The sequence below is a fragment of the Heloderma suspectum genome, chromosome 12 (assembly GCF_057233095.1).
Source record: "Heloderma suspectum isolate Gila_16-S chromosome 12, 16-S_ref, whole genome shotgun sequence".
Taxonomy (NCBI): Eukaryota; Metazoa; Chordata; class Lepidosauria; order Squamata; family Helodermatidae; genus Heloderma; species Heloderma suspectum.
The window spans coordinates 19,742,537-19,847,703 of NC_139469.1; the positions used below are offsets into that span (position 1 = coordinate 19,742,537).

At 45.9% G+C, this 105,167-nt stretch overlaps 1 protein-coding gene across 4 annotated transcripts; it reads right to left on the reverse strand.

Moving 5' to 3' along the window:
• Positions 1-2,771: 2,771 nt before the first annotated feature.
• Positions 2,772-96,541, reverse strand: CPPED1 (calcineurin like phosphoesterase domain containing 1). 4 transcript variants are annotated; one of them, XR_014785564.1, is made up of 5 exons: positions 96,362-96,538; positions 77,505-77,723; positions 40,987-41,409; positions 15,916-19,813; positions 11,017-11,093 (listed from the first exon to the last, which is right to left on the reverse strand). XR_014785564.1 is itself a non-coding variant. In XM_084818641.1 (4 exons), exons 1-4 carry the CDS (start codon positions 96,426-96,428, stop codon positions 10,861-10,863), a joined length of 942 nt encoding a protein of 313 aa, XP_084674767.1. In that variant the 5' UTR covers positions 96,429-96,541; the 3' UTR covers positions 2,772-10,860. The 4 variants fall into 4 exon arrangements, 3 of the variants coding, with proteins under 3 accessions (XP_084674767.1, XP_084674768.1, XP_084674769.1); XM_084818641.1 differs by lacking the exon at positions 15,916-19,813 and having other exon boundaries at positions 2,772-11,093; positions 96,362-96,541; XM_084818642.1 differs by lacking the exons at positions 11,017-11,093; positions 15,916-19,813 and adding an exon at positions 38,467-38,909.
• Positions 96,542-105,167: the final 8,626 nt, after the last annotated feature.

The following is a 105,167-nucleotide window of genomic DNA, read 5'->3' on the forward strand; positions in this document are numbered from 1 at the left end:
TGCCTTTGGGCTTCCTCAATCATGCCACCTCATTTGTTCTTTGGTTCTGTCATCGGAACCCTACAACAGAACATGGGTTATCTGAGGGTTGATTAACCCTGAAACAACCCCTGCCACCCAGGTTCAGATGACATGACAAATCATGACAACCCCCCCATCAGGGGGTGAATATTCAAAATGGCTGCCAGCATGTGCTGCAACCCACCATGGCTTAAATAAGCCACAATGGGCTGCAGCGATCATGCGAACCTGGTCAATGTCTTTCTTCAAAAGGGGCACCCAGAACTGGACACAGAACTCCAAATACAGTCTGAATTTACTGTGAATGGTAGGTTAGGCCAACAATAGAGATGTGGCAAGAGGGACAGAGGAAGAGCCATTGACTCAGACTGATCTTGCTCAGGACCCAAGATTCATATTAATAAAAAAAATACTTCTCAAAGATCAAAAACTGTTTCCCCAATTATTAAAGAAATAGCAGATATTAACAAAAATGGCATGGAGTGATTTAGTATTTCTCCCTTCCCCTCCCCACCGTTCAAACCTGGGAGCCTTGCAGTCCATGGTGTAGTGGAGTCAGGGCTCACAGGGATGCAGTGCCAGCAAATTTTTATTAGCAGGGGTGCCAATGTCATCTGCCACCCCCTCCCGCCAGATTTCCCTGCTCCCTCTGAGCTTAGCTCCAACTTCACAGTAGCTGTGGGGATGGAAATGAATTTTCCCAGCAAAAATATATTACTCCCTGCTGTGATGCAAACTATTTTGGGGTGGTTTGGTCTTGAATGGGCAATCAAGACCCACAAGTTTTGCAAAAGACCTCCTGGTGGAGAGGAAAACCACTGGAATGGATTTGTTGATACGGATCAACACAGCTGCCTAAACTTTTGGACTCTCCTTGGGGGCATGGCTATGCCTGCACTTTAAGATCAGCAAGAAAGGCCCTTCTCATTTGCCCACCTGTGAAGCCAGTTAGGTGGGTGACCACACATGAGAGGGCCTTCTCTGCAGTGACCCCACACCTCTGGAATAAGTTGCTATTGGGAGTCCACCATGGTCCATTGCTGAAGGCTTTTAAGAAGGCCTTGAAAGTGTATTATTTTACTCTGGCCTTCTCCTGATATGAATGCTGTTGTGGTGGTTTTTGTTGCTGTTTTCTCACTGGTTTTGTTGTTGGGTTTCATTGTTGTTTATACCGCATAGTTACTGTTTTTGTGGTGTTTTTATTGCTTTTAATATCGTATTGGTCCCATGTGTTTTATTGCCGTATGTTGCCTTGGGAGGGCTTCTGCTCTGAAAGGCATCCAAGAAATATTTTAAATAAATAAAATAAATAGAAGTAGAGAGTGTCATGATGAGCACTTCAAAATGGACCAGTGCCTGTGCTTCTTGGACCATGCTGCCCCATGCGGGGGAGGGGCACAGGCATGCCATGGTGACCCCCAGCAATGCCGCCTGAGGCTGCCATCTCAGTTTAGCTCGTTATAGGGCCAACCCTGGTGCACATGACCATTGTGTCGCATGTCGGGTCTTTCGGCTATGACTGTGCAAGCTAAAAAAGGAGAGTATTTTGAAACGAAATGGAGATTGCTCATTTTTCATAAAATCATCCAAGCTGGGACTTCAACCTTCCCCCCTCCACACACACAAACAACGTAGAAGTTATCAAAGGCTGTCAATGAATGACAAATGAGTAAGCAGCTTGCTTGCTTCCTTCCCCGTTTGGGATGTTTGGGCTTTTAAAAGGGCCTGAAAGGTTACAGATATGATGAATGTTTCGAGTGCGAGAAATATTAAAAATTGCCAGGCAAGCCAAGGTGACCTTTTGTGTGCTACAGCAAAGAGGCTGGGCTTTGCCAACTTGTCTATTGTGTTCACAACGATACCCTTAAAGGAGGATGCGCACTTCTGGCTGATGCACCATGTTCATGGAGAAAGATCAGGCCTAGGGTAGCCATTTTTGGAGAGTAGCCTTGCTCAGCCTGCTGCCCTCCAGATGTGTTGGACTACAAACTGCATCTTCCTCAGCCAGCATGGCCATTGCTAATCGAACCCACATGGTTTGATTAGCTCTCTAATCTCTCCCGAGATGCCAATGTAGCAGGCTCGCCTGCAAGGATTTAAAAACCATACACCCTATTAGTGGGCTATCAATGGCTACGAGTCAGGATGGCTATATAATATCTCCACGATCAGAGGCAGGATGCCTCTGTATGTCAGTTGCTGGGGAATGTGAGCAGGACAACTGCACTCATGTCCTACTCCTGGGCTTCCCATTGGGGCACCTGGCTGGCCACTGTGTGAACAGAATGCTGGACTAGACGGGCCTTTGGCCTGATCCAGGATGACTCTCCTTAGGTTCTTATCTTCTCTGCCTGCCTTCACCCCTCCCCCAGATCTAGGAACCAGGAGCCCCCACTCCCTGGTGCCACATGGTGCTTTAGGTGGGGAGAAAGAGGCAGTCCTTACACCACACAGCCCTCCAAGCTGCCCCCCAAGGGTACCACACAGCCCTCCAAGCTGCCCCCAAGGTCACCACACAGCCCTCAAGCTGCCTGCCAAGGGCACCACACAGCCCTCAAGTTGCCTCCCCTCCCCACTGCAGTACTCATGGGTGAAACGCCAATGTCTCCAGCCCTCTTGGCACAATACAAGATAAGACAGCATCGTGTTGTTGGAGAGAAGTTGCATTGATTTCAGGGAGCTTGCTTTTCTATGCACTTTTGTAAAAGAAATAAATAGGATTTACTTTCCTTAGGATTAAGGTGTTTAGGTGCGGTAGAGGTATTATGAAAATGTTAATCTACTTTTGGAATTATTGGGGTCTATACAGAAGCTACAAAGTACCCAACAGAAATCAGTCCATTGTGTTCATAACACAGCCAGGGAATTCAAAGGGTTGCTTCGCCCAACACATTTCCCCTTCACATGTCTGACATTTGCACATGGCACACTGGTTCGGATGCAAAGAACCACACAATTTATTTATTAATTAAAGGTATTTATGAACTGTTTTTCTGTTCATCAGGGCCCAGAAGGCCATATACAGTTCCATAACATCCAATAAAATCAAAACAGAATAAAAGCAAAAGACAAAGACATTATTTAAAACAGGCCAAAAACAAGTTTAAAAGCCAAAGGCATGGCAAAACATGGTAGGAGCCAATGTTTGTTCTATGTAGAGTAGACCCATTGAAAAGAATGAGACTTAAATTAGTTGCAACTATCTTAAGTCCCATGCATTTCAATGGGTCTACTCAATATTGGATATTACCCCTTGAATGGTTTTCACTGCCTGTCTCAAACTCAGTAGGGATTGAGTCAACCTGACCTCCCTTGGGAGCAGTGGAGGCTGGTCGTTCTGATTTCGGTGGGGCTGTGAATCCATTCTAGGTTTCAGTCAGAGCCAGACAGCCCCACCAAAATTGGAGCCAACAGCCTCCACTGCTGGGGAGTCAATTCCAGAGTAGGGTGCTGCTGCAGAAAAGGCCCCGTCTCATGTACTCACCTAGCTCTCTTGGTTGTGGGACGTACAAAAGGGCCTCTGATGAAATTCGCAAAACACGGGCCAGCTCATATAGGAGGAGGCTGTCTTTTAGATGTCCTGGCCCCAAGCCGTTTAGGGCTTTACAGGTCAACCCCAGCACCTTGAACTGGGCTCAGAAACAAATCGGAAGGCAATGAAATTAGTTCAAGGTTGAACTCTGGACACCCAACGGGGGCCCTGACTCCTGTTTCTCACATGGCAGCGCCAATGTCACTTGGCAAGCTGCTTTTGAAACTGAGGGGGCTTGCCAAAGCAAGTTAGGTAAGATGTACCCTTGGGCTGTGCTGTTCAAAGAAAAATGGAAATAAATCTCCTTTTCCCCAACCACCAATCACTTCGTGGTCCCCTGGCTTTTGCACACCCTCCCGACAATTTCTCACAGGCCTCTCCTTAGGCTTAGTTCCTGGCCGTAAGAGCAACGAAGGTTGCTGCGCTTGTTATTTTTGCTGCTGTTCAGAGTTTTATATGTTGCTTGTTTATTCCTCCTTTGGTTGGCGTCGGTATGAATTGTTTAATTTGAATGTACTTTTATTAATGTGGGATGGTTTTGATTTTAGTGTATGACTATTTAAAGGCACAATCCCATGGCCGCTAGTCAGCGGCTAGATGGCCATAGGTTGGTTTTCGGGAACCGACCCTGGAGCCCGCGCTCAGGTCGGTTCCCTGAGAACCGACCTCCACCCCCTGCCATGTCGCCTCGTAGGCAGCGCGGAACGGCCCTGCGCTCGGAAGAGGAGTGCGGAGCGGCAAAAATGGGGCGCTCCTGGGGGCGTTCCAGGGCGAGGAAGATGGAAATGCCAGTACAACACATCCTATGCGTCGTCCGGCTGTTGTTTCCCGCACTTCATGGTCTCATGGCTAGACAGCCGAAACTGGCTGTCTAGCTGCAAAAGCGAGGGGGGGGGGAGTGAGGAGGAGATCCACTCCTCACCATTCCTCCCTCCCTGCACTGGATAGGTGGTCGCCCCCGGGCTTGGAAGCGACCGTTGACCCAGATAGGATTGCTCCCTAAATTTGGTTATGACTTCTTATTGTGGGGAGAGTAGTCCTATGGCTCCTAGACAGTGTTGGGGGGGGGGTAGGATAGTTTGGGTTCCTGGATCCGAGGTCAGGGTCAGTGCTTCGACCTCGGACTGAGGAGTCAGAGCTCCCCACCCCTTCCCCTTCACAGCTGGTGTGGAGAGAACAACACCAGCAAACTCAGGAGGGAAAGGGGGTGGTTCTGTGGGTGGACAAGAGACTGGGGAGGCTGACTTACAGTGAATCCCCCGGCTTCCTGAGCTTCCTTCCCTCCCTCTCAGCTACATGAGCGGGGGGAAGGAAGCCCATCTGGCTGAAATGCAGAGTGGGAGGAGCACAGAGGCAAAAAATACCTCCGGTGTGCCTCCCTCTCCACATCGGATGGCCGTAAGCCTCCGAGTTTGGGGGCTTCCGGCCATCCCCATAGGGTTGCGCCCTAAGACAATCACCTTGAAATGTTGTTATATTTTATAGTATACATTTGAACAATGTTGTTGTCAGCTGCTTCGAGCATGGCTTCACCATGGAAAAGCTGCATACAAATAAATGCTTGATGATGCACATCCTCTGCAAATAGAAGGTCCTGGTTCAATCTTAGGAGCCTCATTTTTATTTTTTAAAAGGATCCATCAGCAGATGATGGGAAAAACATTCTTTGCTTGTGACCCTGGAAATTTGTTTGCTAGCCAGAGCAGAGCAGGAAATACTGAGCAAGACAGACAAATAGACCTATTCTAAGGCAGCTTCCTATGAAATCAAAGTAATTTGAAGTACTTGAAAGGTTGTCACAGAGAAGAAGGCCAGGATCTCTTCTTGATCATCCCAGAGTGCAGGACACGGAATAATGGGCTCAAGTTACAGGAAGCCAGATTCCGGCTGAACATCAGGAAAAACTTCCTGAGTGTCAGAGCAATACGGCAATGGAACCAATTACCTGGGGAGGTGGTGGGCTCTCCCACACTGGAGGCCTTTAAGACGAGGCTGGACAGCCATTTGTCAGGGATGCTCTGACTTGGATTCCTGCATTGAGCAGGGGGTTGGACTCGATGGCCTTGTAGGCCCCTTCCAACCCTACTACTATTCTAATATTCTATTCTATTCTATGAATGGAATTTGCTTTGGGTGGCGGAATCCTTTTGCAATAAGCAGAATAACCTTTCAGTGACAACTGAAAGCAATTTTCCATAGGAAAAAACAATGTTTGAACATATCCTCTCTGAAAATGTAAGTTTAGGGTGCGATCCTATGCATGTTTAAGACAGAGAAAGGGCCTACAACTCCCAGCATACTGGGAGTTGTCAGCCCTTTTTCTGTCTAAATATACATAGGATTGAGGCTTAAGGGTGTTCATGATGCCTCTGCGCTTTCTAAAGCTGGTTGCACATGTATATTACCAAATGGGAAGTAAAATAAACCAACAGATCTTGACTTCACATATATAAAAAAGATGAAACCCAGGAGATTTCTTACTCGTAGATTTACTGGGATTTCCATGGGGTCAGACAAGTTTTAAGAAAAACTGTACAAACAATCACAACTGTTCTCCTCTCAACAATATGCGAACAAGCATGATGGAAGACAGAAACAGGAGGGAAAAATACACAAACAAAACATTTCTTACCACTCACCATAGATTTAGCTTGTATTCTAGATTGTGCCAACAGGGATGAGAAGAAAATGGATCAATTGAAAGCGGAACAATTGGTTTGGAATGGCCACTCGGAGTAGCTGCGTATACATTTTAAAAAACCTCTATGCAGCTTCTTTTGATGATGCCATTTCACCTGGTATATATGTCATTCAGTGAATAACAGTTCTTATATTTTTCACTCCAAATGTGGATTGTGAATACACACACGAAGATAGCACGTTTTAAAATTTTAAGCCATCTTGCATATGTAAGTGCAGTGATCTTTGTGGCTATACTACTGGAAATAACGCTTCTCGGGGATCACAGAATTCAGTTGAATTCATATTTCAACCAGGGAATGCTAAGGGGTGAATCACCCCTCACATTTTCCTCACCATGTGTACACCCTCATGCAGATGGTGTGTGACTCTTTGTACATCTGTTTGCAACGCGCAGCCCAAGAGAGGTGTAAGGCGGTGGTCACACGACATGTTATACTCCTTAATGTGCACACCCATGCAGGCAAAACATGTTGGGTTGGATCCAGATTTTGTCATAGAGTAGACCCATTAGAATTAGTGGGTCTACTCTGAGGGTCAAACTAAAGGTTTTTCTAGTCATGCGTAGTGAAGCTATGTGCGATAGGTTTCTTTGCTCCAGTGTAAGCATGCATAGCCTCAATTTGGACTGGGTCTGCAATGCTCCAGGAGGGGAGGTTAAACCTGTTAACCTCCTCTCCTGGAGGTTAGACCTGTTAACTTCCCCTCCTGGAGGTTAAACCTCACCTGTTTTCATACTGAAATTCCACCCCCTGCAGGGAGGTTAAAAAAAGAAAAAAAGATTCCCTGCTGCAGGGTGTATGTGAAATTTTGGAAAACTGGCATGTGTGTGGGAAGGTTTAACTCCCCACTCCCAGAGTGCTGTGGTCCTGAGCTAAATTGGGGGCATGCGTACTTACATTGGAGTAAATAAACCTATCATGCAGAACTTCACTATACATTATTAGAAGAACATTCAGTTTGGCCCAAAGTATGGCTGAATAGATATACAACCCTAAATATGTGAACTGCTCCTATGTAATGACTTCAGAAACCTATTAAACTCTAGCAACAACTGAAAATGTACAGTTTTTTTGGCTTAACATCTACAAATTACACTGAAATCAAAGGATCCCAAGTAACTGATTGCTGACCATCCTTTGCCAGATAATAAACTTTTTCCCAAGGCAAGGCAACTGAGCACAGATGGTCTTGTTCAGACCGAAAAAATGCAAATTATGTAAGACGGAGAAGAAGTGAAACTGGCATGATAGGAACTAATTTACAGCTAAAGGGTAGACTTCTATGAATTATATTTCTGCAAATGGCTCAGGGGGGTCTCTAATGGAAGTCTAAGCACTCTGATGAACTGATGATGCCCACAATTTCTTGGCTAAAGTTCTTCACACTTAAATTAGCTTACCATTGATTTATGATTGCAGCGTAGGGGAAACCACAGGCTTGTAACATGACTTCCTTTTGTAGGACTGATTCACGGGCTAGGAATCGACATCAACTTGTGTCCATTTAGCAGCTCATGCAAGTGCTTTACACCAGGGGCGTGCAGAAAGTAGATCTCCAGATGTTTTCGCCTTCAGGTCCTAGCATCGCTGACCATTGGTCATGCTGGAAGGGTCTTCTGGGAGTTTGAAGTCCCAAACATATGGAGATCTACTTTCTGTTCACTCCTGTTCTACTCACGCAAGTGGTGTGATGTTGTAAGAGAGCATTTGGTGGAAGACCATGCTGCTTCCTCTACAAGACAGGATTTCCCTTCTGTAAGGATCCTCCACCAGGCATCCAGCCGACGTCCACTCTGGGCCAACCAGCTTGTCCACCCACAAGGCAGAATCACTGTGGGACATTGTGAGCAATACAAAACGGCTTCCCAAGAAGGTACTTGGGAAGCCATTTTGTATTGCTAACAACAGGCAGTATTCAGTAACAGTAAGTTCTGAACTATGCTCAGGAGAAGAATCCAACTAAAGTTATGTTTGCTCAAGCACGGCTGTGCAAGTGGTTGTGCATTATGCTTGTGCAACCCGCCCTGCATAACTCTTGTGCAACTGAGGGGAACCCGATGTGCAACCTGTTGCGCAACTGCTTACACAAATGTAATGGGCAACTGCTTGCGCAAGGGAAAGCTCCAGCAGAGCTCCGCGAGCGCTTTTTGCGTTTGCGGAATGACACTGTTGGATACTGCCCCATGTCCCAGAATGCTGTTCCCTGGAGGAATTGTGAGTAAGTCCCGTGGCAGGCAGCTTGCACTCACCTGTTGCAGATTTCGGTTCTGCTGTCTGCAGTTGGTAAGGCCACTTTGGGGCCACTGATTTCAGAGGAGGCCCAGAGCAGTGGGAGAAGGGCCCTTGCACACCTAGAGCCAGCCCTGCCCTTCGGCAATGTTATACCCACCCTGTGAGTAGACCACTTGTGTGAACCACCGAACACCAGAGGCTAGTGTGGACTCATAATAAAGGAACGTGATTTTGCTGCATCGTGTGCAGATCTCTCCAGCAATGACTCCACCCCACCACCCGCCCTCCTTTCCCCCCTGCAAAGATCCAGCCTCCTCTCTGAATTCACCAGCCCAGCAAAGGCTGTTACTGTGTATTACTACCATTTCTCATGCACACAGCAATTTGTCTCACTCTGTGCAAGAGAGACTTCGAGCTGCTTCGAGAACCTGCAGGGTTGCACGGTGCTCTCACTTTTTTTTCCCCTCGGAGGCGCCATGCAGGGGTAACCTGAAGTGCAGTTTTAGTGTGACCTCCCTGCTGGGTCTCCTTAGACACTACTGTGTGAAGGATCGAGAGGTAGGTAGAAGTGTTTAAAAAAGCAAAACAATGGATTTTCTGATTTGGTTGTGAGAGCGTAAAAAGGCCTGATGTTTGGTCATTTGCCCTGGGGCATTCAAGTTCAAGAGAAATGCCCATGGTTCCTTATATGCTGAACCACCAAACAAATGGTGTCATAGTTAGCTACGAGATACTCACTGATGCTCACTAAATAAATTGATAACGTAATGTAATATATCCGAAATTTTGGGTCCCCAAAACTGGTGGGGGCAATTTTGGAGGTATGTTCCCAGCTCTTGCATAGTTTCAGAGGTGTGTGTGTGTTGGGGGGGGGGTATATTTACTGTGGTTTCTTGTTCTCTTTTACATTTTTGCTGCCGCCTATGGTGATGAAAGCAGCAGGACCTTTCCTGGTCGTTGCAGCGGTAGCCGCCATTTTCTTCCTAGAATGCCCCTGGAGTCAGGAGAGGCCAGTGGCTCCAATTTCAGTGGGGCCATGAATCCATTCTGGGTTTCAGACAGAACCAGCCGGAACTCTAAAGGAGCTATTTTGGGGACAGGGTTCAGCATCTTGGATAGCTCCTTTACAGTTCTGGCCGGTTCTGACTGAAACCCATCACAGTCCCACTGAAATCGGGGTCTCCAGCTTACACTGCCTGGAGTAGTGCTATGCCACACTCCTCTGGAACCATTTGAAGATTTCTGCCCCTCCGCCCCGCAAAATGAATCTCACCGAATGTGAATGGGGCGGTGAATCGTGGGGGTGGGGTGGGCGGTGGGATTTCATTAGTCCTGTCATCGGGGTGGGAAAACTGTCACCCTCTGGATGTTGCTGGGCTACAACCCCCATCAGCCCCAGACAGCAGGGACAATGGCCAAGGATGATAGGAGTTGTAGTCCACTAGCCACAGGTTCCCCACCCCCGACGGATGCAGAAGAACCTCTGGTCTCTGTTTGGGGTGGGGGGAACAGACACACAACGGATCTGCGGAGTACTGTGACAAACCTCACGTGAGTTGGAGGAGTCCTTGCTCTTTAGAGCAAGGGTGCACAGCCATTTATGGGTGGTGGGCCAGGTGAGCTGCCCTCTAGCTCTCTGCGGGCCGCCTGACATCAGGGGTGTGGCCATGCCCACCTGCCATCATTTGCTCCCCAGTCAAGGTGCTGTGTGGATCTGCAAACCTTGCGTGGGCCAGGGAACAGGCTTTGCTGCATGCGGGTCTTCCCATGTTGGGGAAATCCCATGCGCAGTGAAGTCATCCCGGCTGCCGGCGTTTCGCCTGCCCTGCGCCTTCTCCCACTGGGCGAAGCCAAGCTGGCCGAGTCCCCTTCATTCCTCCGTCTGCATTACAGACAGGAACACAATAGCTGGGCTTCATTACAGCCATTATGCAACTGCAGGCACCTGGCCATTACACGGGAGTTTGATTTCTTGCAGCCTCTTGTTGTTAATTGGGCTGCCAAGTAAGCAGAATGTCGTGCGTCCACCCGTGAGCGCATTTAAACGCCGCAATAAAGCAGTGGATTCCAGGAAGACTGCATTCTTAGAATATCCTCTCTTAATTACAAAATCAATAGCTCAGTCATGTCTTTTTTTAGTACAGGTTAAATTTATACACACCTTGGAAGGGAATCCAAGCCCTCTGCCTGCGGATGTTGCTTTCAGCTTACCTGGTATGGGTGCTTGCTTATTGGTTAATTTGTCAAGAATTGTTGCTTTGGGTTTTTTAAATCGCAGAAATACAGAGGCGGGTGGGCATGTGTGGGGGGACGGACACAGTTTGATACTGGTTGGATTGTCACATTTCTTTTTTTGGCACAGGAAGGAAATGGCTAATTTTGCTTCAACAAAGCCATTAGCTCTTTTTCTATCCCTTGATGATCACTCAGTTCGTCTAAACTGTAGTATTTGTGAGCAATTTTTTCAGGAGTGACGGCAACCACTCTCACCCCGTGGGCGTCTTCTCCCAACTGGCATCCTATGGCAGACGAAACCACCATGTCGAGACCATTGTGCAATCCTCCACCATTTCTGTGGTAGTGCCCAGAAAACACCGCTTTAACACCTGTTTGAAAATACAAAAACACAAAAGTCAAGTAATTCCTTAGGGTAAAGAAATATATGCTTCAAGGCAAGTGAGGATTACAGATTATTTTCTTGTACAACCTTTCTTTTTCCTTTTTTCAATATCAAGGGTAATGTAAATGATTACTGTGTATGGATCTGCTTTAGGGTATGGTCTTTCTCCCCCCCTCCTCCCCCCCTTTTTGTTATTGCTGCTGTTATGGTTGTATTTGTAAATAAAAGGATTTTTTTAAAGAAATATATAACAACGAATCAGGGTGGGCGAGAGAGCAATTTTTGAGATTGCCAGGGTTATCTAAACATTGTCTCCCTGCTCGCCTTTTGCCAGATTCTTGTTCATGATTGCTGTTCGTGCCGCACAAACAGGAAACTTGTGCAAATCGATCAGTGATCGAATGGGAGATATGCACAAATCTGTCCAAATCTGTGCAAATCTCCCCAAATTTGTGCAAATTTCTCCATGGATTAAAGCGGGGCTGATACATTCTATGGAGGAAATTTGCAAATACTGAACTAAGAATTGGGAATGAGACAAATGCGACCATGTGTTGGACAATTTGCGAATATTTTCGGTGGACGTGTGCTCTTGCGTGGAGCACGCTTGCATGGTTTGCAAGCAGAAACTAAATTCTCATACATCCCTAACAACGAGAGAGAATAATAGATGCTCAGATTTGTCTACTCTTTCCATCCTGTTTCCTCTTAACTGAAGGGTGTTTTACAAAGGTTTTACCAGATACATTCAGAAACAGAAGAAAGAAGGCAGAGGCGTCCAGAGTCAGAAATGATCTTTAGGCGCCCTCTAAGAGTGGGCCTCCATAGTGGTGGCACCAGCCCTTTGGCACACACTCTTATGTGTGGTTTGAGAAATGGTGGCATGTTTTAAACACCGTATTCTAGAAAAACTCTTGTTCTATGTCCATTAGATACCACAATGTCTCTTTAATAAAGGTAAGTTACTTGCTGGAGATGTAAGATAACTAATTCTTCTTTTAACCATGTGTTTTGGCAATGTCCAATAGTTGCCTCTTTTGGGGAGGAGGTTATTATATGGATAAACCCTGCATTGGAATATTCTTTAATACTTACTGATGTACATGTTCTCTTTAATTATCTACATGATTCCTGGAAATTAAAGCAGGTTAATGGCAAATGGATTCTCCGTGCTCTTTTGACAGCTAAAAAACTGGAAGGATAAATGTTCACCTCCTATAATGCAATGGACTGAGGACCTAACAACACTTTCAACATTTGAATGGGTGGCATATAGACACAAACTTCAAATGGATATTTATTTGGATACTTGGTCTGCTTTTGTTGAAGTTTATGCAGTTCAGAGAAAGGTGCATTTAGATATCGATACACGTTTCATAACCATGCATTGAAACGGCTAGATTTAAATCTCTGAAGCTACAATCTTTTCTTTTCCTCATTTTTTTGCGGTTTTGTTGTTGAAATTTTACAACAATCTCTTTCTTAAAAAAATGTTTTAAATGCCTCTTGAAAATGTATTTATCCATGTATTTGTTACATTTATATCCCGCCTTTTAAAATTATTATTTTACCTTGTTCTTTATATTATTATATGAATTTTCAATGTGAACCCCTGAGGGATTTTAGTATATTAAACCAGATAAAAACATTATGAATTATGACATTTGAGCTATGGACATTACAGTACTGGGGATTCAATATATAGTCCAGCTTTCCCGAACTTGGTGCCCTCCTGATGTTTTTGGCTACAATTCTAGGATTCTTGACCATTGGCTATGCTGGCTGGGACTGTTAGCAGTTGAAATTCAAAACATCTGGAGGGCACCAGGTTGGGGAAGGTTGATCTAGCTGGAAGAATTGCCAGTTGTCATGGCCTTTACTAGGAAGAGTTGAGTCATCCCGTCTGCAAACCAGGTAGCTTATTACGTATTTGAAAACATTCAAGCTTGAACACTCTCCAGTCTTCAATTTGAGCTCTCAATTTGAAGTTAAAATCCATAGCTGGTAACGCTCTGGAGAGCTGTGTGAAATTGGAAAGGGAATTCATATGATTATGAGCTGACAATTTCTTTTGCCAGCAAATCCAGCAATGGTTTAAAAGAGAGATTCTCCCTCAGCCTCAAATAAAGATCATCTATTGCTCATCCTCAAGGTGTAAAATGCCCAGAGACTCTTCAGATCTTACTAAAAACTTCCACCAGCAATGCCCCCACCTGACAATACACTGTTTTAAAATGTGTCGGTTTTATGATCAATTTGTCTCAAGTTCATCTTCAGAAACCATCTTGTACTACAGCTAAAGGCTTGATTAAGATTTTAATTGATGGGGTTTTTAATTTTAAAGGTCACTTGCTGATACAGTTGCCTTGCAAAATGGCGGAGCTGTTAAATTTACTTATGTTATTTAAAAACATTTATTACCCTGCATTATTGGTTTCCCTCCAGAGTGGCTTACAATAACCCGCCCCCGCCTTCTCTCTCTCTCTCTCTCTCTCTCTCTCTCTCTCTCTCTCTCCCTCCCTCTCTCTTTCTCTCACACACAATTACAATTAAAAAAACAGAATAATAAAGCAGCCATCAAGAACAAAGGAAGGTAAATACTGCAAGCATCAATTCCAAAGCTGCAAAACCCCCGGGTTGAGTTTTTCACAGGTGTATAATAGTGCCTGGCCAGGGTAACAGTAGTGGGCTCTCCCACACTAAGGGTATTCAAGATGAAGCTGGACAGCACTTGTCAGGGATGCTTTGACTTGGATTCCTGCATTGAGCAAGGGGTTGGACTCGATGGTCTTGAAGGCCCTGTCCAACCCTACTATTCTATGATTCTAATATTCCACACTCTAGGAGCCACTGCCAAAGATGCCCCACTTTCACTAACATGTCTGTGGGGGTGCCTAGACATTGGGAGACATCACAACAGCCAATCTTATATTCAGGCAGATGCAGAAGGAAGATGTTACCTTGAAATTTCCCAGTCTCAGAACTATTGATTGATTACACTTTTAGATTGCCCAATGACCAAAGTTCTCTCGGGGGTGTACAAGTAATTAACCCTCCCAAAATATGACATCACAATAAAACAATAACAGAATAGCACAAAATAAAATAGCACAAAGTAAAACCAGCGGCAAGGGGTTAGAAGAACACAGCACATAATAAAACCAAAACAAAAAGCAACCCCCCCTGACAGCCAGTGTGTAGTGGCGAGAGTGCTGGACTGGGAGTCCAGTGGTCCGGGTTCTCATCCCCATTTGGCCATGGAAGCTCACTGGGTGACTGGGCCAGTCACAGGCTCTCAGCCCAACCCACCTCAGAGGGTTGTTGTTGTGAGGATAAAATGGAGAGAAGGAGGATTATATACGCCACCTTGGGTTGCCCAAGGAGGGCAAAGGCAGGATATAAATGTAAGGAACAAATAACCCCAAACAAAACCCAGTACAGAGATTTAAAAGTACTAAAAACAGGTCTTAAAATGCTTGGGGGAATAAAACGGTCTTCCCCTGGTGCCAAAAAACATGTAATGCAGGGACTGGGTGAGTCTCCCCGGGGGGGGGGGCATTCCTCAACTGAGAAGCCACCACTGAAAAGGCCCCCTGTCTTGCAGCCATTTGCCTCAACTCATTTTGCAGGGGCAGAGCCTTGGATGATGACTGCATGGTCCAAGTGGGTAAATATGAGAGGAGATGCTCCTTTCGGTAACCTGGCCCCAAGCCATTTAGAGCAGGAATGTGCAACCTCATGAGGTCTGGGGGCCATTGTGGCTCTCCAGATCTCCCTCTCCCAAGTGGGATTCAGTCTGCCAGGTGACCTGGAAATTAACCTTAAAAAATAAATGAAAAAAAGGAATCTGGAGCTCTACAGAGCGCGCCCCCCCCCCCAAAAAAAAAGGTGTCTGGAGCACTACAGAGGGCAAAAAGGCCAAATTTACCGAAGCAAGCTAAATTTGACCTTAACATTTATGAAATTAATTAATTAATTCATGCATACATTAATTAAATTAAATGTATACATAAATTCATTCATTCATTCATTCATTCACTAAATCCAATTTACCTAAGCAAGCTAAATTTGACCTTAACATTTATGAAATTAATCAATTCATACATTAATTAAATAAAATTATTAAATAAATAAATAAATAAATTCATTCATTAATTCATTTGATCAATGAAATTCATCAAATTTACTTAAACAAGCTAAATTTGACCTTAAAATTTATGGAATTTACCAATTCATACATTAATTAAATAAATTATTAAATTAATTAATGAAATTATTAAATTAATTAATTTAATTATTGAAATTCATCAAATTTACCTAAGCAAGCTAAATTTGACCTTAAAATTTATGAAATTAACCAATTAATACAATTAAATAAATTATTAAATAAATAAATTCATTCATTAATTCAGTTGATCAATGAAATTTATCAGATTTACCCAAACAAGCTAAATTTGACCTTAAAATTTATGAAATTAATCAATTCATACATTAATTAAATGAAATTATTAATTAATTAATTAATTAAATTAATGAAATCCATCAAATTTACCTAAGCAAGCTAAATTTGACCTTAAATTTATGAAATTAATCAATTCATACATTAATTAAATTAAATTATTAAATTAATTAACAAACAAATAAATTCATTCATTCATTCATTCATTCATTTGAAATTGAATTGAATTCATTCATTCAATGAAATTCATCAAATTTACCTAAGCAAGCTAAATTTGACCTTTTTGCTGCTCTGTAGTGCTATATCCAGCAGTTCGAAAGCAAGAAATTGCAAGTAGATAAATAGGTACTGTCTCGGCGGGAAAGGCAACAGCGTTCCGTGCACCTCGGTGTTCAGTCATGCCGGCCACATGACCACGGAAGCGTCTTCGGACAGCGCTGGCTCTTCGGCTTAGAAACGGGGATGAGCCCCGCACCCTAGAGTCGGACACGACTGGTTGGGGACACCTTTACCTTTAGTGCTATATCCAAAGCACTATAGAGCACCCAAAAATGTATGTGGCCCCTGCCACCCAAGCTGTTTAGGGCTTATAGATATATAGGTAATAGCCAGTGCTTAGAATTATGCCGGGAAACCAACGGGAAACAAGCGCAACTCAAATAATACCGGAGCTATACGTTCCCTGAAGCTGACCCCCAGCCAACACTCTGGTCGCTGTCAATCCAGCGTCCAGTTCAATTTTTGCCAAGCCACGCTTCCTTCAGGTTCCCAATGAAACTGTCAACTCCTCTAACAAGCTTGCTTGCTATGATGGCTTCTTAATTGTTATTGACTGCCTTTACTGTGGACTGGGCAAGACAGGCCACTCATAACAATGCGGGCTGACAAAGAGCTACACGGAAGGAAAGGCTCAATTTAGTTCCCTGATGATTTCACTGCATCTGAGCAAAATAGAGAATGACGGCCATGCTGCTTTTTTGTCAGTCTGCCCCACTGGCCGACAATACAGGCCCACCGCTCCCCAAGGGTTCCCTCCCCTGCCGAATCAGCAGAAACCATTTCTCTAAGAGACAACAGCTTTCCCTCCCTGTGGAATCACTCCTTCCAATAGCAAACAGAGAGTGTGTGTGTCCTCCTGGAGCCATCTTGGTCACTTGAGGCTCAGGTGGCCTCAGTGGCGCGGAGTGCCTTCTACCAACTTTGCTTGGTGGCCCAGCTACACTCCTATCTGGACAGGGATAGCCTGACATCAATTGGCTCTGCTCTGGTAACCTCCAAGTTAGATTACCGCAATGTGCTCTACGTGGGGCTGCCTTTGAAGACAGTTCAGAAGCTGCAGCTTGTGCAAAACGTGGCAGCCAGATGGATAACAGGGACAAGACGGTCCGACCACACAGCATCGATTCTGGCCCGCTTGCACTGGCTGCCTGTACATTACCGAGGCCAATTCAAGGTGCTGGTTTTGACCTATAAAGCCTTACATGGCTTGGGACCACAGTACTTGATGGAACACCTCTCCCGGCATGCTACGCTCTGCATCCAAGGCCCTCCTCTGGATACATCGGAAGCTGGCCTCCCCAGCCCCCTTCCCTCCCCTCAGCATGCCTGCTTCCCCTCCTCTCCAAGGTCACTTATGGGAGCTCAGAGAGGCAGCTGGAGCAGTTCTCTCCATGCTGACTGCAAAGAGGAGGGGAGCCCAGATTCTTGGTTCCAAGGTCAGGACCACAGGATTGCTTCCTCTATCATCTTCTTAATAGTATTATTTACCAAACAGTCTACATTTAAGTAAATACCGTTCAGTATTCATTTGTCTGTCTGTGAGGTGATTGCAACCTGCCCTTCATCATCCTTGGAAGAGAAACTCGAAACACTGCAGTCAGGATTGTGTTGTAAGGGAGTCTAAGAACATAAGAAGAGCCCTCCTGGATCAGACCAAGGGTCCATCTAGTTCAACATTCTGCTCACACCATGGCCAACCAGCTGTCGACCAGGAACACATAAGCAGGGCATGAGTGCCACAGCACTCTCCCACCCATGTTCCCCAGCAACTTGTGTACATAGGCTCACTGCATCTGGTACTGGAGGTAGCACATAGCCATCAAGACTAGTAGCCATTGATAGCCTTTTCCTCCAGGAATTTGTCTAACCCTCTTTTAAAGCCACCCAAATTGGTGGCCATTATCATGTCTTGTGGTAGCGAATTCCATAGCTTAACTATGCTCTGTGTGAAGAAGTCCTTCCTTTTATCTGTCCTAAATCTCCGTCCAATCAGCTTGATAGGATGACCCCGGGTTCTAGTATTTTGAGAGATGGAGAAAAAGAACACACAAGGCGATGCCTTGTGCGTTCTTTGAAACACCTGAAATGTTACAGTCGGGATTGTGCTGTAAGGGAGTCTAAGATGCCTTGTGTGTTCTTTGTGCAGGAGCATGAATTGGGGCTCAGAGGGGGAGGGCTTCCAAATATGCTGGTTCAGTGCATCGACTTACAAAAGAGCTCTGTGCAAATGCCCATCCAACGGAGAACCCTACTTCTCAAAGTGACCCACCGTAGGCCTCTAGGAAGCCTGCAAGCAGGGGATGGAGGCTCCAAGCCCTCTCCCCTTGCTTTTCCCCCGAGCAACAGACATTTAGCGGCATACTGCCCCTAACTATGGATGCATCATGGTGAAGACCGTATAGCTGTCACAGTCAAGAGCCACCGATAGACCTAAGCCCGATCGACAGAACCACTGATAGATCTCCAGTCCTGCCCCATCACCATTATCTGTTGGCCACTAGATGTGGAGGGTGACTCTCTGAGGAGTGGAGCCTTGTCCATCCGCAGAAGCTCTCCCTGCCAGCTGTACTGCCCCTGCAGTAGGCCTCTTAATTTAGAGGTGCCAAGATAGTGATAAATCAGATCCAGGTTTACTTACAAGGAGTACTTTATTGAGTACCATCAGCACACAGGCGTACCCAATGGTTGAATCAGACAGGTTCTCTGAACCCAGAGCCATGGGGTAAAATGGGTTTTATACCATACGTGTCAGCAGTGAGGCAGCATGACAGCAGCAAGCGTTAATTAGCATTCATTCCCAGCACAGACTAACAGTGCTTGTTCAGAAGGAAAACCATAAGAACTTTCCCAGCACAGCCACCTGTAGCTTGGCATAAACATAAGCCTCACTTCTCAGGCACATCCTAGGCCCTGATACCAGCCTTAATTAGCATGGAATGTCCTGAGGCCGCACTATCGACCTTTGACTCATCTCACACAAGCTCAGAGGCCCACTAGCAAGGAAATTGTACCAATAATGAACCTAAGTGAAGCATTATGGATCTCTAGACCCCTGTAGAACTACAGGTGACTTGGTAACAGGACTGGGGCCAATACACCAGCCCCCATGCTACAGCTGCCCAACAGCACTCCGACGTCGCACGTGCACCAAAACATCACAAGCCACTTCACCACTCTAGAACAACAAACCCAACCTTTCCCTGCCTGCAGCCCTTTGCAGAGGGAACTCAATTACTGCCCCAAATGCAACTCAAGCGGAAAAGGTTTCACACATCATTAGACAGAACTGGCTTTTAGAATGTGACAACTATAAAACATCTTCCAATCATTATAGCTAGTTGCTGGGTTGTTGTTTTTTCCTCCCCCACCCCTCCTCAGTGTGTTTTCTTTATCGGAACCTTCTTTCTTTTTTTATGTGAGTCACAATCGCATTTTAAAATATTCCGGAAGTTCTGCCAAAGATTTTGATTTTTAAAAAGCCTAGTCAACTTGGAAGCCGAGTGTCAAGTCAGAAAAGCAGCTTTTTGACGTTGATTACACTGAATTATAGATGCAGCTTCCATCCCAGGTAGGCCGAGTTGCATGCTAGATGAAAGGAGATTCATTGTGATCAGAAAGCAAAATAGGCCAAGCTGCCATAGCAGCAAGGACTTCTCCAGCACTGGAAAACCAAGTGGGTGTTTTGCTGCAACAGATGCTGCTGCTGGTTGTCTTTTGGTTTTGTGTTGCCTCCATTTCCCTCTTTTGCAGAAGGAAGCTGGAAGACCTTCCACGGAGCTGGAAATGGGGGGAAATAGGTCACGTAGTCTGTGAAACACAGGAGAAGATGGGGATTTGTTCTTGTAATCGTGTTCCTTAGGGGAAGGGTGTTCGACCACAGCTTCCCGGGCAGTAGCTTTCTCTCCTATTATTGGTCCTGTGGCGTTGCTGCCTGGGTTCCACCTTTTCCTCAGCCTCCACCTCTGAAACTGAAAAACAAATCCTTCAGGAAATGCCTGCTTTCACCCGGATCAGTTGTTCCTACTGACACCCAAGCTTCAGCCCTTTCCCTCACTCTGGGTTCCAGAGAAACTCAATATGCTCAATTGGTTCTCTCAACCCCCTACATGGGGGGTAACATGGAAATTAGGGTTGTGCAGGGACCCCCGATTCAACTTCCAAGGAAGGCCCAATTTGGCTTGGGCAGATTGGAGGGCCCCCCAACCTGCCTCAGCCCTGAACCTGAAGCAGGGTTCGGATGGTGAACCCCGCTTCAGGCTCCCCCCAGAAGCCCCGCACAACCCCCCAGCTCCTTACCTGGGCTGCCTCCTCCTCTGCTGCCACAGCAGCCATCGCCTTCTCCATCGCTGCACTGCCACCTTCTCCGCCGCTGCCACCTTTGCCGCCGCCGCCACTGCTGTTGTCTTCGCCTTTGCCGCCATCTCCTGAGGCCTGGACGTGTGGTGACTCTTCTTCTTCCAGGGATTCGCCATTTTAAAAATGGCGCCTCCCTGCAAGAAGATGAGTTGTTGTGTGTCCAGGCCTCAGGAGATGGTGGTGGTGGCAGGCGGCAGCAAAGACAGCAGAGGTGGAGACAGCAGTAGCGGTGGCGGCAGAGAAGGCGGTGGCATGGCAATGGAGAAGGAGGCGGCATGGTGGAGGTGGTGAGGAGAAGGTGGCGGAGAAGGTGGCTCAGGTAAGGACCTGGAAGCGCTGGGTGGGGGAGGCTGGGCCAGGGGCCAAACCTCCGAAGCGCACCGAGCATTTCAGTGAGCCCCCGACCCACTCCGGGTCACTTCATGCCCCCTCCACTTTGCCTCAGAAGAAACACAAAGTGACCTGAAGCAGCCCGCTTTGACTCGGGGTTCGGGCCTCGGGCTGAAGCAGTGCACAGCCCTGATGGAAATATATTTAATACTGGTAGCATAACAGTTCAAACAACACATGGGAGTCTGTATTTACAAAACAAAGAAACGATGGATTTGTAACACAAAGTTATTTCTTCTTCTTCTTCATCATCATCAACGTTTGGTCCTAACCTACCTATTCCAGCCCTTCTAAAATCCTATACACAACCTCCCTTACTATTAGATGTTGCTTCCACAATCCCCAAATCCCTTTCTGATTCCCAATCGTCAGTTCATTCCTTTTATAACCTAAGATTCCTCTCACACAGACAAGCCCCTCCTACTTTTCACTCACTCTCTGACACTCCATTAACCCTTTTTGAAGCTGATTATGCTGAATTACATTTAGGGTCACATTTAATAATGCAAACACATACATTAATGGGACATACAGATGTTACAGGTCCCCTGTAGCCATCATGACTGATAGCCACTGATGTCCAGAGTCACGTCTAATCTACTTTAGGAGTAGGCAATGTGGTGTCTGTGGGCACCAATATGCTCCTTGGTGCCCACCAAACCACCCTACTCCTCCCGATTGTCATTAATTGTATTAAGATGTTTTTTTCTTACTGCTAGTTGGGATTGCGTCGAAGCGAAGTGGGAGCCTCTAGCTGCTGCCATCTTAATTTCCTATGAAGACTTCTGGGCAGGTTGCTTGTCCTTTGCGACTCGCCATGGCCCATCCATGGCAGCCATTTTGTGGTTGCGCCCAGGACGGTTTCTCAAATTCCCAAATGTGCCCACGAGCTGAAAAGACTGCCTTTCCCCTATTCTACTTCATTACGTTTTTGTCTAACACCAAGCATAATGATCACTGCAGCCTGTAATTATGCATTTCCCTTCTCTATTTTCTCAGCTCCCCCTGCACCTCACAAAAAACTGCAGAAGGCAGTTGAGGGAGAAGCAGTGGTTCAATGGCAACGCACCTGCTTTGCATGTCAGGAAAACTCCTCCCTGAAGTTCCAGAGAGCCGTCGCCAGTCAGTGTCAACAATAATGGGCCAGTAGTCTGACTTAGTATAAGGCAGCTTCCTGCGTGCCTACAAATCCCCTTATTTCATGCATCCATTTCTTTACGTGGCCCTTTAATGGGAAAAGTTCGGAGTCAAACCATAGGGGAAAAGTCTAAAGTTTTCCTGACAACATCTTTTCTGTCGCACCTTCGTAAGGGAACTTCTCTTGCTTGGCTGGACATTTCTGATGTTCCTTGATACCTATGTGCCAGCCGACGGCTTTGAAAGCCGAAGAAAGGTGCCTCGGGGAACCGAATCAGTGTTGTAGCGCCTTTGTAATTGCAAGATGCAGGAACAGAAGATATAAAAGCCGCGGAACTGGAGCAAGGAGAAGCGGTCTGACAGGCAACATTAGTCTTGTCTCAGCCAGCTATATAGAACAATTTTCCTATATGACAACCTGGGGCCCGAGAGACTGAGAGAGGGGATACCTTTTACTGGGTCAACTTCCTTCCCGTAAAAGGAAGCAGGAAAAAGCATTTTCGCTGCTTTCTCCAGCTTGTATTCTCTGGGGCGCCTGCATTTCAAACTACATGAAATGTCTTACGATTTTAGAAGAGAGTTACAGCAGTACCAAATCAAAGCCAATAACAACAGCAACTGCATGCCCCCACCCCGCACATGGTGCGAGATTCAGCACCAGGAAGTTAACTGATGTCTCATTTCCAAATATGCAGATTCAACGTGGAGTAGGATGAATCATGTGAGAAACAACATGAATTCTGGGCTGTTGTCATTCTCCTGGCAGGCGGAGTCATTTTTATTCAGGTAGGCCTTTGGCATCGAAGCCGGTCTCTTGCTGAAGGGGTTTTTAATTGATTGTCTGCTGTTTCTTTTATTGTTGTGTTTTTAATTTATTTGGTTTTTATGTCATGTTTTAACTGAGCTGTTGTTTTTCAATCTGGATTTTATTGTTAGCCGGCTTGAGCACCATTTTTTTTTTGCCCAAAGGGTGGGACATCAATAAAATAAATAAGTAAATAAAAATAGGCTGGCATGAGGGGGACACTGTGGGCAACCGGTTGCACAACGGAAAGGTTCAGCAGAGCTCTGCTGGTGCCATTTGAGTTTGCAGAATGTCACGGTTGGATACTGCCCAATAGTTTAATTATGCACTGTTTGAAGAAGTCCTCCCTTTTATCTGTCCTAAATCTCCCTCCGCCAGCTTCATGGAGACATGCTGTGATGTATGTGGAGCCTTTTCTTATGTACATCTTTTGAATGAAAAGATTCTACCCTTAGAAACATAGGACACTGACTGATGTCAGGTATATTTGTCCATCTAACCTAGTCTTATCTACTCTGACTGGCAGCAGAGGTCTTCTTCCCCATCACCTCCTACCAGATCTTTTCAACTGCAGATGCCAGGGATTGAAACCAGGACCTTCTGCATATAAAAGCTTGTACTCTACCACTAAGCTATGGGCCTCAACCTTGTACAGCTCTGCCAGGGCTTGGTAAATAGCTGCCTTATACCAGGTTGGACAATCTGTCCATCTAGACCAGTATTATCTACTCCAGGGAGGGCAACTTCCATCTAGACTGGTATTATCTACTCCAGGGACAGGGAACTTCCATCTAGCCCAGTATTATCTACTCCAAGGACAGGCAACTTCCATCTAGACTAGTATTTTCTCCAGGGAGGGCAACTTCCATCTAGACCAGTATTAACTTCTCCAGGGATGGGCAACTTCCATCTAGACCAGTATTATTTTCTCCAGGGACGGGCAACTTCCATCTAGACCAGTATTATCTACTCTAAGGACTGGCAACTTCCATCTAGACTAGTATTTTCTCCAGGGAGGGCAACTTCCATCTAGACCAGTATTATCTACTCCAAGGACAGGCAACTTCCATCTAGACCAGTATTATCTTCTCCGGGGACGGACAACTTCCATCTAGACCAGTATTATCTTCTCCAGGGATGGGCAAGTTGTGGCCCTTCAGATGTTTTGGCCTACAACTCTCATCTAGGGATGTGTGAACCAGCAAATCTCAAGCTTGCCAAAGTTCTCTGAATTCTATCTCAAAGATCATTCCAACTCAAGTCCATATCAGACTGTGAGCTTTTTTTCTTTTCGCATGAAAATCTGTGCTTATTTTCATGCATATTTTCCCAGCTGTATGCATAGGTTGTGTGCATTTTTTAAATAAACCAATTCACATGTTACATCGATACAAGTCAAATCCTCTAGTTGCTATCCGTTTTCCATATGAATCTTAGAAAAATATGAGAAGAGCCCAGGTAAGTTCCTGCTCTGAACTGAGAAGTTTTAATGACGCTCTCCCCAAAATTCAGCATGCTCACACCTTTCTTGGTGATAAATATACTCAATGGCTACTAGTCACGACAGTTATATATTGCTTCCAGTATCAGAGATGGTATGCCCCTCAATGCCCGTTGCTATGAAACAGAAGCAGGAGAGGGCAATTACACTCATGTCCTGCTTGAGGGCTTCCCATCAGCATCTCGTTGGCCAATGTGAGGACAGAATTTTGGACTAGATGGACCTTTGGTCTGATCCAGGATGGTTCTTCTTATCTATAATAAAAGATATGTTTCTGTCCGTCTGTTAGCATCACAGCACCTAAACTATGAAAGCTAGACAACGGAAACTTGGCATGCCTACTAAGGGGCCTCTTGGGGAGTGTACCTCAGAGTTATCTTGTTTTAAAAATGCGTTAATTCATTTCAATTAATTTCAATGTGTCCATTTGGTTGAAGCTTGCAATAACATCTATTATTATTATTATTATTATTATTATTAAATTTATTAATCGCCCATCTGGCTGGTCACCCAGCCACTCTGGGTGATGTACAACATACAATAAAAACAGTTTAAAACAATAAAATTCTACAATAAAAACATTTTCTAAAATACCCTGACCCACCCCAAATGCCTGCCTGAACAACCATGTTTTTAATGCACGACGGAAGCTCATTAAAGAGGTCACTAGGGGAAGATTTCCCTAACCAGCACATAGCTTTACACTTTGAAGGCACGGGAGATCAGTGGGCCAAGGGACAGAGTTATATGCCTGCTGTGGGGCAGGCACCCCCCCCCCCAGGAGAATGGAGTGGTCAGACTCCACCTTTAGGGGGCTATGAGGATGCACCATGGCAGGGGCCATGCGCAGGGGTGCCAATGGGCATGGCTTCCCTCACACAGGGAGGGCAGAATGTGTCCAACTCTGACAGCTCTGTAAATTTGCCTAAAGACTTCGCTGTATCAAACTAAGAACTATTCCAACTCATGCGAAGTCGGGTCCGTTTGCTAGTGATCTTTTATGCGTCAACACTTTCCCATGGCGAGATCTACCTAACCAGAGAAAGCGTAAGGAATCACACGCCAGCATTTTCAAACCCAAGGGTGTTTCACATCACCAAACCCAGGTTTGCGACCGCATGTCCAACAGCTGCACCTGTACAATACCCACGTTTGCAAACCTGTTTTCCACATTTGCACATTACATTTTGAACCATCTGTCTCAGAAAACATGCAGCCTGATTTATTTATTTCATTTATATCCCACCTGTTTTCCTCCTTAAGGAACCCAAGGTAGCGTACATAACCCTCCTCCTCCTGCATTTTATCCTCACAACAACAATCCTGTGAGGTAGGTTGGGCTGAGAGTCTGTGACTGGCCTAAAGTCACCCAGTGAACTTTATGGCTGAGTGGGGACTAGAACCCAGGTCTCCCAGCTCCCAGTCCAGCACTCTAGCAAGTTGTAGTCACAGGTCAGAGTGAGCAGAATTGCAGCCAGAAAGCCCAATCCTATGCATATTTTTTTCAGATGCAAGTCCCACTCAGTGCTTATTCCCAAGTAACCGTGCACAGGATTACAACTTTCATTTATAAAAGGGAACTCAGAGGTTTACAGGTTAAGATGTGAGCCCCAAAGAGCAGGCAACAAGGACAGAAACCAAAAGATGGATTGAGATGTCAGTTTTACGCAGCGAACATCAGAAAATATAGGCTATTTTAGGCTATTTTATGTTTTCATTGAGAATTCAGGGCCACCGTTAATGCTTGTTGCACAGTGAAGTCAGAAGCAGGTCATGGCCATATTGTCCTAGAAGATGCAAGGAGTTTTGCTAACATAATAACACCGGTTCTTTCTCTTCCTGCCCCACCACCTCTGTTATTCACTCAACTTATATTTCCTCATTTCCATAAAAAAGGCAACATGATCCAATCAGTACAATAACGCAAGGACGACAAGCTAGCAATTTACTTTGGTCTCGCTTCTTCTTTTTTCTTGATCTCGAACATAAAAAGAATCTCACAAAAATGTGCCATGCACTCAAATGCAATTTATTCATTTAGAATGTTTCCCTGAACCAGTGCCGTCAAATTATGATTTCAAAAAGCCATCTCAATCCTCTTGGCTGGGGAAGTCGCCTTTCGCCCACCCTCTCTGTTATTGCTCAGGGCTAAAGTATATGTGAAGCTCATGCATCCTTGATTGGATCTCCCCACATCTGCCTTTTTAATGCATGAAAGCTGGTGTGGATGCCTCCTGAATTGGCTCAGGGTAGCGGAGCTGGGGGAAGGTCCCCATGCTGTTTTCCGGAGGAGGAATAACCCCTCTTCTTCTGCAGCTGCTAAGAGCTTCAAGACAGACATTGGGTATTCCATTGGGAGGGGCTGTAGCTCAGTGATAGAGCCCCAGCTTTGCATGCAGAAGGTACCAGGTTCTGGCATCCCCAGGAAGAGCTAGGAAAGAATCCTGCCTGCAACCACGGGGAGCTGCCGCCAGTCCATATCGACAATACTGGGCTAGATGGACTCATGCTCTGACTCAAGATAAGGTCATGACCAATGGTGTAGGGATAAATTTGGAAGTGCAGGCAGCCATCACGACAGCTCCCATAGCCACAGCCCCAAGAAGAGTCCCCAAAATGCAGCCGGCTGTGTCGATCCATATCAACAAACCGATTTTAGTAGATTTCATCCCCACCAGCAGCAGGTCTTTTCTAAAGCTAACGTGTCTTCTTTGCCCATTTAAGGCCAAAATACTTTGCATTACAACAGGGATAGTGCTCAACAATATACCAGAAGAACCCGTTTTTCCAAAGCTACCGCGTGGATTGCAGCTAAGTTCCAAGGGAAGAGGGGAGCCTGTGGGGGGAAGGTGGGGGTGGCAGACGATGTCAGTGTCCCTGCTCATCGAAACGTCCTGGGGCTTTGACCCTCCAAGCCCTGGCTCCCCTACACCACTGCACATGACTGGAAAGAAAGCAAATCAGAACACACGAGGGAGGGGGATGCCCGGAAGCCCAAGACTCACTCATATCATGCCTGCACTGCAAACCGAGATGCTGAAGCTTACTTGCGGAATATTTCCAGCAACTATTCCCTCATCTGAAGCTGTGACCCTGGGTTAAGTGCTCCTTATTTGTTGGGAGGGGCTGTAGCTCAGTGGTAGAGCACATGCCTTGCATGCAAAAGGTCCCAGGTTCAATCCCCGATGTCTCCAGGTAAGGCTGGAAAAATTCCTGCTAGAAACCCTGAGGAGCCGCTGCCAGTCAGTGTCGACGGTACTGGGCTAGATGGACCAAAGGTCTGACTCAATATAAGGTAGCTTATACCGAGACGTTCTTATCCTCTGTAAACCAGTTGCTGGGGAAGATGGGCGGGAGAGTGCTGTTGCATTCACATCCTGCTTGTGGGTTTGGCCACTGTGTGAACAGAACGGTGGACTAGATGGACCCTTTGTTCTGATCCAGCATGGCTCTTCTTATATTCTTATGGTCTCCCTGTCCACTTTTGGTTCTAAGACCCACCTACAGAAGTTTCATGCAGGTCTCTGTTTTCCACGTTTTTCTTTTAAACCAGCCATCAAACGAGTTAGGAATCAAGCCTCAATTACTCTTCCTTTTGCATAAATTAATAAAGGCATCATTAAGTGAATCCACATTCTCAAAGGAAACTTAAAGGGTTCTGATGGGGAAAGTGAGCCCAGCGACTTAAAACAGCATTGCAAAATCCACTGGCAGGCGTTATCTTCTAAGGCCGGTTACAGTAGTAATTGCGGGTGGAAGCTTGGACTTTGAAAAACAACATCCTCTATCAAGACCAGAAGATAAAGCGGTACTGACTGACCTGGATCTGAGCATTTGCATCTTTTTGAGTTTTTCAGACAGCCCGATTGAAATCTCTTGGGTTTTGTTCGGCAGTAGATTCAAGCTCTTTTCTACTCCTGGCTTAGATCTGGGACAAATCTGTGCTTTGGCCATGTAGCAATTAAACTGGGAATTGGTACAAAGCTTGGATCCGATTTAGATCCATATTCTGCATGGCAATAAAAGTTTCTCAGTGAAGGTGACCATGAAGGTACATCAAATTCTATTGCAGCCTTTCCCATCCTGGTGACCTCTAGATGTTTGGGACTTCAACTCTCATCAGCCCCAGCCAGCCAATGGACAGGAATGCTGAGAGGTGTAGTCCAAAATGGCTTAGATGGGCTGTGCGCCACCTTTTCTGCACTGCTGGTACTCCAGAGCAACAGGGCAAATTATGTGTCAGGGTGCCCCTGGTGCCTACTGAATTCGCCAATAGCCAAAATCAACACTCAGACAAAAGGGCTGCTTTCCAAGGCTTTAATTCCATTTATCCTAATGAGCCATACAGATGCTAATTGCTTGAGACTCAGAGAAACTCCAAAGGAACAGCCATCTGGGGGTTTCTAAGGGTTAGGACGTCAGTTGATCTCCGTTTGGGAAAAACGCAGCAATTCTCTGAACTTAAAGGGTGGGAGGGGAAGATCTCCCCCTCTCCCGCGATGCTTCTGGGCGCAGCTGTTGACGTCAAGCCGATCGGGCTGAGCACCGAAGCTCGGCTCCTGCGATGTCCCGCTTGTGCCTGCGCCTGACGTCTAAAAGTTCAGGTTGTCCCTCCCTTTCCATGCCTGGTTCACTGTCGCTCCCAGGGACGTGAGGGGTGGGCTCCCCCTCCAACTGCGCCTCTGAAGTCTGACAGCATTCCTCCCTCACGACTTGTCTCTCCTCCTCAGAATCAGAGCTGCTTTGGGACTTTATGGGCGGCTCAGATCCAACCCTGACATAATGTTGCTCAGCGGTTGTAACTATTCCTTGTGGAATGAAACTGGTTTCCTTCCCACTGCCAATGAGAAGAGGCGGGGCGTCGCTTTGCCGCCCTGCCCCACCCCCCCGGACCAAGCGTGTGCAGCAGAGGGGGGGAGCCAGCGGCAGTGTTAGGAAAAATAAGCACGGACCCCTGGCAGTTCCTGCAGTCTTATCTACAGAAGGTAAGGCTGTAGAGCTCTGGCAGATGATCATTATATGTTCACAGACCAACACAGTAAGTAAGTAAGTAAGTAAGTAAGTACACACACACACGCACACTACTTCAAATACTGCCATCTCCTACAAGTGTTGTGGGCCCTCTCACAAAATACTACTTCAAATACTGCCATCTACTACAAGTGTTGTGGACCTTCTCACTAAATACTACTTCAAATACTGCCACAATACTTTTGTGAACCGCCCAGAGAGCTTCGGCTATTGGGAGGTATAGAAACAAAATAAATAAATAAATAAATAAATAAATAAAATCTATCATGCTCCCTCTGGATGACGACCGGAAGTCCCCCAAGCTGAACATCACAGAGGAGCGGCTTATGTCACTTAGGGATGTATGGACCGTGTAAAATCTGCTCCGTCTGTGTTCTGCACATTGTCAGGCACCTTTCGTTCTGTCATCCGCCCACAGACAGGTGCAAATATGTATCTTTCCGTCATGTGGAAAAATACGGAATTACATAAATATTTATGTAAGTATTTACATAATTTACCTCAGTACATAACATTTAGTGCATTGTCCCCCATTCCATTCAATGTTTCCTCAGCTGAAACTTACGTATTTTTCTACAGATCTATATGTGTAAATTTCGGGAAAGTAAAAAAATCATCCGAAAGTCCACGGACTCCGCATGGCCTGAGGGGGGTGCTCCTCAGTAGATTCTGCAGGTCGGATCCTTAGAAATCTGAGCTCATTTTAATCCATCTCGAATTTCTACAGCATCTCTAGCGCCACAGGGCCTTGACACAGATTTGGGAGATCCTGGGCCCTTGGGTGAGACATCCATTACATTTCTCTCTCAAGACACACTGAGCTCCTGCCTGGGGTCAGAGGCAGATGCTGAGTGGCCACCTAGTCACCGGGAGAACAGGCAGAGAAAGATGCAGGCTCAGCCAGCTGCCGGATGCAGAAGTGCCCACCTACGGAGTAAGGACTCCCCGTGAGTAAAAGTACACTTGTGAGCAAGGCCAGGGGTCCCCAACCTTTTCGGGTCGGTGGGCACATTTGGATTTTTACAAGTGTTGTGGGCCTTCTCACAAAATGCCCCCCCCGCACACACACACACTCTTATGTGGAAGCCACACCTGAGCATTTTGATGTGGTAATCATAACAAGTGATTCCACTGTGACAATTCTGCATGGTCCTTTCTAGGTTGGGCATTAGTACAAAGCACCCTGGGGCAAATACTGAGCGCCTGCTCCTATTCACAAGACACTGCTAATTATGGGGATTGTTTAAACAAGCCACCTCATAGGAACATTGGAAGCAGCCCTATACTCATAGAAGCATAGAATAGTAGGGTTGGAAGGGGCCTACAAGACCATCAAGCCCAACCCCCTGCTCAGTGCAGGAATCCAAGTCAAAGCATCCCTGACAGATGGCTGTCCAGCCTCGTCTTGAATGCCTCCAGTGTGGGAGTGCCCACTACCTCCCTAGGTCATTGGTTCCATTCCATTCTCGTATTGGTCTGACAGTCAGGGAGTTTCTCCTGATGTTCAGCTGGAATCTGGCTCCCTGTAACTTGAACCCATTATTCCACGTCCTGCACTCTGGGATGATCGAGAAGAGATCCTGGCCTTCCTCTCTGCGACAGCCTTTCAAGTCCTTGAAGAGTGCTATTCTATCTCCCCTCAGTCTTCTCTTCTCAAGGCTAAACATGCCCAGTTCTTTCAGTTTCCCCTCATAGGGCTTTGTTTCCAGTCTGAATCAGACGATCACTCCATCTCGCCCAGTACTGTTGACACTGACTGGCGGTGGCTCTCCAAGATTTCAGGCAGGATTCCTTCTTAGCCCTACGTGGAGATGCCGGGGATCGAACCAGGGACCTTCTGCATATAAGACATGTGCTCTACCAGTGAGTTACAGTTCCACCCATGGGTTGAAGTTGGTTTGTTTCAAACAAGCTATAATTAAGATTAACCACACTTTGTTGGGTTTGGATGACACAACAAATTGTGGCTAAGGAGGAGGAAGAGGTGAGCACCTGAGTCCAAGACTCACTGTGGTTTGTTTCTGTCAGGAAAAACTTTGGTTCAGTGTGGTGTCCAAACTGGGATGTCATTTATAATGTCAAATATTCCCTCCCCCACTGAAACTTTCTTTTATATAGAAAAACTGCCTTTTACTCTTATTTGCTGGACATATGGTCTTTATTCAGTTTTTAAATATGCTATATTTAACATGCTCGTTTGTATTAAATTCAGATTTCTTTTTAAAATGGGTTATTTTTAAAGGAGTGACACAAACTATAACATAAACTGTTCTTTAAAAAAAAAAATCCAAGTTGGGTTTTTCAAAGATCATTAAAAAGAAATCACAGATTTTTTATCCAGAACAGAAACCAAAATAAAAATTAGACAAATGTTAAACCACTCATGCCATCTCAATCTATTCTTCCTAGGAATCTCAGCTCAACAGCTTGCTCCCTGGTCACTTCCAACAATAGAGAAGACCACTGAATCAATTATAATTGCCAACTGTAAAAATGGCATAGGGCTAATGAATGTGTGTACTAGATTTCACCTTCCAGCAATCCTGTCTATTGGCCATTCTGGCAGGGGTTTATGGAAGGTGAAGTCCAAAACATCTGAAGATCTACATTTTGCCCACCTTGCTCTAAAAAAATACTGTATTTTGTTTTTAGCTGTATCTGGAATTGATTCTAACCTTTTCAATTGATTGGCTCAGTACAGACATCATGCCAAACAATGGCCCAAACTGCATGGCCAATGGTCTGGGACTACGGGACTTGAAGTCCAAAACATCTGCAGGGTTACCTACCCCTGTTCTAGAAGCTGTGCTGCTACCGGAACTATGGCTTGTCAATTCACGCCAAAGCATAGTTAGCACAAAACATAGATTGCAAACTCATTTCAAACCACGATTTCCAATTCTGATTCACCAGCTGATCATAAAACATTGGTTTGTCAATTCACACATCATGCCAAACGGTAGTTAAGTTTCCTTAACCATGGCGAACCTTAGAGTGATGTCTGAATTGAGCCTTTGTCTTTGAAACACGTCTAAGAAGTATGTCAATCAGTAATGCGCCTGATCTCGTCTGATCTTGGAAGCGAAGCAGGGTCAGCTCTGGTTAGTACTTGGATGGGAGACCACCTGGGAATCAGGCTTCCTGCATGGAGCAGGGGGTTGGACTCAATGGTCTTGTAGGCCTCTTCCAACCCTATGATTCTATGATTCTAATCAAGAGAAAGTGGTCTGTCAAGCAGATTTCATTCACCCTACCTCTGTCTCTTAAAATAGCAATAAGGTGGCATTTTTATTTGGCAACGTAATCGTCATGGCTTAACTTGGTGAAATTTAAGAAGTGCCAGATTTTCAATTTATAAATATTTATGATAAGGACACAATTTTATCTTTAATTAGCCCAACTGTTAGGGACACTTCTAAAGTGAGAAATTTAACTCAGCATTTCACACCAGATGTAGCTTCTGAAACTCAAGTTTTTAGCTCTGTGGCATAAAATGAATGGGATGCAGAAATCAAATGAGAAACAAAGAAACACACATTTTGTTCACATGGAACTATAAAATAGAGTAGCAACATCAACTAATTTTTAAGGGGAAAAAATGAAAAGAAGGAGTTTCTAAACTCGAATGAATGAACGAAAGCATGAATGGAAAGGCTTATGTAATTCACAATTGTTCTGGATAATAGAATCCTTGATGACACAATAAGAAGGGAACCACCATCATATTCTGAGCTATGGGATATTATAATGAAAGCAGAATATAAGGCAATGCTAAACCAGTGTTGGAAATTCAGTTAACTATAACTTGGGCCCTATTGGCTATAGGACTGTAATAAAGGCTAATTTGGTAGAGAATACACACATGAAAACCAGTTTCTTTTCCTGACACTTGAATGGGAACTGAACCACCTTGCTAGTCCCTAAAACAGCCTTCCCTAGCCTGGCACTGTCCAGATATTTTGGACTACAACTCCCAGCAGTCCTGACCATTGGCCATGCTGGCAAAGGCTGATAGCAGTTGAAGTCAAAAACATCTGGAGGGCACCAGGTGGGGGAAGGCTGCCCTAAAATGATCCTGTTCTTTACGTAATGTGATCAATGGGCATAGTGTTTCACAGAGACAACAGCAAGATGGCAGATCTTGGCCTCGAGGAGTTTACAATCTAAATTTTAACACTGAGTTGACAGTGGAAGGCAGAGAGGAAGATGGAGATGAAGATAAGCAGAGGAAGAAGACATTTAATTCAGATAGATATGCTTAGTTAGTGTAGATGTGCTTGGACTTAGTTGTGCTTAGACTTAGTTTCAGGATGGGAAAAGGACCAAAGTACTGTGCCAAAGGCATCGTTGAAAAGGTGGGATTTGAAGGGAACTATGAGGCGGCATCTCCCAGGGGTTGTGGGAGGCAATTCCAGGCATAAGGGGAAGCAAGGGAGAAAGGGAAGCACCTTTTGAGGAAGCAGGACCTTTGGATCTTCAGTGGAGCTGAAGGAGCACATAGCAAACTTTTGGGCTCAGTTCAAGGTGCTGCTTTTAACACAGCCTGGGATCCTCATGCCTCCAAGGCCACCTGTCCCCATCTGAGCCCACTCATCTGTTGAGGTCTAGTCAGCAGGCTTTCGTCACCTGTGCCATCTTCACAGCAAGTAAGTACATGCCTTCACTGCTCTAAAGCCCTAGAATCTCCTTCTAAGCCCATCAAAAACAACGTGACAGTGGTGGTACCTAAATTTGCATGTTCACCAAGGCCAGAAGCAGCTTCAAGATTACGGCTGCCTTCAGAAGATCATATCTTGGCTTACTTAGACAAGAAGTGAATGAGCCTTGTGGCCTTGAAGGCAGTCACTTCACTCCTCCCTTCACACGAGCTGGCAAACATGCCAGGATGTTTTCAGTTAAAGATATTTTCCTGTTACATCCAACCCAGGAAAACACAGTTAACAGATTTAGAACAAGCCAGGATATGAAGCCAACTTTAAATCATGGCTTCATATCTTGGTTTGTTCCAAAGCCATCAACCATATGGTTCAGATGTAATGGGAAAACAACTGAAGACTTACTGGTGTGCTCACTTGCCCCTGTTAAGGGAGGAGTGAAGCAGCTACATCGGGGCTACAAGTTCCATTCATATCTTGGCTTACTAAGCCAAGATACAATAGCCCGAACCAGGCTGATAAATGCATGGATCTGCCCTTGCTAAGGAAGTGAATGGAGAAAACCTAGCTAGGGATGGGTGAACGAGCGATATTTGAGATCACTGGCATTGTCCAAACATCATCTCGATCTCATCTTTTGCCCGATTCCTGTTTGTGTCACTGCTCCCTTTGCGCGAATGGGAAAATTGCACAAACTGAGCAGTTGATTGAATGGGAGTTTTGTGCCAATTTCCCTACATTTGCAAAACTTTCCTCCCTAAAGAGGAGCTGATTCAGTCTACAGAGGAAATTTGCACAAATTAGGATATCTGCACAAAATTGAACTAGGAAAGATGTGCAAATCGAATGAGAGTACATGTCCAGCAAGTTGCAAACATTTTCAGCAGACACATGCTCATGCTCACGATCACATTTGGGGATTCGAACTGGGCGTGCTCGCGTGTTTGGCTAATGAAAACTAAATTTGCATTCATTCCTAGTTCTAGCACATCTGCAACTTGATGTGTGCATCCAAGCTCCTGTGCAAAAAACTACTGTCTGGGGGACGCTATGTGCAACCTGGTTCATGGGTAAACCAATGTTGTTTAGCATACTCACAAAACGAAGACTTCTTTTTAAATGACTCCTGGGTGACCAAAGCAGCTAACATTTGGCATTGTATGAGCATCAAAACTATCATGAAAACTAACCACGCTAGGACGCTGCTGCAAGATGAGCAATTGCTCATACATCTTTGGAAATGCCAGCATATGCTTCTCCTTGTTTAATTCTAATCAGTAGCTGGCATGAATCCAATGAACAGTTAGGCACTGAAAAAATTAAGCTCACAAATTCAAAGATTTAAGACACATATGTATAATTAACATACATGGAATTCATGGCCATAGGATGTAGTGATGGTCAATAGCTTAGATAGCTAATAGCTTAGATGGCTATCAAGCATATACTTAGCTTGCAGAAGGTCCCAGGGGTTCAACCCCAGGCATCTCGAGTTACAAGGATCAAGTGGCAGGTGATGGGAAAAGCTCACTCTACCCGAGACTGGAGAGCTACTGTCTTTCAGAACAGACAACACTAACAAATTAAGAAAGTAAGAAGATCTATGCTGGATCAGACGAAGGGCCCATCTAGTCCAATATTCTGTTCACAAAGAGGCCAACGAGCTGCCCATGGCAAACCCACAAGGAGGACATGAGTGCAGTAATACCCTTCAACCCATGTTCCCCAGCAACTGGTGCACATAGCCATGCTGCCTCTGATCTTGGAGGTAGCATACAGCCAGCAGGACTAGTAGCCACTGACAGCCTTCTCCTCCATGGATTTGTCCAATCCCCTTTAAAGCCATCCAAATTTGTGGCCATTGCTACAACCCATGGAGAATTCCATAGAAGAAGAAGAAGAAGGGGAAGAAGAACAGGAAGAAGACTATGTGCTGTGTGAAGAAATCCTTCCTTTTATCTGTCCTGAATCGGCGGCCTGATTTCGGCTGTCTAGCTGCAGGACCTCGGAATGTGGGAAGCACTGGCCGGATGACACATAGGATGTGTCGTACTGGCATCTCCGACCTCCCCTCCCTGGCCCGCCCCCAGGAATACCCCGTTTTCACCACTCCGCACTGCTCTTATGAGCGCGGAGTCGATCCGCACTGCCTATGAGGCAGCACAGGAGGGGGTGGGGTTCTCCAGGAACCAACATCAGAGCATGGGCCCTGAGGTCGGTTCCCGGGAACCGACATATCCTATGGCCGTCTAGCTGCTGACTAGTGGTCATAGGATTGCACCCTTAAATGATTATTTGGTTCAACGAAAATATATCACTTCCTCTAGGTTTCTCACTCTATGGCTCGGAAAAGAAGTGCTTGTCAAGGGACAGATGCCTTGCCAACCTTTACAAAAATGACTGTTGTAGTAGAAGTTTTTCCTCCCTCTCCCTTCATGATTTTGAACTATCCTACATGCCAATCACTGTACTTTAAGCAAAAGTGGAAGGGGGGAAAAGCAGATCATCAGGAATGGGGCAAGGGGGGAAGAATAATCTTTCATTAAGAAAAAAAAAGCCCGTCTAATTTTCTTCTGCTGGGATCCAGAAAATCGGAAGAAATATTAAGTACTCAGAAGGTTTATTTATTTATTTATTTATTGCATTTATACCCCGCCTTTCTCCCTCTCGCAAGGAACTCAAGGCGGCTTACATTATCCTCCTCCTCACCGTTGTATCCTCACAACAACAACCCTGTGAGGTAGGTTGGGCTGAGAGTCTGTGACTGGCCCAAAGTCACCCAGTGAGCTTCCATGGCCAAGTGGGGACTAGAACCCGGATCTCCCGGCTCCCAGTCCGTCACTCTCACCACTACACTACACTGGCTCTTTACCATCTTAAACTGCAAAAGCCAGAAAGTCTTATATATATGAGATTTCATTATCTATTGTCTGTCTGTAAGACCTCCGATTTCATAACCAGGAATGTATTCAAATTGATTATTTGTTGAGAATGTATAAGAAAAAGAAAGAACGAAGAGAGACTGTGTCGATGTGTATTTGTGTAACTGTCCTGCCACGATCACTGTTTTTATTCTCTGTTGACAACATCCTGTAGACACAGGAAGGTTCTTCAAGTGAAATTAGTTTTTAAAAAAGGAAGAAAAAAGGTAACTGAATAGCTCTGTAACTAAGGAAACTGAGCTATGGGAGCTCACATTTTTTGAATCTGGGATTATTTCACAGCACACTTAATTAAACTATTGTATTGTGAATTGCCTAGCCATTTTATTTCTTCTTTGTGGTTTAATTAATAAAGGTATATTTGATTGAATGGGAAGAGATCTGTTATTCAGTCATCTATTCAATCTGTACTAGCAGTCTCGTTTACACACACGCACACACACACGGATACCTTATATTAGGGTCCCAACATTTAGGGAGCAATCCTTTGCATGTTTAGACAGAAAACAGTCCTACAGCTCCAGCATGGCTGGCTGAAGGGATGCTGGGAGTTGTAGAATGTTTTTCTGTCCAAAAGTGCATAGGATTTCACCTTTAGTCAACTAATCGGTTGATTAATTGATTCGCTGGGACACCTCTTTAATCCATCAAAAACATTTTTAATCAGGGGCTGGGAATGCTGGCTGGGAATGATGGAAGTTGCAGTCCAACATATCTGGAGGACACCAAGCTTGGGAAGGCTGCTATAATAGAAAGCTAGACAGACAGAGAAGTCAAGATAGACAAGTAGTGTGAGACATTTTTCTCCCTGTCTCATGATACTAGAACCTGGGTTCATCCCATGAAGCTGATTGGTGGGAAATTTAGGAAGGACTGAAATCCGTCCATAAGAGGAAAGCCTTCTTCACACAGCACACAGTTAAACTATGGAATTCACTTCTACAAGATGTGGTGCTGGCTACCAATTTGGATGGCTTTCAAAGGGGATCGGACAAATTCCTGGACAAGGCTATCAGTGGCTACTGGTCCTGATGGCTATGTGCTACCTCCAGTGTCAGAGGCAGTGAGCCTACATAATCAGTTGCTGGGGAACATGGGTGGGAGGGTGCTGTTGCACTCATGTCCTGCTTGTGGGTTCCTGGCCAACAGCTGGTTGGCCACTGTGTGAACAGAACATTGGGCTAGATGGAACTTTGGCTTGATCCAGCATGGCCCTTTTTATGTTCTTAACACTTGTTCGGGTTTCTCCACGCTGGGCAGCTGGTACTATAAAGCCTCCATTAGGGATGTCAGAGAAATCAGCAATGGAATCAAATGAGCTCGGATTTCTATGAATCCAATTCATAGATTCTGCTGCAGACCGGCTTTTCACAAGTTGCATGGATTCCATGGACTTGTGGACCAGTTTTTTTTTTTTTTACTTTCTGGGATTTTACACAAATTCATTCGTAGAGAAATACGTAAAATAAATAAACAGCTGGAAAAAATCTGATTCCTTTAATGAGCGGACGATGGAACAAAAGGCACTTGACAATTGGTGAAAGGCAGACAGAACGGGTTTTACAAAAACCATACAACCCGAGCCTCCATCTTAATTTCTCACGAAGTCCCAGACTGAGATGACATTGGGTGCTCCAGGCCACTGTGCAAAATTAAAATGGCAGCTCACATATGTACATCATAGCTCACAGCCACCCTTGGAACACTGCTGCTGCTACTCCTGCTGGGTAAGCACAAGGGGGAGCCATCGATCCAAGAGGCAACCCGCCACAGGGCACTTTGCTCAGACCCCCCTCAACACCTGACTGCATGCGCGCTACTAATTTACTCCTGGTATGGCGAATTGATATATCTGCCACATCACCACCATTACGTATTCAATGTATGAGTTGTCCTATAAACAAAGCTTTCCGGGCCACCGACATAGTAACAGCCAGTATAATACAACCGGTGATAAAACACGTCACAGGAAGAAGTTAGAAGAATTGACGAGCAGCAACAATAACTTAAAATAATTTTAAAAGGAAGCACCTAATATGGAAAAGGATAATTTTAAAATGCAGCTTTAAAACATATAATTGAAAATAAAACAAGCAGCAGTGAATTTCTCTCTTTTCTTTTTTTTAAAGTTCTAATAGTAGGACTCTGTCGTTCTCCTACAGCAGGGGTGCAGAACCTCTTTCACTCTGAGGGCTGGATTCCATCCTGGAGAAGCTCTCGGGGGCCGTATTCCAGTGGTGGGTGGGGCTGAGGGGAAAAGAGGCAGAGCCAAAAATACCAGCAAACAGAAGCTTAAAGCTCTCACTGCCAGTAACTACGCCTTTTAGGGCACAATCCTATGCAGGTTTAGACAGAAAAAGTCCTACAACTCCCAGCATGCCCCAGCCAGCATGCTGGGAGTTGTAGGACCTTTTTTCTGTCTAAACCTGCATAGGATTGCACCCTTAGAATGGGAAACCATCAAATGTATTTACTTACAATATTTATATACTGCTCCATATCTAGAACAGATTCCGGAGTGGTGAACACAAGTGATAAAACAGTAAAAGGATAAAAAGATTAAAGCCCCCGATTAAAATTACGCTATTTTAAAAAACAGAATACCAGTAGAAACCATGACTGGTCAATTAAGGAATGCCTCCTGGAACAGTGCTGTTTTCAGGAGGTGCTGGAAACAGCATATTGCTGGTGCCTGTCTGACCTCCAGCGGCAGAGAATTCCAAAGAAAGGGAGCCACCACACTGAAGGCTCTTCTCCTGGTAGACTCCAATTGGGGTATAGGCCCATGTGGAACTACCAGGAGCAAGCCCTCTGATGACCTCAGTGACCGGGCAGGTTGGTAAGGGAGAAGGTGGTTGGGGAATAGATTGGTGGTTGGGGAAAAGGGACTTTGTGGCAATTCTCCACCCGTGTCCTACAGGATGCTTAAAAACAGATGATGTAGACAGTTTTGGAGTAGAGGGTCCTCCTCCTGTGAAGTGTGCTCTTTCCAAGATCATTACACCCCCACCCCCATGTTTCTTTGGCCAATGCAAGGGATGATGGGTTAGCCACTATTTTTCCTCTCTGCATGGGGCCACAGAAGAGGTGGCCAGCCGGAGTTTAATTCCCTACTGAAACAGCTGTTCAAACAGCAGAGATCTGAAGCACTTTACTGCCCAAGTCAATGGGGAACAAAACAACTGCAGTTTGAAGTGTGGAGTCTGAGGCAGCAGTTTTGTTTGCCCTAATTTAAACCTGGCCCAACATACTAAAAACAACAACTTGAGGTGTTGTTTTTTTTTAAGTGGCAGGTAGTGAAGTCCAGCTATAACTGAGCTTTATACTACACAGTGTGGATTTTGAATATAGTGACCAAGTTACCAAAAAGAGGGCAGAGCGCAATTTAAAATGAAATTTGAGAGAAACAGAGGTTAATATTAAGATGGGGGCGGCGGCAAAAAGCTTCACAAGCCAGGTAACTGGTTTTATTTAGTATTTTTAATTATGGTTTATGGCAATGGCTGAAAACCCAAGGCACTCAAGGTTCTTTGGACTACAACTCCCATAATCCCATGACTATGGTCTATACTGGCTGAGGTTGTTGGGAGCTGGAGTTCCAAACTATGCAGTTTTGTACAACTGGTAGGAACAAGACCAGTTTCCCTCAGTCTCTGCAGGCACGAGACTGAGGGAAAGACGCAGGGTCACAGGGGGGGTGATCTAGGCTTCAAGGCCTAATTTGGAGCTGGCCAGAGTCAGGTGCTGACCAAGAGCTCTCCACAGTACTGAAACTCTGACCACACCTGCTCACTGCTAGACTGTATTCTCTCAAATATTTGCTAGGGAGAATCATCTAAAAAAAAAATAAAAATCATTACAACCCTGAAACTGCCAAGCTGGCCTAACATGGCATTTGCAATTGGCATCGATTCATTGTCACTAATGAACGTCTGAACTGGAAAATGTCCAGTGGAAAAATAAAGCAGTTGGACACTTTTCGGGAAAACTTTCCAACCCACACGACTGCCCTGACACAACGGTAATTACATGAGCTACTAACGGCCTGAAGAGCCAGTGTGGTGTAGTTGTTCCAGATCCGGGTTCTAGTCCCCACTCGGCCATGGAAGCTCACTGGGTGACTTTGGGTCAGTCACACACTCTCAGCCCAACCTACCTCACAGGATGGTTGTTGTGGGATAAAATGGAGAGGAGGAGGATTATGTACGCCGGCTTGGGTTCCTTGGAGGAAAAGAGGCAGGATATAAATGCAATAAATAAATAAATAAATAAATAAATAAATAAATGAGAGGGCTTAGGCCTCTGCCGTACGAACGAAGAGTACCTGCTTTGTGGAATTTTCCCAACAGTTCGCGTCGAATCGACCCCTCCAGGTTGAAGTAGTCGTGGTCTTCGTCGGGGTCTTTGCGAAACAGGGGGATGTGCTGAAACACGATGACATGCTTACACTTCCTCTCCTTGGCCGTTGCAAGCTGGTGGTCAAGCCAAACATCCTGAGCTTGCTTCAGTTCCAGGCATTTGGAAGCATCGAAATAAAGCTGAGTGTTCAACACGAGGAAGAAGACGCCTCCAACCCCAAAGCTGAAGTAATCGTCACCCCACTCCCGGCAATAATCATCGATCGTCTCCGGGGTCGGTGTGTTCCCAAGGTCGTGATTGCCACTGACAAAAACCACGGGAATGTCACGGCTGATGCCCTGCAGAACATCCTTCAGATCACGGGTTTGTGCCTCCCGCCACGGCGTCCCTACAAAGGCAGAAGGATTAGGTGTTATTATTTTTGCACGACTTCCGCTGGCTCCAGTTCCCTTGTAAGCTTCTGGCACCTGCCATTCTCATTATGTAAAGAACTTGGGATTATAAAGAGTGAACAACCACCATCACCGCAAAAATACAGTGATCTCGAACAGTACAATTCAGGACACTGTAAAAAGCTGAACAAAGAACCAACGTGCAATATCTCCGAACCGTTTTTAAGGTGCTGGGGTGATTGCTTCCTGCAACAGGAACCCTGAGCTTTTTTTTTTGGGGGGGGTGCACCCTGCAGACTGAGCAGTGCCCTGTGGATACTGGTGGAGGTCTGGCTGGCAAAAATGGCCTCCCGGACCTCCGGAAGTTGCCCATTCCTGACCTAATGCAAACCCACAGTTTGGTACAGTGTGCAAGCTCTGCTTTTATGTGCGACACGAACGCAGTGCCAGCTCTGAAGAGGTTCTAAGCTGGAAGGAGGGCTCGGAGCGGAGTTCTAGTCCACATCCCTACAGCCACAGACTGTCAGGGCAATGTGTGGCCATCCCTCCCCTATGGACACCGTCAAGGAAGTGGTGGGAGAACAGAGGGGAGGAATGACTGACATGGACAAAACCGCCCACTGGCTGCCCATGCTGGTTACAAGTGTGCCTCAACATTTCTGGGGAACAATCCCACACTCCCAGTACTGTACATCAGACTCCCCCAACCTGGTGCCCTCCAGATGTTCTGGACTTCATTCCCCATCAGCTCCAGCCAGGAATTCTGGGAGCTGTAGTCCAAAACATCTGGAGTGGCACCAGGCCGGCGAAGGGTGGTCTTCTGTAATTAAGCCTAACATGTGTCTTCATGTATTCGTCCGTTACCCCCACTTTCCCTTCCCTTCCCCTTCCTCTGATGTCTGCCTTGCGTCTACTTTTATTCCTGTAAGCTCCTCGGGGCACAGACTTGTCCTTCTCGTTCTCTGTCAAGCACGACACACATAGAGGGTGCTACATCAAATCGCTACATCAAAAACTCAACAGCAGGAGCAAGACGGGATTTGCTCAGGCTGGTTGCAATCAGCGGCAGCCGCAGCGGCCCAGGTAGATTATTCCCCCAAAGCGTGAATCCATTTGCTAATAATCCACTCTTTAACTGACCTTGGCTATGCACGCTGCAGAGGACGCAGGGGGAGAAACAGGAGCCATTTATAATGCATTAGCTACAGATCTCTCCTGCGGCTAAGGCTGTCTCTGCAAGTGCAGGTATGGACGAGAAGTTTTAAGAAAGAGGAGCTGGTCATGCCTGGACAAGCGGACTCCTGTCTCAGGGGAAAAAATAAAATGCGCTCCCCCCCCAACGGGAGCCTACTTCTCACACACCATTCCAAGAAAGAGGCAGCAATGCAACCTGCCCCAACCTGGTGCCCTCCAGTGGCTTTGGACTACAACTCCCATCATCCCCAGTCAGCAGGGCCGATGGTCGGGTGGGGTGGGAATGGTAGTCCAAAGTTGCTGGAAGGCGCCAGATCAGGGAAGGATGGTGGAATGGACAGAGGCAAGCCAGGACTGGCAAGGCCTGAGTTTCAATCCCCCGCCCTACCCACAAATCTTGCCGGGTGACCTTGAGCTAATCCCCAGCTTTCAGCCTGTCCTACCTCACAGGGTTGTTGTGAAGTTAATTTGGAGCAAGAGTGGGGAGGTGTTTGTACACACATATATGTATATACACACGCACATACACACACACATCTGTTTAGCTAAAGTTTATGTTGTTTACTAGATTTATATCCCACCTTTCCGCCAAGGAGCTCTAGGCAGCAAACATTGTTCCCCTCCTTACCCATTTTATCCATACAGCAACCCTGTGGGGTAGGTTAGGCAGAGAGGCAGTGGCCAAGGTTCCGACTTCCATTTTATCCTCACAACAACCCTGTAAGGTAGTTTATGCAGTGAGAGACAGCAGCTGGCCCAAGTTTCACCCAGTGAGCTTCATGTGGGGGATCTGGTGAGGATTTAAACCCAGGTGTCCTGAATCCTAGTTCCACATCTAACCCAGGGGAAGGCAACCTGGTACACTCCAGATGGTTTGTACTACAAGTCCCCAAATCCCTGATCGCTGGCCATTCCAGCTGGGTCTGATGGGAGTTGTAGTCCAAAGCATGTTGAGGACACCAGGTTGCCAACCTCTGCTCTGACCACTCCACCACACCGGTTTGCTGGTACAAATCTAACCTTTACACTATGAATTTACAAACTGCCGGTGTCCTTCCTTCTCCTTGGAGCTGCCATTCCGGAGGTCCAGAATGAGTCCATTGTTGCCTGCTAGGCAGTTTTGCCTTTGTTCTGACTTTGGCTTAGTACTCACTGACGTGATTATATCCCTGTGCCTTGGCTACACCACTTCAGACTGAGGGTGGGGGACTCATCAGATCGAAGGTGTCTCTGTGCACAGCATTCCCTGCATACAGAAAACTAGGTGAACTGGTCACCCGACTCATCTGGAAAGAAATCTCCCATATGGGGAATTGATTTGGTTCTGCAAAAATTGCAGTGTCACTTGTATTTTTTTTGTTTAACAGATAACCTGATTTCTCGACAAGAGATTCAAAAAGAGACGGGCTATCCTAAAAAGAAAGGTGGGGCAGGAAAAAAAATAGGATAGAAACAACCATTCTACTTGCAAGGATTTTCAATTATTTTAAATTAAACATATTATTATTATTATTATTATTAATATACCGCCTCATAGCCAAACCTTTCTGGGCGGTTTACAAAAGTTAAAACATTAAAAGACAGGATGGAAAGTTTAATAACCATTTACATAAAAGCCTTCATAGATTGTTGTGGCCAAGGGACTTGCGTAACTCAGCCTTGTTGTGGCGAAGGGGCTTGCGTAACTCAGTGAAGCCATAAGCTATGCCATGCAGGGCCACCCAAGACGGACAGGTCATGGCAGAGAGTTCTGACAAAATGTGGTCCACTGGAGAAGGAAATGGCAACCCACTCCAGTATTCCTGCCAAGAAAACCCCATGGATCATATCACAAGGCTAAAAGATGACGCCGGAAGATGAGCCCCTCAGGTTGGAAGGGGTCCAATATACTACTGGGGAAGAGCAGAGGGAATTTCCAAGTAGCGCCAGAAAGAGCGAAGCGGCTGGGCCAAAGCCGAAAGGACACTCAGCTGTGGATGTGTCTGGTGGTGAAAAGAAAGTTTTCTTAGTTTGTCTGGTGGTGAAAAGAAAGTTTTCTTTCTGGAAAAGGTCAGTTTACATTCCGATTCCAAAGAAGGGCAACACCAAAGAGTGTTCAAACTACCGTACAATTGCGCTCATTTCACATGCCGGCAAGATTATGCTCAAAATCCTACAAGCTAGGCTTCAGCAGTATGTGAACTGAGAACTACTGGAAGTACAAGCTGGGTTTCGAAGACACAGAGGAACTAGAGATCAGATCGCCAACATTCGCTGGATCATGGAGAAAGCAAGAGAATTCCAGAAAAACGTCTATTTCTGCTTCACTGACTACGCTAAAGCCTTTGATTGTGTGGATCACAACAAACTGTGGCAAATTCTTAAAGAGATGGGAGTACCAGACCACCTTACCTGTCTCCTGAGAAACCTGTACAAGGGTCAAGAAGCAACAGTAAGAACCGGACATGGAACAACCGATTGGTTCAAAATTGGGAAAGGAGTACGACAAGGCTGTATATTGTCGCCCTGCTTATTTAATTTATATGCAGAGTACATCATGAGAAATGCTGGGTTGGATGAATCACAGGTAGGAATTAAGATTGCTGGGAGAATTATCAACAACCTCCGATATGCAGACGATACCACCCTAATGGCAGAAAGCGAAGAGGATCTCAAGAGCCTCTTGTTGAGGGTGAAAGTGGAGAGTGCAAAAGCTGGTTTGAAACTCAACATTCAAACAACGAAGATCATGGCATCTGGCCCCATCACTTCCTGGCATATAGAAGGGGAAGAAATGGAAGCAGAGACAGATTTTATTTTCTTGGGCTCCAAGATCACCGCAGATGGTGACTGTAGCCATGAAATTAAAAGACGCTTGCTCCTTGGGAGGAAAGCTATGGCAAACCTAGACAGCATAGTAAGAACTAAGAAGCAGAGACATCACCTTGCCGACAAAGGTCCGTCTAATCAAAGCTATGGTTTTCCCAGTAGCAACGTATGGCTGTGAGAGCTGGACTATAAGGAAGGCTGAGCGCCAAAGAATGGATGCTTTCGAACTGTGGTGCTGGAGAAGACTCTTACGAGTCCCCTGGACTGCAAGGAGGTCAAATCAGTCCATCCTAAAGGAAATCAAGCCTGAGTGCTCATTGGAAGGACAGATACTGAAGCTGAAGCTCAAATATAGTATACAGTTTATTGCTTTTTAGCCAATCAGGCCGTCTGCATACAAAACAAATAGAATTCTCAGATCAACCCAAAAGGGAGACCAAAGTACAAATTATTAATAAAATAACGAACAAGAGCAAGTTAAAAACATTTTAAAATCCTAAAACAATATCTGCCAGAATATTATTACCATGTTTACAGATTTAGTTTTTTTATAACAGTCAATGACTTTCACCTCTCCAGGGCTCGACTGACAAACTTAGCAGTCCTATATGATGTATAATGATCTGCTCCAGCTAATAATAATCGAGTTATACTTGCACCAGAAGTATCCTCAAGCACAGCTAATAGGGGCTCAAGATATTGCTTCCTCAAATGGGCATTCTGCTAAAAAGTGTACCATGTCCTCTACCTTGGGGCAATCAGCTGGGCAATCTGCACTCATGCCATGATGGATCCTATAACGTGCCTTCACCTCCATCAATTGGAGTGAGTTACTGAAGCTGAAACTCAAATATTTTGGCCACCTAATGCGAAGAGAAAACTCTCTGGAAAAGACCCTGATGCTGGGAAAGATTGAAGTCAAAGGGAGAAGGGGACAGCAGAGGATGAGATGGCTAGATAGCATCACCGATGCAATGAATATGAACTTGAGCACACTCCGGGAGAGAGCGCAGGACAGGAAGGCCTGGCGTGCTATGGTCCAGGGGGTCACAAAGAGTCGGACACGACTGAACGACTGAACAACAACAACACGAAGAATATATACAGACAACATATATCTAAAACCAACTTGGAACTACAACTTTTTTTCAAAAAAATCCAACAATAAAACAACACAGCTAAAAACAACACACCTTAAATTTTAATTTTCCACTTTCAGGGATGTTTAATTATCTGAAATTAAACACTTTAGTTTTCTACTTGCAGGGATTTTTAATTATTTAAAGTTAAATATTTTAATTTTCCACTTGCAGGGATGTTTACTGATCTCAAATTAAACACCTTGGTTTTCTATTTGCAGGGATTTTTAATTCATAGAATCACAGAATCATAGAATAGTAGGGTTGGAAGGGGCCTACAAGACCACTGAGTCCAGCCCCCTGCTCAATGCAGGAATCCAAGTCAGAGCATCCCTGAGAAGTGGCTGTCCAGCCTCGTCTTGAACGCCTCCAGTGTGGGAGAGCCCACCACCTCCCTAGGGAATTGGTTCCATTGTCGTATTGCTCTAACAGTCAGGACGTTTTTCCTGATGTTCAGCCGGAATCTGGCTTCCTGTAACTTGAGCCCATTATTCTGTGTCCTGCATTCTCAGATGATTGAGAAGGGATCCTGGCCTTCCTCTCGGTGACAGCCTTTCAAGTACTTGAAAAGCGATATCCTATCTCCCCTCAGTCTTCTCTTCTCAAGGCTAAACATGCCCAGTTCTTTCAGTCTCTCCTCATAGGGCTTTGTTTCCAGACCCCTGATTATTTAAAGTTAAACCTTTTAATTTTGGGGGAGCACCTAGGGATGTTTGGATTTTGTCAAAATGCATTCTGTCTGTCTTTCACAGATTGGCAGGTGTCTTTTGTTTTGTTCCACCAGCCATTGGCGGAATCAGACTTTTTTTTGTTTTTTGTTTTACCAGAAGTTGGTTCTACTTTTGCTAATGCGGATCAGCATTAATGCACACTTGCACATTAGTCAATACAAATTGGCGCAAATCCCTCCCCAAAGCGAAGAACTGGTCTGCAAGTCCGCATGACTTGGAAAAACTGGTTTGCTGTGGACCATGAAACCTACACGCCTGAAACTTGGCATGCCTACTAAAGGAATACTAAGGGTGGGCATCTCAGGGTTATTTGGTTTTTAAAAACACATGGATTGATTTTAATTAATTTTAAAGTGTCCATGTGTTTGAAGCCTACAGTACCATCTTCAGCAATTAAGTGGCAGACATCCCTAACCAGCACATAGCTTTGCCATCCATACAGCCTAAAGCCAGGGGAGATTAGTAGGCCGAGGGACAGAGTTATACACTGGAGCCCTCCTCCCCTGCTGGGGGGCAGCCCCTCCCCCTCAGGAGAATGGAGGAGACAGAGCCCTCCCTCGGGGGGCTATGGGGGTGCACCATGGCAGGAGCCATGCCTAGGGGTGCCACAGCGGGAGTGACTTTACTCAGACAGGGTGGGCACAACGTGTCCAACTCTAACAGCTGCTTAACTTTGCTTGAAGGACTATTTTAGAACAGCCTAGAGACTGTTCTTAGACTGTTCTCCCTTTCTTAGAACAGAAGAAGACTGTTTTACCTCAGCCTTCTTGTGATATGACTGCTATTGTTGCTGTTACTGCTGTTAATATTGTTGCTGGCTTTATTGTTGGCTTTTATTGTTGTTTTTATCACTTTTAATATTTTAACTGTTTTTATGTATTTTACTGCTGTAAGCTGCCTTGGCGGGGCTTCTGTCCTGAAAGATGGCCAAGAACTATTTTAAATAAATAAGGAGGTTTTGCTGCATTCAACTCGGGGCGATTCCAACCCACGTGAAGCTGGATCCGTTCGCTAGAAAATAAATAAATGTGCTTACAGCTTCAGTGCAAGCAGCGCCTAGACACCCATTCTAGCCTCATGTCCATTTATCATTGTTTGCGGGCCAGCAAACTAACACAGTCAGAGTAAGAACAGTAAATGGTATTAGCCATTCGATTGCAAAAACGTACAGTAACCCTTATTTTAAAAGCAGTCCTAATTTTTAAAGCCTGAAAACACAGCTGGCCTCAAAATGAGGTGCATTTTTGCCCATCAAAGCTGTTTACAGTGAAGCGAACACTGTGAATAAACAACCACAGAGGTAACCAAGATGGAGATCTTATGATACATTTCCTAAATGTTTACGAACTTCACCGATGCCCACATTTTTTTTAGCATGTTAACCTTTGAGCAGCTTATCTGTTTCCAGTGTTTTAACCCACTATGTTTACAGGAGGAATTGTGAACTTGGTCCACCTCCTTAGACTCCAACTACACAGGAGTCTGCTCAACTACCTTTTTTAAAAATGAGATGATTCTTCCGCCCACTGCTGTGAAAATAATGGCTTTGCTTCATTTAAGCACAGCTCAGCTCTCCTAACTGATACAGGCACCTCATCCCATTTGCGGCTGACTTTATCAATTGCAGTCCATCACAGCTGGTACTTTAGTCTGGGCGCTTTCAGGGATAAAGTGAAAAGAAAAGGACAGTACTGTAATAGTCACATAGAACTTGGAAACCTGAGTTTTTAAAAAGGTATACCAAGGAACCAACAGTATTTATTGATCGCATTGGTCTATAATGTATTTTCCCATTATCCTTCCTCTAAGGGGGTCTTTGCCTCCGCCCATTCCCATTTTATCCTCAGAACAACACTGTCAGTTAGGTTAGGCTGAGAGAGAGGGAGACTGACCCCACCATCCAGTGAGAGCTCTGTGGTGCTCAGGTGGGGATTCGAATCCAGGTTTCCCAAGTCCTTGTCTGACACTCTAACTATTACACCTCTACAGACTAACCACCAGGCCACATTTCCACTAAGTGTTTTGGAATGCATTTTTGCCCCTTAGGGTTTAGGACAAAGGGTAGAGAACCTTTTTTTTGTTGAGGGCCACATTACCTTGAGGGTAATGTTATGGACCTTGTGAAGGCAGAGGGCAGGGACACCCTTTCTCCTTCTCCCTTTCTCTCTCTCTCTGCCATCCCCTATTCTCTCTTTCTCTCTCTCCCCCTCTCTCTATTACTGCCACCCCTTCTCTCTCTCTCTCTCTCTCTCTGCCACCCCTCCTCTCTCTCTCACCCTTCTCCTTCTCTTTCCCTCACCCGCTTTCTCACCCCCTTCTCTCTCTTTGCCACCCCTTCTCTCTCTCTCTTTGCCACCCACCTGACACTCCTTTTCTTCCTCTCTCTTTTCCTCCCACCCCCTTCTCTCTCTCTCTCTCTCTCTCTCTCTCTCTCTCTCTCTCTCTGCCACCCCTCCTCTCTCTCTCACCCTTCTCCTTCTCTTTCCCTCACCCGCTTTCTCACCCCCTTCTCTCTCTTTGCCACCCCTTCTCTCTCTCTCTTTGCCACCCACCTGACACTCCTTTTCTTCCTCTCTCTTTTCCTCCCACCCCCTTCTCTCTCTCTCTCTCTCTCTCTCTCTCCTTCTTAGCCATCCAGTGGGTTGCCGGGAAAAGGACAGCTGCTTCTTGCCAGAGGTCTGAACTGATCACTTGCAGGTGGGCTTTGAAATTAGGATGGAGTCTGCAGCTTGTCCACCCCTGCTTTAAGAGATTCCTCTAGGGAACGATGGTGTAATGCGGCTGTAGGCACAGCGGACAGAAGTGTTGTGTGAAGTGGAAGCAAACACTTACGTGGAGAAAGAGGATTTTTGCCTGAACAGTGGGAGGTATAGTAAGCATGCCCATAACCTCATCTCAGTATACCAGTCCCTATGAACCCCAAGGTGACAGTATTTTTCAGCTAAAGAATAATTGAAAATATTTTTCCATTTAACACCTGTTATACCTGTGTATTTCGCTGTTTACCCCTCTACCTCCTTTGCCAACTCTTCCTCTAGTCTATTTTCCCTGGATTTTAAGGTTTAGGGTGCAATCCTATGCATGTCTAGACTGAAGAAAGTCCTACAACTCCCAGCATTCCCCTGTGGGATGCTGGGAATTGTAGGACTTATTTCTATCTAAACATGCATCTTTCAAGACTGTTGCAGGAGGAAGTCGTCCTCTCATGCTCTGTGAAACACCACGCTTACTCTAAATAAAATATGCCCAAACTCACACACTCGGCCTAAAACAACTGTGGGATACTTTCCCGAATAATCTGTGTTTGAAATCTGATCAGCTCAGGGTACAATCCCATGCATGTTTAGACAGAAAAAGCCCTATAGCTTCTGAGCATTCCCCACCTGGCCATGGTGGCTGGGGAATGCTGGGTGTTGCAAGGCTTTTTTCTGTCTAAACATGCCTAGGATTGCGCCTTTAACTACCTGTAAGATACATCTCTGCAGTCTTGGTCAGATAACTTGGGACTGTGGGAGGAGGGGAAAAGAGAATGGAAGCGCCCCTGTGTTCTCCCAACTGTAGCACTCCATCGCAAACCAACATACTCGAAGATGTGAGGATGTCAATTTAACCAGCAAGTTTGCCAAAGACGCAGGAGGCAGAAGGAAATACAGCTGGTTCCTCCACAGACGTGGTGTGTGGACGGCAGCAAAATGTTTCGAGAGCTAAACAAACACGGTAATGTCGGTACACTAAGTAAATTGACGCTGGAGACCGAAAGAGCAACAGCCACGCTGCGGTTAACAGCACATGATTATTCCAGGAAAACCCTGCTTTAAAAGATCTCATGGGGTAGGTTTTCCATGGGATCAAGATTTAGAGAAACGGCTTTCCCCAGCCTCTTTATTAAGCCTGACCTTTGCTCTTAACAACTCCCCCTTGAGCTGCAATGTTTCAGTTTTACAGGCTGCATTTTTCGCTGCACGTTCCTTTGAATTAATAATACAAGATTAACAGCAGCCATAACCAAAAGGAACACTCAGCCAGGGATGGGTGCTCTCCAGCCTACAAGGTGAAATGAAAACGCCGCCTAGGAGGGTATTTAAACTATCAAGCATTTATGTACAGCAGTGGGATAATTTAATGCACAGCAACAACCTTAAAAATCCTGTATGGGAAATGCCAACATTCTATGAATGATTCGACTCATCAAGGGATAAACAGCAGACCGAATGAAGCTTTTATTACATATATCCTGTCTATGGTGCACCAAACCCTGCTATGATTTATAACGTGCTTTGCAGAGTAAAAGAGGGCAGGTCCCTGCCCCAAGATGCATACAGTCCAAACTTCAGCACAAGGGAGAGAACAGGGGGAGCGGCAGGTGGCAGAGGGAGGGGGAAGCAGGCAAAAGGATACACATTTATTTCAGCTTGGTGAACTTCAGCTAACTTTCAGCATAGGAAGAAGACTAATGGAAAAGCTCAGTTTTGAGGAGGACTGGGGATGAAGTAAGAGAAGGTGCATTGTGCAGGTTTCAGGAATAACAGACAGCAAGGGCACCATTGTTTTAGGGAAGAGGAGACCTTCATATGGCTGTGGAAGGCAATGCTGTGTAGCATTCCTACATCCTCCCCCTTCATAATCAACACACTCCAGGAAACTAGGCTTCCACCTACACTACTAACTTCTTTATAAATGCAGATTCTAGGAAACTCTCAGACTGCAATGAACCAGCTAATCCACACATCTACGAATATCAATAGAGGAGAGGGAAGTGGAAGTTAGAGAAGTTGCCAGCAGTTTGGGCAAGAACTTCTCAGCCTGACTTGCTTCTCAGGGATGTCCCTCCCTTAGGGTGGCTTCCTCTTATGTTGGCTTCCATGAGTGGCCAATCTGGCAGAGCGTCTGAGGCCCGCCCCTAACTTTTCCCACTTTGCTCTGCGACAGACCGTAGTATCTCTCAAATCACACCCCTTGCTCTCCCCCTCCTCCGAAACTTGAGTTCTCATGGTGGAGGAATGGGAGAGCAGTTCAGGCTGGGCCATCTGTGTGTCAAGGTCTTGGGAAGAAAGTCTTGCCGTATCTGAGCTCATTAGGGAGGGTGCCGCTCTCTGTTCTGGCTGTTCCCCTTCTGAATCTCCACACACTGAGATTCATTCTTGACATGCTATGCGTAGGTCAGGGGTGTTGAACCTCTTTCCGCCCGACGGCCACATTCCATTCTGGAGAAGCTCTTGAGGGCTTCGTTCCAGTGGTGGTGGGTGGGGCTGAAGGCCAAAGGAGCGGGGCCAATATACCCCAAATACTGGCACATTTTAGCTCAGAGCTCTTGATGCCAGGAACTTAGGAGAGGCATTTCAAGCTTTGAAAATACTGCACAAAAGCTGGGAAACCAGCAAACGATTGGTGGTCAGAGGAAAGGGCAGGAGGCAGGGGAAGGGGGTGTGATCATTTGGGGAACCCCTGAGCCCCAGATTGTTTCTGAACCCCAGGCCTAGGTCATTTTAGATTCTGGATTTCATGATCTTAAGGAACCCCCTTCCCCTCCCCAGACCTACCACTACTGTGCATTATTTCATGAAGTGCAAACTGTGGTAGGCCAGCCTGTCTGAGTTTGGGGGCTCTCCTGCCCATTTTTTGGAGTGAGGCTTTGGACACCTGACCCTAATCTTAGGGCACCACTGATGGTGGAGCTGACAACCAAAACACATGAACAAGGGTGTGTTGGAATATGAGAGTAAAGAGATAAGGCATAATTGCTAATAACTACCCCAGCTAAAAGGAGGCCAAATCCTAAATTGCTGCACATGAACAATTCAAATGTAGAGAGGGTAAGACTAGAACAGCTGCCTTGAGTGTCATTTGTCTTGGTAGAAAGGTCGGGTACAAATCAAAGTATCCAATAAGCTAGGCAGGGGCCACAAGAGAGAGGGCCTTCTCAATGGTGGCACCCTACTTCTGGAATAAACTCCCCAAAGAGGTTCGCCTGACACCCACGTTGCTATCTTTTCGGCGCCAGGCAAAGACCTTTCTTTTCTCCCCAGGTTTTAGAGAACTAGTTCTAGGTTATTATGGTTGTTTTATCGATCCCTATGCTGTTTATTGTTTTGCTTTATACACTGTATTTTATTCTTTTAAATATCTATGGTATTTTATATTTTTAACTGTGTTTTACAATGGCATTTCAGTTTTTTAACTGGTCGTAATCCACCCAGAGAACATTAGTTATTGTGCGGATTAGCAATGTGCTAAGAAAGCAGTCCCATGGCCCCTAGACAGCATTGGGGGGTGGCGGGTGAAATAGGCTAGCTTGGATTCCTGGATTCCAGGTTGGAGGCAGCGCTCTGACCTCAGACCCAGGAGCCCGAGCTCCCCAATCCCTCCCTGCCAGCATGGACAGAACCACGCCAGCTGCTTCTCTGAGTTCAGAAAAGTGACCTCAGAGGGAAGGCAAAGGGAACGCTCCCACGGGCATGGGGGAGAGGGGACTGGAGAAGCCGCCTTACAAGGAAACCTCCAGCCTCCCCAGTCTCCTCCCCTCCCCCTCCCAGTGCCTCAGCTAGTCAGGCAAAAAAGCCCATCTAGCTGAAATGCAGAGCGGGAGGAGCATGGAGCTGGCAATCGACTCCGTTGCTCCTCCTGCTCTGCATTGGATGGCCGTAAGCCTTCGGGTTCAGAAGCTTACAGCCATCCCCATTGGATTACACTATAATTAAATAAGAAAAAAAGAAGTAATCTAAGGGATAAAGGAGAAGCAGCACGGGCTTTTTTGGGCGAATCATATGAATCTAAAGCTTAATTTTCAAATTGTGATTCACTTATTCTTTTTAGCATGTTCATGAAAACACACACACAAACCAGTACATGTACACACTTGTCAGTTCTTGCCAGCTGACCGCAACTGGCAGCGATAACTCAGTGGCTGATCACAGGGTCGTAAATCTGCCCAAGGCTGACAGAGGGGAAAGGAGGCTGAAGAGGGAAAAGGAGGCTGAAGCAGGAAACTTTACCAGTTCATTCAAATCCAAGGCTAAGTGGCAATGAGAAGTCTGTTTTCCAATCCAAAGCCCAACACACAAGGGAACACAAGCAAGGCTGAGGTTCAGGTTCGGGATCAAGATGAGACTGATGAAATCCGGTGTGAGGAAACGACCTTGTTCTCCAGCAGCCTTGCCCCTGCCTGCTTCCTGCTTTTAATGGCAGTGTCGTGAAGGAGCTGCTTGCAATCAGTCCTCATGCTTCTAAGAGCCTCTCTGTCGTGAGCGGACAGAGACCCACCTACACTGTTCTTTTACACGCAGCCGCCTTTGCTCTGCTGGGGTCAGTAGCATTTCACTCTCTGCGTCCTCCAGGGAGGCTGCAGCCAGGCAAGGAACAGCCACAGGAGGTGAGGGAGCTCAGGCTCCCTCTGTGCTGGCCCCCTTCCCCTGGGTCTGGAGCCTGCCACTCCCCTTCATCCTTGGAGGTGTCCGAGGGAGGCATGACACAGGCACAGAAGCAGCACATATGCATCCTATGCATTTTACACACCCAAGGCAGATTTATCTATGCAGTGAGCATGCTCTCTATAGGCCAGGAGGCAAAGTATAAGTCAGGAGCAGGCAGATTCCATGCTTGTGTGATTTGTTGTTGTTTCCTTTTTTTGCTAGAGCTCCAACATCCAGAGCCTGGCACAAGATGCAAATACGATGGATTTGTGGGGCACAGCTTGATGGAAACATTGACCTAGGATGCGGTTGCCGTGAAAAAGGCTATTAGACTACTAGAAAAGGAATCGAAAATAAAACTGCTATTATCACAACAAATGATATACATGGGGAATACTGTGTGAAGTTCTGGCCACTGAACCTCAACAAAGGGATTGTTGAGCTGAAAAAGGTGCAGAAAAGAGCAACCAAAATGATCAAGAGGTTAGAGCAATTCCATTGCGAGGAAAACTGACAACCTTTGGGGCTGTTAAGTTTGGAAAAAAGGTAAGAACAGGGAGAAAAGATAGAGGTATATAAAATTACGCATGGTGTGGAGGAAGTGGAGAGGTTTTCCCCCACCCCCAACTCCTTCTCTCACAATACTCAAACATGGGGTCATCCAATGAAGCCAAGTGGAAGAAGATTCAGGGAGAAAAAGGGAGGACCTCTTCATACAGCGCATGGTTAAACTATGGCATTTGCTACCACAAGAGGTCGTGATGGACACCAATTTGGATGGCTTGGAAAGGGAAGTAGACAAATCCATGGAGGAGTATGGAGTGGCTACTCATGATCAGCGATGTGGGCTTTCTGGAAAATTCTGAATGGGAAAATTTCCCAAAGCAAATTAGGCTCATTTGCATAGGAAAAAAATGCGGTTTTATCAGATAATGTTCTGATGTCCTAGAACATGGTGGGTAACTTGTGGCCCTCAGGATAGTTTAGCTTACAACTCCTATCATCCCTCACCATGCTGGCTAACACTGATAGGAGCCACAGGCCAAAACATGTAGAAGGGAAAAATTTGCCCACCAACTTCTTTATTTTACTTGCATCTAGGGATGTAAGATTTCACCCAGGTTCGGGTCCTCCAGGCACTCGCCGAAGCAGTGCCCCTGCTCGCATCCCCCAGAACCTGCGCTCGAGCCACCCACGAGTTTGGTGAATTCCCAAGTGCTCACCGCAAACCCGTTTGGTGAGAGCCGCCATTTCCGCGCCTTTGATTTCTGCGTAAAACAGGATGTTAAAAAAATGCGCAGTTTGGAGCTGGGAAAGCTAAATAAACACAATATTAGAGGGATTATACCTCTAATATTGCACATATTTAGCTTTCCCAGCTCCAAACTGCGCATATTTGAATATGTGCATTTTTTTTACTTCCTGTTTTACGCAGAAATCAAAGGCGCGAAAATGGTGGTGCTCACCGAGCGGGTTCGCGGTGCGTACTGGGAAGTGTGAGTGGGGGGCGAACAAGGACAGCGTCTCGGTGGGCGCAGTTCGGGGGTCGCGGGTGGGGGTCGCTCAACGAATTCCCGAACCACAAACTGTGCTCGTGACATCCCTACTTGCATCTAGTAAATAAGAAAGCTTTAAAAAAAGTACCCCATCTTCATTTTTTGTCCCAATACACAAGTATTTGATCTGAAATATTTGGAGGGGGAAAATTAAAGCACACTTAATGTGATTTAAAGGTTATGTCGTGTAGAAAGGTTTATTGGAACATCTGTCAAAATGTAAAGACAATAGTTGGTACTTTCCTCACATGGTTTAAATTTAAGAAAAAACAAGAAACCGTTGACAAGCTAATTCATTTTAGCAACGCAAAGAGATGAGTGGTTGTCAGCATATCATACACATCTATTTCAACAGAGTTCAACTCTCTTCCACTGAGGTTGTTGGGGCACGTTCAGTTTCGCAGTCACTACTTATTAATTCCACTTCACTCTGAGACATATATGTATTTCATTGACATATGTGCATTTTCTCACATACTTGCTAAGGATAATCACCTGAAAAATTACAACTTAATGCATCCATTCATTTTTACTAACGAACTGATCAAATGGAAAATTTTCTATGGAAAAATGAAACACTGCAAAAAATTCTGTTTGGGAAAATTTCCCAGTTCACATCACTGGTCATGATGGCGCCATCTTACCTCCAAGTAGTGGAGGCAGTATGCCTCTGAATGCCAGTTGCTGGGGAACATGAGCAGGGGGCGTAATTGCACTCGTGTTCTGCTTGTGGGCCTCCCATGGGCATCTGGTTGGCCAATATGGAAACAAAAAAGGTCTGAATCAGCACAGCTCTTCTTGAGTTCTTATGGTGGCACATGGGGCAGGGTAAACCTACCTACTGCACCCATGAGTCATAAACTGAGATGACCTGCATATATACATTCAAATCTAAGTTCCTACAGAATAAGGGATTCTAACTTCAAAAGAACGTAAGAAGAGCCCTGCTGGATCAGACCAAGGGTCCATCTAGTCCAGCATTCTCTTCACACAGTAGCTGACCAGCTGCCCATGGGAAACCCACAAGGAGGACATGAATGCAACTGCACCCTCCTGCCCATGTTCCCCAGCAACTGGTGTGCATATGCTTACTGCTGCTGATACCGGAGGAAGCATATAGCCATCAGAGCTAGTAGCCATTGATAGCCTTTTCCTCCATGGATTTGTCCAACTCCCTTTCAGAGCTATCCAAATTGGTGGCCATCACCACATCTTGAGATAGTGAATTCCATACTTTAACTGTGCACTGTGTGAAGAAGTCCTTCCTTCAGCCTCCTAAGTGCCGAACAGAGCTGGTAAGGATGGTGTTTCACCTCCTCTTAATTTGGTGGGTCCTTTTTCTGCACCTTTTCTAGGAGGCAGGCAGGGCCCAATCCTAATAGAAAAGAAAATTACAGGAATAAGATACCATGAGTAAATAACCACCTCTGAGATTCTTCTTTTTTAAGGAAGGGAGAGTGACAGTTCCAGCAGAGGGACAGCCAGCCTTTACAACCAAGAAAATATATTTAAGTGTCGCTGGTTAGTTGAAAAGCGGCCATCGCTTCTCCGCTCTCAGTGCAGCATCTGATTAGAGTGTAAAACATCCCACCCGTGAAAGCTCTAATAAGGTGTCATGCCTGATAACAATCGTTCATGTTTTCTGTTATGAGACTGTTCGGGCCCGGGCCACTTTGTTTAAGCCTGACAGCTATGGCATAATTTTCCCCATCTGCCTTCTGTTCCTTTAAGTATAAGTAGTTTTTATGTCTTAAAAAATATCAATTTGTGTCATTTCTACTGAGCCGTATCATACTCATTAGAGTTAACAAATTAAGGACTTGAAAGTTATCTTGGCAGGTTTGTAAGTGGAAGGTGCCGACGCCGAAATGCTCAACGGCAACTGATGGCAACAAATGTGTACTTTCCACAGAAAGTCAACTTTGTTAAAGGAATGTGGAAATCATTAATAAAAAAGGGTATTTTCTCCACTCTTCACATTTGAACAATCAAAGTGGCACAGAGATGCAAATCTAACATACGAAGTTTTGCCATGACTTGCAGTTGCCGTGATTTGCAAGACATCTCCAGCTAGCAAAGCTTCTTGGGGGACTGATTCAGTCATAAAAATATCAAACACTGAGCAAGCAGATCTGGTGTCCTATGGCAGCATCCTGGGTTCCCAAACCTTGGTGATGTCATGTCCCCTGGTTCTGAGGCTCCACACTTCTGTGAGGAGGACTTGGATTCTGATGGGTCACTGGTTACCCTACTTTAGGGGGACTGCCAGAACCCCCTTCTATACCTTCCTGGCCAGATGACATAGCTCTCCCAAAATCTGACCCGAGGATGACTCCTACAGCTTCTCCAGTCCTTCAGTCACACAGGAGCATGAGACTACAGGAACAGAACACCAGCCCTTTAAGAATTACAGTAAACATCCAGCAGGGGTGGAGCCACTGAAAGACCAGATTCTGCCAACCGTCTTAAGGTGTCGGTTGACTGCAGTCCTTTGCTGGGACAACAGCTCCTTATGGGAGAATACCCCAGCTAGAACTTCATGCAGTGTGCTCTCCAAGGTCCTGCCTTCCGTTGCGTGTGTCAGGGTGGACACTAAGCCCATAGAATCCCAGAGTAGTTCTGATTCTGAGGAAGAGCAGCCGCTCCTGGGAGAGGAGCGCGCTTATCCTTCCCAGGGCCAACAGCTGGCAGGGATTCCTCCCACCGGCATTCTTGGCATAGATAGCAGTCCTGGGAGTGAGAGAGAGTGGGAAGAAGACTTGCTGGACGCGCGACGCCGATGCAGGGAGCGGCGCCAAATGGAGTGCACGGAAAGGAGGCGTAGTGCCCGGTTGGCGCGCAAACAATGGTTGCGCCCAGAGGATCCAAGGGAAAAGGGGAGGGACTCTCCCTCGCCCATAAGTTCAGGGTCTGCCAGTGATTCTCCTTCAAACGGGGACGAACTGTTCCAACTTAGGGCATAGGTACTCTGCTGCTCATATCTAGTTGCTAACTGTAGAGTTGTTAAGTTGTAAAAGAAGAATAAAGCTTTGAAAAGAATCCCTTTGTCTGTGTCTGGATTTGGCTACTGGATTAGACTGAGAGAGGCCTCCAAGGAGCCCTTGACAGCGTGACCCAGAATAGGCATTGGCCGTAGGCCCGGCCAGCTGCTCTCCTGAGGTGGCAAAGGCCTCAGCAGGAAAGTGGCTGACTCTGTCTAGGTGTTACACTGGACTGGATGGTGCCCTGGAGAGTCGTGCCAGCCACTTTCCGGAGCAGCTGCCTGCCCAATGCCTCCCTTCGAGGCTCCCTCAGAGCGAGGCGTCGGGTGGGCTCTCTGGGGGGATTGGCCAGCAGGAAAGCAGCCAGTGCTGCTTTCTAGAGAGCCCACTTCAGCCAAAGGTCTCACTCTGAGGGGGCCCTTCTTCAAAGCAAGGCATCGTAGACAATGGCACAGGAAGTGTCCATGGCCACCTCACCCACAATGACTTAGAATCAATCATAGAATCATAGGGTTGGAAGGGGCCTACAAGACGCTCTGAGGCACTGAGGGGGGACAGGAGGCAGAGGCAACACACGTCCTACTTCAGGTGGTGCGACGGCTTGTGTTGCCCATGTTCCTGGTCCAGTATTGCCTCCTTCCATTCGGTTGGAACCTTCCCTGAACCATCAACATAAGGAAAGAGTGAGGCCAATACCGGTGCCCACCACACAGTGCAGGAAATAGAAAGTTTCCCCCTGGTGCTGTATTATTTTTAACTTGCACGATTAGTAACTTAATTTCATCCATCTTCACAGGTGGCCATTTGTCAACAGATTCCAGCAATGGAGAAGATGAGTCAACCAGTTCAAGATTTGTTAAAACTGCTGTCCAAAAGAATAATAATAATAAAAAATCCTCCCACATAGTTTTTTTTGTAACATGACAGTCAAATTCTTGAAAAGAGTGACCCTCCATATCAGCCACCAACTTCCAAAATTTCATAATATGAGTTGCCAATGCCTGTGCTAACTCCAGCCAGCCTTCCTTAAGAAAGATCTCCTTATATTCACACAACTTTCTGTAATTATTACAGCATTCCAAAATGAAGACTTCTTATAGGTTAGCACTCAGGATAAGTTTAATTCACTTCCTCCACAGCAGCCGTTTTGTGAGTGTACCCATGACACTCTCAAATTTCCAAATGTGTCCAACTACTCAGGAAGGTTGGAGACCAGCGGAATAAATTGCAAACCAATTTTGTTTACTTTATAGTCCTTTGAGAGTCGATTGCTCTTCCTGTCTTCTTCCAGTAGGGAAGGGTTGTCAGAGAAATCTGCAACGGAATCAAATGAGTTTGGATATCTATGAATCCGACCCACGGATCCCGCAGCGGACTGGCTTTTCCTAAGTTGCACGGATTCTGCTGACATGAGGACCGGTATTTTTACTTTCCAGAATTTTACACAAATTTAGTTGTAGAAAAAATATGTAAAAAAAACACCACAGGATGAAAATGTGCATTTCCCAAATAGGCTAAAGCACGTAAATGCACATTTACGGGGTGGTGGCGGAGGCATGTGCATTGGGTGTGTGTGTGTGTGTGCACTTTCCCAAGTGAAATTTTGTGCAAATTGGAAAAAAGTCCAATTCTGCAAATGCGATGGACGACAGAACGGAAGGCACCTGACAGTCTGTGAAACGCAGATGGAAAGTGTTTTACAAAACCTGTACATCCCTAATCTAAAGTCACCCACTCCAAATTCAACTAAAATTGACCTTGTGGCTTCCTCGGTCTATTTATGAGGTCGACACATACTATAGCTGGAAACTTTTTAAAGTAATCAAGCAGTCCTTCCTCAGCCTTGAGAGGAAAGGGCTGTAACTCAAAAACTGCATTTTTTGTCTTTGTTTCGCAACCTGGCTCCTAATGGTTTAACACCACACTGGCTTCCAAGGAAACAGGTGTAACAGTAAGGCCCACAGCATGCTTCTCTCTGGGCCTTTGATCAAGTGTAACAACGTCTGCTGATTCTATTAACATCTCTGATTTCAAGGAGGCAGCTAGAGCATTATAACCCAACAGGTTTATCTTTTTGCTCAGGGTTTGTAGGTATTTTCAAGTGTTACCCTCATTTTGGGGGGGAACCAGTTTTCTAATGCTAGGTGTTTTAAAAACTTCCTTACATAAATGATTATAGCTAAGAATTCCCTTGTTCTCTAAAGCCTTCTGAACCAGTCAGTTATTACTTAAATGAATCACCATTTTCCATATACAACCTATACTTGGTAGTCTAACTATAGTCCTGTCATCTTGGTTACCAACTCTGGTGTTGGCACCCAGCAAAATTGGCAAATGCTGTACAACTTTAGTTTATTTTGCTAAGCTGGCAAGCATCCACTTTGCAAGGGAATAAATAGTAAATTCCAAGGGCTTTCCAAATCAAATACAGTGACTCCTTAGACCCTTCATTCCCCCTATTGATTCTAAAACTGTAGTTCATTTGTTTTTGACTTCAGAAGGAGAACAGGACATATTTCAATTAGAACTTCCAAGGAACAGGTGAGAGTTTAATAGCTGATGTTTAAATGCATTTTCTCCCAGTAAAATCTTCTTCACCTTCTTCAGTTATAACCATCAGCTCTGTACCTCCTTCAATGTAAAAGACTATTTATTTAATACACTCTACACCACCCAATAACTGAAGAGTTCTCTGGGTGGCTTGCAATAAAGTTTAGAACCATAAAATAGGACAAGACATATATAATCTAAAATAAAGCAGCACAGTATAAAACCAGAACAAATCCAGCAATAGAGGATAACAGCAGTGTAAGAGATCTAAGAAACAGTAAAACACTTTCATAAAAGCCTGGGAGAATAAGATTTTAACTTGGTGCTGAAAAGACAACAGCATAGGTGCTAGGCCAGCCTCTCTGAGGAGGGGATTGCCCAACCCCGGGCCACGACTTACAAGTCCCTCACTTCAGTAGCAACCCTCCTCACATCATTTGGCAGGGGCATCTGGGGAAAGGCCTGAGATGACCTTAACTGTAGGAGAAGTTATCTATCTTCGCAGTACTTAGCCATTAATATTTTAAAAGATCAAGTGATCAAGGTACATCCACTGTGCCAATAATGTGAACAGAAGTATGTCATCTCGGCCTAACCTGCTGTCACAAACCCCTTGGTCCCCTCTGTCCTTAAGCACTCACACAGATGGAGAGGCTTCAGTCTCACGCCTTTAATTCATTCTTCACAGCTTCATGACAGATGCAAATCCTCGAAGACTCTCTGGCTACAAAGGAATGCCTCCAGGGGAATCAAATGGGGTCACCGAAAGTGGCCCGCAGTTTGAAAGAGAGGCTATCTGGCTAGGCTAACTTAGGGAGGTCCCACCCCTCGTATGATGCTTCCCTGCATAGCCTCTCACGCAGCGCTAACCGGGTCGACCGTCCGAGCTCTGCCCCTGTTTCCCTCTTAGCTCTGTGCTACCGCCTCACGTCTCTTAGGTCACATTCCCCAGTCACCTCCTCCTCCTGCTCTCTGCTTCTCACAGCGGGGGGAAAGGAGGAAGCTTCATGCCCGGCCATCTGGGAGTTGGTAACCTGAGAAGCACACCTACCCATGTCTGAACTGGCTTGTGAAAATGCCTCCCCATGTTCTGGCTGCTCCTTTTCTGAGTCTGAGCTGCTAACTATTTCCTTGCGCTCAGAATCAATCCTGACACCTACCTCACAGGGCTGTCGTAAGAATAAAATATAGGCCAGCCTGAGCTCCATAGAGGAAGGGTAGCATATAAATGTGATAAATACATAGACACATTTTTATCGAGCCCTTCCTTGAGTGAGCTTGGGACAGCCTACTTGTCATGGCCCAGGACCAAGAAGCCTCCAAGACTGAGGTTTCTAGTGGCAGCAACTCCAAGGATGAGCCGGAACCAGTTTCCAGGTCTTCACAAGTGGCTTCCTCCACCTTGGATCCCACACCCTGTCCTCTCCATCCCCATGAGGTGCTGCTGCTCTCTGACTCAGAGGAGTGGACCTCAGACTGTTCCAGTGGGCAAGGAGGCTCTGGCAAGCACTCTCCAACCCATTTCTCACTCCCCAGACCCTCACCACCCAGAAGAAGCTAGTGACTGCAGGAAAGGGCACTGGCTCTTTAAGAAAAACAAAGGCAGATTAGAGGAGGCCGAGCTTTTGGAAGGACTCTCCTGGCCTGGCTAGAAAACTCAGCCAGCTGCTCTAAGCCAGTGCTGGGATAACTTCTCAGTACTCCAGCTGCGTGACTGTTCTCCATGGTCCTGAACTCCCTCCAAGTCCTGGGCTAGTATCTGCGGTGCTGGCCATGGCGCTAAAAGTCTCCTGCTCCACATTGTGCCTCCACCCCTGAGCCACTAGCCAGAGCAGACGATGGAATCCCCTCCATTTTAGGGGTGGAGCAGGACACTACTTGGTCCCCTCCATTTTATCCTTACAACAACCCTATGAGGTAGGTTAAACCAGGGCCAAAACATCACCCAGGGAATTTCCAGGCTGTGAAAGGATTTGAACCCTGGTCCTAACAGAACACTGTCCACTATGCCACACCAGCTTTCACCAAGTTTAAACAACCAAAGAATGCCCGGTGGTTGTGTGAATGGGTCCTCGCTCCTTCCTTGTAGACTGTTATAAAGCAGAGGGCGGTCTGTCACCACCATAGACTTAGGCATTCATGAGCTTGGGACTGCAGAACGCTCTCCACACCTCTGGTGCACCGATGGACCGGCAATCAACGATGTGCCGTGTTTATGACTGGAATGACCAACAAGGTGTCTTTTCCATTTGTGATGATGAATTCAAGAAGCTTGGCATCTAAAAAGAAAATGGTTCAAAGCACAACTCCTGGCCTCATTCATCCCTGATCACATTACAAGCCAATCAGGTTCGGTGTGGCTCTGCTGGGCTTTTTGATCATGCACATTACCGGCAACGCTGCTTCACTTAGCCATTAAGAGCTATAGCATCGCTCACTGGGCAATAAATGGAGCTTGAAGGAGTCACAGCGCGGACCTGTAGTTTATACTTAAATCCGTCAATTGAGTGGAGCCGGTGCATTGCATGAAATATAATGAGGAGCACGGTGTGTAGTGGACTTTCCAAGAGGAAGTAGATGTACTTTGACGGATTTGCTCCCTGCCTTTCTGCCCTCAAAAGGGCCGGCCACATTTGGCCTGAGGTTCAATACTAGGGATGGTGGAGAACACCGCCATGGACTCCAATGAGGCCGGATTCTAAAGAAACTGGCCTCCCGGAGTCCGTGGCAGAACAGACCACTCACCTCTGCTTCCCTGCGGAATCCGTCTGGGTCGGATCCCTCTCCATGTCGATTCTGCAGAGCCGGCTGCCTGCTCCGCATCACTGGCGAAAGTCAATACGGCCGGCAGCCATTGCCGTATCTCTGTATAAGTAAGTCTCCGGACGCAAATGGCGTAGTGGGCGCCATTTGCGGATGTAAAGCTGGTAGATTAGCCTAAATGCAGCTGTCAATGGCTGCATTTTGGCTAATCTACCAGCTTTACGGCCGCAAATGGCGCTCACTATGCCATTTGCGTCCGGGGACTTACTTATACAGAGATACAGCACGGCAATGGCTGCTGGTATCGACGAAATTCACCAGTGATGTGGAGCTGGCGGCTGGCTCCGCAGGATCGATGCAGAGCGGAGCCAGCCTGGACCGATTCTGGGGGGTGGGACGGATCTCCTCCCCCAGCGGGCGGATTCCCCTGCAGAATGACAGGTAGGGAATCCGCCCATCCCTATTCAATAGTAGTGGAGGCTAGTGGCTCTGATGTCAGTGGAGAGGTGAATTCGCTCTGGATTTCAGTCAGAACTCTAAAGGAGTTATCTGTCAGAGACGACTCTAAGCCCCTTGAGATGTCTGACAGCTCCGATTCTGAATCAGAGTTGGAACAGCTAGATCAGAGCCTGGGGGAGTAACTTTCCCCAGTGCCCCAAGGTGCTGGGAGAGATTCCTCTGAAGGCCTTGACAAACAGATGGCCCAGGCCAAGTCGCAGCCCCCTCCCTCTCCCATCTGAACTCAAGTTTCAGAGGAGGAAGAGGGGCATAACTTGAGAGGCACTAGGGGAGCATCACAAGGCAAAGTGGGAAAAGTTAGGGATGGGGCTCAGACGCTCCACCAAGATAGCCATTCTCAGAAGCCAAGAGTAGGAGGGAGCCACCCTAAGGGAGGGGTGTCACTGTGAAACAAGTTTGGCTATGAGGTTCACGGGCAAACTATCAGCAACGTCACTACCCTCCGGTTCGTCTTCTCTGTTTGGAGTTTGCAGGTTAGTCTTTGGAGGTTGAGGCAGTCTGAGAACTTTCTTGAATCTGCATTCGTACGAAGGCTAGTCTTTAGCAAAATAAGGTCATAATAGCCTGAAGCTTTGATTGTCTGTGGTGCTGATTGCTAAGGGGGAGGACGATCTGTCTGTGACAGCATCCAAGGTGCTTTGCTTTGCCTCTTTCAAGCTCCATTTATTCCCCAGGAAGAATGCTGGGCAATAAGACACATGCCCAAGTCAAGGTAAATTCTAGTATTGTCAAGAATTGGCTCTGGTAGAAGAGGGGAGTGTAATGTAAGAAAGCCTCTTCTACCAAGCCTTTTCTATGCAGCAAGGATACCAGATTTGTTGAAGCTGCTTTTCACCTTGGATAGGTCCTTCAGAGATCCGACTAGTTCTGACTGAAACCTAGAGCGGATGCACTTCCCCACTGATATTGGAGCCCCCACCCTCCACTGTTCAACACCCCTGTTCTAAGCAGAGGCAACAACTCTGATCTAGGACATGTAGAGATGTACCTTCAAAGAGGAGAAGGGCTTTGCTTCTGCAGGGTGAGCTCAGCTCCCTCGCTTTCATTTGTGAATAATAACATACTTATTACCTTCAGATCAAATGCACCCCTTTCCCCGTTGATTAAGGTGGTTCTGTTTTGTTGATTCCACTTTGTTTTCCAGTGCCTTACCTGTTTCTCTCTTCAGGAACAAAGTTTGCTTTTTACAAAATTCAGTACAAACGGCGGAGGTGTGGAGGGGAGTGGCTTCACAACTGACACAAGGGCCAGCCAATCAGCGCTGCATGCCACCATGCGCTGAGGAAAGAGATTACAGAATCATAGAGTTGGAAGGGCCCATTTAGGCCATCAAGTCCAACCTCCTACTAAGTGCAGGAATCCAGTTTAAAGCCTCCCTGACAGATGGCTGTCCAGTTTCTGCTTGAATACCTCCAGCAATGGGGAGCTCACCACCTCCCTAGGCAGTTGGCTCCATTGTCTGGTTGTTCTGACCTTTAGGAAGTCTTTCCTGATATTCAACCAAAATCTTCCTTCCTGTAATTTAACCCCGTTATTTCATTTCCTACAATCCTGGATGACAACTCAGGTTGTAGCCTTTTTCTGTGTGAGAACCCTATGATATCGGTCTTCTCTTCTCAAGGTTAAACATACCCAGTTCCTTCATTCTTTCCTTGTTTCTCTTCCTGTGATCATCTATGTTGCCCTTCTCTGAACTCATTCCGATTTACCTGAATCCTCCTTGAAGTGTGAGGTCCAGAACTGGACAGGGCATTATGTGGCTTTGTGACTGACTGATCAATTCTGTGCAAACCCAGCTTCTGAAAACCTGAAGAACAGGTTTACCCCGAGTTCAATCTAGGGGGACGGCAGGGGGAGGAGAAAATGGCATAGGTGTCCAAAATGCAGCAAGTGTGTTTTGGCAGTAGACTCACACAAATTGTGCATTTGATCTGAAGGTAATAAGTATTGGAAATCAACACCCCCGGTATATACAGTAATGCTCTACACTGCGTGCATGTGTATCTATGAAGTGCTTGATTAAGTTCCACAATAGCAAGTTAACTATTCTTGGTATCGCTATACACGGCCACACAATCAAGAGGAAAACTTCTCATCCTAATAATAATAAGCCAAGTACAAACCGCTGTTAATCACCATCTACATAACTGAAGCCATTTGTCACTGATTACTTAGCTCCTCTAATGGCATGTAATGGGCTCCAAGTGTTCAGCTTGATTGCGTCCAAGTTTAGCAGATAAGGATGCTATTTATTGTCCTGGGCTCTTGGAATCCTAAGACTCTGCCACCTTCAAAGGCCTGGACACTGGAGCAGCTCCGCAAACAGCTGTGCTTTGCCATTCGCTTTCAAAGGGGGAAGGGCCCAGTGGTAGAAGACCACATGCTTTGCAGGCAGAAGAGTAACGCTATGAAATTCCCAAATGACTAGCTGGGATGGAAGCGTCATTTTTGGCCAAAAGGTGGGAAATGAATATAATGAATAAATAAATGATTGGCCCACCATTGTTGACTTTTTTTAAAGGCTTTGGCAGGTCTCTTAAGAAGTAGTCTTACAACCTAACCTTCCTGCCTTACAGGGTGGCGCCTCGGCCTTCTAGGGCCTTGCTTAGATCTGCTACCACCTCATCCCTTCTGCCACAGCCCCAGATGGGGTGGCCATGTGCTCTCTTTTACAGTCCTCCATTTGAAGGGCTGCCCCTATTTTGAAGGCACCCTCTGTTTCAGAGGCAGGCACCCTCCAGACATTTTGGCCTACTACTCCCATGATCCCTCACCATTGGCTATGCTGGCGAGGGCTGAAGGGAGTTGCAGGCCAAAACATCTGGAAGGCTACAAGTTACCCATCCTGCTCTATTTGAAGGACCGTCCAGTCCAAGTCTGCTTCCGTCCAGTCCAAGTTTCAAGAGAAAGAACAATCTGAAGGAAGAGCTGGGCTTTGATATATGTTGTCTGTGCGTGTGCTGTCTTTTTATATGTTTGTCTGCAAATGGTTCTACATTTCGTATAATGTATTTTTAATGGCTTTTAATCTTTGTAAACTGCTCAGAGAGCTTGGGTTACTGGGTGGTATAGAAACGCAATAAATGAAACAAAGTTGCCCACCAGCGGCACCCGGACAGAGCAAGGTACATGCATCACGGTTGTGGGATGCCCTCCCCTTGCAGGCCCAACTGGCGCAGACACTGGTTTCATTTCGGCGCCAAGTTAAAACATGGCTTTTTATCAAAGCCTTTGGGGGCTAAATGCATTCCCTAAAGTAGCACACTGTTGTTGTTTTTTACTGTTTCATTGTTTTAGATTTTAAATTGGTATTAGCTTGCTGAATGGTTTAATATGTTTTTAGCTGTTTAAATTATTTACTGTTTTATACTGTCTAAATTGATTTTATCTGCACGCTGCCCTGAGATTCTAATGGTATAGGGTGGGATATGAATGTTTAAATAAACAAAGAAATAAATAAAATAATCTGGTCAAAAACTCCCTCACTATGGGGGGATGTACTGTATTCCTATTTCTAGTTTGTAAGCCTGAGAGCAGGGCCTGTCTCTCCCTTTTTTTAATTGATGTGAACTGCTTTGGGAGGCAGTAATGTCTGAGAAGCGGGGGAAAATGCAGCAAATAAATTAATAAAAATATACAAATTGTAATAATTATTTCTAAGAAAGCAATACTATGGCCCTTAGAAAGTTGGCGGGGGGGGGGCACAGGGACACAGGATACTTCAGATTCCTGAAACTGAGGTCAGAATCAGCACTCTGACCTCAGACCCAGGCATTTGAGCTCCCCACCTGTCACAGACCCTCAACCCAACCTACCTCACAGGGTTGTTGTTGCGAGGATAAAATGGAGAGGGGGAGGATTATGTACACCATCTTGGTTCCTTGAGGAGGGGAAAAGGTGGGATATAAATATAATAAATAAATGAACAAACATCTGAGAGGTAATGCAGCGACTAATGGACATGGGTCAACAACCAACATAGTGACTATGGACTAACAATAAAAGTGGGCCTAGGAATAGCCCAGATCGGAGTCCTCACATCAGGAAGGTTCGCACCTTGAAACCCCATAACTGCTGGAGCACAGTCTCACTGAGTGGGGTTGGCCTCCCACTGTAGTAAGTGATAAGTATGATTGATAAGAGACCAAATTCCATTTATATGATATCTGATATCTGTGATTTGAAGTGCAAATTCTATATATGCTATCGGTGTAATCAATAAAGTGATATGAGATTAGAAGAGCTCTTGTTTGCAGCCTCATTCCTCCAACTGGTTTTGGATCCCAGGGCTGAGTGAGACTGATCACCCTTTTATCAGACAAATTTGGTCACACCTGCTTTGCATGCAAAAGGTCCCAAGACTGATCCCCGGCACCTCCAATTAGGGCGGGGAAACTTCCTGCCTGAAACCCTGGAGAGACGCTGCTAGTCAGTGTCCACAATACTGAGCTGGATGGACCAATGGGCTGACTCACTGGGATGGGTAAGGATCATAGAACCATAGGGTTGGAAGGGGCCTACAAGACCATCGAGTCCAACCCCCTGCTCAGTGCAGGAGGCCTGATTCCCAGGCGGTCTCCCAGCCAAGTACGAACCAGGACTGACCTTGCTTAGCTTCCGAGATCAGATGAGATTGGGCACATCCAGCCCTTGTTGGAGAAATCTGCAACAGATTCAAATGAATTCAGATTTCTATTAATCCAACCGGTGGATTGTGCAGGGGACCGCCTTGTTCTGAGTCACGCTGACTAGCGGGCCGTTTTTCTATGTTGGGGAGGGATTTGCGCAACTTCACGCTTGCACTACTGTGCATTAGCACAAGTGTGCACTTGTGCCAATGGAACGAAATTCTCTGGTATCTCCTCAAAGATCTGATTCAACCTTTGAGCGGATGACGGAACAAAAGACACCTGCCAATCCGCAAAACATTGACAGAGTGGATTTAACAAAATCCCTAAAATAAGGCAGCTCCTTGTGTTCCTATGCTGTCTCACAGTGTGTGTCCCAATAAGAAAAGATCTTTGTGAAGACACCAAAGCTGCCTGTGGACACTATGTACAGTATGTTGTTCAAACGGTGGGTAGAAAGAGAAAACATTTCCAGTAGCAGGCCAAAAACTGCCTTTATTAAATGTATGGTTAAATGCTGCCTTCCCCAACCTTTTGGCCTCTAGATGTATTGGACTACAACTCCCAGCAGCCCCAGCCTTCATGGCCAAGGGTCAGGAATCCTGGAAGCTGTCGTTCACAACATCTGGAGGATAGCAGGTGCAATCCTATGGGGATAGCCGCAAAACCCCCATAGTTCAAAACATCTGGAGTTCAAAACGGCTCAAAACATCTGTTCAAAACATCTGTAAACATCCCCATAGTTAGAAACATCTGGGGGACACCAGGCACAATCCTATGGGGATGGCTGTAAACATTTGGAGGACACCAGGCACAAACCTATGGGGATGGCTGTAAACGTCTGGAGGACACCAGGCACAATCCTATGGGGATGGCTGTAAACCCTCGAACTTGGAGGCTTACAGCCATCCAATGCAGAACAGGAGGAGCGGAGGAGGTGATCTTCGCCTCTGCATTCCTCCTGCTCTGCATTTCAGCGAGGCGTCAGGGAGGGGGAGGAAAGGAGGCCAGGGGATTCTTCATAAGCCGGCCTCCTCAGTCCCCTCCCCTCAAGCCCACCGGAACGCCCTCTTTACCTTCCCTCCAGGGTTGCTTTTACGATTCTATTCACGCTGGCTGTGAGGGGGAGGGGGTGGAGAGCTTGGACTCCTGGGTCCGACCTTGGATCCAGGAATCCGAACTATCCTGTGCCCCCCACCCCCAACGACGCTGTCAAGGGATCATAGGATTGCTCTCTTACCGTCTATTTGTCCATGTAATTCAAACTGTAGCAGTTTCAAAACTTCGGCAATTCGCTCTAGCAACGATAGCCATTTCGAAAAATATTGAATTAGCCAAGTGTTTTTTAAAACTTAGGCATCACTGCTGCAATTACTTGAATTTATCACCACATCAATTTTGTAACGGCATCTCCATAGATTGCAATAGGATAGAGTAGAAGTGACTGGAGAATCAAGGCCATAAACTTCGTAGCCTGTGACCACAAATTAATGCATCAGGTAAAATTGATTATTTGGGGTAAGTTCTCCTTTAGGACTATCCCCTGAAAAAATCACTGGGCTCCCTTGCAATATTATATTAAGAAATAGGAGATAAGATTCATTCAAATCCTCGGAACAACAACAGACTAATTCCCGTTTTCTCACGACAATTTCCTTAATCAGGTCATTTTCTTCATTGCAATCAGTGGCTGAATTATTTTTGCATCCCATCATTGCTTCATTCTAATTTTGGAAGCCCTTGAGCAAAGAAAGTTGTTTAAAATAATACTAAATAATAAAAAAGTGAGATAAGCTCAAAAATCCAAGAAGCACACTGAATGTTATAAATACTAAACTGTAGTCTAACCCACATGGAAGCAAGAGAGTCAAGCTAGCTTGACCCCTGGACAAATTAAGCAAATATTTTTCTCGCTAAGCACTGTGCAGGGCAAATCTTCTACAGAGGTGGGGGATTAATTTAAGCCTTAACTTTTAAGGTGATCCATCTCTGGAGACCCAACATCCCATTGGTGCATTGTTCCACTGAGGGCCAAGCCACGATACAGCCATGAGGGAGATCCATGACAGAAACTCTTGATACTTTTTACTAAAATGGACCAGTGTCAATTAGCTATATCCTTTATTTGTAAGTGACAACCCAGCTTTATCAAGCTACAACACACATTTAGAAGGATGAGATTTCAACTCATGGTCAAGGACGAGCATGACCAAGCATGGCCCTGGAGTCATTTGGACTAGAATGCGGCTTGAAATTTTTTTTATTTATCAAATTTATTAATCGCCCGACTGGCTGGTCACCCAGCCACTCTGGGTGATGTACAGAGTATATAATAAAACAGTTTAAAACAATAAAATTCTACAGTAAAAACATTTTCTAAAATACCCTAACCCATCCCAAATGCCTGCCTGAACAACCACATTTTTAATGCGCAGCGGAAGCTCATTAAAGAGGGGGCATGGCGGAGTTCCCTAGGGGCGGAGTTCCACAGAGTGGGGGCCACCACAGAGAAGGCCCCCTCTCTCGTCCCCACCAGTCTAGCTGCCCTGGCTGATGGGACAGAGAGAAGGCCATCTGAGGCTGTTCCTGTTAAGCGGCCTGTCTGGTGTTGCTGGAGGCGCTCCTAGAGTTAGGCTGGGCTGGAACCATATAGGGCTTTAAAGGACAAAACCAACACCTTGAATTTGGCCCGGAAAACAACTGGTAACCAGTGCAACTCCTTCAGCACTGGAGTGATGGGATCTCGCCGGCGGTTGCCTTTAATCAGGGGAGCCGCCACGTTCTTAAAAGATTGTTCTCCACCCAATGCTTAGTTTTGTAAGATCCATTCCACCATCACCACAGTCAATTAGCTTTAGAAGGCGGGTGGGGTTATTTAATCTTTCTCCGTTGAGTTATTTCCCCAGTCTAAATAGCCCCGGCCAATGCTGCTGTTTAGTCTAGTGCTGGGGTGTTGAACGTCTTTCAGTCCAAGGGCCAAATGCCATTTTGGAGAAGCGCTTGCGGGCCGCATTCCAGCTGAAGGCAAAAGGAGTTGGGCCAAACACACTAGCAGATTTTAGCTCAAAGGTCTTACTGCCAGTAGCTAAGCCTTAGGAACAGCATTTTGTTTCATTCATTACATTTCTATACTGCCCCATAGCCGTTCACTGTGGGCGGTTCTCTAAGATTAAAAACCATTAAAAAATAAATTATACAAAATGCAAACCCGTTGACATAAAGACATATAGTAAGGCAGCACCTACCCAGACAGCATATATCTAAAAATACATTTTTAAAAAACCCATCAACCAAAGACAATCCAAGACCTGATTAAAAACTCATTATATACTGCCAGATGCCTGAGAGAAGAGGGCAGTTTTAACTTGGTGCCAAAAAGATAACAATGTTGGCACCAGGCGGGCCTCGCCAGGGAGATCATTCCATAATTGGGGGGCCGCCCCCAAGAAGGCCCTCTCCCTTGTGGCCTTTTAGAATGGGGAACACACTGCACAAAAGCTGGAAAACCACCAAATCATCAGTGGTTGCTGGAAAGGGACGGAGCCAGGGGAAGGGGGCATGAGTCTCCCTGGGTCCCTGTGGAGGGTGCAGCTTAGCCCGCAAGCCCCACATCTGGAGGAATCCCCCTGCCTCTGGAAGAATTCCAGCTGTTATCTTCAATCACAGGTTCTAAGTGCTGCCTGGGGGGTTTTGCGCAGCGCCCTCACAGGGGTGACACACACCACACAAATCCAGGGACTCAGACGGTGCTGGGAAGTAGTATTGGAGGGAAGACTCATCCCTAGTACAAGACAGCTTCCTACGTTCTCATGTACCAACACAGGGAAGTGCTACAGGGAGTTCCACATCAGGGCTGTACGGCAAGAGAAGTCCCAAGAAGCACTCACCGAGGTCAGGGGGATTCATACCAGTCGGATTCACCGTTTGCCTCACCCCACTGCTGACATTTCAACTGCCTCAGATGTAGGCATGTATGAGAACTTCGCTTTTGCTCGAAAAACATGCGAGCGTGCCCCGTTCGAAGCCCTGGACATGATCGCAAGCGTGAGCACGAGTTTGCTGAAAAGGTCAGCAAATCACTGTACACGTGCTCACGTTTGACTTGCGCAACTTTCCCAGTTCGATTTTGCGTAACTTTCCTACTTTGCACAAATGTCCCCCCCTGCGGACTGAAAGCCCCGTTTTAGTCTACGGAGGAAAGTTGCGCGTGTTTGGGGAAAGTTGCGCAAAGTCCATGCTCGCTCGCTGCTCGATTTGCACAAGTTTTGCGTAGAGCGAGCAGCGACTGCAAACCCGAACAGGGTTTGGGTGCGAGACGAGCGGCAAGATAGCATTCAGAGAATCCTAATTCAATTCGGTTTAGGATTTGCCCATCCTTACTTAGATCTTCTCTATTTAACCACTCCTTCCTGATGTTGTCTCTACTGCACACCTTCGCTGGAATTTTTTTAAGACGACAATCGTGCCTTCATCATGCGGTATTGCGTGCCAAAGGAAAAGCGCTTACCCCAAGCTATCTCAGCGGTAGAGAGACAGTTAAGAGGTGGGTGTGAAAGACCTCTGGAAAGCACACGCTTGCTCTCAGTTCCTTGCTGTTCCTTGGAAGCAGCGCTAGGCTGCTGTCAATGTTTATACAGTGCAGAGCAAAACACAACGCCCAACAACTAGGGCTGTTCAATATGTTCCATTTAAAGGTTTTATAAGTTGTGCGACTAAAATGTATATTTGGTAACGTTTTGCAAACTTTGGGGGGGCGGGGGAGAGAGAGAGAGAGAGAATGAGAAGCCCTTTTCAATGTTAAGACATATCGGAGCTCTAGTTTTGTGCTACGTATATTAGTTGGAAAGCTTCTCCCTCAGCTTTGCAACCTACCCCCCCCCCTTAAAAGACTGAAAAGGAATTTCTGCTTTTATTAGAGCAGAAATCTAGTGAAAACCTTCCCCAATCTGGCTTCTTCCAGATGTGTTGGACTACAATACCCCTAGTGCTGTTGGGGAGTGGTGGGAGTTGTAGTGCCATTCTGGAATGCCATTTGGGGTGCTATCTGGAGGGGACCATTTTGGAGAAGGCCAGCCTGGAGAAAAACATCAAACCATTATGCAAAGGAAAGGACTCTGTCAGCTGCAATGAGAGAAGCAGGGTGGATTAATTTAAATCAAGGCAATGTAAAAATCACCAAGGTTGGGGGCGGGGGGGGGGGGAAGGAAGGAGAGAGAGGTGGATTGAAATCAAGCTTTCTGTTTTCATTACAACTCTGAAACTGCCAAGCTGGCCTAACATGGCATTTGCAATTGGCACCGATTCATTGTCACTAATGAACGTCTGAACTGGAAAAAGTCCAGTGGAAAAATAAAGCAGTTGGACACTTTTCAGGAAAACTTTCCAACCCACACGACTGCCCTGACACAACGCTAATTACATGAGCTACTAACGGCCTGAGGAGCCAGTGTGGTGTAGTCGTTCGAGTGTTGGACAGGGAGCCGGGAGATCCGGGTTCTAGTCCCCACTTGGCCATGGAAGCTGACTGGGTGACTTTGGGCCAGTTGCAGACTCTCAGCCCAACCTACCTCACAGGGTTGTTGTTGTGGGAATAAAATGGAGAGGAGGAGGATTAAGTACGCCAGCTTGGGTTTCTTGAGGAAAAAGGGCGGGATATAAATGTAATAAATAAATAAGGAGCTTAGGGCAGTACACATGGCTTGCTTTCCCTTCCCCTGCCCCCTGTTTTATCCTAAACAACCCTGTGAGTTAAGTTAGGGTCCAAGGTTCACCAGCATTGACACTTTGGGCCAGTTCAGAGATCACAATGTTGGCCTGGTAAATCCTGGTTCATCGCGTCATATGCCTGCGTACCCTTTCCTTGCCCTCCCTTTCCTTCTTCCACTTACGCACTCAACTTCAGCGAAGACATCTAGTTGCTTGAAACAGAGCGCTGCACAACATCAGAACTGGGGAACTATGGCTTAAAGCAGGGGTGTTGAACCTCTTTCAGCCCAAGGGCTGAATTCCATTCTGGAGAAGCTCTCAGGGGCTGCATTCCAGTGGCGGGCGGGGCCAAAACGCTAAAAACGCCTGCATATTAAAGGTCCTACTGCCAGTAGCCAAGCCTAGGAGAAGCATTTCAACCTTTTAGAATGGGGACAAAAACTGCACAAAAGCCTGGAAACCACCAAACTACTGGCTCTGAGGAAAAAGAGGAAGGGGTGTGGCCTTTTGGGGAAACCCAGAGGGCCAGTTTGGGATGTCAAGTGAGCCAGATTTGGCCCATAGGCCTGAGGTAAAACACCCCTGCTTTAAAGGCTCCCTCCAAATCCTGGACTCTCTGTTTAGATGTTACGGGACACTGTGGTTAAAAAAACCAGGATGTCTTCGAAGTCAGGAACATGGGGGGCGGGAAGGGGAGGGGTGAGGAGGGAGCATGTAGGCGTATGGCTCCCTCCCGGTCCGATAAAGCATGGCTGAAATCATCAGACACATGAACCAGGCCCTATGCTTTGTGGCTGAGTGGGGGTTTGAACCCAGGTCTGTCTGGTTGATGTCCCAACACTTTAGCTACTGCACCACACTGGGTCGCAGTAGTGCAGAGCAGGGAATGAGATGGGGAAAAGGAACCAGAAGGGAGCAGGTGGAGAATGCAGTTGTGCGACAGAAAGAAAGAGCGAGCGAGGAAAACCACGGTCCTAAGGAGTCTAGGAGAGGGAGCTGAATGTTGCTACTTACCTACTCCCTTGTTGCCAGTGGAACAGTGAAAGCTCGAGGCGAGGGGAGAGGGGACAGTGTGGTAAAGGAGAGCAAAGAGGAAGTTTAGGGAAGGCTGTGGGTCAGTGGTACAGAGCACATACTTTGCACAGAGAAGGTCCCAACTAGGGATGTCAAGAGAAATCCACAACGGATTCATAGAATAGTAGGGTTGGAAGAGGCCTACAAGGCCATCAAGTACAACCCCCTGCTCAATGCATCGAGTCTAACCCCTCATCGATCAAATGAATTCGGATTTCTAGGAATACGAACTGCGGGTTCCACAGCGGACAGACTTTTTAACTCAGATTCTGTGGACTGGTTTTTCACTTCTGGGGGGAATTTACGCTAATTTGCATTGGTGCCAAGGCAGATCGGTGCATTTGCGCAAGCGCGCATTAGTGCAAGTAGAACAAAATCCTGGTTTTAAAAAATCAATTCTGTCAATGAGCGCTTAACAGAACAAAAGATGATTGACAATCTGTGAAACGCAGACGGAATGGATTTAACAAAATCCATACGTCTACACTCCCAACTTCCGTCCTTGGCAAATCCAGGTAAACCCAGGAAAGACCCCTGCTGGGGGTCTGATTTTGTAGAAGGCAACTTCCTATGTTCTCCTTGAGTGGGGCGTGCAGCCTGAATTTCTCAGACTGGTACTCATACAGATCTCATTTCCCCATTGTTGCTTTTTTGTTTTTAACAGGTCTGACAGACACCAACCCAGAACTGGTGGTACTTTACTTTTTCTTTAAGAAAAAAACCCATATGTTATAGAAAAACAAATGTCCTTGTAGATTAGAAAGCCGCGCATTTGCAAGTCGAAGCTTCTTTTAAGCCCTGTTGTCAGTCTTTGATTATTATATTTTCAAATGTATTGCTACAGCCATAAGGGAGAGAAGCTTAACCTCTAGTTTTAAATGGATGCTGGGATTTTTATTATACTAACAAGAGTACTCCGCACAGATGTGTTTGGGAAGCTACATATAGACAGCACACCGTCCACTGCCCACTGCTGTACTGGAACACACTTCGAAGGAATGGGTTACTCATTCTAGAGTTTGAGCCATCGTACCTGGCATGCCATGTATGAGATCCCCACACAATACAAAGAATTTCGGTTTGGGGTTCAGGCGGTTAATTGCTTGCACTGCTTGCTGGGTTAATCGGAGCTCCTCTTCCCATTCGTCACCTCCGCTGCTACAGTCACCAATTGAATAAGCTTTCATCAATCCAAACTGAGGATCCGCTCCTTGAATGAAGTAGAAAGGAGCTTTCCATTCCCGTTCTGCATCTAAAAAATAATAATTAGGGGGGAGGGCAGGGACAGAGAGAGAGAGAAAGGACTCATGAAATGAAGAGATCTCCATAAAAGCAAACACACCTGCCATAACCACAGTTTTAAAAAGAGGCCAGCACCCCCCTTGTCACATCTTAGAATATAGCACTGACTGTCGCAAACAGATGCTCTCCAGTTGTGTTTTGACTACAACTCCCATCATCCTTAGGCAGCACAGGCATGCAGTAAAACAAGGGTGTTGAATCTCAGGCCTGGAATCCAGCCCGCGTGGGGGCAGACTCCGGCCCGCTTGGGGGCAGACTCCGGCCCTCCAGAGTTCTCCAGATAGCCATTCCCCCCTTGTCCACATCACCAGAAGGTTCCTGACTTCCTCCATGCCTACCCAGACTACCAATCCTTTGATGGTTCCTGGCTTTTGCACATTCCTTTCCTCACTCTGAAAGGCTGAAATGCTTCTCCTGCAGCTCAGTTCCCAGCAGGAAGAGGTTTTAAGCTCCAGTAGGCTGGCATTTTTGGTTCCACCCCCTTTGCCTTTGGCCATACCCCTTTGCCTTTGGTCCTATCAGCTTCTCCAAAGCTGAATTCAGCCCAAGGACCAAAAGAGGTTCAACACCCCTGCAATAACAGATTTCTGGACCCTTGGAGGGTCCAGAAAAAGATGGACACAGGTCCACAGATGAACTTGCCAGCTTGCCGATGGCAAGCACGTTTTTAAATCCACCCTGCCAGAACCTGGAAAGGGAACGGGGTGTGTGTGTGTGTGTGTGTGTCTTCTTGGCATTGCACTGAGCTTCAGAAAGCAAAGAAGCATCTTGCTGGTTTCAGAGAGCAGTATCCAACCGTGTCATTCTGCAAACTCAAACAGCGCTTAGTGGAGCTCCGACTAATTTTTTCGTTGTGCAAGCAGTTGCCCATTACGCTTGTGTGAATGGTTGCACAAGCATAATACACAACAGCTTGTGCAAACGTAACTTTAGTTGGATTCTCCTCTTGAGCGCAGTTTAGAATCTAGTTTCCACTAGTGCAACATCATTTGCACTAACAGAATGATACAGTTAGCAGTGACATATTTTATTTTCTTGGGCTCCAAGATCACCGCAGACGGTGACTGTAGCCATGAAATTAAAAGACGCTTGCTCCTTGGGAGGAAAGCTATGGCAAACCTAGACAGCATAGTAAGAAGCAGAGACATCACCTTGCCAACAAAGGTCCGTATAATCAGAGCTATGGTTTTCCCAGTAGTAATGTATGGCTGTGAGAGCTGGACTATAAGGAAGGCTGAGAGCTGAATAATTGATGCCTTCGAACTGTGGTGCTGGAGAAGACTCTTACGAGTCCCCTGGACTGCAAGGAGGTCACATCAGTCCATCCTAAAGGACATCAACCCTCACTGCTCATTGGAAGGACAGATACTGAAGCTGAAGCTCAAATATTTCGACCACCTAACTCAAAGAGAAAAGTCACTGGAAAAGACCCTGATGCTGGGAAAGACTGAATGCAAAAGGAGAAGGGGATGGCAGAGGATGAGATGGCTAGACAGCATCACTGATGCAATGAATATGAATTTGAGCACACTCCGGGAGAGAGTGGAGGACAGGAAGGCCTGGTGCGCTATGGTCCATAGGGTCATGAAGAGTCGGGCACAACATAACGACTGAACAACAGTGATGCAGTTGGATACTGCCCACTGTATTTCCAAGGCTCAGAGAGCCCTTGCTTAACCCCCCGCGCCCCCGGTTAGTGCTGGGGAGGAGGGCAGGGGTTTGTTCTTGCTCTTGCACTAGGCCAGCATTCCAGCTATGTTGGACTGCAGCTCCCATAATTCCCAGCCAGCATGGCCAGTGGCTGGGATTTAGAGGAGTTGCAGTCCAGCTCATCTGGAGAGCACCTGGCTGGGAAGGTCTCAGAACTAGGTCCCAGAGACTCTTGGATCACCTGCAAAGCACAACAGGACGCCACAACCAGGACACGGGGAGAGGGAACCGTCAGTAGTGAGCACAAATGTTGGCCTTGAGGCTTTAGAGAAGGGGGCTGTGTAGAGTCATAGAATCATGGAATAGTAGGGTTGGAAGGGGCCTATAAGACCATCAAGTCCAACCCCCTGCTCAGTGCAGGAATCCAAGTCAGAGCATCCCTGACAGATGGCTGTCCAGCCTCATCTTGTCTGCCTCCAGTGTGGGAGAGCCCACCACCTCCCTAGGTAATTGGTTCCATTGTCGTATTGCTCTAACAGTCAGGACGTTTCTCCTGCTATTCAGCCGGAATCTGGCTTCCCGTAACTTGAGCCCATTATTCTGTGTCCTGCACCCTGGGATGATCAAGAAGAAATCCTGGCCTTCCCCTCTGTGACAACCTTTAAAGTACTCGAAGAGCGCTTCCCCAGCCACTTCTCAAGGTTAAACATGCCCAGTTCTTTCAGTCTCTCTTCATAGGGCTTTGTTTCCAGTCCCCTGACCACCTTGGTTGCCCTCCTCTGAACCCTCTCCAGTTTGTCTGCATCCTTCTTAAAATGTGGTGCCCAGAACTGGACACAGTACTCCAGATGAGGCCTAAACAGTGCTGAGTAGAGGGGAGCTAGTATTTCCAGGGATTTGGAAGCCATGCGTCTATTAATGCAGCCCAGAATAGCATTTGCCTTTTTTGCAGCCACCTCACATTGTTGGCTCATATTCAGCTTGTGATCTACAACAATCTGTCTGGTAGACTTGCTACCAGGGCTATATTGTGGCAGCAGCGTTGAGCATCATTTCACTGACACATGCACACACACCAGCACGCAGAGAAGGTTTATTAATGTGCTCTGAAGGCAACCTTTAATGAAAATATGACTCCAAAATGAATGCTGAAACAGGCCGCTGCCCAACACTGTATCATTCTGTTCCTGTGCCGCTAATTTAGTAAGTTTAGTCAGTCATTCAAATCAGTTTTCTAAAGAAGTAATAACGTTCAATTAAAAAACAGAACAAAAACGCCACAATAGTACTTGGCAAAATCGGGAAGTCTGGATGGGGGGACACACACACCACATTTGCTCTTCTTTCTGAGAAAACAAGAGACCCCCCTAAAGCACATAGCAATAGGACTGTTTGGGTCAGCACTCCATCAACAGGAGTTCTAAGCCTTTGCCACAGTGAGCCCCCCAGGTCAAGAAGCAACTTGGATTGAACTGCAATTAAGAGCCACTTTACATGCAAATTTTCTGATATTGAAATTAATCACCATGCCAGGAAAAACATTTCCCCAATCAAGCATGAAGAGATGCGCCGTTCTCCCACGCTGCCGCCGGTACGTTGTACTGAGATGCTTCATGTGTAATCAAGACCCCCAAAACCAAACAAACCCAGCTAGAGAACTCTTCATATGTTATATAAGCCAGGGGTGCACAACCGCCAGATTTCCTAGATGGCCACGCCCTTTCTCCTAGCCCTACCCCCTTTCTCCTAACCACCATTCGTTTAGTGGTTTCCCAGCCTTTCTGCAGTGTTTTCCTTATTCTAAAAGGTTGAAATGCCTAAGGCTTAGTCACTGCCAGTAAGAGCTTTAAGTGAAAACATGCTGGGGTTTTGGTCTCGCCTCTTTGCCTTTGGGCCCACCCGCTGCTGGAATGCGGCCCCCGAGAGCTCCCCCAAAATGGAATTTGGCCGCTGGGTCTTCACCCCTTCAGAGAAAGTGGACTTGGAAAGTAGGCCAAAGCAACATCTATCCTCTACAGACAAATTCACTCCGCAACACAGCCATTTCACTGAGAGAGATGAGACAGGAAGACATCTTCCCTCAGCCTGGAGGAGGCAAACACTCTTCCCAGAACTACCTCTGTCATTAGCCGGCAGGGACCAATGAAGACTATTATTAGTGGCCATTAGGGATGTATGGACCCCCACTATCTGATACGGGGGGGGGGGGGTCCATTGCAGGGCCATTTGGGGCCCTGCGGAGTCCGCCGGAGGCCTGCCACATCCACCGGAGTTGGTGGAACGGCTCTCCGGCTTCCTATAAAACGCAATAAAACACAGCTGCCATTAGCGTATCGTGGGAAAATTACAGCCATAAATGGCATATTTTACGCCATTTGTGGCTGTAAAGCACTTACTTTTACCCAAGTTTCAGCTTTTTACTTTTTTGAAGTAAAAGGAAATGCTTTACGACCACAGATGGTGTACAATATGCCATTTACAGCTGTAGCTTTCCTGGTATAAGCCAGCGGCAGCCGCCATTAGCGTATCACGCTTTATAGGAAACCCAGAGAGCCACCTCACGGGAACTCCTCCAGACCTGGAGGTGAGCGTGGCTGGTCTGCTGCGGACTCCGGATTCTTTGGAATCCAGTCTTATTTGAGTCTGCAGCGGATTTCACCAGCATCCCTAGAGACCATGTGTTCTCTTTTACAGAAGGCAGTCCTGTATTTGAAGGGCTGTCCTGTCCAAGTCCAGTTTACAGATACAGAACCATCGGAACTAATGCCCATCCACAGTAAGCGCCTGGGCAGCAGACTGAACAGGCAAGGCACACAGGTCACAATCTTCCACACTATGGTGAGATCGACTGTATTTCTATTTAAAGTATCATAATTATTTCTAAATGTGCACCTCTCTCTATAAATCATGTGCCAGTTTTTGACAAATTGTTGCCCTCTTTTGTCTGCTTTTTTGGCGATGTGCTTCCTCTTTGGGGGCAATTCTCAATGGTCACCCTATTAACAGTTGGAAAGAGTTGGTACCTGGATATTCTTATCTTCCTCGCCCCCCGCCCCTCACATCAATATTTTAAACTGGAAACTCTCTCAAGTGCTTTGGCAGAAAAGTGGTTTCGAAATGTAGCAAATAAGCAAATGAACGCAAGAGAAACAAAAACACCACGCAAACTAGGTACAGTGGCAGATACATGAATGAAAAAAACAGTGGAAGGAGGGTCTGGAAAAGAAACACTAGCAGTTTATCATTATTATTATTAACTTGAATGACATCTTTTAACTAATAGGACTCGAGCACGCTTGGTTCTTGTTGAACTATTTTTGGAGTCCCCTCATCAAGGTCCCCAACCCCAATTATTTTTGTACTTCTGTAAACCTTAGGTTTCCCCTAAGCCTGCTAATACCTCCCCTCTTGTGTGAGGGTGGTGCAATTTCCAAACATCGGAAATAGAAGGAAGGATAGCAATACTGTACACTGAAAATGTTAGATAAGAACATAACATAAGAACATAAGAAGAGCCATGCTGGATCAAACCAAGGGTCCATCTCATCCAGCATTCCCTTCACACACTGGCCGTGTGTGAAGCTGCCCATGGGAAGCCCACAAGCAGGACATGCGTGCAACAGCACCCGCCCACCCATGTTCCCCAGCAACTGGTGTACATAGGCTTACTACCTCTGATACTGGAGGTAGCATATAGCCATCAGGATCAGAAGCCACTGATAGCCTTCTCCATGAATTTGCCCCATCCCCTTTTAAAGCCATCCAAACTGGTGGCCATCACTATGTCTTCTGGAGGAGAATTCCATAGTTTAACACAGGTTAAGACTCTGGAGAATAACTGTCAAAATCTGCAGTCGTACGGATATTAAACTGAATGGGGCTTAGGATCGCACTGATGATTTCCACCTCTGGGAGGAAGATGGCAAGAAATGAAGAGGTTCTAAAGGTCACCATGAAAATAAACTCATGGATGGGGTGGGGGACCGCTCTTTATAAGACAGTGGTGTTTACAATAAATAACACCTTCAGAGACAAGTAGCTTTTTTGGGGGTGGGGTGATTTCTAGCAGGAAAAGAGTTCAGAAGGGAAGGCTTAACACCCCCCCCCCCCACACACACACAGTGCAGTTCCAAGCCAGATTGTCTCCCCACTACCCACCCCATTGCTATTTCTGAAGACAGACAGTAGCCAGTTTTAAATACACTTAACAAAAAGGGTAGTTAACATAATGCGCAGTTTGACTTCAAGAGAAGGGTTAAGGCCTCTTGGAAAACACTGACAAATATTTGTACAAACCAGGTTACTCTTTATTTATCGTGGCAGCCCAAACACTGAGAAGAGACTACTCAAATTAACTCCACTGTCAAGGTGATTTATTGTACCGATCCCTGAAAACGGTGTCAACCAGTTTCTCGAATCTTGTTTCCTGTGTTGTACACCAACCTGCTGCCCACCAGAAGAATTGGACTACAACTCCTATTAACCCTGAACATTTCCCACACTGCCTGGGACAATGGGAGTTGTAGTACGACACACCTGGGGACCACCAGGTTGGGGAAAGCTCACGCACATATTTGCTTTATATTCCAACAAGCGAATGGATCCAGTTTTGCATGGGTTGGAATAGCACTTTGCTTAGAGCCTTCGAGTAGACGTACCCAGCTGTTAAGAGTTGGACAGACGGTGCCTATGTTGTCTAAGTGAAGCCATGCCCACTGACAAGCCCTGCTGAAGCAGAATCAACACAGCTTCTGCAAAGTTAAGTCCTGTCTCACTAACCTTGTAGAGTACTTTGAGAGTGTCAATAAACATGTAGATGCGGTGATCCGGTAGATACTGTTTAATTGGACTTCCAAAATGCTTTTGACAAAGTCCCTCACCAGACTCCTGAGCAAACTTAGCTGTCATGGAATAAGAGGAGAGGTCCTCTTATGGATCAGTAACTGGTTAAAGAACAGAAGGCAGAGAGTAGGGATAAATGGTAAGTTTTTCCAATGGAGGGAAGTAAATAGTGGGATCCCACAGGGATCTATATTAGGACCAATGCTTTTCAACTTGTTTATAAATGATCTGGAATTACAAGTAAGCAGCGAAGTGTCCAAGTTTGCTGATGACACCAAATTATTTAGGGTGGTTAAAATAAAAAGGGATTGTGAACAGCTCCAAAAAGATCTCTCCAAATTGGGAGAACGGGCATCTAAACGGCAAATGCGGTTCAGCGTAAGCAAGTATAAAGTGATTATTATTTATTATTATTATTTATTGCATTTATACCCCGCCTTTTTTCCCTTGCAAGGAACCCAAGGCGGCTTACACTATCCTCCTCCTCTCCATTTTATCCTCACAACAACAACCCTGTGAAGTGGGTTGGGCTGAGAGTCTGTGACTGGCCCAAAGTCACCCAGTGAGCTTCCATAGCCGAGTGGGGACTAGAACCCGGATCTCCCAGCTCCTAGTCCAACACTCTTGCCACTACACCACACTGGCTCTCACCACAACACTCTTGCCACTACACCAACACCCATCAACAAGTGATGCGTGTTGGGGCAAAAAAAATCCCAACTTCAAGTATAGCCTGATGGGATCTGAGCTAGCAGTGAGTGACCAAGGAAGGGATCCTGGGGTTGTAGTGGACATCTCAATGAAAATGTCAATTCAGTGCGCAGTCACTGTAAAAAAGGCAAACTCCATGTTAGGCATAATTAGGGAAGGAATTGAGAATAAAACTGCCAATATCATACTGCCCTTATATAAATCTATGGTGTGACCACACTTAGAATACTGTGTATAGTTCTGGTCACCACACTTGAAAAAAAGATACTGTAGAGCTGGAAAAAGTGCAAGGCGCTGGATCAACTCCCCTATGAGGGAAGGTTACAACAGCTGGGATTGTTTAGCTTGGGAAAAAGGCAAGTAAGGAGACTCATGATAGAGGTCTACAAAATTATGCATGGTGTGGAGAATGCGGATAGGGAGACTTTTCCCCCTCTCTCATAATACTAGACCCCAGGAGTCATCCCATGAAGCTGATTGGTGGGAGATTCAGAATGAATAAAAGGACTTCTTCACACAGCGCATAGTTGTGCTGTGCACACAGCACGATGGAATTCGCTACCACAGGATGTAGTGATGGCCACCAATTTGGATGGCTTTAAAAGGGGGTTAGACAAATTCCTGGAGAAGGCTGTCAATGGCTATTAGTCCTGATGGCTCTATTCTACCTCAAGTATCAGAGGCAGTAAGCCTATGTACACCAGTTCCTGGGGAACATGGGCGGGAGGGTGCTGTGGCAGTCATGCCCTGCTTGTGGGTCTCTCATTGACAGTTGGTTGGCCACTGTGTGACAGAATGCTTGATAGATGGACCCTTGGTCTGATCCAGCATGAGTCTTCTTCTGTTCTTATAAACCTCGACACCTGAAACGCAGCACGCATATTCGTGACTTTGCCATGAAAAGGGCTTAAGGGGGGTGAGACGTGGCTGCCAGCACTACAGGAAGCAGACAGCGGAGCTATAAAAGTAGCTGTTTTGACCAGCAGCCTGACCAGGGTGCAATGGTGCTGGGAACCACAGAGTTCCTCCCTTAAGCCCTTTTCATGACAAAGTCCCTTGCATGTATGCCAAGTTTCAGGTGTCTAGGCTTCAGGCTAGGTCTTTGACGCTAAGACACTGGTGGACGAACACTCAAACATTCACTTTTATTATTGTGCTATATAAGTAACCTTTTCCCAATACGTCACGTGGTTCGGAGAAATGTAGAAACAGAGAAAGGCTTGCACAGCTAAGCTACATCAGCTTCATGGCATCAATAGTCACATTTTCTCATTCCTTGGTAAGGGCCAAGCTAAACATGACAGCAGCAGCCATATATTTAAAACATGAACCACTTTTGAGTGCTCAAGCAGGAAGGCAATATAAAAACGAAGCAACTACAGGAGACCAAAAAGAGGTATTTGGGCTGCAATCCTACGTTCATTTATCCAGGAGTAAGCACCATTGAACTCAGTGAGTTTTACTTCTGAGTAGACATTGATAGGATTGCCCTGCTGTTTGAATTACGTGGTAGACACATATAAAGCAGGAAAGGGACAGAGAGGATTGTGTGTGTGCTTCTGTGTGCGTGCGTGAGAGAGAGAGAGATTTTAATATCAAAAAGGGCACACAGATGAGTAAAGCTGAAGCACCACACACACACTGGCCTCACGTCTCCATGGACCCTCTTGTCCCCATTGAACCTGTGACCTTGCGTGTGCAAAGCACGTGCTCTACCACTAAGCTATGGTCCTTACCCCCCCACCAAGTTAAGGTAAAACATAATTACATCGTAGAAATGCACGAGGAACGTTTAGGTGCAAAATGTGTTTGCAGGTTCAAAATTTTGATTTTCTAATGTTTAACACCCCCCTCTTTGTTTCAATGCAGACGGGATCTTTATTTAGAAGCGATTTGTCTACAAGCATGCCTGTGTATTTTCTGTAATTCCAAATGAATTATGCTCGGCTACTTCAGTCCAGGCTTTCAAATGGGCCTTACAAAACATTGCTTCCAGGCTGCCTTTCCTTAATGCGTTCTTTGGCTGTGGCCTGGTTCGCACGTGGCAAGCTAGGTTTTTTTTAAACCCTGGGTTGTCGCGAACGAGGGACCGTGATGGCGCATGCTACAGGTGAGAGCGGCTAAACAACTCAGGGATGAGCCATCCCTGGATTGTTTAGTATGACTTGCCATTTTTGTCAGGAGAGCGACAAGCCAGAGCTGAAGCCCAGTGTAGTCTAGGGTTCTAGTTCTGCTCTGGGCCATGAAGTTTTCTGGGTGACTTTGGCCAGGCACCAGCTCTCAGCCTAACATACCTCACAGGACTGTTGTGAGGACAAAATGGAGAGGAGGAGGACCACGTAAGCCACCTTGCATTCCTTGCAAGAAGAAAAATTGTGGGATGTAAGAAGAATCTAACGAACCAGAGATGCTGGTTCATACCAAACAACCCATGGATGGAGCTTGCAGCTGGAGTGACTGAGCAGCCTGGGTTCCCGTTTTGTGCAAACCCGGCTTGTATGGGTTATTTCCCAGCCTCCAGCCCCCTGTGTATTTAAATTCTATGGCTTGATTTAGGACTACAATTCCAAACTGGATGTATACTGTATACACCACTTTACTATCTTAAGGAGCGCCTCCAGCAGCACCAGACAGGCCGCTTAACAAGATCAGCCTCGGATGGCCTTCTCTCTGTCCCATCAGCCAGGACAGCTAGACTGGTGGGGACGAGGGAGAAGGCCTTTTCTGTAGTGGCCCCCACTCTGTGGAACTCCCTCCCTAGGGAACTCCATCATGCTCCCTCTTTAATGAGCTTCCGTCGTGCATTAAAAACGTGGCTGTTCAGGCAGGCATTTGGGGTGGGTTAGGGTATTACAGAAAATGTTTTTATTGTAGAATTTTATGGTTTTATTGTATGTTGTACATCGCCCAGAGTGGCTGGGTGACCAGCCAGATGGGCGATTAATAAATTAAATAATAATAATAATAATAATAATAATAATAATTTACAAGGCATGGACCTGAAAGAGAGCCTATAAATACTTTCACTAAATAAATATTGAGCTTAAACCTATACCAAGATTGTATTATTGTAATCCTAATACATTCTTGACGTTTTGAATTATATAAAGAGCTTTTAAACCCTAACTTCTATATACACTCCTGTAACATTCCCCTGCCAGTGTAGTCAGTAGCAACCCCAAGTACTTTCGGCAGCAGTTTTAGGACTGAACCAGTACATCTGGTTTTGCTTCCCACAGATTTCACATTAAAATGTGAAATGATCATAAAATGATCACATGCTTCATTGGAACATTGGCATCCAGTTTTGTTCAGTAACATATATCCTGTGTCTGGACATCCCCTGCGATAACATTTCACTGTAGACTTTGTGTAACTAGGTGACTCCATCTGTCATCAGCTCTTCTGAAGAATGGAAGGTGCTCTGTTCCAAACTGACAAGACCATCTGCAGCCAACGTGTTGCCAGAATCAACGTGGCAGCATCTCACACATATTATGGATCTGGAAGACTTTGCTGTTGTTATGTGAGATAAAAGATTTCCCACGCAAACAGAACGAAGACACATAAAGAGGGGTCAAGCGAAGCCCTGGTCTCTGAACCCCTTGAATTTCTAATTCAAGAACCACAGAAGCAAGCACCATTTTAGCAACTGCTGCTGCTGAATCTGCCCGAGACTTTGGGCCATGCATAATGTAGAAACCACCTCCTTTCCTACATCCCATTATAATCCCTATAATGGAGTGACCTTTTGGCTTTGGAGTTTCATGCAGAAAGCCTAAATGAGCAGAGATCCACGGGGCGTGTTTCATCACCTTCTTGTGAGGGTGACTAGAGGATCCTCAGTTGATCTTTAAATTGGAGCTGGGGAAGGGCTGGAGACCTCTGAGCAGGAGCACTGCTAGTTACTGAAAAGATTTGGGGACTAGGTCTATAGGAATCTGCATGTGCTCGTTTATATTTAGACTTGCAAATGTTAAAAGAATTACTAGGATTTACTGACATTTCGCAGAGCAGCCAATTAATTTCTCATCCAAATAACACAAATAAAAGGAATTCTTCAAGTAATTTACACTCTGACACAGATCATCCCAAACTGACGGAAAAGGTTTTTTGTTTTTTTTTAAGTGTCATTGCCATGCAGGGGAGATTTTATTGGGGGGGAGGCGTGTTGTTGTTAAAGCAGCATGTGGGAAGGGGAGAATTAACCCTCCCCTACCCAGCAGCAATCCTCCTTGAAAATTGCCCACTACATGGCAATTAAGTTGAGGAGAAAGAAGAAGAAAAACTCTGGCACCAATGGATACTCCAGGCTCTGTGGAATAGATCCAGGGCACTGAGAAATAGATTCAGGATTGGGGCCCAGGCCTACCAATGCCCTTGCTTCTGATTAAGAATGCATAAGATTGCATTAAAGGTGAGGGGAAGGGTCCTGGTGCCCACAAATTTTGGTTTGGTGTTACCAAAGCCAGCCAAAATTTGTGGACCCTTGTCCACAATATTTTATGATCGCAGGGGATGTCCAGACACAGGATATATGTTACTGAACAAAACTGGATGCAAATGTTCCAATGAAGCATGTGATCATTTTATGATCATTTCACATTTTAATGTGAAATCTGTGGGAAGCAAAACCAGATGTACTGGTTCAGTCCTAAAACTGCTGCCGAAAGTACTTGGGGTTGCTACTGACTACACTGGCAGGGGAATGTTACAGGAGTGTATATAGAAGTTAGGGTTTAAAAGTGAAGAGACTGAAGAGAGACATGCTCAGACCCTTCCTGGTCTTAAGACCCCTTTCCTCCAATTATCTGAGCTAGAAGCAACATAAGCCATTTTAAAATAATGAGCAAGAGGGAATGAGCAGCTCCTGATCAAATTTTTGAGATCCAGTTTATATGCAAGTGTTTTTACTATGATAATAACATTTGAAATTATCTTCCCTAAGCCTTCAGGATTATAGTCATTTAAAAAGCTAACAATGTAAGAGCACAATCCTATGCATGTTTAGACAGAAAAAAGTCCTCCAACTCCCTGCATTCCCCAGCCAGCTATGCTAGGACTTTTTTCCGTCTAAACATGCATAGGATTGCGCCCTACGTAAATGGTACTGCAGAGATGGGAAAAGCTGTACCTTTCACAATTCTCATCTCTGTATAACTACTGAAGGAACCTGGCCTCATACTCAGTCCAGCAACCTTACTACACACAACAATTGTATGAACGGGTTGCTCTCAAACTAGGATACCACAATCCAGTGCAACACCGCTCATTCACATATCATGCTAAACCGGCATAACTGAAACAAACCAGAGCCCTCCTCTTCTCCTCCCATGCAGCCAGGAGAATGTCAGCAGTGTTTAGCTAAATCTCAGCCCTTCACTGCAAGTGAACCAGGGAATTGTGGTTTATAACAAAACCTGGTTAGTTTTTACAAGGCAACTTGACATTTAACAGAGTTCGGTACTGATTTATTTTTAGTATTGATTGGAGAACTTTGATCACTGGGCGGTTTAAAGGCAAAATAAATAAAGCACCCAGACATTCCACAAGTAAATTTTAAAGAATAAACAATCCTTTGTTTGCATGCAACAGGAACTGTGATTCAGAGAAAAAGAAACTAAATGCTACCAAAGTCATCTGTCTCTTGGCCACGTGGGAGGAGAGCTCAGGCTCATTCAAATCATGCTAAACAATACTTAAGAGCAGCATTCCCCAGCCCCGGCCTCTCCAGATGTTTTGGACGACAACACCCAGCATTCCTGAATAATGGCTATGCTGGCTGGGGCTGATGGGAGTTGAAGTCCACAACATCAGGAGGGCACCAGGTTGGGGAAAGGTTGGTTTAGGGTGCTGTGCAAATGCAGCAAATGAGTATCGTATGCACTTCCTTAGACACAAACCCCACAAACAAAGTGGGACTTACTTCCAGGCATAGGATCAGGCTGAATAATCAGCCGTACAACCTATCCCTTACTCAACAATGGCGTACTTAATACCTTTTAACATCAAGGTGATGGAGTGTTTGGTTTCCTTAGTTATTATCCACCCTTGGATAAGCACATTCACACAACACACTGTTCCCAGAGCCAAGGCAAAATACCGCTACCAAGGAACCAACCAACGGATCTAAGGGTCAGCACAGATTTGCTGTGGTTAACATCAATGTTTCTAGAAGTGAGTGGGCTGCAGCCATTTCCTGTGGACGCGTGCCTAGCAAAGCCTCTAGTTGCTTTGTTGTTACTTTTCAGATTTTAGGCCAGCTAAATACATCTGAAATCTTTCCAAGTATTCTAAAACCACATGATTTTGAAGCAGCTGCTTTACTTTTGGGGTAGTTTTTATTAGCTTCGCTTGCGATCACCACAAACCCTTGCTGCAACAAAAGATTAGAAACACACACAAAAACACATTCTGCAGTACGCTAATATACCAAACTAATCCGAATAGGTAGTTGTAATATTCCCATCCCCATTAAGCGCATATGTAAGAGCTATTTCTACCTCAATAAAGGATAACTCGATTTTCCTAACCTGAGAATCTTTGTATTTTGCCAACAACGTGCTTTGGGACTGGAAACACACTGTCCTGGTTCTTGTGTCACAATAACGCAGGATTTTTTTTAAAAAAATCCTGGGTTATCCTGAATGAGCGGGCATGAGGATATACACTGCCCAACCACTCCCACCAGAAACAGGAACCACTAAACAAACCAGGGACGCTCCCTGGACTCTAACTCTAGCTTGGGGGGGGGGAGCGGGGAGAGAAACCAGAATTCTTGGTTTACAACTCATGGCAAACAACAGCATCCCTAGGCAGAAAATCCGATGCTGTAAAGAACAATATTGTTTAGGAACCTGGAATGTAAGGTCAATGAATCAAAGTAAGCTGGAGGTGGTCAAACATGAGATGGCAAGATTGAACATCGACATCTTGGGAATCGGAGAACTAAAATGGACAGGCACGGGCAAATTTAATTCAGGTGACCATCATATCTACTACTGTGGGCAAGAATCCCTTAGAAGAAATGGAGTAGCACTCATAGTCAATAAAAGGGTGGGAAAAGCAGTACTGGGGTACAATCTTAAAAACGATAGAATGATCTCAGTACGAATCCAAGGCAAACCATTCAACATCACAGGAATTCAAGTCTATGCCCCAACCACTGAGGCCGAAGAAGCTGAGGCTGATCGGTTCTATGAAGACTTCCAACACCTTCTAGAACTAACACCAAAAAAAGATGTCCTCTTCATCATAGGGGATTGGAATGTTAAAGTAGGAAGTCAAGAAATCACCGGGATAACAGGCAGGCATGGCCTGGGTGTACAAAATGAAGCAGGACAAAAGCTAATAGACTTTTGCCAAGAGAACATGCTGATCATAGCAAACACTCTTTTCCAACAGCACAAGAGGCGACTCTACACATGGACATCACCAGATGGTCAATATCGAAATCAGATGGATTATGTCCTTTGCAGCCAAAGATGGAGAAACTCTGTACAGTCAGTAAAAACAAGACCTGGAGCTGACTGTGGCTCAGATCATGAGCTTCTTGTTGCAAAATTTCGGCTTAAATTGAAGAACGTAGGGAAAACCACTAAACCATTCAGGTATGACCTAAATCATATCCCTGATGAATATACAGTGGAGGTGAGGAATAGATTTCAGGGATTAGACCTGATAGAGTGCCTGAGGAACTATGGACGGAGGTCCGTAACATTGTTCAGGAGGCAGCAACGAAATCCATCCCAAAGAAAAAGAAATGCAAGAAAGCAAAGTGGCTGTCTGATGAGGCTTTACAAGTAGCTCACGAAAGAAGGGAAGCGAAAAGCAAGGGAGAAAGGGGAAGATCTATCCAACTGAATGCAGAGCTCCAGAGAATAGCAAGGAGAGACAAGAAGGCCTTCTTAAATGAACAATGCAAAGAAATCGAGGAAAACAACAGAATGGGAAAGACTAGAGATCTCTTCAAGAAAATTGGAGATCTCAAGGGAACGTTTTGTGCAAAGACGGGCATGATAAAGGACAAAGAAGGCAGGGACCTAACAGATGCAGATGAGATTAAGAAGAGGTGGAAAGAAAACACAGAAGAACTATACAGGAAAGATCTGAATGTCCCTGATAGCCATGATAGTGCGGTCACTGAACTTGAGCCGGACATCCTCGAGAGTGAAGTCAAGTGGGCCTTAGGAAGCATTAGTAACAACAAAGCTAGCGGAGATGACAGCATTCCAGCTGAGCTATTTAAAATCCTAAAAGATGATGCTGTTAAAGTGCTGCACTCAATATGCCAACAAATCTGGAACACTCAACAGTGGCCACAAGACTGGAAAAGGTCAGTTTACATTCCAATTCCAAAGAAGGGCAACGCCAAAGAGTGTTCAAACTACCGCACAATTGCGCTCATTTCACATGCCAGCAAGGTGATGCTCAAAATGATACAAGCTAGGCTTCAGCAGTATGCGAACCGAGAACTACCGGAAGTACAAGCTGGGTTTCGAAGAGGCAGAGGAACTAGAGATCAAATCGCCAACGTTCGCTGGATCATGGAGAAAGCAAGAGAATTCCAGAAAAACGTCTATTTCTGCTTCATTGACTACGCTAAAGCCTTTGATTGTGTGGATCACAACAAACTGTGGCAAATTCTTAAAGTGATGGGAGTACCAGACCACCTTACCTGTCTCCTGAGAAACCTGTACCAGGGTCAAGAAGCAACAGTAAGAACCAGACATGGAACAACCGAGTGGTTCAAAACTGGGAAAGGAGTACGACAAGGCTGCATATTGTCACCCTGCTTATTTAACTTATATGCAGAGTACATCATGAGAAACGCCGTGTTGGATGAATCACAGGTCGGAATTAAGATTGCTGGGAGAATTATCAACAACCTCTGATATGCAGACGATGCCACCCTAATGGCAGAAAGCGAAGAGGATCTAAAGAGCCTCTTGTTGAGGGTGAAAGAGGAGAGTGCAAAAGCTGGTTTGAAACTCAACATTAAAAAAACTAAGATCATGGCATCTGGCCCCATCACTTCCTGGCACATAGAAGGGGAAGAAATGGAAGCAGTGACAGATTTTACTTTCTTGGGCTCCAAGATCACCGCAGACGGTGACTGTAGCCATGAAATTAAAAGACGCTTGCTCCTTGGGAGGAAAGCTATGGCCAACCTAGACAGCATAGTAAGAAGCAGAGACATCACCTTGCCGACAAAGGTCCGTCTAATCAAAGCTATGGTTTTCCCAGTAGTAATGTATGGCTGTGAGAGCTGGACTATAAGGAAGGCTGAGCGCCGAAGAATTGATGCTTTCGAATTGTGGTGCTGGAGAAGACTCTTACGAGTCCCCTGGACTGCAAGGAGGTCAAATCAGTCCATCCTAAAGGAAATCAACCCTGAGTGCTCATTGGAAGGACAGATACTGAAGCTGAAGCTCAAATATTTTGGCCACCTAATGCGAAGAGAAAACTCTCTGGAAAAGACCCTGATGCTGGGAAAGACTGAAGGCAAAAGGAGAAGGGGACGGCAGAGGATGAGATGGCTCGATAGCATCATTGATGCAATGAATATGAACTTGAGCACACTCCGGGAGAGAGCGGAGGACAGGAAGGCCTGGCGTGCTATGGTCCATGGGATCACGAAGAGTCGGAGACGACTGAATGACTGAACAACAACAGTATGTTCACTAATTCACAACAACCCAGATTAAAAAAAACAAAACTGAGTTGTCAATTACCTAACTTTGTAGATAAGGGTAATGTAATGTTATAGTTGTGGGCCGTGGTGGCTTAGTGGTTAAGACGCTGAACTGCAGACTGGAAGGTCGGCAGGTCAGCAGTTCGAGACCCAAGTGCTGCGTGACGGAGTGAGCTCCCGTCTTCAGTCCCAGCTTCTGCCAACCTAGCAGTTCGAAAGCAAGAAATTGCAAGTAGATAAATAGGTACCGCCTCGGCGGGAAAGGTAACAGCGTTCCGTGCACCTCAGTGTTCAGTCATGCCGGCCACATGACCATGGAAGCATCTTCGGATAGCGCTGGCTCTTCGGCTTAGAAACGGGGATGAGCACCACACCCTGGAGTCGGACACGACTGGTTGGGGACACCTTTACCTTTACATCATGTGTGAACTGTGCCACAATGAAATGCTTTGTTACTATCCTACTTGTTCTGATTTCAGTGACCTTGAGCACAATGTATTGTGGAAAAGCAGCATATAAAAGTGAGGATTATAGACACATCCAACCACGGAAATGGACATTCACGAGAAGTTAGACTTGAATAGAATAGAATACAAATACTATCTTGCATGGCAACTTACCAAGGCTGCATTCTTAGGCATATTTAGAAGTAATCCCAACTGAACTCAAGGAGACTTATTTTTGAGCAAAGATACATAGGACTGCACTGTAAGAGGCCAGCTAGATGCAATAATGTAACATTGTGTTCATATCCATTATCCAATACTGGAGTGTTTGCCAGTCAGTGACAAAGAAAGCCAGATACTCAACTGCTAACCCTGGTAATAAATGGCATATCCTGACCAAACCGCCCCTGCTGAATTCGATATTTCAGAATATACAATACCCTACCATCCAGAAAACATTTTTTTTTTTTTAGACATCACCACATTGACCTTTTGAAAAACCGCTAAAGAACATTTTGCTCGCAGAAGAGCAGCACTTCTGGATTTTCAAGACACATACACAAAAGTCCTGTAGCAACTTTAAAGAATTACAGTGCGATCCTACGCATGCCTGCTCAGCGTTTGTGTGCCGCTTTTCCACCATAGATTGTGCTTCAAGTGGCTCAAATCACAAAAGGTAGAGCAGTAATAGCAACATGTATCACTATGGCCCGGTTCACACATGACAAGCCAGGAAGTGTGTGTGTGGCTGTGTAGGGGGGGGGGGGTGTTTTACATATTATCTCACAACCACCCTGCGGTGTAAGTTACTGTGTGTGTGTGTGTGTGTTCGTTCACGGATGAGACAAGGAGAGAGAGACCGGCCCAAGCTCCCCCAGCAAGCCTAAAGGGCTAAGAAGATTAGAACTCAAGCCCCCCCGGAGACCAACCCTCTAACCACTACACCACACTGCCTCGCTGCTTGAGCCTCGCCCCGCTCCCTTAACGGCCGCCGCCGGATGGACTCTCAGTATAAAGCGACTACTGTCTCCCCACAGTAACGACAATCGTATCGTAAGGAATCCTTCACTAGCACCCAGCCTTGTTTCCACCAAGGTGCGCCGCCTATTCCTGTCCCCCAGAGCCCAGCGGTACGCCGCCAAAAAATGACCGGGCGGAACCGACATCACCGCCAAGAGTTCCGACCTCCCCTTTACGCTTTCCAGGCTACAGATCTATACCCTGCCTACCGCGGTGCACACCTACCTTCTCGGAAGACGCTCAGAGTCCTATCCCGGGCTTTGAGGAGCACATCCTGCCCTCCCTTGGCCATGGCGAGTCTGTTCAGGACACCCCCGGGTTAAAATAGAAAGCACAGGACCGAACAACTCTTCCCTGACCGCTGGAGACGGGAAGGCGCGACCTAGAGAGTCTGAGAGGGAAGGGGCGTGGTTTATGGGGAAGGGGCGTGGCCCAGCAGGGTGGGGGCGTGGTCCGAAACGATTGACTGGGCCGTCCCCCTCCCTCCCCATATAGAGGGAGAGGAGAGATCCTAACAGCGAAAGAGATAATCTTAATTTTCTGCATCTTACTCAGAAGTAAGCCTGACTCTGTCCAGGACACTGTGCATAGGTTTGCAGCCTCAACTGGGAGGCTCCTACGCCCAGTTCCAGTCCCCCAGTGTGAAAAAGGCACTCTGCCCAAGCTCAGAGGCACTGTTTTCCTTCTGCGTTGTTGCTGAACCCAGATCCAAGCCATGAATTGAAGAACAAGTTCTCTCCGCCCTCGTTTGACACAGGGAAAAGAATTTTCTCTCTCTCTCTGCATAAAGAATATAAGGCTGCAATCCCATACACAGCTACCTGGGAGTAAACTCCATTGAACTCAACAGGACGTGCTTCTGAGTAAACATGCATAGGATTGCACTTGGAAGGATCCTGGCAATGCTGTGATTAGCTTGCAGGATTATAGGATCCCAGTTTAAGGGGAAGAGGCCAGATAAGGCATAACATGTTTACTCTGAAGTAGTTCCCACAGTGTTAGTGGGGCTTGCTCTCAAATTAATGTGCACAGCGTTGCTTGCAACCTGCAGTCTTGGAATTCTGATTATACATGCATGCATTATCTCCCATCACACCAAACAGATTTTCAAGGTGGTTTACATTACAAAAAGCAAAACAAAAAACAAAACAAAATCTGTCCTTGAGTTTTATATTTTAAAACAAAAAAATATCCTTGAGTTTTATATTTTAAAACTAGAGTGAAAACAGCTCAGATGTGTGGATGTTGATATTAACTGCCGTAGGATATATGTATGTGTTTTAGAGTGCAAACCTATACGTGTCTACTCAGCAGTAAATCCTACTGAGTTCACTGGGACTTCCCCACATAAGTGTGTATAGGATTGCAGCCTTAAGTGTTTTTAACTGTTGGATTAGTTTTAGCATCTAATATTTATTTATATTTATATCCCGCCTCTTTTCCTCCTTAAGGAACCCAAGGCGGCATGCATAATCTTCCTCCTCTCCATTTTATCTTCACAACAACAACCCTGTGAGGTAGGTTGTTGGGAATCTGTGACTGGCCCACACTGGGAATCTGTGACTGGCCCAAAGTCACCCAGTGAGCTTCCATGGCCGAGTGGGGACAAGAACTCAGGTCTCCTGGCTCCCAGACCAACACTCTCACCACTATACCACACTGGCTCTCACTGCTCTTCTAATTTATGTGTTATTGCTACCTGCTCTGAAACTTGAGAGTGAATGACATTTCTAAAAGATGTCACTGAAATAACCAGTATCTCATTTCCCCCCTAAAATCTAGTGTAGGAAACATGTCAGTAATTTGCTTTTAACCAAGCTCATGCAGAGTCCATGTTAACCACGCAAGCTTATGTGGTAACCATAATTAGTAACCACGTGGTTACTAATCAGAAGTAAGTCCTGTTGTTTTCAGTGGGTAAGTGCATAGAACAGAACTGCAGCCTTAAGGATGCTTTTCAGTTCCCATTCACCTATTGCCTTTGCCCAGATTCCTTTCTATGTACCCATATAGAATCGTTGAAATGTTTCTTGGAAAGAAAGAGGAAAACACAGTATGGTTTTAAGACTAGAAAAATGCACCCTCTCTACTCTAGAGCTCTTTCCATCTTTTGATGTCTGTTCTAAAAAAAAAAAATTCTATTGCACTTGACAATACAAAAACAAAATGAGAGAGAGATTGAGAATGTTAACCTCACAGCAGACAGGAGGGACAGAGAATAGAGCAAAAACAACAAAGGGTCTTGTGAAGATGAATGGATTTACTGTGGGACAGGGGTTCTTTGTTTCTGTTTTGTGTGGATTAGAGCCCACTTTATCAAATGCAAGAAGTGTTATCCTCAGTTGACAAACTTGTATACCACACTAAGGTAGAGTAGGGTGGGCGGGGTGGGGCAGAATGTAAACATTGGGCCCAAATGACCATGAAAATACAAGAATTCTAGAGAAGCACTGCCTGGGTGCAGGGCCACTGTGAAGGGTAGCCATCATCAGGCACTGGCCAAGGGCCTGCGCCCCACGAGAGGCCCACTGACAAGAGCCCCTTGGAGTTGCTCCTCCTCTTCACCATGGCGTCCTGCTTGATCGCCTGCCTCTCGCTCTGGCCCAGACGACGGTGGCGGTGAGGAGGAGGAGCAGGAGATGCCACGGACAACTCGCTCCCTGGCTCTCTGCCTGTGAAGCCAGCAAGTGGGAGCAATGATGAGGAAGAGGATGAGAAGCAAGAGCAGCTGGGGACCATGGCGGTGAGATGGTTGACTCACAGAGGGAGGGGGCCCATGGAGGGTCTCTTTCCAAGGGGCCCATAAGGACCTGGAGTTGGCACTGCTTGGAGGGATACAGCTTTAGGAAGGGGATCATGGGCCTGTGGTAGAGCACCTGCTCGTATGCACACGGTTGCAGGTTCAATCCCTGGTGTCTCCAGTTAAAAGTAGGCCAGGAAACCTTTGTTCTGTGAACTTTCTTAAGTGATCTGAAGATCCATGGGCCATGGGGCAATTTGGGGCAATTTCCCATTCTCCCAGCAGCTCTTTGGGCCCCAGACCATCTTCTCTTTATTTACTTATTAATTGGGGTTGTTGTTGTTGTTGTTTGTAATGAGTTGTTTTAGCTGTTCGTTGTAAGCAGTCTTGGAGGTAGAATGGTGTGTGTGTGTGTGTGTATGTGTGTGTAATATATAATCTCTACCTCATCACTCACTCACACTCTGAATGACACTTTTATTGTTTTATTGTGCAATGCCTAGAAATGTCGGAGAAATCCGCAATGGATCCAAATGACTTTGGATTTCTATGAGTCCGACCCACAGATTTCTCAGCAGACTAGCTTTTTCCAAGTTGAGTGGATCCCACAGATTTGCAGACCATTTGTTTTTTGTTTTTTACTTTCTGGAATGTTATGCAAATTTTGTTGTACAAAAATACACAAGTTGCTGGAAAATATGCTAATATATACACAATTGGGGGAGGGGGACACGTTTTATACATCTCTTATCTCTTTTCAGCCTTTGCTGTGCAGCGTTTTTGTGTGTGTCCGCTCTGCTCATTGATTGTACGCTGAACTAAGAAAAATACGTGAAGTGTTACGTGCCAGTGAAAGTTCTGTAAATTGTAGTGGACTTTTTTTTGGCGTACTTTTCTGAAGCAGGAAAAAGAATCAGAATCTGTCACTGAGCAGACAGTGGACTGAAAGATGCTTGACAATCCACGAAACACAGATGGAACGGATTACACAAAATCCAATCGCCCTGCCTTAAGGAATTTCACAAAGGGTCTAGATGACTTATGTCTTCTATTTGTAACTGTCCCATAATTTTCAAACCTCTTCTTCTGTCTTTTGTTCTTACCTCAAAAAAAATCTGTTGAGGAGAGAAAGACAGAATAGCTGCACAGTGCCTTTTGACGGGTAGCACGAGGAGTTGTTTGTCTGAAAACACATGTCTGTCTGTATGTTCGTCTCTCTGTTGGACACACACACACACACACAGTACATAAATTATATAAAACTGTATAAGTCAATACTTTACAATATTTCCTCCTATAGGGAACTCATTTAATTCGGGACAATGTAGATGTAGTTTTTAAGCAGGGGTTAAAAAGTGCAGAGGCAAAAAATTCAGCCCACCTGGGATTCCAATCCAGTCCTCTGAGTTCCTCAGTTGGCCACACGCCTTTTCCCCAAACCACCGATCATTTGTTGATTTCCCAGCTTTTTGCAGTTTTGCCCCCCATTCTAGAAGGTTGAAATGCCTCTCGTAAGGTGCAGTTATGGGGAATAAGAGCTTTAAGCTTAAAAAAATGCCAGTGTTTTGCATATTTGGCTCCAGCCCTTTGCTCTCAGCCTCACCCACCACTGGAATGTGGCCCCCAAGAGCTTCTCTGAAATGGAATTCGGCTCCCTGTCTCAAAGCTGTTCGACACCCGTGCTTTAAAGCGTGGCATCGGCAGTGTCAATTTGCCTTCTGAGGAGAAACGGGTTACTTCTGCTCTTCTTGTTGCTTTCCTTACTGTGTTTAATCACAGATGCAAAATGGGTGAGGTAATGTCCTTTGGGACAGATGTCTTATGGGCCGACTCCTGCTTCTGCAGTTTTTATGGGAGCATAATAGCCACACTTTTGTGCAAAGTAGGTCTCTGGGTAGGCTTGGCGTGGCTTGATCATCTACAATTAACCGTAGATGGCTCATTAAGCTAAACAGTCAGCACTTCCAACAGTCTGCAGTGCAAACAACCTACCTGCCAGATGAAAGTCTGAGGACCAAACTAGACGAGATGTGAAATGTGTGACTGCATTTCATGTGTCCGTTACGGTTTTTGTTTTTAAAAAATGCAGCCGCGGGGTGAGATGACGATGGGGATTGGGACCAGAGTGCACAGAGAGAGGGGGATTAACGCGTTCTGCCCCCACCATGATCCCCCCCGGAAGCTGTAGTATTGCAGAAGAAAAGCTGCCTTAGAAGCTATATATATATATATATATATATATATATTTAGTGTGTGTGTGTGTATGTTTGTGTGTGTGTGTGTGTGTGTGTGTATATATATATATATATATATATATATATATATATGGCTGTTCAGATCAATACACTTCTGAGTTCAATGTATGCATGAGGCAAAGAGCGACCCTTATAAATCCTATAAACGTCAGTACAAAAACATCACAATCTCAAATAGTGTTCATATTATAACAATAATATCAGATGAATTTCCTTAATTTAGCACGTACCCTCTGCACTTGAAGCATCCTGTCATGTTCTATGGTCGTGATGTCAGCACCTGGCATATGGGGGAAATGCCACAGCCTGCGGGCCCCAGAGGGCCCAGCTACTGCTGGCCTCATTTACATTAAAAATAAAAACGTTTTCTTTTTCACCCGACTCTGAAGCTCTGGGCAAAGGAACTACAGCAGGGGTGTCGAACTTCTTTCAGCCCAAGGGCCTAATTCCATTTTGGAGAAGCTCTCGGGGGCCGCATTCCAGTAGTGGGTGGGGCCAAAGCAAAAGGGGTGGGGCCAAATTAACCAGCATATTTTATCTTAAAGCTCTAATGGCCAGTAACTAAGCCTTAGGAGAGGTACTTCAACCATTCAGAATGGGGGGAAAGCACACCAACGCTAGAGAACCGACAAACAATTGGTAGTCGGGGGAAAGGGGTGGTGCCGGGACATGGGGCGTGGCCTTCTGGGGAACACCACAGGCTGGATTTGGCCCACATGAATGGGGGTCAGCACCCCTGGACTACAGCCACCACCATCTTAATTTCCTCAGCATGCCTCTAGGCCCTGACTTAAAATCCCAGCTGCTGCAGCCACCTCATCCTGTCCTTCTCTTCAGAATGCTGGGCTGTGCCCCACTGCACATCCTAGCTGCAGTGCTGTCCCCCCTCCCCCTTGGTAAGCTCATGGGGGGGGGCACTGGAGCAGCATTGCCCGGGGCCACCTTTAAAACTGGTGCGGGCCCTGATGTTCACAGCCATGATGGCTAGTGAGAGATTTGTTTCGGGTTCAGTTAAGTATAACAGGACTTTTTGAAAAATCTACCCTGAGTGAGGGGAAATTGCAGCCAAAAGTGACCAGGCAAGTGGCTGAGCAGTATTTATTTATTATTTATTTATTACTGTGTTGATATCCCATCTCCTTTCCTCTTGCAAGGAGCCCATGGTGGTTCACATGGCCCTCCTCCTCTTCCTTCTCCTCCTCCTCCTCTCCATTTTATCCTCACAACACCCTTGTGAGGTAGGTCAGGCTGAGTGACCAGCCCACAGTCACCCAGTGAGCTTCATGGCCGAGTGGGGACTGGAACCCAGATCTCCTGAGTCCCAGTCCAACACTCACCACACAAGCCTGTCTTAGATTATTCCTAACCCACTTCTCTGTGTGATGGTGGGCTGAACAGAGAGAGTCACATGATGGCACATCGTCGAAGAAAGGCGAGACTCTGGAAGAATATGTTCACAGGGGTTTCTGTGAACAGTTTTGAAATGCAGTGATTCCCCTGCCCTCGTTTTGTCATTAGGGTGACCACTTAGGAATGGCTAAAAATACACAAGAAGACACTGATTTGCATACAAGTTGGCATATGTTAATTTTATATATACATGCAAATATAGAAATAATTACTTTTCTTAGAAGTAAATACAAAGATGGCACATCTGACTAGGTGATCACCTAGTCACAGCGGGGAAAGTGCGACCAGATGATCTGGGCACCTCCTTAGTCTCCTGTCTAACTGTTGATGGAAAACTTCAAGACCCCTTCTTATGTTTCTCGATCTTTAAACTAGACTTGACCTGGACAGCCCTTCAAATAGGGGCCACCTTCAGATACAGAACACTGCTCTGGCAGTCCTTCAAATAGAGGACTGTAAAGCAGGACACTTGGCCAGAAGAGAACAAACTTTCTTCCTGTGTGCAAGAGGTCTCATGCCCAAAGGTGATTCACATTCACCAGAGGTGACCAGACAAATGGTTCAAATACTTGTGAACCTTGGCCTGGATTATTCCTGACTCGGTATTGTCTCTGTCAGGGTTCCCCAACATGGTTCTCGTGGTTGCCATGCCACCCGTGGACACCTCCAGTGCTGCCCGCGAATGGGTCCCCAACATTTCCCCATTTTTTTAGCGTACATCCATGGTTTTGTATGATATGCATACAACTTCCGAGCAATTATATATGAGCTGCACCAAAAGTGGACCAAATATCCACATAAGTATCCATTTGAAGGTGACGTCTATAAGCCACCCTTTCAAATACTGAAAATGTGGTAATGTCCTTTAGCCATTGCATTATAGGAGGTGTGTGTTTATCCTTCTAACGTTGTAATATCAGTCTTTTAGCTCTCAAAAGGGTGCAGAGAATTCATGTACGCTGCCCATTTGTAAATTTCCATGAAGCAGGTAAATAATTTAAAAGAACAGGAACGTCAGTGAATATTAAAGGCTGTCCCAGTACAAAATTTTTCTGTGTAATAACCTCCCCACAAAAAGAAGCAGCTACTGGACACTGCCAAAACATATGTTTAAAAGAAGCATTATCTGTATTGCACTGCCAGCAATTATCCGAATTAGACAATCCCATATTAACGAGATGTTGCGGTGTCCAATAGACACGAAGCAAAAGTTTTTGCTGAATAAGACACAGCTTAAGATCCACAGGCGTGACAGGAAGATGCCAAAGCGGCTATCTACTGGTTAGGCATTTTGTGGTGGTACCCATGGCAGTATTTCAAATTTCCAAATGCGCCCATGGGTCCAAAATGGTTGGGGACCCCTGGTCTATGTAATGGTGGACTGAACCAAGAATGTCACGTGGCCTATAGTTAAAGAAATGTGGGTCTCCAGAATATTGTTCAGCGCTGGAGTCTCTATGACTTTTGAACACCGCTGAGATGAAGTGATCCCCCCTCCTTTGCCATCCTGATGGTAGGCTGCATATTGGAGGGGTGGGAGCGGCATTTATGTCAATCTGAGGAATCGAATCAGGAAATCACCAGCAGCAGTGACTACAATATTGGCTGCCTTTCGACACCATTAAAAAAAGAAATCCACAGAACTCTAGAGCAAGGGCTGGAAGCACTGCCCTGAACTGGCTACATGGTGATGATGCATTGGAAGCCAAATCAGAATGAAGGCAATATTACCTGCCCCTGTTCTGTAGTGGTTTAAAAACAACAACAACATGACACCCACCAGTAGCCTAGAGTGCCAATACTATGACCAATTAGGCCCATGAAACAAGCGGTGGCAAAGAAAGTTGAGCTGGGGAGGCGGGCAGATTCAAAAAATCTCCCCTCCTCAGGGCTTCTACTTTTGAGGCTAAGAAGTTCTAGAAAGAATTACAGCTCAACTCTAACTTTTGTATCCTGTGCAGAAATACAGTGTGAACCGACCTGCACATTATGTTCAGCATCTAAGGCCCTCCTCTGGGAGCCTCCTCCGAAGGATGCTCAGAGGGTGGCAACAAGGGAGAGGGCCTTTTCGGTGGTGGCCCCCCCCATTATGGAATGATTTCCCCAATGAGGCCTGCCTGGTGCCAACATTGTTATGTTTTCAGCACCAGGTTAAAACTGCCCTCTTCTCTCAGGCATTTGTCAGCATACAACGAGTTTTTAATCAGATCCTGGATTGTATTTTGTTAAGAACATAAGAAGAGCCCTGCTGGATCAGACCAAGGGTCCATCTAGTTCAACATTCTGTTCACACCATGGCCAACCAGCTGTCGACCAGGAATGCACAAGCAGGGCATGAGTGCCACAGCACCCTCCCACCCATATTCCCCAGCAACTGGTGTACATAGGCTCACGGCCTCTGGTATAGCCATCAAGACTAGTAGCCATTGATAGCCTTTTCCTCCAGGAATTTGTCTAACCCCCTTTTAAAGCCATCCAAATTGGTGGCCATCACTACTCTGGTAGCAAATTCCATAGTTTAACTATGCTCTGTGTGAAGAAGTCCTTCCTTTCATCTGTCCTGAATCTCCCACCAATCAGCTTCATGGGATGACCCCGGGTTCTAGTATTTTGAGAGAGGGAGAAA

What these genes read in the sequence shown, in the direction of transcription:
- CPPED1 (XM_084818641.1), bottom strand. Translation starts at nt 96,428, where the DNA reads ATGGCCAAGGGAGGGCAGGATGTGCTCCTCAAAGCCCGGGATAGGACT. An exon ending in TCTGAGCGTCTTCCGAGAAG is followed by an intron (nt 77,724 to 96,361) that starts GTAGGTGTGCAC and finishes ATTATTTTTTAG; the next exon opens with ATGCAGAACGGGAATGGAAA. An exon ending in TCTCATACATGGCATGCCAG is followed by an intron (nt 41,410 to 77,504) that starts GTACGATGGCTC and finishes CTGCCTTTGTAG; the next exon opens with GGACGCCGTGGCGGGAGGCA.